The sequence below is a fragment of the Haemaphysalis longicornis genome, unplaced genomic scaffold (genome assembly GCF_048455015.1).
Source record: "Haemaphysalis longicornis isolate Haplotype H1 unplaced genomic scaffold, Haemaphysalis longicornis Haplotype H1 scaffold_2, whole genome shotgun sequence".
In the NCBI taxonomy this organism is placed as follows: Eukaryota; Metazoa; Arthropoda; class Arachnida; order Ixodida; family Ixodidae; genus Haemaphysalis; species Haemaphysalis longicornis.
Genome location: NW_027526295.1, coordinates 161104843 through 161247874, shown reverse-complemented (window position 1 = coordinate 161247874; position 143032 = coordinate 161104843). Strand labels below are relative to the sequence as shown.

The 143032-nt window shown below is 47.1% G+C and overlaps 5 protein-coding genes across 7 annotated transcripts; 3 read left to right on the top strand and 2 right to left on the bottom strand.

The window, feature by feature from the left end:
• Positions 1-5382: 5382 nt before the first annotated feature.
• Positions 5383-18689, top strand: LOC144169404 (uncharacterized; the record flags this gene model as incomplete). Its single annotated transcript, XM_077698526.1, is given in 4 exon segments — positions 5383-5492; positions 7951-8042; positions 10128-10267; positions 16158-18689. Coding segments are annotated over 4 exon segments (1754 nt in total), but the record flags the coding sequence as incomplete, so codon positions are not given.
• A 5304-nt stretch (positions 18690-23993) lies between these two features.
• Gprs (speckle type BTB/POZ protein) lies at positions 23994-43463 on the top strand. Its single transcript, XM_077698527.1, has 8 exons — positions 23994-25014; positions 26037-26404; positions 26892-27045; positions 28942-29053; positions 30323-30480; positions 33254-33385; positions 34322-34575; positions 38959-43463. The coding sequence occupies exons 2-8, from the start codon at positions 26220-26222 to the stop codon at positions 39128-39130; spliced, it is 1167 nt and encodes a 388-aa protein (XP_077554653.1). The 5' UTR covers positions 23994-25014; positions 26037-26219; the 3' UTR covers positions 39131-43463.
• Positions 43464-50822: 7359 nt separating this feature from the next.
• On the top strand, positions 50823-82592 carry LOC144167475 (putative serine carboxypeptidase CPVL). 2 transcript variants are annotated; one of them, XM_077696730.1, is made up of 6 exons: positions 50823-51205; positions 67072-67510; positions 71372-71629; positions 77028-77287; positions 79914-80069; positions 81755-82592. In XM_077696730.1, the coding sequence occupies exons 1-6, from the start codon at positions 50855-50857 to the stop codon at positions 81860-81862; spliced, it is 1572 nt and encodes a 523-aa protein (XP_077552856.1). In that variant the 5' UTR covers positions 50823-50854; the 3' UTR covers positions 81863-82592. The 2 variants fall into 2 exon arrangements, with proteins under 2 accessions (XP_077552856.1, XP_077552855.1); XM_077696729.1 differs by having other exon boundaries at positions 50824-51205; positions 79893-80069; positions 81755-82588.
• Positions 54382-57018, bottom strand: LOC144170931 (solute carrier family 35 member G1-like). Its single transcript, XM_077700928.1, has 2 exons — positions 55759-57018; positions 54382-54531 (listed from the first exon to the last, which is right to left on the bottom strand). Exons 1-2 carry the CDS (start codon positions 57016-57018, stop codon positions 54382-54384), a joined length of 1410 nt encoding a protein of 469 aa, XP_077557054.1.
• Positions 82593-84677: 2085 nt separating the features above from the next.
• Positions 84678-138374, bottom strand: LOC144169403 (fibroblast growth factor receptor 2-like). Of its 2 annotated transcripts, XM_077698525.1 has the most exons (17): positions 137799-138374; positions 115671-115780; positions 112113-112223; positions 108393-108544; positions 106263-106386; positions 105380-105570; positions 104572-104710; positions 103127-103344; positions 101837-101976; positions 100069-100184; positions 97735-97845; positions 96767-96957; positions 95509-95631; positions 94717-94787; positions 93961-94098; positions 89073-89178; positions 84679-87223 (listed from the first exon to the last, which is right to left on the bottom strand). In XM_077698525.1, exons 2-17 carry the CDS (start codon positions 115726-115728, stop codon positions 87125-87127), a joined length of 2088 nt encoding a protein of 695 aa, XP_077554651.1. In that variant the 5' UTR covers positions 115729-115780; positions 137799-138374; the 3' UTR covers positions 84679-87124. The 2 variants fall into 2 exon arrangements, with proteins under 2 accessions (XP_077554650.1, XP_077554651.1); XM_077698524.1 differs by lacking the exons at positions 112113-112223; positions 115671-115780; positions 137799-138374 and adding an exon at positions 108637-109320 and having other exon boundaries at positions 84678-87223.
• Positions 138375-143032: the final 4658 nt, after the last annotated feature.

Here is a 143032-nt window from a genome sequence, read left to right as displayed (position 1 = left end):
AGACCCATGTCCCAAACAAGGCAGCACATACGGGAAAGGATTTAATGATGCAATGGCAAATTGCCTTAAAAGTCGCAATCTGCACCGCTTACGAGAGCGGCAATCGAATATCCGCTGCAGGGTCAAGCCTAACACATCTGTAGGCAGACCTGTAGGCAGACCGGTTGGCTGCTTCCAGCGCACGTCTTCCTTGCCCACTGTCTTGAGCGTCGTGCGTCGTTCTCCAGCTGTGGCAGCAATTTGAACTCGCGACTCCTGCATCACATTCACTGTCTCTTTTTAATTAAGCGACTGATGAGATCAGTACGCAGGGGCATTAGCAAAAACTGCCGCCTCCATGGAATCACCAGTGCTACGGCAGCTCTGCTCTGTGATATCCATCTGACAGTAATGTGGGCAGCTTTGTTTATACCAAATCCAGCCTTTTGCGGCACCCGCTGAAACCGAAACTGCGACTGGCTGCATTAAAAATGTCTTTAATTAAACAACTGTCGCGCGCGGAAGCAGATGAGGTTTCTGCACTTAATAAATAAATCAATAGCTACTTATCGCAACAAAAGAAAGACAACCTGCAAAATTTTTGTGTCAGTGCCCCTAACAGGAATTCAGAGGGAAGGGTTCGACCATCAGGGGCTGCATTTGTTTGGGATTGTAGGGACAGTACACCTTAACTCTTTCCTGGCGGCACCATGATTTCAAATGTCCTGCGAAAGCTAAAAACGGCACCTGGCGGACAACTAACGCCATCTGGCGTATTTGTTGACAACTCATTTTTTGATTTTATGATGTTTTGTTGATATTTTGAGTGCAGAGACCGTGCCAAGAGTGAAATTTGAACCCGCGATAGTGGCGAGTTGTGTGAAAATGGCGTCCGCTGTATTTGGGCTGTATTTATAAACAAAACATGCTTCCTATCTGACGACTGCGGCTTTACACATCGATGTGTAGGGTCTGGACAACGTACGGTGGGGATATTTTGCCAAAGGCGCCGTGTCATATTGCGTTATCACCTTCATGATAGCCTGGCACTCGTGTCAGATTACCACTACAGAGCGATGCGCGACACTTCTCAAGAGCGCTGGATTTTTTTTTTCTGGTTTTTTACCACTAAAGTGAAAAGAATTTTGCGTCAGAACACAAAAAAGTGTGCTTGGATGCATGACCGACTTACACTCGAGTGGCTTCGAGGAGTGGCACAGCCGTCAGTTTCACTAAGTTGACGGGCCCACAAAAATACAAAACTTGGTGTACAGCGTTGATATACACATTGAATCATAGCCAAGAAATGTGGGAACAATTTGTATATCTTAGAATTCCTAAAATAATTTTTAGGCTTATTGCAATCGCCTATATACGTTGCGTGTATACTTTTGTGTGCATTTTTTTCTGATTATTTGACTAATAAAACAAAATTGACTAACAAAACTGCTGTTATGTGTTTGCAAGAGCAATCTATAAGCTACGATTCCATGCATAGCAATGCTAAATGTGTCTACTAGCTCAAGAGAAAGAAATAGTTTTGTGGAAGCACTCAAAATCGGCCGTTTTTCCGCCGTAACGAAATAGTTAAAGGAACCATGGAGTCAAAATGCAACTTTGTTTTATTTTGAAAAAAGTATATTTTTTTGGTAACTTGCTCAACTTGTTTCTGGCCTCATCATAAATTGGGTTGCTTGCACAACTAAGATATGCTGTCTTAGTTGTGAAGCGATGTGTGGCCAACAGTGTGTGGCGACGATGTGGCCAAAAATGGCAGCTGCAGGCACAGAGTGCAGCTAGTTGAAAATGAGTCTTGCCGGAGTGAGAATAATGTAAGAGCAACTCACAAGCATTGCTTTTGTCTGTTGTCTGTTGTTCATTTCTCCAGTGACGTTTGGTCTGTCCTCCTCATCCGAGGAAGACTGGTGGGGCGTTGATGAGACGGTCTCGAGAATCTCACGGAGACCGGATGCTGCTCCGTGGGAAAAAAGGGTTTCATTTTCCGAGCCGCCTCCTTTAGTTTCCATGGGTCGAGAACTGGGCGCGGCGAGGCGTTCTGGCCGGCTTAAGAACGGCCTCCTCCGCCAGAACCAGCAGTGGGAGGTTCCGTGGCGTACTGTTCCCAGACCAAGTCTGCTCTCTTCTCGAGAGCGGCGGCTTAAGTCGGTGCTCAGGAGCAAGTCCCTTCAGCGAAAAGGACATGCCCGGCAAGGCCGCCTTCCTAAGTCCGGCAGATTTCGGCATTTGCTGGATGATTACCGTCGCTGTCTTTGGCAACAAGCGGTTTCATCGTTCCCATTTAGAGGTTGCCTTCATTGTAAAGTTCTTGTATTTGCAGAAAATCACCCTCAAATTATCTGTGATTTGTTTTTTCCCTCTGTCTGGCAAGCACCGAGAGAACCACATTGCACATTTCAAGCACGAAGTTGAATTTTTCTTCATTTTAATAACATTTACCCCCAGTTTATATCTAGTGCTGTTTACTGTTCACAACTCCAAGTTGGTAATCAACCATTAGGGGAAATTCCCAAGGTAGGGTAAGTTTCTGTGAAGAAAATTCACACCCGTCTCTCGCTTTGAGCTGTTTAGTATTTTAGCTGTTTAGTGTATAGTATTTTAATCAAGGTGAATGGCTCTCCGTGAAGTTGTGTTAAGGACTAACACTTGTGCAAGGTGGCAGTTTGTAAGGGGCCTTCACATTTGTGCAGCGCTGATTCGCTGGGTAAGTTGGTGCAGTTTGACAGTTCGCTACGAGTAAGAATGGGCTGCGAAGATGCTTTGTTGCAGACAAACGAACGACTACAATAAAAACTCGTTACAAGAAACACTCAGTGGACACGGGAAACTAGTTTCTTGTAACCAAGGTCTCTTGTATGCGAAGTTGCTAACATGCCGATCATTGGGGAGCCAACCAAACCGTTTCAATTCAGATGTCTCTTATAACCAATTGTCTCTTGTAACAGTGTCTCTGGTAACGAGCTTTTACTGTAGTCAGTGGGAATGCAGACTGCATGAAATGAACAGTTCGAACGGAAGAGAGGAAAGGAGGCGGCCATTTTGTGTGTTCTCGTTTAGGGTTGTCTGCACGTGAGTGGAGTGTCACGTGCCATGTGAAATCCACCCTCGCAAACATAAGTTCTGTGAAACCCTCAGTGAAAGATATCGTTGTGCAAGTTTTGTTCCTGTTGGAGTGGATTTGCCGTCAGATGTTGCACGTAGATTGCCACAGCGCTGCTACTGAGAGGCTGCCACAGAGGTCAAGTCAGCTATATCAAGCTACTTTGAAACGTTTGCACTGTTTGATGTAGCGAGGTTTCTCTAGGTCCATAGGAACCCAAAGTGGAGGAATGTGGGTCCAGTGTGATTGTGGAGTGGTTCCAAAGATATCATCACCGGTCATCCCAACCTTCTTCCAGTAAACCACAATGCTCAATGCCACTGTTCTCAGTCTCCTTATTCATTGCGTCACCTGAGATTCGTTTTCTCATCTTGTTGCAGGAATGACTTAAAATGTATACTCGCATTTTTGTCCTTTCACTGCTACCTGGCCCACCAAGAAGGCGCAAAAGCACTGCTTATCTCTACTTTTTCATCCTATATTCTTCTCTTGGCAGCGTTACAACTTTGTAGCGCCGACGGTTGTTATCAGAAATAAACTCAGTGGGTGCATTAGGGAGAAGAAACCAGCCGAAACTGATTAGACCTGTTGCTCATGCTATCCGCCAGGTGGCGATCGCAAACTTGGAGTTGCGAATTGGCAAGAAGTTTGGGATGCAGTAGCTTCCACTGTTCCTACTGAAATTCATTGTTTGGTTTTCGATAATTACTTTTAGCATAGTTAGTGGGCTCCCCCTTTTGATGTTTTAGAGAGACAAGGGTATGTTGGCAACCTTTCTTGGTACGTTTAAAGTGGGAAAATAAAAGCTATTGTTAAGATTGCAAGTTTGGGTCTTTATCGTTTGCTCTCTGAAGAGACAGAGTGGTGGGTTTGTCAAACATGTATGTTTTGTTTCGCTGTCAGGAACTACAGTAGCCGACCGATTTTTCAGACCTGGGGGGGAACCAAACATAGTCCGAATAAAAGAGCATTCATAAAAATCCGTGAGTCTTTACTCCTATGGGACAACTGGCGGATCCTCGGGAAAGTCCAAAATATACCCAGCAAGTCCGAATTTTCGGGGTCCGGTCCGGAAAAAGGGTCGGCTACTGCATTGTAGCGTTTTGTAGAAATATAGTTTGTTTGTAATGCATGGAAAGAAAGGAAAATGCCAGGCACCACCCATTGGGGCTGCCCTATTAATTAATTACCTCTGTGATGTCACATTGGCTTCGAAAGCCATTTCATGCGATCTCAGGCTTCAGAATTCCAGTTATAAGCTGGTCTAAAGTTAATATCAATGCTTCTGGATTTTTTTTTTTTCTGTTCATGCACTGTTTATATGTGTTAAACTCAAACTGTGCTAAATTCTGGCTGCAGAATCCAGCATGCCACCATGGACATCACCACCAAATCTGTGGGAAGCACGTTGCCAAAAGCGTGACACTTTTAAAGGCACATTTCGTGCTTATTTTGAAAATGCACATAAACGAAAAAAAAAAAATACTTGGAAGATGGCCTACACACTCTGTGCTTGAAGCTGGCAAAATATTTTGATAATGTTGTCAACTCACCCGAAAAATCGAAAATATGTGTTTAGGAGTGGCTGATTTGGCTTGTTGCTTTTCTTTGCATCCCCGACTGGAAGTCAGGATTTTAAAATTCTTTTTTATTTTCTTTCATCATTGAAGCATCTCCTCACTGCTCTAAAATAAAGCTTCTTGTTTAACTACTTTGGCTTCTTTGTTGTCCAAATTAAAAGCTAAGCAGCTTCTTTATAGGCAGTCTGAACCTGCTTTAAGTGTTCTATTGAAGAAAGCAGATGTTTTGCTTAAAAGTGGTCAGGGAAGCTTCTTTTTCTTCAGGTGCTAAATAATAGGAGTACTACCAGGTTTCAAGCTGTACTAAGCTCCTTACGCTTTTATAAGCCTTTCAGTATGTCTGAGTTTTTCAAAAAGCGAAAGGTGTGTGATGCTGTACTCCCACTACTAGATTGAGAAGAATCTAACGAAATGATTGGTACCTTGAGCTACTATGTTGCCCAGGGACATGAAGTATAGATAGCAAGACAAGAGAGGGGGTTCTGTAAGGGTTCAGAGTGTGTGGCTGTAAGAAACTTGGAAGATGTCGTGCGAAGAAGGGGAGCTGAGCCCATCTCCTGTGTCATCACCTCCTGATAGTGAGTAGTAGTGCTATATTTGAGGTCCGTTTCACTTTGCGTGTGTTTGGTCATTATGCGTGGGTCTGATTTATGGGTGGTTTGGGATAACCGGTCCCTTCCTCCCTTTATCCTGACTCTTGTTTAGGTGGCGTCAGCATGGACCCATTGGAGTTGATGAAGCAGATGAGGGATGGTGGTCTGCAGCTCAAAACGAACGCCTTGGGACATCGCTATAACATCACCCAGGCCAATCAAGTGGGTAATTTTTATTTGAAGGGCACGGTGGACACTGGGTTACGTATTGAAAGTATTTGTGCCCCCTATGGTAGTGTATGTGTACAGTAGACTCTCGATAAACGGAATTTCAAGAGTCCGAAAAAATTAGTTTCATTTAACAGTAGTTTTGTTTACTGAGAGAGATGTGCAAAAGTGCAAATTGATGTGCATACACACACGTAAGGACATTTAATGGAACTCTAAGCACTGGAAGGTGAATGTAGCTGATTGCTTTTCAGAAAGCAAGAAAACTACAAGAGGTTTAGGCACAACATTCACAAAGTTTAGTTGGAAACATTTAGTCACTGTTCCATAAAAAATGCATCAAAGAGCCGCTTTCGACGTCAAGAATGGTCTTTTCTTTTTCTAACGTAAGCGCATGGTGTGCATGCCTTAGTCCTCGATTTCGCGAGTGCTTATGAGACAACGAATTTAGAAGATGGTAGAAGAAGAAGGAGAAGCAGCCCTGTAACCTCGGTGACTTGAATCAAGACCGAACGATTAGAATAAGAACTGTGATGTTTGATGGTGCATTCGTCATGCTAACACGGCTGACTACTAACGAGACGAGGCTTACAAAGCCAACGAGGCTAAAAAAAGAAAACAAGAACTAAACAGCGGCAACCAGAAAAAGCTGATGCTGTTGGCCATAGGCTTGACAAGAAGTTCCAGTTTCGGTTCCGTTTACATGGTGAAGCGAAAATTTTAGTTCCAATTACGAAAAGGTTTTTTACTTTATCTGAATACTAAAGCAACCAACTTACAGGCTACAGTTCCATTAAGCAACAATTCCGTTTAAGCGATTTCCATTTATCAAGATTCTACTGTTTATACTTATAGCATATATTTGGGCTTGTATGTATGCGTATGTACGGATGTGTGTGTGTGTGTGTGTGCATGCAGTCAATTCTCGACACTTCGAAATCGCTTATTAATTGGAATATCCTTTAGAGGTTATGTGCTGGTCCGTGCAATTTTACATGCTATTTAGTGGAAGAAATTGCTCGGTAATTTGAACGTGAAACTTGTATTGGTTAATCGGAAGTTATTTTGAATAAAAACCATCGAGGTGACCGTCACCTCTTGATAAAATTCAAAATTTTCAAGCACCAAAATAGCACCGTGTTCTGTACTTGTGTCGGCGCCATTGCAACTGAGGCAGCGCACACTTGATGAAGTGGCAGACCAATTGAGACTTGCGCCAGCGTACGCGTCTCTATCTTTCGAGGTCTACAACCTTCTTTGTTGGGCACAGTGCCGTGTGAGAGGTTTGTTGGTTGGACGTTTCAGGCTTCGATTTTAGCCGTAAGTCTGAACTATCGAGGCAATCCATGCTGTACACTCAACTAGGCAACGATAGTCGAGATTCTAAACAAAATCAACGAGGGAGACGTGTTGCGGACTAATGACGGTGCCGTTCTCGTGCTTTTTGTTTAATTGGAAGTTTGGTTAATTCCAAGTTTTTTGCCGTCCCCGTGGACTTTGTACTAACGGGAGTCTGCTGTATACGCGTATCATGTACAGGCGGTGTCACAATATTGTTGTGGACGTTTTACACTTGGTTTTAATACGTCTTTGGCCATAATTGCAAGATTCCTGCCATTTTGTTATCAGTCACGAGTAAATGCATGGACGTGAGTAAATCAACACCTGATGCTGATACTGGAAATCTCGGTGCATTGCAGGGTTATCGCCTTAATTTTTTTTTTTTAGAGCAAACATTTCGCTCATTTGCTGTAAACTTTTGCATGGTATGTTTGGTGTGGCCTGCTTTGTTCAATAAGAGGATAGGTGACAGCTCTTGCTCAGTTATTTTTGCAGTCAAATAGAGATCACTTTGTGCCAACGCCATTTTGACCTTTTTGTGTGCAAACAGTGCAGCCACCTATGGGGCGTCACGACAAAATGTTGCATGCCAGTTTGTGCGAAGCAGAGCATTTTATGGATAGGTGAAAAGGGAGTTTTTTTCGTACACTAAATAATAAAATAAGTGCCATCACCGATTTTGGATAAACAAAACAGACCTTAAAGTGTGGCCTTCAAGAAAAACTTTGATTGCAACAGAGTGAAACATTTACTTTTTTTAAAATCCCTTTGAAGTGCTTGCAACAATGTTGCAGCACTAGGAATATACTGTACCATTTATGGCATTCAGTTCTGGCAGTGTGACAAAAATGCCATTGATTGTGAAACCTGTTAGCTGTGAATATAGATGAGACATCACGTGCCTTTCATGTTACGGCCATTCAATTGTTTCTCCATTGATGCTGAGGACTTTGTATGCGCAAACCTCAGGTAGAGTAGTTGTTGCTGCCTTTTAATTCTGCCTTCTTTAGGAGCTGCTGTATATTGAAAATGCTATAGGTGGGCAATGTAGGAAGAGATGCATTGAGCAAAGTGTCGTTGTCATAAAATCCTGATTTTTTTTTCTGCTTAGCTACTTATCCCAAGTGACGACGAGGACGCGGATGACCCAGAGGTGGAATTTTTAAAGTCGCTCAGCACTAAGCAAAAGAAGAAACTCCTGCTGTGAGTAGATTTTCTTTGTCTCTATGTCTCTAATTTCTATGTGGAAATTTTTTAATGCGAAAGCATTCTTTAACTTAGTAGGTTCAAAATCTGGCAGCAAAGTGCGTATGTGCTCAGTCACGGTAACAAAGAGAAAAAAAATATGCAAAGGTGAAGCAGGTGATTATGGTAATAAAAGGACGTGTTTGGTAATCGGGCACTAATCATTTCACGTTCTCCACATCATGAGGTGTGCTTTGGTGCCCTCGGGATTTCTGGCGCGCTAGTTCCGCTTGCCTTTTTTTTTTTTTTTTTTTTTTTGGCTCACCTTAGTTAGCAGACATTGCTGAACAGAAATGGGAATGTGTTCTAAGTGCAGAGCACTTAATGGGCTCACCTTGTCGTCGTACCTCGCTAACAGTTGATGCGACTGCAGGAATCAGGCGGCGCAGCGAGATAACGGACCCAAGTAGAGCCTCATGTACCGTCGTCAGGGGGTCATGCTGAGGCTTCGAAAACCACGCGGTTTAAATAGTCATAAGCGTACGAACCTCGTGAACCGCTGGCGCTTGTCATACATCTCTCCGTCGTTTAGCGCAAAGAAAACTGCAGGTACATTTCAGGCAAAATCTGTGTACATAGCCGGCAGCCCCCGCGTTCATTTAGTTAGGAATGCTCGTTGAGTTGGGTTTTACGGAAGCGAAAAAAGCGGCCGTGCAAGAAAAAGATGGCGCGTTCGAAATGACGCAGAAAGGCTCCAGCTGGGCAAGAAAAAAGCGGCGCGTTCTAAATGCCATAAAAATGCTGAAACCGCACAAGAAAAAAATGGCGTGTTCGAAATGACGCAGAAAGGCTCCAGCCACGCAAGAAACAAATTACGCGTTCGAAATGACGCAAAACAGCTCCAGCATATGAAATTAAAGCAAGCACAAAAAGAACAGAACTCCCGCTGGCACAGTTTCAGGCAGGGGCGCACGGGCTCTGCGAAGGCGGGAAATTTGAAATGCATTGGGTGGCAGCAGTGAGCGGATAATGGCGCTGCAGCCCATTATGGTGAATCACTGCTCTGCACTTCCAACAGCTTTCACATTGAGTGGAACGGCTTTAAATTTTTTTAAATCACAGTGCCTGATGTAGTGCTGGGTAGTTTTTATGTAAGTGTAAGAGCAAGAAACCCTTTTGACCACAATTGTGCAGTTATAGTCAAGAGAAATTGTGCCTGTTTGAAAAAGTTTTAGACAACAGCATTAACGGTTTCAGTTTTAACTACACATTTGGGTAGCGGCTAATGCATTCTACTGATGACAAAATGAAGTCTTTGGTTTCAGACTAGGCTTCGTGGCTGTTTTTATTTGTTGTTGTTGTTTTTGTTATGCATATTGAATGTGGGAATGCAAAACAGTACAGTATGAAATGTCAAAGGGTCTAAACTAAATTACTAGTTCAAAGCTTTCTCTGTGAGTTTATTCACATACCTTAGTTGGGTTAGGCTAGGGGTTCATAAAGCCCCCTATTTGAATTCTGAAATGCCTTTAAATTATTGACCATGGAAACACTATGGCTGGGGCCGAATAAAAGGTATGAATTGGGGGCTGTGTCAAATGAGTTTCGAACGGGGGGAAAAAAATGTGTCAATATCTGACCTGCATGCTGAAGAAACCCACAGCTCTTTGCTAAGGCATGCTTTGCAGCCAAATCCTTCCATTACAGCAGTACTTGTTTTAGCGAGACTCTAGAGAGATTTGGTGTAATTGTTTGTGCCTACCTTAAGGGAGACCTTTGAGGTCTTTTCACACTTAAATCTTTTTCTTAAATCTCGTTTACGTTTGAAATGCAAAGGAAACGCTGTTACTTACCACATGCCTTCTCAAATCAAGAAGCCATTTGCCCAGCGGGATGTACTTAATTTGTTTTTATACCATAAACTTCCAAGCTGTTAATTAATCAATTCTAACTTGGGTGTTCCTCTAACACTCTAAAGGAACGCTATAACTTGAGTGTTCCTGCGCCATTATTCTAATTTTATCTTCGCCGAGACAGTGTGTTTCCTGGGTGTTGTTGTTTACCTGTCAAGTTCGTGTCACATACGCCACTTTCGTCGGTCAGGAAACTCAACAAGATGGCCAAGAAGCAGGACCCGAAAGCCGACAAGAAAAAACGCGCCAAGGACAAGAAAAAGGCCAAGAAGCGGAAGCACAAGCACGGCGCCAAAAAGGGAAGTTCAAGTAGCGAGAGCTCCGACTCCGGTGAGTAGTCTGCGTCGCGGCTTTTCCTCTTCTCTTCTTGTCTAGCAAACCTCAAAAGGAACGAGAAAGAGAGATAGAGAGTCGGATGACGACGTAACAGAATTGTGAGGTGTTTGCGAGAAAAGGGTGTCACCCTAACCAGCATGGAAGCGACGAAATCTACGCCACCGTGCAAAGTATATTGGGCATAGCGACAGTCTTCCGAGAGAATGTGTTGGTGGTTGCGAGCCCGGATGTGAAAGCCTGGGGACAAGGTCCCTCGCTCAAGGTAATCTTCAGTTTTTTTTTTGTTGCTCGATTTCTTTCTTTTTTTATTTGTGGTCGCGTGTTGGTGGCGCGGAATTTGCGTGCAAGTACGCAGGATCAAAGCAAACGCTAAGGTGAGTGCTCAAGTGTGCAGGTGTTCATTGTGATGTGCAAGTTTGTTTTTGTTGTTGCTGTTTTGGTTAAGGAGTCTGGTTATATTCGAGCTTGGATTTCACAGAAAAAACTGGTCAGTCTCTGGCTTCACGCTGTTGTGGAAAAATATCGGATAATCTAGGCCAGGACTGTGCTGCACCCTTCTATACCAGCGTCATGTGCTAATAACGTCCAAGCTTTTGCTTTTTGTGTGACAAATTGAGATCAGTCATGGACTCGTTGAAAAACCAGGAAGCACGAGGTGGCCTTTAGCATGGTTATTGTGAGCTGCCGTAAATACCCAAATATAGTTGGGGCCCAACTCACATGTAGTGCAGACTTACACATAATATGAGGTGAGATTTTGGTACAGCAAAAAGTGTGGGAAAAAATTTTGCGTGTGTAGAGTATGTGTAAGGCAAGCTTAGTGAAAACATTTATTTCCATTGCATTTTGCTCTTCAGTCATTGTCGTTTTCGACTGCGTTGTTATGGGAGAGTTCCTTGTGCGAGAACTCTTCCCACTAATTTGCGTCGTTTGTGCTGTTGAGCACATTCAGGATACCGCAATTTTTTAAAGGGGCCATGCAGACAAAATGCAAGTTTGGTTCATTTGAAAGATTGTCTCGTTAGAGCAACACTGACACCACTTTTAACGCAAACTTCACTCAAATAAACTGTGTAATGAGGAAACAGAAAATGGGCACGCGACACGATAGCTACTTTTCCGCACTGAACTTATTATGGGCATCTCGTTGTGATCGGCTGAGGACAACAAAATCTAACACAAATAAACATAGATTATGAGCCTGCAGGATGAGGTATTTGTGCTTAAATTTAGGGCACATTCTTTTTGTAGCAGTAAGAATGGTGGGGTAAACAATGGAAGTTACAAAGAAATGCATGCTGCGCTGGCCAACTGGCATAAGCAACATTGTCTTACATCACTGTGTTCGTCGAGCATATCTAGTGTTTCACGAAACGATTATTTACTATCAGAAATAACAATATAAGCCAGTTACAAATCCTATCAAAAACAGAGCAAGTACGGACAGTGTCCTTGAGCGGTATCGTCATGCCATCTATGAGAACGGACAGTAAACAGGGCAACAAAAGATGTTTCGCCATTTGCTGCAGCCTTAGTCAACATACTAACATTTGTTTCAAGTACCTGCCTTGGATACGTCATCGCTGATGTCATGAAACGCACAATTTAGTGGGACAATTTAAATTTTTTGGCTTAAATTGTTTCATTTCTCAGGAAATAAAGCTTGGTTTGCTGCTGGCCAAGCACTGAGGGCACTATAATACACCAAGTCTTTCAAATAAAACAAACTTGTATTTTGTCTTTATAGCCCCTTTAAAGTGTGACACCCAAGGTCCTCCGGGATGCTTGCCTGTGCATCTGTTATTCACTTGCACAGTGTGGCTGGCAGTGTCTGCCACTCCAAGCTTGGCTGACTGCATCCATTGCATGTAGCACCACTTGACCTGGTCCTCCTTGAAAGGGCGTGTTCATGCAGACGTTTTAAGGGCTGCAGCTGAGGTGTCAAGGGATGACGGTGAGTTTTATGCTGGGCTAGTGCAGCAGTCTCTTCACAGAGGAGTCGGCCAGGTGGCACTTTGAACGGTTTGGGCAACGTTTGCGAAATCAACATACACCGGCGGGATGAAAATACAGCACGTTGAACGTAGGGTTGCTACCTCCCAGTTTTTGACCGGCCCGACCAGTTTTTTAGACGGCAGCCCGGTTGCCGGTCTGTACTTAAAACTGGCCGTCATTGTTGGCCGGTTTTTTGGCAATCGTGCTACGTTTTTTTTTTCTTTCTTTTTTGTTTGCATTTTATAAGCGTCAATTCAGCATCTGCAGTAATAAACGTGTCGACAGGCTGCGCATTGCATACTTATTAGCACTCGTTTCTTGAATTCAGATGCAAAGAAGAGCTTTTAGTCGACAAAGTATGTGCGGTTACTTTTCAGTGCAGCACATTCAAAGCAATAAGCAATATCTCAGTCACTTTCAGTACAAACATTGTGCTGATTTCTTTCTAGAAAACACTGCATGTCAAAAAACATGGTGTATTCTTTTCAACACAAATTCAACCTTCTATATACCACGGTTTTTTTTTTTTTTCTTTTTCGGGGAAGGATGGCAACCCTAGTCTGATGGCAACCCTGGATGTAGCTACAGACCTAGTGCTGGTTCACCTCAAAGTTGAGAGTGCAAAATCTGTTTTTCTCTTGCAAGGTCTGTGTCTTTCGTCTGCAAAAACTCTGCGCTCAGTGCTTTCTATAGTCATTCAAACTCCATCAAGGTGAATTGGATTTCTGGGAATGGCTCATTTTTCGGCTTCTAAAAGCTTCTGCACATGAAAAGGCCTCCTTTTGTTGTCATGAACCGCGGATGTTGACCTCCGTCGCGGCAAACTGTCTCCCGGTGGCACAGTCGATGTTCTCTGCAGTTACAATCACTTTCCTCTTGAAGGCAGTCGAATAGTGCTTTTGCAGTTGCAACATTTTGCTGCTTCACTACAGGGAAAAAGAAAAAAAAAAGCATTTCCCAAAAGCATGCTCTTCGCATGGAGCACTCATTGGAGTCGGCGCATGATGGCGGCCGCACTAATGTTGTTTCCTAGGTCCTTTAAGCTAGAAGCTGACAATGGCAATGCAGAATAATGATGAAACCAAAAAACTTAAGCCCCGTGTCTGGTTGAAATTTTTGTTTGGATTTAATTAAGTATAGACCTTTTTAACTTCCTCGTCCTGGGCGCTGCCATTTTATCAGTGGGCTGTGCTAGCGGCTCGATAATTTACGCAGTCGACAGGAAGATGTCACTGCGCATGTGCAACACAGCCCAGAACATGTCCTGGTCTTATTAAAGATTAACGGATGAAAAGGTGTATAGTATGAGGCAGAAATTTGGGATGCTAATAATCAGAAACAGTTCTTGTGCTGTATGTCGGTTTTTACAGTAGTTCAAATAGTCTAACTCCAGTCTACTTTAAGTAACAGTAATGTTGTATACTAGTTCCTAAGGTGATTAGTGAATTGACGAGACTTGTTTACGAACTTGTTTTGGTAATAGTTATGTTTCAGTGAGCTTTCAAGATCGCTCGTTTTTGCCTTTATGGGGCCAGTGGCTCTTGACATAACCTCTTTCCTCTTGAACGTAGCGGTGAAGTCCAAAGCATCGTTTTCTCCGCCGCTACAACCAGAGAGCACAGGATTATTTTTGCTATTTCACTTCCTGCTGTTGCTTCCACTCTCGTGTTGTCATTGCAGGGAAGGTATATGCAGTGTGTCCAAGGTCTTCAGTGTACATGTTACGCGATAAAATATAGAAGCACTTGACACACTGAGGCTCAAAATTAGCAGCTGCAGGGCTACTATCACAACACAGTTCAGATGACAAGGTGGTTGGTAGGCTCGATGCCTACGGACACTGTTTGACTGGCATGCTTAAAGCAACGAAAGAGCTTCTAGTAGAATACACAACACCTTGAGGCAGCAGGGAAACCTTCCAGTGAGTGTTAAAAAAAATATATGTAGCTCTCATGCTCCTTTTATTATTTATCATTTTGCTTTGTCTGTGGTGGGACTCCCAGGGAATTCTAACAAACACAACAGGGATTCTTGTCCAACCGTTTGTTTTCTGTTGGCATGTCATGCAAAATGAGCCCCTTCGAGACATAAGTGATTTAGGTTCAAAATTAATACATTGTTATAGCACCGCTGCACTTCCGCAAGATACGACGCAAAAGCATTAAAAAAAATGACCTTGTTTGGAAAGGCGAATATAAAATGACTCCATCAAAAAAGTAACCTGTCAAGTCCTGTGTGTCCGACGGCATCAAATTGCGTCTCGCTTCTCAGAGTTGTATCCTCGCGGGCATCGTTGTTTTGTTTCATTGCTAGAGCGTCCGCGCACTGTTTAGGGATCTTGAATGATTTTTTTTCCCTGCCAGTTAACTTTGTAGGCGCGAGTAATAAAAGAATTGGCCTATGTTTTCTTTTACTTTTAGAATTGGAAAGAGTACTGCCACAGTCGAAAGTAAAAAAACTGCTGAAAGTGAGATTTGAAAACTCCTTTTAAGCTCGATATCTCTGGCTGTGTTGGCATTGATTTGGAGCCTGGAAGGTAGCATGCTTTCAGCACCGTCACCTCAAGACACCTTGTCTTATCAAAACACTTCACCATAGGTAGCATATCAAGTGCATGGTACTCGTGTATAGCACTCAGTGTGGTTCTAACCGACTTACATCGCAGCTAGTAGGGTTGTGGCAGCATATGACATTGACTGCATATTGACGGGGAAGGCTATGGTGGTCATCAGTAGGCAGTGTGCAGTCTTGAGGAATTACATTTCAACCTTGTATGTCACTGAAAACAGCAATACTCCCTCTGTTTATGAGCAATCACTTTCAGAGTGAAATTCGATGCTTATCTAATCGTATAAGGAAGCTAGAGTGGACATGATGTTCGTATATTCTTTTTGTTTTCTGTGGATATCAGTAGCAGTTGCTCATGCTTATGTAAAAGAACGGGTAGGTCTCGTTTTTATTTTAACCAACTTTTGGTGTCAGTCGTTCTCAAAATGTGTGCAAAGCTATCAAAGCTGCAGCTTGCATGCTTTTGTCAGACCAAGAAGCTGGCAGTAGCTTGTAGTGGGGCTCATTGGGGGCGCGGGGGGGCAGCAATAATGCAAAACCACGGCTTGGAACTTGTTCATTCTTCCAGCTCACCTCAGCTTAGCACACACCTCTACTTATGTCAGATTGCCTCCACACTTTTGCAAACTTTTTTAAAAATCCTAACGCACGCTGAGCAAGCATTGTGGCAATGCCTTTGGCTTGCCTTTTATGCTATATGCTTCTTTCCACATGTGCCTGTGAGGTCTCCATCGTTTTCCCCAATCATACCACGTTGCTTGTCACAACCATGATTGAAAACTACTGCCTCAGACCTGAGCCTTAGGAAAGAAAGATCTCAATCTCTTCGTTGGATTCATGGTTCTGTGTATACAGCAAATTTCATGACACGATGCATGTACTCTGCATTTGAATGAATGCGGTAAGGGGAGCAAGAACCCCACACAAAATGCTAGTGGGCTTAACTGATTGGATCAAGGCTGGAATTAATGCCTCGGATATCTCAGCTGATTGATCCTTAAGCCGAAATCAGGTCTTACTAAGTGCGTACAGTGGGAAATTTGCTGTATGACTGCAGGTCCATCACAGAGTTCATTGTTTATAACGTTCCGCGAAATTGTCTGTGGTTCGGTGGATTTGTCATGCTTTGGAAATGCATCGTTTTGCTTGGTTGCAATGGTATGCGTGCTTGATCGTGCTTCTCCCCTTGTTCAGTGCCTCTGCGTCATGTGAGAGTTGATTTTTTTTGTACTGCTCAAGCATTCCATGCTAGAAAAAAAAAAAAAAAAAAAGGCGGGGAAAGTGTCGGAGGTTGAGAGGGGGCCCTGGTTTCATCCATCAGATGTGGCGAAGCGAAGAAAGGACCGCAAACGGAAGAAGCACGCCACCAGCAGCAGTGCCAAGAAGAAGCCGTCCAAGAAAGGAGGCTCGAGCGGCGAGAGCAGCGGATCGAGCAGCAGCTCGGACGAATCGAGCAGTTCGAGCAACTCGAGCAGCCGCTCGTCGTCCTCGGGTGGAAGCGACAACGAGCAGCGCCCTTCCCGCAAGCGCCGCAATGCCTCCGAGGAATTGACCGCCGCCGACATTTCTTCCTCGAAGAAGTCCAAGCACAGCCGCAAGAAGAAAGAGTCCAAGCGGCACCGGCACTCGAAGAAAGCGGGCTCGGGCTCGAGCGACAGCGAGGACAGCTCCGTGGGCGACAAGCACCACAAGAAGAGGAAGAAGCACAAGTCGTCCAAGGACAAGAAGAGCGGCAAGGGGAAGTCCTCCAGCAAGGAGAAGGCGTCGTCGGCCAAGGTTGGCGGAAGCAGCAGCCTCGTAGAAGAGTTGAAGGAACTGCTGCCCAAGGCTGCCATGGCGGGGGCGCTCTTTGAGGAGCCCAAAGCACCGCCGAAGCCCCCGGTGGGCCTGCTGTTCAGCGACCCTATGAAGGACCTGCTGCCCAAACCACCGGCCACCTCCTTCCTCGACGATGCCCTCGAAGAAATCATTCCCCCCAAGAGGGACAGGTCCCGCCACTTCACCGACTCCCTCGGGGAGCTGAACCCTCCGCCGTCCTCGAAGAACGGCCCCTCGTTGTTCGGCGGCCCGCTCAAGGACATAGCGTTTTTGAAGTCGAGTAGGGAGGGTGCCACTGCGTTTCAAGACGATTCTTTCAAAGACATGGGTAAAGAACTGGCTGATTCCGCAAAGAAAGACGTGCCCACCACCGTGTCGAAGCTGCCAGGTGGGTTCAAGGACACATTCAAGGAAGTAGTGGTCCCCAAGCCAAGCATCGCCGCCCCGAGTGTGTCGATATTTAGCGGGGACCTCGACGACCTGCTGCCCAAAGGGAGCGACTCCTCTGACGAGGAACTGCGGAAGCCGTCCCCACCGCCACCCGCCACTGCGAAGGAGTTGGGCAAGCCGCAGAAGGTGATCGACTTTGACTTCGACTTGGAGAAGCTCGACCAAGAGCACGGCTTCAATGGCGGCGGCGGCGCCACCACCAACCAAGGGGTCCCTACTAAGATGGGCGGGAGCAGCGCGCTTCATTTCGACATCGACTTTGAGGAGCCGGAAGAGGGCAACAACGCGTCCTCTGGCAGTGCGAGGGACAAGTACTCGCCGTCGTCCCCGACTTCTGGGGTGAAGAAAGACGCCACCGGCTCGGACCCCGAACCCGGGGACAAGTTGGGTGCCCTGCTGAGGAACCCATCGCCCCCGCCTCTTGGAAACAAGGGCAGCAACTTGAGATGCAGCCCCGACGATTAGCGGGTTTTTCGAGAGAGAGTTGGGGACAAGCCATGTGTAACTATGTTAATGGCGCTGAGTATGATTGTGTAACGACCGACCTGATCAGTGTCATTAGTTCTCTCTTTTTCTGTGTCATCTCCCACACTGTGGCCCCAGTTGTTGTCATTGTGCATGTAATGGAGTGTGGGAAGGCTTTCTGTACATCCAAGTCTACAGTGGTGGGAAGGTTTAGCTGATTTCAGATGGGCATCTTTGTTCGTTCAGCGCGGGAAAGATGAAATCCGATTGCAGGCGATTGTTACGATGTGCCCCGTTAGTTGATGCATTACCGCCTCATTCCCGACGAGACGCTTGCTGCCTTTAGAACTCGGCACGTTGTCCGCAATGGAGAACACGTAGCTGCTGCACACGTTAGGTGTCACCCGGTACCGCTATCCAGAGTGGTGCACAGAATTGGGGGGGCTGTTGAGTATGGGCTGCAGTTTGAGCTAACGAAAACGTCGCACCGAGGAAATGGGTGGAAGGGGGGAAAAAAAAGGTTCCGCTTCGTCGTCTCGATAACTAGTCCCCAGCATCACCCCGGCATCAGGGAGTGCTTGTTTTAACTTGTACAGTGCTACGAGTTCCTGGCCAACATTTCGCCTTTCGCTGCGAACGAAAATCCATAATCTGCATCCTTGTACAGCCCGACACCTCACGCGTTGCCCACCGAAAAGTGGCTTCCGTTTCGCCGCTGTCTACTTCAGCAGAGCAGTCTGAAGGCCGATTGAGTGCTTTCACGTATTGTCCCTATCTCGGTTCGCGTTAAGCGACGTCGCGTACCACTCGCTGCATAGATGAATTTATACGTTTCACCCGTACCATGTGGTTATCTACCTTCTTTGTCTCTGTGCACGCCGCTCACATAGCAGCTCTCATCTTACTTTGTCTCTTTCGAAGATCCCTTGTTTTTCTCAAGCAGATTTTTTCGGGCAGATCTCGTGTATAATGAGAGCTTCTGAATTTCTTTACCAATGTTTAAGTCATGTGGTTGTCTCCATTGATGTGTAAAGAAAAAAGAAACGAGGTGAAAAAATGTTTTTTTGTGCATTTTTTGTCATAAGAAATGAATAAAAGAGGGGTTTGCCCTGGAAAAGAGCCTAAACGTGTTGTTGTCTCTTGATTGCAGTCAAAAGGATTGCTTGCAGCTTGTGATGTTGCTTCACTTGTGGTTGGCTTGGCGAAGCCTTGTTGTTGGGATATTTGTATTCAGCATGATTTGGGTTTGTGACTCTCTGAGGCAGAAGTGCCCAGTTGCTTTCTATCTGCCAGGAAACGAGCGTGTAGTTGGCTGCAAGTGAAGCCACAGTGCAGCTGCTGGTGCTTTCTTTTGGTGCACTGTTGTCGTGTGCTGTGTTTTCCTAATGAACTATTCAAACTTGAAGTAAAAATCTCCCAACATCTTAAAACGTCTCTTTCGTCAATGGACCACTCATCAGCTGACAAATTGCTGAAGGTTCAAAGTCAAGAAACGTCGGAGTATCTTCCAGGGTGGCTAGAATGGTCGGAAGATGCGACGCATTTGCTTGAAGGAGAAAAACCAGATCAGTTGTTTTTTGGCGTTTTCTTCCGGTTTTTTCGTTAGTGATGAAAAAAAAAATGCGGGCTTTTCACACGCTGCCTGCCAGAAGTTGGGAGCGAGAGTGAAATCAAGTTACCTCAGTGCGGGCAGTGTGCCCGGGTGTTCGGACCGAACAAGCTCACGATGCTTGGGTGGATTGTTTCCTTGTTATGACTTAACTGCATTCCAAAACTGACACACTAGCAGGGGTGGTAATGTTATTTGTTGAGCAATGCAGGTAGCACTAGTTTGCCAGAATGCTCACCATCGCATAAGTGTACAAAACTCACTCCACACACATGCGTGTGCACGCACACTAACACTTAAAGCTTTAAGAAGTCCACCCAGCTACGTTTTCCATTCTTCACCTTATGTGTACCAACACATGCAAATGCAGGCAGGGCTCTTGTTTGCTACGTGCTTGCGAGCAAGACGGGGAAGCAAGCAGTGGAAACTCGTCTTAACAGAACGTTTTGCCACAGTCTATCCATCTCGGGTCTGATGCCAGCTATCGCCATGTATCCTTTCTCTTTCCTTCCATGTGATTTTTTTAGTTGACTCAACGGCTGGCTTTGATGGCGTGCAACTAACGACTAACATCACAGTTTTCACTGATTGTTCGTAAGTAGCTGTTGCTGTAAAAAGAGTTGGCTCAAACACCTGTCATTACCACAGCAAGTGAACAGGGTGCACAGTCTCGTGCATGACCATACTCTCCACTCACTTATGCACTATCGGATGTGTAGCTTGTACTCGCGAGTAGTGGGTATGTACTCGCAATATGTAAGTGCTAGCAAGTTTCCTACTTATGAGTGATCACAATACATGCACTCTCATCACTCTGATCACTGTACTACACACCTACTCATCACTATACACGCACTCGTCATCCAGTTCACATTTCTGGCTTGGGCCTGTACTTGGTCTGCATCATAGTATAATGTCCTGTGCTCATCCATGCTCACTGGCAACCTTGATGAGTGTGAGTTAGTATAAATGACCCCACTCATGAGTGAGCGCAATGACACAGGCTGGCTTGTTGGTTGATCGTAGCTTATATGCTTCACGCTTTCACTTTGTTTATTCCAGGCCTTATACCCCTGTCCCACGGGCACTTTCATTCCGGATTGAAGTGAAGCGCGTGCTTTTCAAGCATGCTCGACGCATTGCCGCTGCTACACTGCACGTTTCTATCGCGATTGAGAAGTTGCACCGGTTGCAATCACGTACCCCAGATGGCGGCAGAAATGTATTTCGCGGCCGGCACCTGGTAACTTTGCTCTGTCATAGGTACACGTAGCTATATAAATTCTGTCGCACGCTTATTTGGGTAAAGTAATGGGACACAATTTTTGGCGTTAGTTGAAGTTGTCAACATCTGTGCCAGTACTCAGCGAGGACGAGAGTATCACCGCGTTCGTCCGATTGCACTTCAAAGCCTCAATCGCGCTTAGGGAACCAGGATTGAGTTCGATCAGGCTCGGGCTCAATCGCGATTGAAAGCGCCGTGTAGCAGCACCTGATTTGGATTGAGCTCGATCCAGATTGACTCAGTTGCAATAGAAAGTGTGTTAAAGTAAATTAACAGGGGTATTAAAGTAAATTAACTGGCCCTGCTTGCTCCGTATGTGCGTAGTGATGCGTGTTTGCATTTGCTGCAGACAACATTCTTTTGGTGGGCTACGCAGATTTCATTCGCAAAGATGAGACATGAGCTTTTTCCGACGCCTGGCGCTATTTTAGGGCCAGCCTACCAAACTCTCAGCATAGCGTGATGGCTTGAATCGCCTCGTATAAAATTGCACAAAGTCTCGTGTATGACGCGCACCTATTAGACCTGCTGGAATAATGTAACAAAGCAGGTGCTGAAAGTAATTTGTTTTTTGTGTTATTTGAAAAATTTCTCTCTTTTTTTTGTTTCTCAACAAGAAAAACATTATTCCTCTTCCCTGAAGGAAAAGAAATTGCCCTGAATTTGCAAAATAAATCAAAATAAAATAAAGGCTTGGCTGTTGTGTGAAGCCGTAAAGCTTCTTGCTGTGGCTTTAGAAGAAACTGAATTAAACTACCAGAGTCTGTACCAAGATTGGGCTACAGCTAAGGTTAATTATAGGACTGCTATCATGTGCCTTGAAGTGAAGGCAAGTAAATCTTTTTGTGTTTTTGGTGTAATTAAATTGAAGCATCAAGTCTGCAAGTATTTCTGAAAAAAAAAAAAAAAGACCACAATGAAAATTTTCAAAAACTTTGCATATCAACTGGGAAGTCTCACTTTGTTGGCTAGTGTTCTTTGTCAACTACCAAAAAAGGTGGATTTTGTTGGAATGACACTTGTGTTATACCCCTGTCACACGGGCACTTTTAATCTGGATTGAAGCGAAGGGCAATTGACTTTTCGAATGTGCACCGCCGCTGCTACACGGCACGTTTCAATCCCGATCTGGAAGTTGCACCGGCTGCACCTATGTACGTGAGATGGTGCCAAAAATGTATTTCGTGGCTGGCGTTGGGTAACTTTGCGCGGTCGTAGGTATACGTTACTTTATAAATGTTATCGCATGCTTATTTGGGTCAAGTTATTTGACACAATTTGTGGCTTTAGTTGAAGTTGTCGCCTTCTGTGCCATTACTCAGCGGGGACGAGAGTATCACCGCTTTCGTCCAATTGTGCTTGGAAACCTCAATCACGCTTGAGGAACCAGGATTGAGCTCGAGTGGGATTGGGCTTGATGGTGATTGAAACTGGCCGTGTAGCAGCGCCCAATTCGGATTGAGCTCGATCCGGATCGACTCAATTGTGATTGAAAGTGCCCGTGTGACAGGGTAGTATTAGGTTAATGTTGCAAGCAGACTATGTCTTGCACTAGGTGATGCTTGCAATGCACGGAGTTGGTGATTGGCACACTTTTATTGCATAGAGCATTCGCTTCGCTTGCAGAATGCAATAGTAGATGTATGCCTACAACCTTGTAGTGACCACCATTACCCCAGAGAGCAAACTGCATATTCCGGTGATGGAAGTGTTTATGGGGAGGAAAAGGCAGCGGGGAGGGAGGCAGTTTGCACAATGGTATGACTTTGGTACAAGATTTCGTAGTCCAACCTACAGTGGTGCAATTTATGCACCGGAAAATATGGTGTACAGTTGCTGTTGTGGCTGCTATTGTTATACCCGTCAAACAGCCTGTAGAAAAACTTCAGTGAAAACTCCAGCGAAAAAGTTTACTGTTACTCGCCAGGGCCGAGTGTCATTTTAGCATAAAAGGGCGATGAAGACAAAATACAATTTGGCTCAGTTTGAGAGAACTGTCCTTCGGTAACTCTCTCAGCACCATTCCAGCCATGGAAGACAATTTTTAACTGAAAAATGGGGAGAAATATAAAAACTTTCCAAATTTGCACTACAATGATGTATTCTTGGCGGGAGTGAATTTCATATCGGCCAACACTAAAAACATGATTATCAATGTGTTAACTGCAAGCCGGCATTCAACCAATAAACGATCTAACGGGAGTAGAGGCTTCACTGCAATGCCCCGTCATGTTTTTGGGGGGTGGCTTAGGTCGACAACCACCGGCTGCGCAAAAGAGACTGCGTGTTTTCTTTTTAAAAGAGGGAAAAGCACTTTTTCCAATGAACCCAATTTCTATTATGCTTTCACGTCCCCGTTACGTGCCTTCAATAAAGAATAAGTTTACATTTAAATTCTAGGATTGGAACACCAAACTTGTGACAGGGGTGTCAAAAAAATTCATCAGGCTTTCCACTCTGTGAAGAAGTACGAGCAGCAGGCTGCGGTGTGTTTTACCTTAATCGACGCATCTATGCGCACAACAACACACGTTGATTTCTAATTTGCGATTAAGCGAGCATACTTTCTAGTTAATTAGCTGAATGGAACTAGGAAAGACCGGACTTTTATTCTAGGGGACAAACACTGGAGTGTCCATTTCCTTCCCGTAGAAGCCATGTATTGGCAGCAGACGGCAATTCCACAATATTGGCAACCTCACTGTGAACTACGTAATAAAGGTCAAATAAACTTGATGTAATATTAGGGTCATCATAGTGGCTAATTGTCATATAATTTGATATTTGTTTCGGTAACCAGTTACGTTTTCTGCAACCATACACCCTCCTTAGACAGCCATGTATTCAGAGCAGATGGGAATTCCGTAATGTTTACAACTGCACTGTGGACTAATCACGAGTGAATAAAACTCTGCATAGAGTCGTCTTAGTGGCCAGTTTCAGTATGATTTTTTCCGAGATACCTCCTACATTAGATTGAGAGCTATGGAGCACTCGCAAAAAACTGGAGACATTTTTTCATGTGTGCGCGACACGTATACTGACGTGCATCAACCAGTTCCAGAGGGTAGCTATGTACAGCTTTGCTGTAAAATTATTCCATATGTGGTAAATAGAATGTTACTATGTTATTAACTACCCTGTTTTGAATAGTGCTCATTTGTGGTCTATCTGGAGTCTGTTGCACATTTTGAAATAGACAACAAACCAGAGGCATGTGAAGTAATTTTGTTCTTTTAACTTGTAGTTATCGCATTTACCTGCTTGACTTGACTCTGTGCAACAGCTCCTGACTTGTAGCAATTGTTTGCAAAAACGTTTCTTAGGCCAATTCGCGCATCATTTTTCGCGCCAAGTCACCTTGTACGGGCTGTGTTACCCGTTCTTTTTTTTTTTTTTTTTTTTTTGCAAGTGTGGTCACGCCCAGTAGAGTTTTTTTTTTTTTTTTTTTTTTTTTCCCTCCTCTTGCTTGCTTTGAAGTGGTCGCGCGAATGAACCCTTCAGGTTTTAGCCTGTAGTAAGGCAGGCAATATGTGGTCAGACCGACTGAGTCAGAACCATGACAGGCGTCAAACGTCTCCCATTCTTTCGTGCCACTGCCGTGCTAACATTGAGTACTTCATATTACCCCCCTGCTGGCGGCCTTGAGCTGTTCTAGCGGCCTTCACGTCTCGAACGCTATATCGGTACATATTGCTCAAGCGAAGCAATCGCTACGTTTGTGGGACGTGCTCGTGCGCGCAGTGGTTTCAGGACGTCCGTTCGACGAATGACACTCCGCCGGCTCGATAATGTCAATACGAAATAGCGATCGGTCAGGCAAAAAAAAGTGGCGTTTGGAAATGCTAAAACTTTAATCAACATCCCGCGTAACTTAATTACGTTGTTACGCCCCTATCTTTGCTTTCATACGCCGCGGATGCAAGACCATCCCGCGCATTGAACCGTCTCCAAAAAGAGAAAGCTGACATTCGGGCGCTCGTTTAATCGATCAACGGCACGTCCGTTTCAGCCGCTCCAATCGAGTTCGCTCGCCGCGGTCCGCGCGTTTCAGTGTCCCGTTATTAGCGAGGCTTCGATTCGGGAACGGCGGTTCGCTCAGCCGTACAACCCGTTCTGCAGCGCATGACAAGCGCACTGTCGCGGAGTACATCACGATTTCCACTCGAATCGCCACCCAAATGGGCCATCGCGTACACTCCGCGGCGTAGTGCGGAGGGCGTCGTCTTCTGCGAGCAGACGATCGTGCGCGCTCTTCTGTGACATCTGTCGGCTGCTGTTGCTGCCTCCTGCGCGCGCCGGCGAGGCGCAGCGCCCATCGATCGATCGGGCCGCTGACGTTCCCCGAGACGTCGTCGACAGCCGCGATGGCGACGACGGCTTCGGCCTCGCGCTTCTACGACGACCACACGAATGACGACATCGCAATGGAAGCGACCAAGTTCTGAGTCCGCTGCGGCTGCCCCGATTGCGACGACGGCCCGTAGCGGCCACACGGAGGACGCCATGCCGTAGCCAGCGGCTCCAGCTGCTAGCTGCATCACACCCCCGGTGAGTGCGCTTTTGCGTTGCTTTTTTCTTTCGCTCTCGGGTGTGTGCTCGCGGGCCCTAGCTGGCTCATCAGGTGGCCGTGACCCAATGGCGCGCAAGAGTTCTTAGTTGCGTTGAAACGTACGACGAGTCGCGCGGTCGGGTCGAGTCGCATGGTCTTGTGCGCACTTGCCGCCTACCGCGGCGGGTCGAGTGCGGCACCCCGACGCATCGGGAGGGAATGAGGCTGCGTTTGCGGCGCGGTCACCTTTTTTTGCTCATGTCCGGAAAAAGCCTTGACAGGAAGGCAGTACAGAGCTTTGTGGCCGCTGTTCAGGCAAGCAAGCTATTAAAGGCAGCTTTGGCGTAGGTGTTGCATTGCCTAGAATAACAATAACAGTAATTTATTTGTTTCTTATCCGCGCAGTTGCGCCAGTCAGATGCAAATGTGGAAAAATAATTTTCGTCGCCTGCCTGGCTTTACACCTTTGTGTGGCAGTCGGCGAGGTTGAAGTATGTTAGCAAAAACAACAAAAAATGAACGTACGATATTAACGGTGGCGTAAGCTACTAGAGATGGCAAATGTTGTCTAAGTTAGCAGTCACTTTATTTTGCCGATAGCAATTCTGTTGCCCTGTGCATAAAAATGTGTTCCAATTCTTTGCTGTTGCACGTATATTGTGCGTGTTTGTCACTCTTGTCATTAGTGGAATTGCGTTGGTTTGACTGTGCATGGAAAAAATTGAATAGCCCATGCAAAGAGTACACTCTGCACATGGTGGGGCTATTCGAATTAGTCTCGGATTTACCACAAACTTCCAGACAGTCAGTCCGACATAAGTTTCTGCCATACATCTCTGTGGCATGGGGAATCCTAGGTCTACGCATGGACTATTGGCGGTGAGTCCGAGACTAAATCGAATAGCACCAGTGTTTGCTGCTTTGTTTTCTCCTTCATAGCGTGAATATTTGAAATTGAGATTTCATATGACTCGTGTTTCCCAAGCCTCCGACACATGCCCTCTCTCTTTTCTCTTTCCAGAGCACCTACCTACCACACCGAGTAGTGTTCCTTAGTGTCAAAGCCCACTGACACCCTCTGTTAGAACAAAAAAAAAGGGGGGGGGAGCATTGGCAAGAAATATTTGAAAGGGAGAAAAGAGTGAAACAAACAAAAAAATACATTGGCCTGTAAGGTATTAGCGTTAAAGCAACGAACAGCAGAATGTCGGAAGACCTCGTGGGTTCTGAAGAGGAGCCGGACTACTCGGTCTTTGAGAACAAGACTGGCCTGGCTGAAGACATGAAGTTTCTGGCGAGCATGCCAGAGCTTTGCGATGTAACTTTTCTCGTGGGAGACACGAGGGAGCCGGTCTGTGCAGTCAAGGCCGTGCTGGCAGCACGGAGCAGGTAACGCCAACGCAGCACTCCTCCTCGAGGGGAGGATTACAAGCGGCAGTGGCAGCGGGCGCTTCATTGCGGGCCCCCGCCTTGCTGCTGTCGCTTGCTTTGTTTTTTTTTTGGCCTCTTTGTTCTGTCCCTTTACTCTTTTGTTTCTTGGTATGTCACGCATTTTTGTTTCTCGCATTTTTGGGAGGGACGGATTGGGGTCATTTTCGTGCTGTGTCTGAGAGCCTCGCCTGAGAGCGTGCTAATCAGTGCCGGCACGCCCCAAAACAAAATTTTTTCATTGAAAAGAAAAACAAAAACAAAGAACCCTCGTTGGTGATCACGTGCTGATGAGGGGTGGCTCGTATTTTACTCTGTTATGTTTTGTTTGAACAGGGTTGACGAGTGCAGCGTGCCTCTGTCTCTCTCGCTTCTTGAATGGTGACTTCGGGCTTTTTTTCCTTTTTCTCCCAACCCCTCTCCTTCCCTGCCTCTCTCATCCTTGAAGGGTGTTTCACAAGATGTTGTATGGCGGTTTCCAAGGGACCCCAAACCGTGAGCGTGATTCGTCTTCGAAAAAACGGGATCTGAACAAGGAGACGAAGCTGAAATTGTTCTTGAAGAGAAGCAGCGAGCCAATGTTGAACATACAGTTTCCCCAGGTAAGTGCCGTTCCCTGGAGTTTCCTTTTTGGCGCCACTCTTATTGCCTACTCCGTGAGCTTGTTTTTAGAATGGAGTCACTGACGGGGACCGTGGGCAACACTGTCTTGCATAGCTGCGGGCGTTTGTAAGGATTTTTTAATCATTCAGAAAGGACCCATAAGATCACTTTTTTCTATGGAGTTCTGCTATGAAAGGAATTGGTTTATATTTTCCCTTTGTACTCTAGCCATGGCATCTATGGCTTATTGTAGGGTGCAGGTTACTTGAAGTCAAAAATCTCGTTAATTCCACAATTTCAGCATAATTGGAGCTCCCCAGGACAGTGCTTTATACAAAAAAGGACTCTTTAGAATTGCTATGCTGGCACTAAACATATTTCGCTGTCACTCCTTCTCCTGTCCAATGGGGCCAGCGCTTGTATTGTGTGCTGTCTCCTGTAATATGGTGCTGTAAAAAAAAAAAACTGCTTTGCGCTTGGGTATGAGTAGCAAATAGCCTGTGCTCTGATGAGCTCCCCCAAGCTTCTCTTTGGTCAGGGATTTTAAGTGCAGAGCACTTTAGGGGCTTGCCTTGTTGTCGTAGCTCGCTCGCTAGACCCAAGTAGAGCCCCGTGGCATTCCGTCGTAGCCGCTGTCGTCGGGGCATAACCCAGAGGCTTCGAAAGCCAAGTGGTTTATATAATCATAAGTGTTCGAAACTCGTGAACCGCTGGTGCTTGTCATGCATCTTCCCGTTGGTTAGTGGAAAGAAAACTGCATGTTCATTTGAGGCGAAATATACGTAATTAACCGGCAGTGCCCGAGTTCATTTAGTTAAGAATGCTCGTTAGGTTGGTTTTTACGATGGTAAGTGAAAAAAAGTGGCAGTGCAACGCCGGCACGTGCGGGAAGAAAAGCAAGCACAAAAAGAACAGAACTCCCGCTGGCGCAGTTTCAAGCAGGGGGTGTGCGAGCACTGCGTAGGTGGGAAATCAAAATTGCATTGGGTGGTAGCAGTGAGCAGATAACGGCACTAGTGCCCATTATGGCGAATCACTGCTCTGCACTTCCGACAGCTTTTACATTGGGTGGAACATCTAATTTTCCTCCTCCCCCCCCCCTTCCCACTCCCTTAATCATATTACCTTGCATTGGTCATTATGTTAGAACCGTCACTCCGACCATGTTGACCAAAGAAGTAGCCTATGCTTCCAAAGGTGCTTCACATGCGCTGCAGTTGGTTTTAAAATTCAAAGTGGGATGAAAATTAGGACAGTGTCTATCGAAGCCTGCGTAATGTTGGTTAGTTCACAGAAACGTCAACGGCTAGTGGCACAGCCTCAAGGTTTTGAAACTTCACCCGTGAGCACTGATTTTAAACTCCCTACAACAGCCGTGCACGTATCGCAAAATCGGTGGTTAAAATTTTTCCGGCTTAAAAAACGCATATTCTACTCTGGGTACCTGCCCCAAGCATCGCGCATCTACTTCGACCTCTTTTGCGTGTTGCCCAAGTTTCTGACCAAGTCTCCCTGAGACAGTGTTCAGTTTCGATACTATTGCTGTAGCTCAAGATAGTGTGGTTATTTTAAGTAAAGAAAAATCTGAGCAAGAAAGATGCTGCATTCAAATGAGTCTCACAATTTATTTCAATAGTTTGTTAATTATTATAATTTGAATATTATATCTTCATCTGAATTCCTTCCCAGTTGAGAATGATTAAAATTTCGCTGGCATTACCTGGCAGGCATTGTTGGACTAAATTCTTATATGAATAACTTGTAGCCCTCTTAAATTTTGTAAGTATTCTTTTTTAATCCTCAAGCTATGTTGAATGCTTTAGTGCGCTGCAAAGGGGCAATGATCCTATCATGTTTGCTGTATTGACGGTTGGAGTCAACTTACTTTCTTTCAGCCACAGACACATCAGACTTTGATCATAGAGGAGTTTGAGCCTGATGTGTTCAGGCAGCTCATTGAGTACATCCACACTGGCTGCGTCACTTTGCAAGCCAGGACCCTTCTGGGTGAGTCCGCACTCTTTCGTACTTCAGTTGATTGTTTTCAATGATTCATGAAGTTTGCACGTTTTGGTACATTTGTATACAGTCCCTGTTAGTTTGCGCTGGGTAAGCCTCCTTTGAAACGTCTGCAGAAACTCTGTGGCTGGTGAGGTTCCGGTTGTAATGAGGACTTAGTTGTAGCTTGATGGATGGTTTTCAAGACATTGGTTGAATAGAGCTAGGTTAGTTTAGAAATAAATTATAGCAGGCATAGTCGTGTTGCATTGTGGATTTTATTGTTTTAATCCAGCCAATGCAATGCAAAAATAAAACCCCTAGCCTGTGGATTGAGATTGCAATTGCTTTCTGAACAAATTATGAAATTTATGGGGGGGGGGGAGATCTGCAGCGAAAGGCCTGAGATCAGTGCAGTGTTGCGGTTTTCTGCTTCTCATAGAGCCGTGTCACGCGTGCATTCAGCTTTTACATTTCCTTGAGCTGCATGCATCCTAATGTATCTTTTTTCCAAAAGAAAGTGCGGGTGTTTCCTAATCACAGTTTTGAAAAAGCGAATCATCTGTTTATAGTCTTCATATGCAATGTCATATTGGCAAGCTGCTTGTGGAGGCTGTGTTTTCAAAAAAGTGGTATAGTATATAATGGCTGCTGCAAAAAACTTGCTTAGCTAGCTTCTTGTGTATGGGAAGAGGATTTATCCCTTGCTAGTAACAGTTGTCCCCACAATCTCGCTCACTTGCCAGCTTGAGCCTTTTGATACTTTAACGTGCATTACACTTTCAACCGAAAATGTGGCTGCCGTGGGCAAAACATCTTGGGTGCCTTGTGTACGCGTGCAACCCGTGGCCTCCGAGGGCAGAACTGCGGGTCAAGAAAACAAGCGAACTTTGACTTTAATATGAATTTCTTTAGCAAAAAAAAATTACCCTTCACGAAAAATTTAACCTCCATTGCGAGTAAATTTCACTGTTGCATGGCTAGACAGTCCTCCCATTTCTTTTTTTTTTAACCCGAATCCTCTGCATTACAATATTACCACATGGTGTAAAGAGATGTGCTAAATGCTTACTACGTAGCCAATAAATTCCACTTCCAGCATCAGTTTGGGGCCCCAAGAATCACCCAATCAGCAAATGTGGTGTTAGTGCGGGATAGATAATGAGGCCGGCTGCCACAGGCTGTTGAAGAAAAAAGAAAAAAAGAGAAACAAGTCTTGGCTGCGGGAGAGTGTTTTCCAAATCCTCCTGAGCTGTTTTTCGCCTCGCCCCTGTTTAGGCCTGATGAATGCGGCGGACTATTACGGCCTGGAGGAACTGCGGAAGGGCTGCATGGGCTTTGTCCAGTGCTGCATTAGCGTTGACACAGTGTGTGCCCTGCTGGCGTCGGCCGAGCGGTACATCCAGTACAAGTGCACCAAGTCACTTGTCCAACGGGTGAGCAGCCCCTTCCTCCTGCCGGGGTGGGCCGAGAATATTGCAAGTGGTACAGCACTACTTTATTACAGCGGAAGCTTTCTTACTGGGACCGATGGCATTTTGTAAAAAAACTAAAGTATTTCCCCCTAGACCGGTAGGCCGACTGAAAAGCTCTGATAACATTTCTGGACACGCAGTGCATGCATGAAACCAGGCTTTATTGTGCCAAAACGGTTACTTGAAAATTGTGAGAAAAGAGCGTTTCTAGACGAGACGATCATACCTGCCAGGTATCCCGATTTGTCCGGGAGACTTCTGAATTCTGACTGTTTTGTACGATTGTACGGTCGAAACGAAAATCTCCCGAAAACGCACCCATGTTTGGCCAGATCTTTCTCCCTGTCCGAACACGTTGCACCGAAGCTACCTGACAATACAATCCAATGTTACACCAGTTGACATCGTTATCACTTATCAGTGAAGAGCTTAAAAAGCGTAGTCGGTAATGCGCACAGGTCGAACCGGTCAGTACCAGTGCAATGATGGATGCGAGAAGCCGTTGGGCATGGGAAAAAAATCGCACCCAGTTTGGAGCTTCGATGTCTGACAATCCCCGGTCAAGTTCTTTTGGCAAAGTGTCGCAAGAGCGACCGTTGTTACGCTCGCGAGTATTCGCAGGACTTTCTGACAACTGCGGCGTCAGCTACGTTGAAAATTTAGCAAGTGACCAGTGGTGTAGCTTTTTAGCATTTTGAACGAGGTAGTTCGGTTCCTGCTCCGTTGTAGCGAAAATAAAAAGGCATCGATAATATTCCACTCTGTTGCTACCAATTCGCCCTTCAGATCTCCCTAATGTCGTCCCGGCGAACCTGGCAGGTATGAGACAATACACGCATCGATCATGAAGGAGGAGTACAATAGTATACCTTTATTTTATAACTACGAACTGGTATACATGTAGATTGTTCGTATATGCGTCTAATTAGTGCACAAAAAATGGTCACATGGGTTCGCTCTTTGTTTGTGATTTGGGTCTTTGAAGGTTTGACAATCGGTTGGACGCGGCTTCAGCGAAGGTTGGGCGCTCTTTCAGCTTTCATGCTGCTCTGAACTTTTTTTTGGAAGGGATGGTAATTTTTGAGTGGGATGGTGCAAGGCCGTGTTGGGAAAGGGAAGGTTGGAAGGGTTAGGTGTGGCTCACTATGGAAGCCTCATGAGTGAAGCTCCGTAGTGAGCTAAGTGTCCCTGGGGTGTTGGTTCATGGCCATTGCATGCTCGACAGGAGGGGTAATTCTGGGCGGTCTTCCTGCTGTGATGGGTCAGTAGCTAAGCGGCGGCACTGCTGAGCACGGGGTCCTGGGTTCAATTTTCGGCAGCGTGGTGGGAGAGATTTCAGCACGTGCTGGGATCCCCAGGTAGTCTAAATTGATCCGTAGCCCTCTCCAGCGCGGCATGCTGCATAGAATGAATGCAGCTTTTCGAAACCCTTGTCTGAACTTTGAGTCCTGGGGCTTGTGGCATTTGTGAGCTTATCTTAGCATGCCGCAGCATTTTTTTTTCCTTTTTCTTTTTCTAGTTTTAGTATATCAACATGGTCAGCTTGCTTTCTGCATTGAATTGGGTAGGCCTTTGTGTTTGTGAAGCTGAGATGGCTATGAACATGCAACCGTTTTCCATCTCAGTAATGCACATCATAGGTGAGATCACTGTTGTTGTTTTTTTTTTTCTCACAGACACTTAAGAATTGAGGATTTGGTAATGTGCATTGTTAGAGCAGAACACACCCAGGGTACAAAAAAAAACACGAGCAAGAGTATAGCTGTCCTGACCATATGTGTGGCCGCTGTATGCTTGGAATTCAGTTGTCTCTCGTTAGCTCAACCTCTGTTAGTTCAATTTTATCACTTTATTATATTGAACTCTGAGGTCTCACAAAGCTATGAATGTCAGCTTCAGTTAGTTTGATTTTTCACTTAATTCAACCAGATGCTAACTAGTGATTTCACCAGGGTCAAATTGACAGGACCTGTTTGTGTAGGATTCGGCATTTGCAAAAGCAGAGCCTGAACCTAACCATGCAGTGGTTGAACATTTGACCAACAATTTGTCCCAATGGTGACAGTGCTTCTGCTCTGCTTAGTCCATCCAGTAGGTGTTCCATTTCACGAAACGGTGCTCTGGTACACCTTTCATACCATATGCTTGAATTATCAAAAGACAATAACAAAGAATTACAGGTTCTGGTACTTAGTTTTAACTCGGGGTGTGCTTATGGAACCTTGCCTGTGTCTGCATTGGCCATGCCTTTGCATGTGTGACCTTTCTTTGGCTTAGCATTGCTACAGGGGCAATATTATATACTATAGTGGTACTAGTTCTCCTAGTTCGGGTAATCTGAACAGGTTGTGCTGTGTCCCAAAAGGGCTCCTGCAGATTTTATTTAGTTTGACCTGGCTCTTTTTTGCCTGTTGTCAAAATGACTTTTCTCACCCAATTCCTTGTACTGCGGCATCAACGACACAAAAGCCTGCTAAAGACTGCAGCATTTGTCCAGTAAAACCCCCAGGCTTCTTCATTTGTTCCATAGACCAGCCCTTTGATTCTAAAGGAGACGAGGCCCAGTAATCGAAAAGAATGAGCAATTAAAAGGCGCGCAGTTTACTACATCTCAGTTCTCTGAGCTTGAGCATGAACTGCGGTGCCCATGTTTGTCGTGTCCATTTTGTGTGCAAATAATGTGAGAGCCCCTTCTCCCCCCCCATCCCCCTCTCTCTCTGTGTGTCGGTTGCAGGTGCTTGAGTTTGTTGACAACCATGGCAACGAAGTGTTGAGTCTCGGCTCTTTCGCCCTCTTGCCCGAGCATGTCGTGAGGCTCATCTTGGCCCGTGAAGAACTGACGGCCGATGAACTCACCAAATTTCAGGTGCCGACCATTTTTTGACACTTCCCCAGTGCGTGCAAATAACAAATATGTAGTTCGGTTGGCTTCAGGGTTGAAGGTGCCCTTCTCGTAAGCTGTGCAAAGGTGCTACGGTGTTCACAGAGCTTGCAGGGTTCCTAGAGACTCGGGTAGGCAGCGGTAGAAAGGCAAGCAAAGGGGTACATATATTTATCTCTTGTCGATTGGCAGATAGTGCAATCTGACGATTGCCATGAAATGTGAGTAGCGTACCAGAAATGAAGCTATGTAAAGGCACCTTCAAACAGTGTAGTTCTTAACAGGAAGTACTGGATTTAAATACGAAGTTTAAATTGTCAGAGATAACTTTAGTCAGCGTTTGAGAAAAAGTTGCAAAGATATTTCATTCTTGATGGAAAAAAAATTTAAACAGTTCTGAGATATGCAAAATATGTACGCACTTATTAGGAAACAGTTCAGCTAGGTCGGACAGTTCCTTAGCTAGGAGAAATTTCTCTCGAAGCCATGTGCAGTGGCCAAAGCAGTTCCTCGTAGAGCGCCTAAGCAGACAATGCAGGCCACTGCATAGCTCCATTTTGTATTCCGCATCTGGATCCCCTTTTTTGGGCAAAGCACTGCCCAAGCGGCACCAGGTAGTGGCATGCACAGTTAAGGATGAAATCCGTGCTACCATTTCTGTTCCTGAGCTAATGTAGTACTTGTATTTGGGAAAACTTGGAGCGCGATTCAACAAAGACGACAGAAAGGCGACAAACACAAGCGCTTTGTCATCTTTCTGTCGTCCCTGTTGAATCCCGCTCTAAGTTTTGCCGAATACGCACCAGCTTGCCCAACAGTGTGTTCTAGTGTAGTACTAGTGGTGACCTAAGAGTGCTAAGTCACTGGGGTCTTTGAGAACGAGTGTTGTTGAGGAGACGACTGCCCTGTTGATGAACCAAGGCGGCGGTGCACTGGAGCAAGCGCTATTGCGACACCATGCCGGAGGCGGAGCTGCGGGAGGTGATGGGCAACTTCTTGGAGTGCATTGAGTTCTACAAGATCCCCGCAGGCATCATCATGCGCGAGGTGCACCCCCTCGGAGTGGTGCCCGACCACGTCATCATGAACGCCCTGGCCTTCCAAGCGGACCCCTCCAGCGTCGACATGAACAAGATCAGCTCGCCCAACCGTTTCCGACGCTCGACCATCTTCAGGTGGGCGGGCCTCCTTGCTCTGCTCTCCCTCGTTACTGCACCGCTCCGCACCGCTCACACCACACTGGCTAGTAGAAGTTCACCCGCTCACACTCTGCACGGTGCATCAAGCAGTGAGGATTTCCTAGCAGTGACTCTGTTGGGAGAAAGCAAAGTTTCGTGGTGGCAACAGGAACTGAATGATTTCCATATTAGCGTAAACTGAGATAAATTGGTCTAACGAAATGTCGAAGAAAAAAAAAAGAAAGAAAAATGAAAAACACGGTAAATGGTGAACTGTGTAACGCCCTGCATTTCCACAATAATGCAGATTTTGGGAAAGTTCCACCTGTAATCGTAATAGCGCAAGTGGGGATAATTGGTCAGACAGAATTTAGAAAAGCCCGATAATTTGGCTGTAAGGAACTCGCACTCAAGACAAGTGGCATAAGAATACCACACATTAGTAGACAATTCTCTGAATTTCTGCAGAATTTTTCGGAAAGCGATCCCACGTTAGCAAAATTTGCTGCAAGTTCAGTCAGCATTTTACCTACCTACCCATTTGAGGCTAACAGTGTCCAAACAAAAAGTGCTTAAATTCATTTTTTTCGGACTTGCAGTGTGTAAACTTTTGCCACAGCACTTTTCATGGCTGCTGCAATATTTGTTCACAAAAAAGACCGTGCAGCAGGCAGTCATGGAGGCAGCCTCACAGCAACACTACCAGGGTGCGACACATGGTAACTCATGGCGCTGCTTTGGCTTGGGCTATGCTAGCCCTCTATCGCTGAACAGCGAACATGCATTTGTTGTGTGCGTGGCAATTGGCACGTTTGCTCTCGGTAAGATGCCTCTGCCATCCCAAAAGTGGAAGCTTTTCTCGCTGTAGGATAAAGCAGCCATTATTGCTCAAGTCAGTGACCCAAGTGGAGGAAGGGAGGATAGCAACAACGAGTTTGAAACCGCCTGCAGCTAGCTCTACCATTTTGAAAAGCAAGGGTACCACTCTTAGATGGCGCACAAGGGCAAAACAGCACAGTGACGTGGACATCAACAAAGCGGTTGGTTGCTAACTTACGTAGTTTCGTGAACAGCATTGGAACAACGAGGTGCCACTGTCCAGCAAAGCTTGTCAACAGAAGAAGCGTGACTTCGCTTGCATGCTTAGCAATACTTGGTGCCGAGGGCCAAGGAGAAAAACGTGCAGAGAAGGCGAACCTGCGCTATGTATTTTTGGATGCGTTTAACACAACACCGTTGTTCTTAGGTGCATACAATGACTAGCAATAAACCACTTCTTGTAGTGTGAGAGCTGAGCTGTGAAGCTGCTCCAAGGTAATGCTCGCAAAGTAATATTAACTGATTTTAGGAAATAAATTTTCATTTGTGGCCAACTTTCCCGATGTTTATGTTTTATTCTCGTGACAACGAAATTCCCGCAAAAATGAATTTTTTTACTTTCCTGGCGGTTTTATTATTGGGGGTTCGACTGTACTGTGTTTTACATCGCTCACACTTTTTTTTTTTTTTTTTTCTCGCATCTGCACATGCACTTCTTTTTTCTTCTGCAAATATTGGCCGGAAATTTGCACATTCTTGCAAACTGAAACCACAGAAACCACACCAATGGCCGGCCTGTTGTCACCAACACTGCACAACGACGATTGCATGATTGCACCAGCAAAGCATAAAATAAATTCAGCACTCGGCGAAGCACAAACACCACGATACGGAAAGAGAATGCAGGGAAAGCAATTTGGCTTTCGCACAGAACGAAAGCAGCCAGCTGCTGCAAGCTGTTACTTTAGCTGCTTCAGCGCTGTCCTCCTGCTTGCAAGCCAAGTGGATTTTAGTGCGTGAGCATTCTTTGGCGAGTACCCCCAGAATTTGTTTGTAATGTAACAACAAAGCGTGGCACCATACACCTGCAAAACAAATGCATAATGAGTCGAATTAACACGTTTTATGATTATAGTAGTGCAAGTGTATACGATTGGTACAAAACAAATGCATAATGGGTTGAATTAACACATGTTATGATTATAATAGTGTAAGTGTATATGATTGGTGTAACCTGCAAAACTAATGCATAATGAGTCGAATTAACACGTTTTATGATTATAGTAGTGCAAGTGTATACGATTGGTACAAAACAAATGCATAATGGGTCGAATTAACACATGTTATGATTATAATAGTGCAAGTGTATATGATTGGTGTAACCTGCAAAACAAATGCATAATGAGTCGAATTAACACGTTTTATGATTATAGTAGGGCAAGTGTATACGATTGGTACAAAACAAATGCATAATGGGTCGAATTAACACATGTTATGATTATAATGGTGCAAGTGTATATGATTGGTGTAACCTGCAAAACTAATGCGTAATGGGTCGAATTAACGCGTGTTATGACTATAATAGTGCAAGTGTAGATTGGTGTATTCACAGTCAAAAAGGATGAATTGAGAAATAAAAAGAAGTATAAGTGCATGACACGATGCTGCCCATAGGTAACACATTTTTCTAGCAAATTTCCTTCAAATGAAAAGTAATGTTCCTTCAATGGCATAACAGTGTATTTGAATGTACATCTGGCAGTTGCTGAAGTTTAGATATAACAAGTGGCTTCAACACTGGTGCCGTGAATGTCGGAGGTCGTGAAGTCAATTGTGGTAACCGCCGCACGGTTGTGAGGTAAAACCTCTAGGACTAAAAGTCTACACTTTTCCCAACCTATAAGCCACCCTCAAAGCTGTTACTTTGCGAAGTTTATAACGGACATTCATTGAGCATAGAAAATGCTTTACAAAAGGGTAGCACAGGAAGGTGTCCGGCTGTACTAAACAAGCTAACACTGCGTCATGAGTGGAGTTCCGCCAGCAAGGAATTGAACGTATTGTTATGTTTTTAGTGGGTGTGTTGCTAGTACTACGACCCAAATATTATTTTTCACCTAGCCTCTGATGCTCACATGTAATGGAAACATATTGAAATTGAACAATTGGACAAGACATATTTTTGGTAGCATCATCTCCTCAAGCTTACAGACAGCCTTTACTCTGCTGCACCCTGAAAATACCATAAGATGTAGTGGGCTCATTAGCGTCTGCACGTTTGTAGGCCAACCAGTGAAGTTTTTGGAAATGTAGTCAGTGTCAACGTAAAAAAGGTCAAGTGTAATTCAGATACTATCTCACATTTTCATCCCCATTTTAACGAGTATTTTTAAATATTGCATTCAAATTGCAATAGCACCTGTGCATGCCAACTTTCTCATACGATATATCACTCATCAAGCACTTTGTTGTTGCTTTCAATTGCCTTTTAGGAATAATAAAGTGCTTGTCAACTTGCCTATTCAGAAGTGCACTTCAAGGGTCCTCATCGTTAAGTCATGTAAAAAAATAGGTTTGGTTGTATAAAAAATGCGCCCAAATAGTAGTTTTTAAAAGGGCACTGAACTGGATTTGTGAAAGCTTTAAAAGGGCTAGATTTTACAGTTTTACTCATGAAATTCATTATTTTAGTGGACGTCCGCCCACTTAGTTTATGTGTAATTGGTGGCAGAAAAAAAAAAAAAAACTTCGTCTCGCAAACTTGACAATGGTCTGTCATAGCTCACGTCAGCAAATTGGTGGAGATGTTGCAAGGGAAACAGCACTTTTGAATGAGCACGCTCTTCTATCTGTAAAATGCGCGTGGAATCGGCTGGAAAAAAGCTGAGAACACAGCCTACACATTCTTGACTTTAATCTGGTGGGGCAACAAAATGTTTAAAGCTTTTTTCATGGCCCTTTTATTACAACTGCAAATAAGGTTGAAGTTGCAAGACCGGTTGAAGAAAAAAAGTGCTGTCTTCTTATCCCAGTGGTCACATTGGCCTTTGCAGGCACTCTGTCCTGGACAAAGGTCTTGCCACAAAACACGGTGCTAAATAGGACATAGGGACTGGCCTAAGGTCTATTTATTTTAAGCGGTAATTATGTATATGTGTACCAAAAAACAATGAGTAAGAAAAGGGGCTTACTGGTGAGTAGAAGGGACTGCTACTTATGAAGTTTCGGATGGGGAGGTATAGTCTTAGATGCAAGAGGTAAGTTACATTATGCTAGCCGCTATATCGCAGTAGTCTCTCCTTATAGATCATTTGCATCAGTCTGTCCTTTTGTGTGGCTACAGCTGTTGGTAGCCAGCTTTGAAGAACATCTGTTCCCACACGCTCTTTTAAAAAAGCCTGCCTTGCAAGAGTGGATCCCTGACGTGCACTTCTGGATGTGACGTAGTTGTCGTCGTCGTTATTGCGCACCCTGTTGTCGTAGCACCGCGCGTTGCCCGGTAGCAGCACCTTGCACCGTCGTTGAAGGGGTGTCCCTGTGGGGGTGGGTGGCGGAACGCAGCGTGTCGCCCCTCAGGTCCATGTCGATAGCCGACCCGTCCCCGGGCAAGCCGCCCGAGAGCGACAACCAGATCAACGCCGAGGTGGACAAGGCCAACACCAAGACGCGGGGACGGAGCAAGAGCACCTTTACCCGGCCCTACCGGCGCAGCAAGACCCTGGCCGAGAGCTAAGAACCAGGGCACCGGAAACATCGCCGTCTTACCCTGGCTGGGAGCTAGGAACCAGGGCACCGGAAACATCGCCACCTTGCGTTGGCGTCGCAGGGGCCGAGTCGTCCCCTTGTCATCTTTCCTTTCTCTTATTCTGTGGCTCTCACCTTCACATGTCGCAGACGCAGATTCTTGTCATTGCTGCCACTGCTGCTGCTCTGTTGTACTCTAAAATTCTTGCGACAAAATTCTCACCTCCTTGATAAAAATGAGGCACGTGTGCGAGGTCGTCACTCAGAATCCTCTCCCAAGGCGTTATTAGATGAAAGGGGTGGTGTGGATATTGTTGAGGAAGCATTTGTTGTCCTCTGGCTTTGGAATGGCTTTTGGGGTGTAGGAAAATTTGACTCCAGAGAACAAAGCCAGTTGCTCGATAGATAAAACGCACTAACCACAGTAGAGAGGCTACTCTGAACACATTTTTTTTTTCTCAGACTTGTGATCAACCAGAGAGTAGGTGTGCCTTGATCGGTCATAAGTGCGCAAAAGCAGCAGCTGTAGCAACGGGTGAACCTTGCACCACGGTGAAGCACCAGAAGCAAGATGTCGCTGAACCAGTGGAAACCTCGATCAAAGCTGTTCTGGTGTCAACCTCTCTGGAATTGGGAGCTGGTTCAATGTGCCCCGCACTGTCACACGCGAAGGGGCTGGAGGCAACTGGCTGCTCCTGTCTCTCTTCGGGACGCACATTATTGCGTTTTCACGGAAAGCCGGGCCGTGGGTGGCACACTTTCAAACCACGGGGCCTCCTTCGAAGCAGACCCAACAAGGCTGCAGCGGAAATGGAAGAGTTGTACATCCCTGTTTCTCTACGTTGCTTATCGGAGTGTCGTAGCTTGCTGTTGCTGCTACCGCGTATATAGACAGTTCAACTATGCATGACCAGGTCACAGTTGTCGTGCTGTTGACCCCCTTACAATGGCCAGCCTGTTTTTCTGTTTTTTCGTTGGATATGGCTCGTAAAGCAAGTGGGTGTGTATACTACGTGTCGTTTTACCCAAGCCCAAATCCTCTGTTTCGGTGTACGTGTGGGGCCGTGTACTGTCGTAATGGGCTCCTTGCGGGTTAACGCATGTATGCTGCTAAGGGAATGGTAGGAAATTTCACAGTGGCGTTCTTGGAAAAATGTTGAGCTCCGCATTTTGGATGTTATGTTAGGGAAAGGGTCAATTTCTTGTGCACTTGGCAATTCATGCAAAGGACCTTCTGTCATCTTTCTGCACATGTGTTTTAGCAAAACTGGTCTCCGGAAGAAAGCAGTTATCGTAATTGTGGGCTACGTTAAAGAGGCTGTTTTGCAAAAAAAAAAAAAAAGACATTTTTGGGGGTCGTTGGGAAAGTCTATATTTTTATGATTTTTGCATTTATCACATGTGTGTTTGTACACACAAAAAAAGAATTTTGGAATCAAGAATTATATTACACAGTTGTCATTGTCAAATCTTGTTATAAATCAGTCGCAAAGAGGAGTGTCTGGAAAGGCCTACTGGCATCTGAGATCTCAAGCGACCATTTTTCTTCGTCGCGATAAAATACGTGATCTGTAACAGGAAATAAATCTGGCTGGTGAGCACTGATGTCAGCTGTTGTGCAACGCACGCTAGACCAACAGAGTCAGACTTTTAGTAATGAGCATGGTGACGTTTACTATGTGTACCTTTTAACATTTAAAACCCCGAGATATTTTGTAATGGAAGAACCCCATCAGCACTGTGGGCTTAGCAATGCCCATTGCAACAAAGCACCGCCTTTTTAATGGTGTTCCACTGCATCCCGCTGTGAAATGTGCACGTTCTGTGAGGGATATGTACCGCCGTGTGTCAATGAATGTTGTGTAAGTTGCCCAAGTTCCTCAGCGGACTCACGTCCCAGTGTTCTAAGCACGAGAATAATCTAACCTAGAAGTGGTGTGCTTGTTAAGTATTAAATAAGGACTGGGTGCCCCCCGCCACATCCCATTTCCCACCGCAATGATTGCTCAATTCGTGCATCTTTCTCCCGCTACTGATCTCGCGCGAAAACCAGCATTTGTTGTGTATATATACATAATATATATGTGCTTGAAACGTGCATGGCAAGGAACACGTGTGGTTGGTTGTATTGTCGTTAGCCCGTTACTGTCACCTGCACAGCTGTCGTAGTTTCTCCCAAATGCACAGCGCAGTATGTATTGCAGTCACATTAAAGATGACACGCGTAGGGCTTGGAAAAACGTTAACAGTTTCGAAATCCGTTGTTGTACCTTACGCTTACATTATCCCGGTCTTTTATCACTCAGAAAAAAAATATATATATACATACATATATGTACACCGGTTGTAATTTCTAATGCCTTAAATCGGAAAGCTCTTCAATATGCTGTGATACAATACTGTCCTGCAGTGTCTGCCATGTCTGCGGATGTGTTATCACTGGCTAGTTTTCTAGAAAGAGAGAGAGAGAGGTATATTCATATTTAAAAGATAAAGGATATATGTATATGTAATTATAGCTGAAGTGTGTCTTCCTGCCAGCATTATTGATTAGCCCTCGATGTGTTCAGACAATAGTAGTAGTCATATTACGTAGAATACGTATACATGTATACCGTATTTTTCAGATTCTAAGCACTCATCTTTTTCAAATTATGGAAAGCTGACATTTTAATGTTAACGTTGTTCACTTGTGAGCTTGCTCCGAGCGTTATGCGAGCAAAAAGAAAGAGGGATGCTTGAAGCTGAGAAAACACGGCGCATTCTGCTGTACGCATAGTCAATTCTTGGTACCAGTTGTATTTCCTAGCTCAGTTAGTTAGCAAGGACTGCCAGTGCAGTTCACACAGACAAGGACTCGAAAGTGATAAAAGTAGCAGTTCTAGCGTTACCCTCCCCGTACGTCTTTTTCGCTCTTTGGTGTTTGTTGTTAGGGCACGTAGAGAGCAAAAACCAGACATGTTTGTCCTGTGTGTGTGTGTCATATTGAATTGTGCTACGTATACAAAGACAAATTTGTCTTTGTATACGTAGCACAATTCAATATGAAACATCACCCACTAGCCCCATTCTACGTCCTTTTGAACTGTGTGTGTGGCCATTTTGATGTTAGCTGCAAGAAAGCTAAGCATAGTTTTGCAGCTGGTAGTGACACAAGTATCCTGGCCTATAGTAAGACTTGTCTTAGATTAATGTCACTTTGAATTGTGGCCTGGCCCATTCTTGGTTTCTGCAAGTTCAGAAAATCTAGCGGGCAGTACTTTGTAGTTCTACGAGCTTCTTGCACGACATGGATGTCTTTGCCACCCACATTATCGTATGCCAAGGGGCACACTTCTTGCACGAGACCTTTGTTTTTGTACACACAATGTATGACATTCATGTTGGGCACCTTGCTCGCTTTGAAAAGAAACTTTTAAGTACTTTCAGGCCCATATTGAATGCATCACTCAATCTGAAAATGTTAGTGATCATTCTATAATCATTACAGCAATTATAGTTTGCACAAAACTTGAATTTTGTTTTGTTTCTGGACAACAACCTTGTTAGGTTCATTGAGCAAAAGTTGGCGTAAGTGTTTTCCTGTGGTACTTCAATTCAAATTCAAATACAGCTTTAGCTGTATGTCTGCGTACACGGCTTGTAATTTAAGCATATGTTCAATAATGCTTAATGCATACCGCTTGCCCTGTTCTTGTAAGCTCATTTGTGCGCTAGAAAGAAAATTTCGTAGTGGATATCACAGTCGACATTGACAAGCACGTACGGATCGCATCAATATTGTGGCTCTGACTTTATTCTGCCGTGTTAGGAGAAGATTAGTGTTTGCTTTGCATTTTGGCAAACTGGTAGCAGCAGCTATTGCGAGAGAGGCACAAAAAATTGTGTGCTGACGTGTTCCTTTAGAAATGTCGTGGCATTCCTGAAGTTTGTGTTGTCACCACGCATGTTATTGAAATGCAGTACTAGTTGCGTCACCGTGTTGTGTGCTGTGTTACCTCTTCCATTTGAGAGCGTACCCCGTCTACAGAGTCACTCCGTTAAGCATTCGTGCAGGATGTTAGTGTTCAATGAGTAAAGCATCCAAAAGATTTAAAAAGTCATCCCACTGTTTTGCAAAGTCAAACCATTTGTCAGTCCATAAGGGGCATGCTATGTGCATGATGCGGTTGCTGCAATGCACGCCGTACCTCTATTGTTCCGCCCTTCTTGCACCCTCTGCGATTCATGTGCACCGCAATTGCCGTGCCCATTTCCTTCTGTCTTCGAGAAATGTATTTTTGTAACAGTGATAGTAACAATAAAAGTGTGTTCATCAGGGCTTCTTCGCTTTTCAGTCGTGCACTTCTGGTTGCAGCTGTAAGGCAACGAAAACATTCCAACCGTGACATCTACAATTTACAGAATCAGCTTGTGTGTGCTGAACTGAATTGTACAGTCGTAGTTCGTGAAGTCCATATAGACTATGCATCACAAATAGCCACATTCAGACAGCTCCACTCAAGCACTGTGGGGTGGCCGGCTATATTGCCTCTGCGAGTAATATTATCAGAGCTGTAATCTGGAACGAAATTGTGGACTCTGAGCTTAAATTCTCGATGCTGCGTGACTACTTTCACTTGAGCACACTCCGTAATCCGGCTCTAGCAATGTGGCCTTCCATTAAGGCCAGCTAAAAGGCTCCACCGAGCACTAAAGATCATAACTTTTTATGGCTGCAAAGTGAGGCTGTTACAGAAATGGGTGTTGTGAATTCCTTCCCATCTGCATTCATACTGCCCCAGATGTCTGCGAGGCTTTGCTGGATGACCTGGCTGTTTCTCGACAATGGGGGTGTCTATTGCTCCTGACAGCTCCGGGCTGTGAGCTTTTACTAGTTACTATAGTGAGCAGCTGTATCCCTTCATTAGAACCAACATGACATGTGCCCACTGACCCACTGAGAGAAGTTGGCAACGGCCATTTCATTTGAGAATATAGAAGTAATTGAAGAGTGTGCAATTGAACACAAGCGTTTCGAGATAGGATTTGCATAACACGACCTTTTTTAATGTGACTGCTGTTCTCTGATTTGGGTACCCAAAAGGAGCTCATGTTTTCATTGGCTTGCGTCAAAACTCTACAGCGCAAAATTCAAATAGCTGAGAACTATTTCAAGCACAGTCCTTTGTACTACGTGTTGCAATGCCTCTGAAAGGCCTTGGGTTGACAGGAAAAGAATGCAGGCAGGGGGAGGACCACGGCACTAGCCTCAGTTGCTTGAAGTGCACACATCACCCACACTTTCTCTCAAGGAGGCAAGGGGAGCGTCTAGATTTTGTGCAATTTTTCAGCCATGAAATTTGAATGAGAAGTTTGTAAGGTGACCACCGTGCTGGCATGGCAGTAAAGGACTTGAAAGAAATTGGCACAGAATTTTAGTAGAATGCACCCTTTTTGTGAAATCTTGTAGCGAATGCAGCGGTATGTTATGCATGCTCTGCAGATGTCGTCCACAAAGACGCATAAAAAAAAATTGCATCGGGAACTTGAAGCTTGCAGAGGTAAGTGTCTAGATTCAAAGTTCAGGAGGGACCAGCCACATCATTTCCTGTGCTGACCAATTTCGCAACCTTGTTCCATGCATGATAGCCATGAGCTGTATCGCCTTTTACTTGCTTCCAGGACAAACACTAGGCAAATCAGTGCTGAAGAAATGTTTCAGGCATGTTCACAAACGGCCAAAATGGGCCGCACAGAGAAGATGGGAACTATCGCCCCAAGGTGGGCTAACTACGTGGTGTACTTGCGCTATGGCAACCCAGGATTGCAATGCTGAAGAAATGTTTCAGGCATGTTCAAGAACTGGGCCAAAATGGACCGCACAGAAAAGATGTGAATTGTCACCCCAAGATTGGCTCTTGGAAGAAATAGAGTTTTACCTATATACAGCGGATGGGAATTCAAAAACCTTTGCAACTTCATTTTGAACTGCCTATGAAAAGTTATCGTAAGTACATATTAGTCGTCTTAGGGGCCACTTATGAATCAGGAGTTAGTTTCTGCTGACATTTGCGATAAAAGTGGTTGTGCCGCAACCACGAGACAGTTTTGCCCATGCAGAACAAATATTCATGGAACCGTTGCCTATGTTCACCCTGAACTCTGAATGCTTCATCATGTCAATGAAAGAAACACATAACTGATGGGTTCAGGTCGTGTGCCACGCTCGAGCCCAGGACACGAGCTCGTTCCAAAAGGAAAACGAATGTCTCGGTGTGTGGTGTACCTGCACAGTAACCATATAAATCATAAGCTGTTTAAAGAAATGCAAAGCCCCGAAGCTTTCTACAGTCGCGGAGAATCTAAGGAGTGAAAAATCCAGGGCCCCTTCGTCTAACGACAAAGATGGTTGAAACACCAAGCTTTTTTCCGCTGCAAACCAAGTCGAATGAAAGTCCAATCTCTTGAGGAATTAGTTTGTTGTTGTCTTAGTTTGGAATTTGATAACGATGATGCCCTTGAAATGTTTCGATCGTACCCTTTCAGGGCGGTTATCGGCCAGGGATTAAAGGGAACCAGACAAGCTTTGTGAAGGTGGCAATCAAATGCATTCAGGTGGTAGAACACATAACCGGGGATTTTTGAGCGAAGTGTGAGCCCCATACGTTGTACGGATAATTTGTAAACGATTTTTGAAGATCGCCTTTCTCAGCCGATCAGCGCGACGCCGAAGCGAGCCGACCGCGGCTGACGTAACAGCGACCGCGGCTGACGCAACGGCGAGCCGCCCCCCTGATTCGCCCAATCGCCGGTGAGGTCGGCTGCCGGCAACGTCACTGCCATTGGCTTCCGGCTGCTCTTCCTCCTTCCTGCGCGATCCCGAGGCAAAGGCGGGTCCGCAGCGATTGACGCGTGCCTAGGCGCAGAAATGTAGCAAGAACGGAAGTCAAGCGTCGCTATGTCACATGGCTATTCCCAGTGTTTCCAGCTGCTTTGAAAGAAGCAGAGAGGGAGGAGGAATCGATCGGCAAGGGGGTAGAGGTGCACTTAATTGCTTTGTAAATGAAGTAATCGTCGTATACAGGTGGATAGCGAGACGGTAGGTTGACTTGCAGCCTCTTCGTACTTCTATCGGCGACTGGTAAACACCCGTAGAGTTCGGAGGCGTCAGAACTTTGCGCCTGTGAAAAGAAGTGAAATTTGTGGGCCGTGATGCGGGTGTTGTGGCGTGAAAGCAAGCGTGTGCATTTCTTTGTGCAATAATATGTTGAAAAGAGCCTTCTTGAGTTTGTTACTTTCTGCTCCTCCCTCAATGATTTCGGCATTGTTCCAGGTTAGTAGCATGTGTTTTAGTTTGCTTTCTACCTGCTTTTGTCGCGCTCGTGTAACATAATTTTCTTTGACTGCGAATGGTTGACGCACCAAGAAGGTCGCACAAGTCGGGAAGCGCTGAACGCAGTCGCATCATCGCTGATCGCAAGTGCAAACACCGCCTGATGGCCTCATCGCGCGACGCGCGCCGTCGCGCGACAAGGCGAGCTTTCGGCTATCTTTTACACCACCCACTATCATCATCGTAGTCAGAGAAAGTTAGCTTCCCCGCAGTGCGCTCCCACGCACGGTCGCAATCAGTAAAGCAAAGAAAGCTAGCATTTACAAGCACTTATTGAAACTATATGTAGAGCAGCAATGGCGTCCCCTCTATCAGAGAGAGGGCCATTGTGTTTTTAAAGGTATAGAAGATGGGTGCATGGTACAAAAGAAGCTTCAAAATTGTGGTCGGAGCGAGCGCAGCCGGCCGAACGCGAGCCAGGAACCGCGCCCAAGGAAAGGGAAACATCACGCCAAAGGGTAGAATGCCGCCTCACGGGCAATACGAGACGCATGAAGTGAATGTATAGATGGTATTCACTGAAAAGTTTAGCTGTCGATTTCTTCGCTTGGCAACACTGGAAACGGCCACAGACGTGGCTGGACATGGCGCGGCTTGTGCCACTGCGCCCGCACGGCGCAGAAAAAAAAACACCGGCGTGCATCGTCTGCTCCGTTTCAACCCGATTCTCAACGGCGGTGTGAACAGAGGTGTTATTAATCGCACTCACATTGGAGTCGAGGCATACTTTGCGTTCGGTGGGGTAGAGTTTGGAACGTTCAACACACATCATGTGCTTAGCAAGTACCGCCCTCCCGCGGAGCCCCACGTAACCAGGGACGGCGCGCTCACATGGTTGCCTGCATGCATGGCTCCTGGCAATGTCTAACGAGCAGAGCGAGCTTAGCGGGGTATTGCTGTCCAGGGAAGTTATGACGCGTGCGGCCGCAAAGTTCAACAGCAGATTAGCGGAAGGTGCAACTAGGCTTTTGCCGTACAAAGTTCTAAGCATACCCCGTAATTTTTTTCCGCAATCTCCTGGATATTCGACCAAGCTGCGGGTATACAGGAGTTGACGTCAACATGGTCTGGGCGCGGGCGGGGGGTGCGGTGCAGCTGTATCTGATGCAAGAATTCTGAACCCACCCCCGCTCCAAATTCTACTTCCTCGGCCCTGGCGATTTAAATCGATTAGACTATCAAATTGAATCGCGGGGGAGGCCAATTTCACATCTATTTTTTAAAGCTTTCTATCTCTACCAGCCAACGCTTCCTTCGTGGCGTGCGGGACAAGAAACTCCCAACACGACTGGGGAGGGGGGGGGGGGGGGGGGGGCGGTTTTCATTCACGCAGCACAGTGTAGATGGCGCGGCGAATGCGTGGTTACCCAGTGTTCCCCGCGTGCAGTTGCTTGCTCGAACTGGCGGGTGCGTCGGCGAGACGGCTTTGTCGTCTGATTTAGCGACAGTTGTTTTGGGCCCGTTTTGGCGCACCTTCACGTCCATTGCGCGCTTCCTTCGCACGGCTCGATTAAATTGTTCGACAGCACCTTCTTGGTGACCCTGACCCGACAGAACTAAGTGGTCGTACTGCAAAGATACGGTAAGGATTGGTTTACAGGGAGGGAAAACAAAATGTAAAGAGCACATACAGGCAACGCTACCTTTTGCGCACAGCGTGCCATGAACGGGGCTCCGTTTTCTAAATGGGTGAATACCATTTCGGTTGTGTTTAAGAGGTAACAAAAAGGCGAAAGGAGCAACTGGTTCTGATAAATAGCAATTATAAAAGTTCCCTCGGCTTTCTCGCAATTCTCAAACTTACTAAACTAGCCAGCTTAAATCGGCATAAATGGGAATCACTAAGCTCACATGCCGAATTGTTTCAGTGTATGCGCTTGTGTCGCGTGGTGGTGTATCCCCAAGCTAGCAAATCAGGATCTCTAGGTTCTGCTGTCTCACCCTTCGAAAGACACTCCTCTCCGTTTTCTTTCTGCCGACGCACGACCGGGCTACATCGGCGGCGTCCGCCGCTCTAGCCCGGCCCTGGCCGACGCTGCTGCGTTCGGGACGCCGCCCTCACGAATTTCAGGTAACGGCAGGCAGAATCTCTGGTTTCACTGTTTGTAGAGCCACGTGTGTGAATTCAAGTGGCGTCACATGGACAATTGTTTTGTCGTTTAAAGCTTTGCTTTCCAACCACCTTCACCGCGTGGATTGAAGCCATTTTTTTTTCATTATCGAATGATCTTAATTCTTTCCCCTAGCTCGGAGATCAGAACGCAGCGACATGCTACCGAAGCGTGCAGCAAACTAAATTGCTCCTGTAGAGTACGCCGGAATCAATGCTTTATTCGAGAATTAAGATCGCTCAGAATAGGCTGTCCTGGTAAGCGGAGTTCGCACGTGCAAGCATTATGCTTGCATATGCGAACTCTGCGTACAATAACGCACGCGCACCCCGGCAATAGTTCAGTAGTTCACAACACCCGTAATTGGACGAGAGATATGACTTACTGCCCTTTTTTTGGGGGGTAAAAAACATTTTATGGATGGAATGGCGCTAAGTCATGAGTTACTAAGTTTAAGGCTAGTGCTCTCAAACTGAACAAAGTACGTTGTATAATGCATACCTTTAATTCACTTCCTTCACAAGGCCTAAAGCTCGCCCTATCCCGGATGAATACTTATATTCATTTAAGCGAACCCAATTATGAACTGCAAAGTGCCCAAGCGTGTGAAGTATGCGGTGAAAAAAAAATATCGAAAATTCACCCACTAATGCTTACTTGTGACTGCATCTGTACGTATACATCAGGGAAAAACATTTAAACGACTTCTCAGGGGTGCGGCTAATTTCAGCATTAGCTGAAGTGAACGCTGGTTGACGTTAAATAATCACTAGATTATTTCTGTCAATAAACTGGGTATACAACCCCCGTACGTTAATTTTAGGGACGACCGCACAGCGTTGTTCCGAATTTCAGCGTCCCGATTACTGAATGAAATTGTTTATCGATTGTGATTGCTCCAAATTATTTGATTATTCAATCTCTCACCTGCACCACTCCTTCTCTGTGGGCATGTGTCACAGCATCTGTGTACGCTGGGGACTACCATAAAAACACTTTGAAAACACCGTATACTTAACGATTGCAACAATCCCGGCACCGACAGTTCATTCTGTCAACATTGACACGCAGTGGTGACAAATGACTACAATTCCGAGAATTATGTATACAGTGTAGCCCACTTATAGCGAACGCGGTTTTAACGAAATAGCGGCTATAACGAACAAATCTTCGTTTCTCGTTACCATTGGTATACATAGATTTTCTGTCCAGATATAGCGAAAAGCGGATATAACGAAGTGATTTCGGTTTCCCGTTGTGTTCGTTATAAGCGGGCTCGACTGTACAAACTTTTCTGGAGGAGGAGGCCAAGGCGGACAGAAAGGAAGCAAAATATGCATAAATCAATAACAGCTGAAAAAGAATTCAGTGCAATATGTCGTTAGAGAAACACCGGAATGCGAAGTGCCGTACCAGAATGGGGAACTCTGTTGTTTTATTATTCCGCGCGTTGCACCATAACGCTTCAGCTTCTAGCAGGTTTATAACTTCCACACTAACATTGGGTCCTGTCGTGACGTCGCGCGTGTCTTGAACTATCCTCACTTCAAATGAACCATTCTGTAGTAAAGGCCTCGAAGGGACCTTTAAGAGCTTTGAAGTGGTCTCCAACGACTTTGAATTGCCTTGCAGGGACCTTGTAGTGACTTTTCCACGGACCGTTCAAAACCGAGGCCTTACGAAGCCGGGCTGACAGGGCTTATATATACCGTTCGCATTTAAGTCACAAACGGCATTGAGCACGAACAATCGACATCCACGCGCCTTCCTACCTGACAGTATACAATTCATGTCACGCGAAAAATAGTATGGCCAATGCTCTCTACACTAAGCACCGACCAATTCAGCACGTAATTACGACAGATGAGCGTATATTAACAGGCTGGAAAAACTGCAGTGCAGGTCATACTCATATGCAGTGGGGTAGCACCAACTTATTTACCTCTATCTTTACTACAACGTTCGTAAACGGCCTCGAAAGACAGCAAAACCATTACTCCGAACCCTGTCCTCCCTCTTGCTTGAGACCGCCATAACCACAACAAGAATCTGGTACTCCGTACAACAGGCCTTTCACTACCGGCTCGCGTACGCGCGTACATCTCTCCCTGTTGCGAGTTGCGAGCACACGAGCTGCATCCGCCGTCGCGCGCGAAACAGTACACGCGGCAGACGCCTCTGCCTTCCTTCGGCGTAGTACGCACCGAGGCATTGCTTCGGCAGAAACATGAGGTGCCAAAGGCGCTCTTCGGTCGTCCCGGCTGTGCTGGCTGCAGCCCGCATAGCCGGCACCTCGTTGCTGATCGCGCTGGTTGTTCGGATACCGCGTGGGGAGGCGGTGAGATCGCCGGTTGGCCACCACTGGAATCAAGGGCCGGTCAACAAGATAGGCCAGCAAGACGATGAGGGCCCGCTGTACCTCACGCCGTACTTGGTCAAGGGTAAGGCGCATGTTGCCCGAGAGCGCAGCCGCGTGGGCAACATACCGGGCTCGCCGGACCTGGAGAGCTACTCAGGCTTCATCACGGTGCGGGAGCTGCAGCGGAACCACCTGTTCTTCTGGTTCTTCCCCGCCATGGTGAGTCGAGTGGGCTCAGCTTGCGTGCAGTTAGCTCGAGATATCGACTGCGATCGCGACAAGTTCCCCACGGGGATCTTTGAGGCCACTATTCTCGCTAAGGAATTCATTAGTGAGCGGACGCTACCATGTTTCACAGCTGTATAGCAGCACTCAAGACCCCATGTTCGTCCGCGTTCTGTAGGGGAACAACAAAACCCAGTGCATGCATGCGGTAGTTTTACTGTCGGCGTGAGACGAGAAAAAAAAAAATTCAAGGTTAACTTCTGTTCGGGAGGAATTGGTGAGAACACAGAATGGGATGGCCTCGAAAAAATCCCTGCGCTGAAGTAGGTATATACCAGTGACATAAGCGGTATTCATAAGAAATTTCAGCGCCAGAGCTACTCCCACCATGCAGTTTGCTTGCTTTGCATCTTGCCACTATACCACCACGGACTTTGTATATATATATAGAGTCAGCGAAAGTAGTGGGGAAGGTACTTCGCGACATTTAGACAGGACACTATTCGCTGGAGTCAAATATACATCACGCACTGTTGTAACAACACGTGACTTTATTCCTTGATACTTAGTCCGCACAATATTCACAGTGTGGACATCTCGAAGGTTTCTTATCCGTCCCCAATCTCCCAATGTACCCCTTGACCGTTTGTCCACCCCTCGAATATATATTAGTATCCGTGAACGAGTGCTGCGAGTATTTACCTTACGATACTCGAAGACCGGACAGCAGAGCTACTCGTACTTTTTTGCATAGCGCCTCGCACGATATAATTAGTATTTAACATCCGAAATGTGATGGGCGCGATTTTTCAGAACTGAAACTTTGCATCTGTATTGCTGATTCTTACAGTAACCTGATTGATCGATCTCCGTACTCAGGGGCGGAGATGGTCTTCAAAAATGCGGCAGCAACTAGGGCGAAGTAAAGAAAGTGAAGTATGCCACATGGTCCTGATTTACGCAGTGTTCCCTTGAAATCCCGATTCCGGTAGAAACGACCCCTAAAACAAAGAGAAGGACACCGACCCGTAAAAAAATATCTTCGGAGCAAAAAAAGCGCTTGAAGAAGTAGAAGAAAGTCGGAGGACACCTGCCATTTTCATTGGTTGTGAATGCGAAAGTAGGCATGCCCCGTTGAACGGCTGAGACGCATCGCATCCGCGTTGTCGAAGGGCTTTGTAATCTTGCCGTTTGGGACAGTGCGTTTTGTGATCCACCTTAACGCTTTTGAATGGCTTCGATATGAATCCTACGCGCTGCGCCGCTGCTCGCTCCTGCCGCCGAGTAGGGGAGATTTGACGACGGTGGTGAATTTATCCGCTTGTCTGTTCGCTCGCTGGGATCTTCCGCTCGCTTCATTTGCGGTGTACTGGAGTAAACGACCACCCTTCACTGTTGCCGGGTTAGCGAAAGCGGCGATGGAACATGAGCCGCGGCCCGCGATGCTATAGGCCTAACGTTGTTTACAGAGGGACGTGGCTGATTTGAGTGCGTTGAAACCACCGCCATAGGGCACATATCTTTCCTATATTGGTGCAAGAGTGGAGACCCACCCAATATTCCCTTTTGTAAGCCTTGTAAAGTAAATTCTTGAAGTCTGGTAGCTGGGCCTATGACCTTATTTTCTCCCAGTTCGTGCGAAGCACTGAACAAGCGTTCATAACTGGGCCAGCTGGTAGCAACTAATGGAACCAGTGAAAGAACAGGACACAACCGGACAAAAATACCGGACAATGTTGGATCAAAAACTGTTTACTTGAGAAAAAAACCCGCCCCGGCGACGCACACAACAAATACACACGCACTCATGGACGCACGCACAGACAGACAGGCAGCGATACCTTTTATGAACAATTTCCTTGCGGATTTTACAAAACCACTCATGTGCCTCGTCTTATGGTAAGATATTTTGGCTTGTACTAGAGGGATACAGGGATAGAGAACGGATAGATTCCGTTATTACGGAAGTCCTGTCGTTGTCACACGTCGAGAGAGAGGGAGAGAGAGAGAGAGAAACATCTTTCTGCGTTACTGTGGTAGAGCTGCTGTTACCAGTCCGCCGCAAGGACTACTTCAATGTGTTGATGCAGGATTCTTTCAGTTAAAATTAAGTGTTTGTTGCGGCGAAGATCCGGTGGAAGAGCGGCCAAGCTTTCCCTTCAGTATGGAATGTGGGGTGGTAAAAAATGCGGATGAAGAAGGTAGCAAGTTGGTTTCAAAGGAAAGTTTGACCTTGCCATAGCCATTTTAGCGTTGATTCGGCACCGAAAGATGCCTTAATGGCTGAGAAATCGCTAATCAACGCTGATAAAACGTGACGCAAACAGCGACTGCAGCCGCTGTTTGCGTCACGATAGACCGGAATCAAGCGAGGCAGCGATGATGTCTAGTGGTGAAGAAGCAACCGAATGCAACGCTACCACGTATTGAGCCGTTTGGTGAGTTTCCGTGAAATCAATCATGCTTTCCCTAACTCTCATCAGCTCCGAAGCACTAGGCAAGATGTTCCTACATGAAGCCCGCGATCAGTATATTCACGCTTTTTTGAAGAAAAACATATTGTACTTCTGAGGCCACGCAAATGTTGGCGTCGAACCAACCGCTCGTGCCGAGTTCGCCCGCTTCCTCGAAAAGCGGTACCGCCACCTCAAGTACGTATTAGCGGCGTCATTCAGCGGCAGCCAGGAAAGACGTTGCGCACGCCATAATCTTAAACACATTCGGAGCAAGTTGCGCGGTATAGCCAGTGGTAGTGGCACCGGTCTTAACGTTTGTCCTATTTTCTACCTTACTTTAAAAAAAGCTACGCGTAAGGGTGGTGCATTCGTGTTCTCGGTAACTAATGTATCGATCTAGAGCAACTTGTATTTTGACTTCAGTGTCCCTTTATGAGTTAAAAGAGAGCAAAAAAGTAAAAAAAAAGCTGGCGACTTCATCACCAGGATTTATTTAATTAATGTATTGCAGATTTGTGTTTGGTACAACCGCAGTAATGGTGGTGCTGTACACACAGCCCATCAGGTCCGTACCCAGCGTTACGTGTGACACGAAAATTCCGAGTCCACCCGTGCCATGGGCATCGAGTCCAGAAAATCATGGAAATGACCAGTGGTTGAAAAAAACGTTGGCAAATGTGACAGAAAGAGGCCAGCACCCCACTGCACGGTGTTTCAGAGCAGGAATTGGAACCGTCGTCTGAGCTTCGATTCGGGTGGAGCTGATGCCACGACCTTCCGCAATCCAGTGAGGACGACTCCGAGAACCACCAGTGTGCCACCGAAGACGCTGAACACGTCCGGGTACACGCTCAGGAACACGGCCTGCGTAATTACGATTGTGATGACGATGACACAGCTGAATCCTTTGGAAGGGAATGTGTAGTCCCTAGCAAAAAAGAGATTAGGCGGGGAGGCACGTCTACGTTAATTCCTCTATAAGAAATAGGTATGGACAGAGACTGACCAAATTGTCTCCGCTGGGACACATATGCTTGCAACATAGGTTTGACTAAAAAGTGTTTTGTGTTACAGTTAATTCGCCGTGAGTTGGCTCTGCTTTTGAATCTAGCCTCTACGGTACAACGGAGTGTATACGTCCCGCGTAAGAAAGTTTACGAGGAGGGGCTTGGGGACGTACGTAGAGTCGTGCACGAATGAAATGCGAACACGAAAATATGAACCAAAACACACAAATAGCTCGATTTCTTCCCGTATGAGTAAAATTGCCGCGTGTGTTTGTTACAGTAACAAAGATTCAAATTGTGTCTCTCCAAATATACCTCTAAGGAGCCATTTTTTAATCTCCACTATTCATATTTTTTTTTAATTTCGTGTGTTAGAGTTCATATTTTCGTCATCTCATTTCATTTATTCATGACTGTACATATGGGTACTTTTCGCTGGACCCAGGCACACGTCTTCTGATATAAGAGGTTAAATCCTTCACTTCAAATAAGTCTACACTTGAGGCATCATCAGGATAAGTGGCTTGTGCAGTAGCCCAAGGCTGCCTTCCAATTGGTGGGCAGCATGGTCGAGAGCTTAGACTCTTAAGAAATAGCAGCAGGTCGGCTTCACTAAGACGCTCCAGGACGAAAAATCAGTGGGACGAAATGCGCGAATTCGGCGAAAGACGAGGATAATTTGCCCAGTGACAACAGCGCAAATGCACGCGCCTTGTCCAAGCGCAGATTCTCTTTTTTGCTCTAATCGTATGCTGGGCCTCGTCATTCGCCAAATTCTCGCATTTGGTCACGTTGATTTGTCTGGGAGTGTCGTCGTGAAGCCGAAATGCAGTTGTTTCTTGAAGTGTAGAAAGCAGTTTAATTAGACGTCCGAAGCAACAATTATCAAAATATGATCTCGCCTCCGCTTGCGTATGCGCAATTTCAGAGATAGCTCCGTGTACCAGGAAGCGTGTAAGCACATTTTTCAGCTTAATGACTGTAGCAAGCAGGTGATAACATATCATGATAGCGAATGTATTCTGCTTTAATATTCAAAACCATACTCCCTTTTTAACGTTTAACACTGCTTTTCATGATGTACCTGCATGACGAAGCCGAATATGACGTCAGAGGAGGTCTTTACGATGGTCACCACAGCGGCGTCCTCGGCCTCGAGTGCCTTGATGAGGAACATCTGGACAGCGAAGGTGAGGTGGGAGATAAGCAGAAGGTAGCCTATCTGCGAGCCGTAGTAGAAGATCTTCAGCTTTCCCGTGACCACGGCAACGATGGACACCAGGAGCATCGAGAGGCAGCCGTAGTGGAACACCACCACGCTGCGCGACACGCCCTTAGTGGCCCGGATGCAGACGGTGGTGATGCCGTTGAGCAAAGTGTGACTGAAACCGTAGGCTATGCCGATGTACTGATCTTCTGTGAACGAGGCGCCCCCCGAGGTCAGGAAAGGGGGCTTGACGACGAAGGTTATGCCAAGCACTGAGAGCGCCACGGCCGCGCCCTGGGTCCAGTGGCACGGCTCCGAGAGAAACACGCTGGCCATGACGGCCACCATGAGCGGGGTCAGGCTGGTGATGATGGAGGAGTCGGCGATCGTCAGGTACCACAGACTGGAAAGCCGCAGCGCGGCTGAGCCCAAGGACAAGACGGTGCGCGCAATAAGCAACGGCTGGGCTCTGCTCGGACCGAACGGCTGCGTCTCCTCCGTGGCCGCTGGCAGGATGCCGATGAAGACGCCGAACGCCATGAAGGTGAGCACCTCGAGGTTGTTCACCGACTCGAGGCGTTTGATGATCACGTTGACCAGCGATAGGATCGCGCTGGCGCCAGCAGACAGAAGGATTCCGAGGGCAAACGAGCGGTAGGCGCCCCCGGCCCGCATGTTGCTGCCCTCGCTGCTGTCGGGCTCCGGGGCTTTGGTGTCCCTGACGTCGCCGTACGAGCGGACCAGCTCGAGCACGCCCGAGGGGTGAGAGAAAGACTGGCGTACTTTTCTCAGCGAAGACATAAAGCGCTCGGCTGGTTCCCTCTCGTTGTCGTCGCTGCAGCTGCCGTGCTGATGCCCGCCCGGTGACTTCTCCTTCGACTCTGAATCCTTCGTGGAGCTGTCATACGGAGCCTCCCCTTCGATTCCGAGCTGCAGCGCGACTTCGCCTGCGCCGTACCCTGTTGGTGCTCTCGAGCCATCGTCGGTTGAAGGGAGAGACGGGGTGCTCGTGCCGGCAAGCGACCAAGTGTTTCGTTTGGAGCCGTACGTTCCTCCACCACCGGTTTCGGTGGACCCCCCGAGGGTTGACTTGGCAGATTTCAAGGCTGGCGTGGGGCGGATGCAGGGTGGCGGCATTTTTGGCGGCGCTACGGTGGATTCTGATGCCTGCGTTCGTGTCTCTACGGCTTGTGGCGGTGAAGTCATCGTGGTACTTGAGCCTGCTTAGCGCGGTAACCGTGGCGTAAGCCTTTTTTCTGCTTTGCCCAAGATGATGATGGCTCGCTGAAAAGGGCGCATGCCCATTCCTAGGAATCGTCCAAGAGTTTAGTCAATTAGCGAATCGATTCAATAACACCAAGCAGGAGTACAGAAGGGCTGGTGTAGTCTATAGATGGAGAAGAGAAAAAAAATTGGGGGTATGAATAAAGGCTAAAAGGAACCAAGGGTCAAAAGACTAGACCCTACGTCTTCTTTTCCCTGCCTGCACGAAACTGTTCGCTTTTGAAATCATCAGAGTCAGAATATATCAAGTGATGTGCTTGGTGTTTAGTATTTGGCGCTGCATCGTGAACATATAAAATTACTTCAACCAACTTTCCTGCCTGGCTCTGACACGCACTGGCCGAACAGTCCTTCAAGCTCTGGATCGTCCAACCCCTCCACCACCTGAGACACTCCAGCCCCTCCCGCCACCTATACGAAGTTCCATCAGGGTAACCCCATACCGTGCCGCATGCACCTCGAGCATAACAAGGGCCGCTGTGAAGCTCGGGTCACCTACTTCAACCGACATTACACTCTGGCACCAAACAGCAGGTACATAGACATCGCATACTGCAGTTCTACATCCCGTGCCACCCTAGCAGTGAGGAACTCCACTGGGGCCACACTCACCTCGGCCACTTTACCTAACGCCACAACAGCACTTCAACCGCCATAGCCTTGGCAGTTACCAGCCCTACCAGTGCGTGCCACCTCACCTTCCCAACACACTCTCCAGGACTGCTGCGACTGCCTTCTCGGCCGCATTCCTCACCGCGCTCTCCAAATCCTTCGATCCCTCAAAACTCCCCCCACCATCCAGACAGTGTGGATACCTCTCTCCCAGAGAATAAGGCGGCACATGCCGCTGCCCTCGAACTCAGCTTCCGGGCTAGCCGTCCGTGGCCAGACAACTTGGTATCCGCACTACCCCTCCACCTCTGCCGCTCACACCTACTGACCTCCCGTAACAAGAGCAAACACTACTACAAAGCATGTCGGATCCAGCTGTTTTAAGCACCAAAGAACAAAAGTTCCCACCACATTACGCGTGAGCCGTGTGAATACGAGAAAAATTATATTTTATTTAGCAAACCATTGCATTTGCCATTGGAGGACCATCAGGGGAACGGAGAGGTAAATGATGAAAGAGGGAGAGGGGAAAAAGCAGGAAAGAACAAATATGCCGTATTTCGACGACATTTGTAGTGAAGCAAGCAGATACGCGACAATTTTTTTTTTCTCAACAGGTGGCCTTCCAAGTGTGCATACCAACTCAGTTCCGGCATTTCGTTGCCTGACAGGCACAAACGAGGCATTTCCTGCGCAAGAGAAAGCGTTAATTAAATTCGCTTAAAGGCTGAGCTTCGCGCTTCAACCGGCCTAAAAAGTACCAAACCACCATTCTTTACGATGGCCATTCGTAGACTTCACCTAGTTGATTGAGGACAACAGCGTCTGAATCAGCGAGTCTACCTCAGACCAAGTAGGCCCGAAAGCGGGCTTGGTTCCGCAGTCGCTCAAGACAATTAGCGGAATTGTTTAAATTAAAGCAGTAGATGGCGCTATGCATACACAGGAAGGGCTGGTCTTGTACCTATCTGGGCACGTATGGTCGCAGCCGATTGTCCTTGCTCAATCTCTTCACCAAACGTATGCCTAACGCTGGTATGGCCATGGTCCATAGTGGCGATAGTTCTCGGGTGCGAGTCTGCAGGTCGGTCATCATGTGCCTGAGAAAGGCTGTTCGAACTTCGCCTTGCGTAACTTAACGTAACCCACCCACTCTTCTTTGTTCAATTTTCTTTTCAAGTTCTCCAGCTCCAACTGGAATGATCTGTGTTTTTGAGAACACCACTTCCCCCAAAGGGACCATTCAGACAAAATGAAAGCTTGGTTCGTGAAAAAGACTGCTTCGTCCACATAAGAATAGCAATTTTATCGCAATCTTAAAAAAAAATCAAATTCAGCAAATTCACTTCTTTCTTGTACATCTGGCGCACACTGGGTCCCTTTGCCGGGCTAAACTCGCCAACAATATTAAAGACCACTTTCTCTCTAACTCTTTCTCCCTCTCTCCCTATTTACCTTTCTCTTTCTTCCTCTCTACGTTTTTCTCTCTCTAACTCTCTCCCTCTCTACCTTTCTCTCCCTCTCCAACTCTCCCTCACTCTCCCCCTCTCCCTTTCTCTCTAACAAAGGCCATTTCTTTCTGGCGACGTTTTGTCTAACACTTACTCTATTGTATTCGCGCCTGGAAACGTGTCAGTAACCCTGGGTAAATTAACAACTAGCCAAAGTGTCTACTGCTCCTGCCCCCCCCCCCCCTCCCGGCTTTTCGCAAATATTGGAGACGCCTGTGCAGCAAAATCCTAACGGCCGAAGAAGGCCAAAAAATTACGCAGGAAATATAGTTTGATTGTTGTTTTTTTCAGGGAATGTGGGACAAAATACTTGAAGTCATTGCGATGGTCGGTGTTACATTGGCGGAGGCGTCCCCGTAACCAGCTCCTTCGCCTCCGTTGTGTAGTGGTAGCGCGGTGGACGAACGGTCTGCAGAAGAACTGCCTTGTTGACGACAAAGCGCCGAGGGCAAAACTTAAAAGATTTACTGCATGGAGAGAGAAGAACAGGGGCGATACACTAACACCATCGAGTCGACGTGCAGAGCGGCCTCTCAGTTCAACTCCCAATGTTGACTGATACGAGCCACAGAAAAGGCGGAAAATATACACGGAACCGTCAACGGTTCCGCCGCCTTCCAGCGCTTTGCCCACGTCTCGAACGGGTCCAGGCCCACTCGTCACAGGGCGTCTCGTCATAGGCCAACTAACTCTTTATAGGTGAACTGGTTAGAAGTGGCAACTCGTCACAGGGCATTTCGTACGAGGAATATTCGTCACACGGAAAACTCGAATTAAGAGCTTGTTTCGGAAAGTCAAAGCGCTGTTTACGCCTGCTATGCGTCGCCTTCTAAAGAAAGGTATGGGCGGGTGTGCATCAGTTTTTGGCAGAGGAAGTTGGGTTAATATACCGTCACACCTCGTTAATCATATTGAAATGATAATTGGATTCACATGACTCACTTTTATAACGTGATGCTTCTTTGTTAGGGGTCACGCGATTTGACCACAGACCATTCTTTTTGGCTTTTTCAATCAAGCGCCTTGTTTACAAATCGCCGAGCAACGAAATAGAAGCGACAAAAAGGCACTTTCTCTGGACATAATTTCTGTGCCCAAATTTCCATGGTGAAATTGCTCCGGTATCAGCACAACTGGTTTGTGCTCTGGTATCAGTAACGTCAACCGAGCTATATCACGGTAGTTGCAGGAATAAACGCATTCAATGGCTACTTTAAATAAAGCCGCCACAAAAGCAAAGCATAAACTAAAAAAACGTATCTGCGGATCTGAACCATTTACGCGTATCTGAACCATTTACGCGTAAGGCGGATGGAGTACCCAGGCCAGCCGTCTTCTTTACCGATGCCGTTAGCCCTGGACACAGCGAATACAGAGCTAACCCGGAACGAGAGGCTTGATGCTGAAGATAGCACAACCGCTGGGAGCACTTCTGGAGAACAGCTATCGCCCGCGGCAAAGCAGCATGCCCTCAGCCAGCAATTCAACGGCGCACAAATCCACCGAGGAATAGACGTCCTCCTGCAAGATACAGAGACTCCAACTAGCAAGGGGAAAGAGTGCTATATATCGGTACGCTATGTACCGGCCTAGGGTGCACGTGCCCACGAAAGACGAAAACGAAGTCCCGGTGCGCCAGAGCGTGCAGCGGACTGACGCCATGTTTTAGCCGCAGCCAGCGGCTGGATTCTTTTCTGGTTCCTGCAATAAACGGCCTCGAGACTTGACAATTACTTGGTCGGTGCCCTCTTTCTCTCTAAGATTAAGAACATGGAAGCCATACGAAATCCAACTTAAAGGAGCCATGAAGAGAAAACACAAGTTTGGTTCATTCAAAAGATTGTCTCGTTACAATCCTACTGACACCACTTTTAACGTAAACTTCGCTCAAATAAGCTACATAATTAGGAAAAACGGGAATGGTCATGCGACCCACCAGCTCATTTCCCGCAACAGAACCTATGATGTCACATGAGCTAAGCTCTGCGATTGGCGGAGGCTGGCAGAAGCAGACGCAAATTAGGTAGAGCTTACAAACTAGACGAACGAGCGATTTGCGCTTAAATTTAGGGCACATTCTTTACAAAGCAATAAGAATGATGGGACAAACAGTGGAAGTTACGAAAGCACATGTAAACATAGAAGTACTGATGCGTTCTGCTGTTCGTACTGCGCACAGCATGTTGGTTTAGCTGCACAGCACTACGGGGCTTGGGGTTGTCTCAGACGACACTGGCCGATTGACGCAAGCAACGGTGTCTTACGTGACCCCATTTGTCGAGCGAGCACTGTTTCAGGGAACGAATATTTTCTCCCAGAACAAAAACAAGCCAGGTTTAAATGCGGGCAAAAACAAACCAAACGCTTGCCACGGTATGGTGGCGCCATCTAGGTTACGGAACGTAAAGAAACGCGGGTACAAACCAACACCGCTGTAGAGGGTGGAGACAACCTTTGAACGGTCCCGTGCCGCCGCAATTGGGCCAACGGGCTCAACGCGTTATTCTCTTCGTTTCCTACGAGACCTAGCAACGCGAAACAGACAATATGATTCAAACTTCTTCAGTAAACCGCGTTGCGGCGATAATTTTAGCGCGGTTTTGACACAATGACTTGCCTCGGCGGCGAGCGAGCAACCGAAAATGGCGGCGCCAGCGTATACGTGTCTCTACCCTGTACGGCGGATGCGTGAATGAAGGTACTCTAGGCTGCAGAGTGGTCGGTTCCTGTGATGTCATTTGGGACCACGAAAACGCACGATTGAGCGGGAAAATCAAAATTTTAACCTAAATTGTTTAATTTATCAGTGAATAAAGCACCGTTTGTATCCGGACAAGCGCTGGGGGCACTATAAAACACGAAATCTTTCGAATAAAACCAACTTGCATTTTCTCTTCATGGCTCCTTTAAAGAGCTTCCAGGCACGACGGTAGTGCTGCATGATACCTAAGAACAACTTGTGTCACTGTTCTCTTACGCTATTTACACAAATTTTAATTAGCTTCAGCCTCAACTTTAAATGGTCCAAACACATGTGCAGGTCACACCATCACGTGTTCAAACGAACCTTTCCACCAACATACCCAGCTACAGCTGTAACGAGGGGACCATTGTCTATTCCAGCCAAGTACCCAACCTCAACGCCCCTGTATGATATCAGCCCTTCGAAGAAGTGCAGGTCACGCTGACTTATTCAAGCCCCCCCCCCTCCCCCCCTCTTTCCCAAAAGACAAAAAAACAGCGCTGCAGCGCGTTATACACACGTGCGGGTCGCACAGGCCTCCCCACCCCTTCATAAACAACATATGTAACGAGTTTACCATGGTCTAAACCAGCCTCAGACCGGCTTCAATGCGAATTTCCGGCCAGCGCTTCAAGGCTTTTGTTCACACGGTGGCGGAGCAACGAAATCCCTGCAACGAAAAGGCACCCTCCCCGATAGTTCCCATCTCGAGATGGCATTCAACCAAGAAGCCGGTGTGACGAGTTGGCCTATGACGACTTCTCCGGTGAAGAGCGGGCTAGTGTCGATTAGGCAAGTTCCCCTATTGGATCAGAGGCTAGAGTAGTTGCCCCGCCGCTATCGCTGGCTACGGGAGTGTTCGGCTGGGCATTTCTATGCAGAAACTGTGCCCGAGAGACGACGTACGAAACCTTGCGGGTGTACTCTGCCGCTCCCTCGAGCTCTTGCTCCAGCGCGTCATTGTTCGTTGTCTTAGCGACCTTCCCGTTAAGTGCAGTAAGGTCAGCGTCTTGCTGCACGATATAATCGACGTGAGAGGTGAGGTTCGCCGCGTCGGGAGAGCTAGGGCTGCTGCAGCAGCTCATTCAGTTGCGTGAGAGCTCGCGTGACGCTGGTCCTGACGACGCCACGACTTCGGAAGGCGGTCGATCGGCGAAGCCATGTGGGTGATGCTCTGAATCCCGGGTTTCGACACCAAAGATGTCGCGGAAACTATCGCGAGTCAAGGGCCTAGAGTCCTAGACGGAGCACTCGTGACGCTAACGCAAGGCAAGGGGCTTTGCTGCAGCACACAAAACTTCACCGCACTACACATAACTTGTAGCACGCGCGCATAGGGCAGCGGAGCGCTAAATCGTAACATCGGTTGTTGGGCCAGACAAAATTATAATAACTTGGATAACGAACAAAAAAATTATTAGTGCAACGTTTTGTTGCGCGTTCTGGTACTGTTGGCGACGTGATGTTAAAACTGAGATAGGTGAAGCCTAAATCTCACTTATGTCCGGAAACCTTAATAAGATTTCCCTTGCTGGGCAGGAAAACTGAAGACGTCTTAAGTCTGCCTACTCTCGAACGCGATCAGCACCAAATGAAACCAAAGAAACTCTCAGCACCACAGTGTTCACGCGGAAACGTAGCTGAACTTCGAAATAAGGCGATTTTTTGTGCACTCTTGGTGGCGAAGTTTTGAAAAAGACGAAGTTCACTAAAACAGCGGCAAAGGGCGAAACGTCGCGTCAAACTTTTTGGATTTGGCTACCGCTGGAAGACGACGGCAGCTGCTGAAGCTTCTTTTAGATACGGATCACACCATTTTTAAGACACTATTTCTCATAACGTTTTCTTTCCCATAAAACATTTTTAACCCTTTTAAGACGTTTTTCTCTACGTTAGACGTCTAAAATATAAGTGAATTTCTCTTTTTGGTCAGGATCACCATCATGCCTGACACATTTATTGCCTTTGCGTTTTCGCGTGTAGCACGGCCCACCCAATTAATGTCATTCTGTATCTTAAAGCCTTAAACACTTAATACCATTTTTCGTGTACGTGCGGCACGGGTATTATATTTTGACAACATAAGTATTTGCGTTTCCAAGATAGAATGCGAATGTTACTTACCGCCAACTTTGGCGACGCATGTATGAGTAACAAACTACTGCAAAATTGGGATGTCCAGAATTACTATCCTCGGGGACAGCTTAAGAACGACAGCGGAAGTTGCCCCTGCGCCTAATCACCGCAGCCGGCTGTTACTCTGCGGGGCACAAAAAGCGCCTTATTGGGAGCATTTTGAAAGAGACACGAGTTAATTTTGTGACTTCTCGCGCTTAATTTGCTCATAAATTCCTGCACCGACGAGAGAAAAACTAGATGTGAAGATGGAGACAAGCACAATCCTGTTTGAAAACGCGCGCCCGTGTTTACATCCGGGTCCATCGATTCCGTGGAGAGAGAGAAAGATAGAGAGAAAAAAAAACTTTAAACAGCGTTGAAGTGAGCGTCTTCAGATCAAGACTCTGCTGGTTGATACACTACATGAGCTATTGCCGTTCTTACTCGTACCCGAGTAGGTCTTCTATCTCCAGAACGTCCAAACGAACCGTAAACAACAAAACGAAAAAAAAAGCAGTCATTTCCCTCTGCGAAGGTGAATGGCTAGCGAATCTGCACAAAATACAAATCACACACCCTGCAAAACTTTACCCAACTTTTTTCGAATTCTTAAATGCTCACAGAACGTAGTCAACCGACGCGGCCAGTCACAAGGGGGTCAAAGTACCTCAGCCCAAAAATACTGCTGCGTGCCCACCAGATAACTTAGAAACTTGCTCAAGATAATTTTCTCTCTTTCCCTGTCTTGGCGTTCTTCGAGCGCTCGAATCACGTCATTACAGCGGTGTAGCGGCTATTGGCTGGCTTTCCTTTATTTGCAGCAATGAACGCATCCGATAGGTGTGCACTTTAAATGGAAAGCCACAAAAGCAAGGCAGAAACGGGAGGCCTATCTGCTGCGACGAGCAAATCACGCAATGCCGCTCTGTGCTCAGTGCTTCCGGAAGCGAGGGAAAGAGTGAAAACGTTTATCGGAAGTGTTGCAGAGTTGCCTTGAAGAATGTACACCCGTAAGGTGCTTGTGCTAAATTTTATTTCTCTTTTTGACGCACCTAACACTAGAAGGCTTTCCCTGGAACGCTATAAAGGCTTCACATACACCGTGCTTAAAGAACCACGAGAGCTCGCGCTCGTTTTGTGCTTTCTTTAACGTTTATTTAAAAAATAAATAAAAAAAACAAAAAAACGAATGTCTCTCAGACACCTCTGGGGGTTCAAGAAACTATAGCGCATTGTAGGTACGGGTGAGAAATAGCAGAGGCAAAATAGTGGGTTGCGATATACAATACAGGAGGAAGAGAGGAGATCACTCAAGAAGTTTGGTCTTAAGCTTTTGGCAGGAAGGATATCAAGGTGAATGTGTATTCCGTTTTGAAATCGAGGGCATGTCGGAAGAACATTGTTGCGCCTGCAGGTTGCCTGCACGCAGGGAGGAAGCTATTTATTAGACGGTGTGTCTAATTGGAGGTGAAAGGTATACGGCGAGGCACGATAGCGGTGGCTGGCAAGATGGCGTACAACCCAAAGCACGAGCTATAAGCCAACGTGCTTCGTCGTCGTCTGCTGTGCCGCAACACATCGTACGTACCAACTCGGGGGGTAGCGTGCCCCATAGTTTTTGCGGACTAATGGCCACGAGGGGTCGCGGTCACACACGTGACAATATGTTCAGTATTGTCCGAAATTTCACAGGTGATGCATATGCCTTAATTAGAATAAGAATGAAAAATGTTTTGTCGCTTAGGAGGGCAAAGGTTTGTAGTTGTTTGATGCGGAATTGTTGGGGCAGGGAGTGTACATTGGACGAGATAAATGGCATGTAATTTGCTAGAGAGTGCTGTTTCATGGCAGTCCGATGTTCTTCTGAACAATATTCATAGCCTGAAGGCGTCCAGCTGGCTTGAGCAATGGTTCTAAGTGATGCATGTGAGGTCAAGCGGGCCACCTCATTTCCGGGAATTCCGATGTGGCCGGGCATGTTTAAATTAGGAGCCATTGCACTGCGTAAAGGTGACCAGAGAAGCTGGATAAAAAAGGCACATCACACACATATCTACAGAATGCATACGTCCTTATTTTTGTCATCATTTGGTAATGGTAATGGGTTTGATATTACCTAATGACACGTGGAATAAGTACAGGTTTATTCCTACAAAGATAGGTCTGTTCGTTTCTGTACCGTAAGAGTCCACTTACTAACGTGAATTCCACAACTTTCGCGATAACTAAATAACTTCTACCAGTAAGTGAAACTCAACGTAATGACATACTCTTCCTATAGCGAAAAATTGTCGTGTAGTATTTGTTGGAAAAGTTTCGATGAGGCGGCAGCACAGCCGCTTTTTGTAATCATACTCCTCCCGTAGATGCCCGGAATTGTGTAATGCTTAATCAAATAAAACCAAGAGCAATGATAAGGATCTCACCAGCCCATTGTCATATAACGGTGTGTTTAGTGTATGTGTGCGTGTAGGGGGGGGGGGGGGGGAGTTGCTAAAACAAAAGTTACAGCCGTTTTCCGCTGAGCATTGGCCATAAAGTTGGCTTTTCCGCAAGGTACTTGGGCACACCCAGAACCAAAGTGTTCTTTGAACCATAACCGCGAAAAACTTCGCTTTAAAAATATGGATTGCGAGGCGCCTGAGGTGCCTGGATAACGTTTATAATGGGAACTTGCGTTTTTAGCGGCGGCAGAGTAATCTTTAGCAGGTCGTTAGAATGACAAAGCTTGCATGCGCCACATGCGTTGTGTTAGGGTTTAGTAGGTGGAAGACCGAAGAGGAAAAAAAATGAATGAAATAAACCGTTAGGCGTCACAGAAACCAAATGATTCTTATTGGGAGGGTAACCTCTTCCCGCGTTGCCCTCATGGGCGTGAAGGAACCAAGGTGTGGTGCTTTCTCTCGTCTACACGTCACGCAGAAGAGGTTCTCGAGCCGTCCCACCCCGCCTCTGGTGATGTGGCTCCAGGGCGGGCCCGGTTCGTCCTCCCTCCTGGGCCTCCTCGTGGAGCACGGTCCGCTGCGAGTGTCGCCCGAAGGCACGGCGGGGTTCCGCCGGGACACCTGGGCCAAGGAGGTGTCCGTGGTGTACGTTGACCAGCCCGTGGGCACTGGCTTCAGTCACATTCAGGGAGGACGGAGGGCCAAGGAAGCGCGAGAAGACGGCGAGCGTGGAGGAGTCGGAGGAGAGGGCGCGCACTCCTCCACCGGTTCCGGCGGGGGAGGCCGTCGTGGCGGACCCTTCTGCACCAACGCCGGCGACGCAGCCGGCGACCTGTACGAGTTCCTGGGGCAGTTCTGCGTCCTCTTTCCTGAGTGCCACCGGGCGGACTTCTACGTGGCGGCCGAGAGTTACGCAGGCGAGAGAGTTAATGCACATCGTTGGGCTAGTTGGTGTGTCGCGCAACAGCGTCAGAGGAGAGGGATAAGGCAAAGGCCCCTTCTATCTTCCGTGGGTCCTCTGACGCCTGCAATCATGTTTTGTTATGCAGGCGAAAGAAAGAGTAGAAAACACTTTATTCAAAGGTCTGGTTAGTGCGTTCGGTGGACCATGGCAGCTCTTTCCGCGAGACTCTCCTGTGTCTGCAGGTCCGAGCTGCCCAGCGCCTGCTCCCAGAGCTCGACTGAGAAGATCACGGGAAAGGGGTCTTCATGGCATGCCCATATGAGATGGGCGACTGTGTCCTTCGCAGCGCACGCAGGGCAATTAGGTGACGGATATAAAGTCCGGTGGATATGGTGCAGTATGGAGCGACGTGGCAGCGTGTTCGTCTGTAGTAGGCGCCACAGACGTTCTTCGGCATTAGTAAGATCCCGACGTGCGGGCGGATACATTCGGCGGGAGAGGCGGTAGTGTGCGATAATTTCTTGATAGCTTAATAAGCTTTCTCGGGCTGATCGGGCTCCAGGTAAGGGGGCGAGGCTTGGTCGTGCTCGGGTCGTGAGCTCTCGAGCTGCTTTCTTGGCCGCCTCGTTACCCCCGACCCTGTATGCAGATCAATTCTATTTCGGTGTTAGGAGGGTTCGCGTGCAGGTGCGTGGCAGTGTTGGCGTTAGCGGAATTTAATTACTTCCTTGCAGGTCGTTAGCGATGTAATTGTTGGTTTCTGTCAGTTAATAAATACGTCTTGTGACATAATTGAGCCATTTTGTTACCAGCTAGATTTGTCTATTAGCCAGGAAGAACCTCTCGATTCAAATGCAGCTTGTTTCTACTTTGGACATCGACGAATTTAGGTGCATGTTTCAGAAACAAAGCCGGAAAAATCAACATTTGATTACTTGAGTCTAAAAGTTATCAAAAGCGCCTAGACATTTCGGCCGGCAATCATGCCAGCTCCTTTCACGCAAAAGCATGGCGTAGAACACTTCTGGCAAGACTACCTTAGGATCTTAGCTCTACCCGGTCATAGAATTTGGTGCAAAGATTCTCGTAATGACTATCTCGACAAGAAATGTGCAAGTAAATTTGAAGCCCAATATCGGTTGGCTGGCCGCTTTAATAATAAAAAAAATACAATGCAGCAGGAAAGAGGCAGCACGTTCTTTGCAGGGGTGGATCCGATGGAAGTGGTTGGGGCGAGCCCTCCCCTTACCCATTAACTCACTAGCTTTTGGAATGAACACTGCTAAGACGACAGTGTGAGCCACCCCTCCCCCTAAACTGGCCTAAACTGGCCTAAACGAGCCTACATGCCTTGGCACCGTGCAGCGGCCATGCATGCACTCTGAGCAAAAAAAAAAAGCAATACGAAGGCGCCTGATAATTATTCCAATGTAATTTACAAATCTCTATTTGTAACCCTCATTGTAACCCTCATTGTAACCAGACAAGCGCCAACAATTGTCTAGACAAATTGCCTTGGCGTTCTTGTCGTCGAGGGTTTTCCTCAGGCCGGATGTTTTCTCACAGCGGGTGGTCTCCGCAGTACAGCCTACATCGTTAGCTGGCTGGACCAGGACCAGGTCCACCAAGCTGGTTGGGGTGCCGGGGTCAAAATCGTGGAGGTGGGGGATGCCCGAAGCGTCAGCACTGCCCACCGGAGTCCCACCTGCCGAATCGCAGGGACAGGGCGAACCCATCGTCTCCTACTCGGGACACGCAAGATAGAACGCGCTCCCTGTACGGCTGCGCAAAGGGCGACCTGCAGTTGAGGACTAGCCTCCAGCGGAGTTCCCAGGGGGCGCGCAGTAGTACCCGGACGCCTGACGCGTCCACGGGGGCGTAGTGTGCGATACCGATAACCACCCATGCCATAGTGTTCAGGGCCGAGTAAAACCACTCGCGAACTCTGCCATATAGACGGGCAACTGGTCCAGGGGGACACTCCCCCAAACGGAGACCTCCGGACGATTGCTCACCGGGGTCCCGGATGGGGTAGAGGTCCGCCCTGACGCAGTTTGGGTATGAGCCGCTAGGTGGGTAGGTCGAGTCCGTGGCTACCCCGGCTAGGCCGAAGTGGGTGTCAAGTCCGGGATTACCCGCACCCCGGGTGTGTGGTGGTTGAACGCCGGGCTGAGTTGGCCCGGCGCTCCTGACACATTGGTACCCTTGTTTCCAGCACACGGCCGCTTAGGCCGGTTGCCACGCACCCCTTTAGCCGTCGGACTCGTTAGTGCCCACGTTGCCCCTGGGACACCACATGGAGGCGGGTGTGGGCAGGGGACAGTGTACGCCAACTCCTACTACTCCCCCCGGAGCAGATGGTCAATGCTCCTGGTCCCACAGAAATCAGATGTTTTGTTTTCTAAACGAAAACGCAAAACACGCGAAGCTTGGTGGGAATCAGTAAATGCAAGACTACAAGTTAGTCTGACCTTCACCGAGCGCCCCTTATAAGTACATCTATGTTTAATGTTGCTTCTATTTATATAACTTTATGTGTAATTTTTGTTAATGTTATTTTTGTTTATTTGTTAATTTTTTACATTCCCGGTTGCGTGACCACTTAACCGCTTGCTATTCGCCCGAACGAATCACCCGTAGCGCCCCTGCAATCCTTTTAACGTGAATTTAGGTGATAATAATAACAATAATAATAATAATAATAATAATAATAATAATAATAATAATAATAATAATAATAATAATAATAATAATAATAATAATAATAATCAGAGCTCCCGAAGGTGGGCTTGACTCTATGGCGTTTAGCATACAACTCCGGCCGAACGAATCACCCGTGGCCTACCCATAGATTTGCGAACGCGAATTTAGGTCATCCTCATCATCAGAGCTTCCTAAAGTATGGTGTTATTGTATCAGGGATTTACTGTATGGTGTTCAGCATACACACATCGCGCGTTCAAGTCGGTTATTTCAAGCTTCGCTTGAAAAAAAAGAGATGGTTTGTGCCAAGTAACATAACCAGCATAACAGAGCCTTAGCAGCGGCAGATCCCTGCAAGTCTTTTTCTACATTTAAATTTCTTCACTTCCTTGTCCGAAGCAAAGAGAGATACAGTTACTTGCAAGAAGTTTGAAGTTCAAAGGTAAATAAGTGGCGGGACTACAGGATATTTATTGGCAGTGGGAAGACAGGAAAATCCACCTGGAGGCGTAAATTGTCTTGCTTGCGGCGCACACCGGAACGACCAATTAGCGTGGCATTCTCTCCTCATGTGGTAAGACCTTGTTTCAAGTCAGTGTTGACGTCACATAGTAGAAGGCTCTAGTGTCCCTAGATAATGGCACAGAGTATCGGCACTCTTTTCTCCTATTTTTCCGTGCCGTCGCCATGATCATTGGCTACTTCGCATCCCGTGACATTTGTTTACACTGCGATGGTTCATGGGCGCCGCCATTTTGTTGTTTATGCGTTTTAGTCGGTCAACTCTGGTGCACTTAGCTTGTCCTCCGTGCTCGTTCCGAATGCGAATCAAAGATAACGCGTGTAACGCCATTTCAGCAGCAGAAGTGTATCCAAAGATGCCGTTTTGCTGCATCTTCTTCGGCAGTGTTGTTAACAAACGACCAGGTCGAAGTTGACGCTGAGGACGTAGATGCAGCAATTTCTCAACACTGATAAACACCAAAATGGCCACCGTTGCTGACGTGCGTGCGTCGGTGGTGGTACTTTGATACTTTATCCAGTGACACTAGAAAGCTAAAAGCTGCGACGTGCGAGCTACACCCATGCACAGGCGAACCAGACTTGTCGTTTTGTATCGGCGACGACTGCCCGGCCTGATGAGGTCCTCCCGCGCGGTGCCCGTGCGCAGCCAAGTTCGCGCTGGCGCTGGCCTCCATGTTGCGCATGATCCACGACGACGACTCGCTGCCCCAGCTCAAGGGGGTGATCTTGGCGAGCCCGTTCGTGGACCCCGCCAACCAGGTGGACAACAGCGAGCTCCTGCACCAGACGGGCTTCTTGACAAGCACGCAGGCGGCGCTCATGTGGGAGCGCTACAACCAGGTGACGCAGCTCATCCGCAGGGAGAACTACACGGCCGCCAGGGACCTGCTCGACGCTGTCATGGGTGAGCGTGCGAACGGAGGCGCTTTGAGTTGCATTCCATACATTCAGCCAGTCAGAGCCACGATAACAGATCCGTAGTCACATGGAATTATAGCAATCATCTTTTTAAGTGTCTTTAGCCGAGGATTGCCCATTAGGTTGTATATGGTAAATTTATAGGCTGTCTCTAGACTGCCGTGCAAACGCCACTATAAGAACTCCACTTTAACGACGTCCACCGGTGTTTCGGAAAAAAGAACGCCACGCCTGGCGCGACATTGGTCTACGTGAAGTAAAGTAAGGTAACCTAACCGAACCTAAGCTAATCCAATCTAACTTAAAATACCATGACATGATGAATACGAAGAGATCATTTAAAACGCCCAAAACCAACCTAAGCCATAACAATTGAAATTCAATTTAAGGGAAAAAAACTGTGGTTGATTCCTCTGTCATAGGAATCAGTAAAACACGGATGTAAAATGGGCAGCGATGAAATCTGCAGCTGAGCATGATTTGCGGGTCGGAAGCTGTCTTGCGGGTGTGCTTGGCGAGGGACGTCCTGCTGGCGGGTCGCCCCGGCAAAAGTGTACTGGCGTCATTTCCGTGACGGATATGACGTCCGTGAAATCTTGGGGTATCGCAGCATAAAGCATTTTCGTTTTAAAATATAAAACCCGAAAACGAACAACCCTAAGTATAACGTACTCTTTAGTAATAAAGGTTGCAAGAAGACCTTGTGGGCAGGGGGGCACCCTATACAGGCCGCTTGCTTCATTTTACTGGCGTAACTTCCGTGACGGATATGACGTCAGCGAAATCTTCGTGCATCCGGGAATAAAACACTGTCGTGTAAAATAATTGAGTCAAGAACCGGTATCGAACCATGCTATGACGGAACCCCTACACTACAACGACAGGCGCGTGGTACGGTGCTAGCCTAGTCCTAATTTTCGAATGTCGTCGGACGGCAATCTATCCGTGCTTGCAGCGCTGAGCTAGAGCGACGTCTAATATAAATTACGCAGTGGGAACCAGTTCAAGTGGCGGAGTCCATAGTTTAAGCTAACAAAAAGACGAGGACTTGGCTGGCCGTGTAGTGAGACGAAAGGACAACCGGTGAACCACCAGGACAACAGAGTCGATACCGAGTGACGGGTCTAGAAGTACGGGAAGACAATTAGCTCAATGGAAGGAAGTTCGGAGGCAAACAATGGACTCGGACTGCGCAATACAGAAGCTTGTGGAGGTCAATGGGAGAGGCCTAGGTCCTGCAACAGACCCAAATAGCCTGTTGTTGGTGGTGATGATGATTTAATGACTGTGAGTTGGGGAACTGTCGAAAGAGCTATAGGCAGTAAATTTACGTTTATTGAAAATGACCTTCCATAATTGTGTCACCATTGGCTGGGATGTGGGACTGCATTCAATGCGAGAGTGATGGAAGAACCGAAGAGTAGCCCAATGAATTCATGATCGTCACTCTCTACAAATCACCGAACGTTACACATCGGAAAGTGTCATGGGAAAGTCTGACATCATTCGAGAAATAATTTTCCGGAAGCCCTCGCCGCCGAGAGACGTCTGCTTTGGCTTTCGGGCAGTGAGCGCCGGCTATGGCGTTTGCGGCGGGAAGTTCTACGCCGCGGCTGCTGCAGTTCAACACGAAAGAGACGAGTCAGGGTACTCGACGTAGCCACGAGAGTAATGGAGAACTTTCTGGGAACTCTATTAGTATAGTACTTGAAAAGGAACGCTATGGCTATCAGTCAGTCTGGTTACCGCTTTTGATGCACCCCGGAAGTACGGAAGTCTTTCGCGCTCCTAAATAGCGCGCAATTCGGCATCAAGATGACGATACCGTTCCCCGGTTTATCACCAATATTAATGTGCTATACTCGGTGACAACTTAAGAACGGCACCGGAAGTTGCCGCTGTGCCTTATCACCGTAGCCGGATGTTTCTCCGCGCGGCGCAAGTAGGGCGTTACTGGGAATATTTTGAACATGGCGTGAGCCGTTCCCGTGATTTTTTGGACTTAATATGCTTATATACGACTCCAGTGACGACAAACAAACTGCATGAGAGAAGGCAGACGATATCACGCATTCATAGCAAACCCCTTTCAAAATGCGCGCGCACTGACGTCACGGGTCCGGCGCTTTGGCGGAGTGATACACTACATGAGGTGGTGCCGTTCTTGAGTTGTAACCGAGTATAGTCCTATAGGGACTCTGCTCCCTTTGGGTCCCCCACATCGAAAGACACACAAGATACGAGACAGCCGTCTATTTCGCGAGTACCGAGTGACTATCAATAACTTCAGTTCTCTTGCTGTATAATAATTCCTTGCAAGCGAATTTGCAATTGTATACGTTTAGTAAAAATATGGTGCCAGTTAGTTGGCTGATGACCTTGAAACTGATTAGAACAGCGCGAACAAAAACAGGACGAAAAACAGGACAAGCAGCGACACAGATGGGCTCTGACGTGCAATTGATTTATTTCTCGAACGTTGAAGCAATTTCCTGCTCTAAACTTAACAGAAAAATGCTAAGAAGATATAAAAACCAGTCGGTGGTACCATAGTGGAGGGTTAGCAGTTAAAGAAGCCGTCTATAAAATTTATATCTTTTTCAAGCTGTGACAACGACGATTTGCTGATACACTTTTCTCTCGCTTTGTTTATGTAAGAAAGTGAGGCTGAAAGAGATACCGAAAGAGAGATTATAGAAGTCTATGACATAAACAGGGCAAGTGAAAAGTGCGGCAGCGCACTGTCATGGTAACTGTTTGGAAAAAAAAAACTGTTGTTGATGCCTCTTTCATAGGAATCGGTAAAACACGAAAGTGAAATGTGCAGCGAAATGTGCAGTGAAAGGAGCATCATTGGAGGATCGGCGGCTGTCTTGTGGGTGTGCTTGGCGAGTGGCGTCTTGCTGGCGGGTCGCTTCAGCAAAGGTGTACTGGCGTCATTTTCGTTACGGATACGACGCCAGTGAAATATTGGTGTATCCCGGCATAAAACACTTTCGTGTTAAAATATAAAACCCGAAAAATAACAACCATGAGTATAACGTACTCTTTAGCACTAAAGGTTGCTTCCCCGCAAGAAGACCCTGTGTGCAGGGGTGCAATATTTACAGGCCGCTTGCTTCGTTGTACTGGCGTCATTTCCGTGACGGATATTATGTCAGTGAAATCTTCGTGTATCCGAGAGTAAAACACTTTCGTGTTAAAAGAGACAAAGAGGGTAGAACGAGCAGGGAGGGCCCGTAAATTGTCGAAGTGAGCAGTGACAATGGTACGTATACTGGGAGTTTGTTCGCCCCCTCACAGTGGCCACTCTTATAGGTTGTAAAAATGATAAGCATTTAGAAATCCTTCGCGATGTACGGAAAAAGCGGCCAGACATTTGACTATAAAATATCGTGAATGCCTGGCTACCCCACAAAATTTGTTGGTTCGTGCATTTTCGATTCTGTTCTTCTGTACATTCTTTCTCTAGGCTACCACCACCATGGCAGCGTAATATAAGATGAGGTCGAAAATCCAAATCATTCTAAGGGCATTGCCGTCTTATGCCGCTGCAGAAGTTTCTTACGAAAGTCTTCTTATGTCGCAAGCGTACATGTTTTTGTGGAGGAACATGTTATTACAGCCATTGCATTCACGAGCTTTAAGTAATTCGTTCCAAGGACGAAATAGCACTGAGTTCATTTAGATAACGTAGGGTCACTAAAAAGTTGGCAGTGCTAATACCTTTCACGGGAGACTTCCCACATCGGGAGCCTTTCCCAAGGGCTCTTTGAAATGCGCTTTTCTTTCCCCGAACGCGGACAGTTCAAGTTATTTAAGTTCCTGCGCTCGGAATGTCTGACGGTGGCCGCCGCGTTAACTGCTTTAAGTTTGCGGCAGCACTATTTGCTACTGTGGAGCAACACCCAAACTGTGTCTGATGGTGCCCCGTCCGTGTAGGTAGTCATGAACAAATGAAATGCGAACACAAAAATATGAACCAAAATACACAAAATTTAAAAATAAACTGTTCGTTGAGGTCCAATAACGGTGCGCTTTTGGTATATATGCAAAGTCAAATTTCCCAACTTCGTTTTTGTAACTAAGCCACGCATTATTTTGACTTGCATGGAAAGAGATCGCGTTATTTGTGTGTTTTGATTCATATTTTTGTGTTGGCGTTTCATTTATACGTAGGAAATGCAGGCGGCCATTCGATTCACTTCAGCACACATGCAAGATTCCGAGGTCACATTCGTCCCGAGTGCTGTCCCTATAGATGGTATTCACTGAAAAGTTTAGCGGGCGGGTTCGTCGCTTGGCAACACTGAAAACCGCCATGACCGCGCCCGCCGTGCCGGCGCATGGGCCCTGCGCCCGCATCTCGCAGAAAAAAAAAAGCACCAGCGTGCATTGTCTGCCGCGTTTCAACTCGTCTCTCGGCGGTGGCGTCAACAGATACATTATTAATTGCACTCACATTATGTGGTGGCGCTCTACTTTCCCTCGGGATGTCGCCACAAGCGCCGTCTACTGCGTGGCTGAGTACAAAAACAAAAGAATGGTTTTGAAGAAATGTTCGACGCGTATACCGATTTAGATACGATGGTAGCGTAGCAGCTAGTGCATGCGAGGCCGTCTCCCGAGGCGTGCCACGCTCGCACTGCTCAGTGGCACAGGCGCTGGCGAATCGGAAGCAACCTTTGAAAAAATTCCGCGCGGCAAAGTTATTGGCAACGACCTTTCTGTTGTTGTCTTTGAACAAGTGACAGACCTTGAGTGGCAATCTGCTTTCACTTGCATAAGCACGACGCGACTCGGTCCGTCACGACGCTGCCACGCAGTTGAGCGCATACGTAGGCTGTGATGTTTTTACCGCTCTACGTAGTCGTGCGACGATTTAGACCGCGTGTGGCGATACGTAGATCGTATCGTGCTGCACATAACAGTACTTGGCGTCCAGGTATTACGTCGCGCTCGGTGAGGCATACTTCGGAACATCGAACAGCTCGCTGCACTCATGTGCTGCACTTTTTCGGGCGCCAGTACGAACAAGTACTGCCATCTCGTGGAGCCCGACGTAACCAGTGCGGCGTCGCCTTAGCAACACAGACGCTTGAGCTAATGTATGGCGGCGCGCGCATGGTTGGTTGCATCCGTGGCATGCCAGTGAGTACAACCTGTAGATGCCAAGAAGCAGTACGAAATCCACCTTGACATAGTTAGGCCGTGTTATAGAAGCTCAGTAACTTGATGACAATGTCGGGCTATGGCGCACTGGTGATTTAACAATCACCTTGGAATTTCACAAATCATTGAGAAACCTGCACAGCGTTTAATTCGTGATAGTATAGTATAGTAAACAGTATAGTAAACAGACAGCCACATCTATCTGCCCGCAGACGGGGATCCGTCGGTGACGCTGTTCGGCAACATGACGGGCCTGCGGCAGGCGTTCGACCTGGAGCTGACGCACCCGCCGGCTGTGTTCTCCGGCTACGAAGCGTTCGTGGAGCGACCCGAGGTGCGCGCGGCCGTGCACGTAGGCCGCCGGCTGCGGTTCCTGGCCGACAGTGAGACCGTGCAGCACGCCATGTACGCCGACCTGCTCGTGTCGTACAAGCACCACCTGGCAGAGCTGTTAGACCACGGAGACATCAAGGTGACGATGGGCGCGGTTAAAGCTGATGAACTTTTCATTGTGCAAGCCTTGATAACAACTTAGGCTGTGGTGCGCACGCGCAGTTAGACGGTCCTGTCGACTGCGCCAGTTGAATGGGTGCTAGCACACCCCATTTGTAAAACGGCTGCCCCTGGAGTGAAGAGGCTGAAAAGGCCTATACTAAAGGAGCTGACCGAAACACCTTTCACAAAATGACGAACGTGAACGCTGGCTAGCAGGTGTGCGCCTGACCTTTACAGATCTTCTATTATCACGGAATTAACGTCTCCAGCGAGAAATTTGTTCGTGCGCATGCAATGTACGCGAGGCACCAAGTCCATTCACGACAATTTGACCCTTCTGGATGCACTGTGTATCCTGCAGTCACGGCCAAAAGGCAAATACAGTGAAACGTTCGTTATAATGAAATCTCCGGGACGGGATTGCTCTCGCTACACCGTAGTTGGGGCAGTAAAAAACTTCGATTAAAGTAACACTTCCAGTAAAGCAACTTCCATGTAACTAAGTTTTACTGTAGGGCTGCGGCTCAAGACTTGAGGCGTTGGGAGAGAGAGAACAAATATTTTTATTTTACCTTCGGCCCAAGGGGTTCTAATGAACCTCGCCTACGCTACTAGTGTACTAGTTCTTGAGAAGGACCATTATACTTTAGAATTTGAGGCGCGTTCAGCTTCAAGGGAGAATTCCTCTCCTCCGTACGCATGCTACCATGCATCGCCGCACAGCCTTCATCGTGACTCTCTTCACGCGGGTTGACCCATCCCTCACAACATGAAAGTGGGCAGACATACGCGCCGTCAAGATCACACCCAAAAGAGGCAATGGTGATCACAGTGGCGCACGCAAGCGGGTATGGGCGGGGGAGAAGGGGTTTCGCCTACCCGCGAAATTTTCGGTTTCTAGGAGGGGACGGGAACAACCAGGTAGGACTAAATCTGCCTGTCATCTAGTATAGGTTTACCTATTTTTGTTTTGTCGCCTCACGAGTGGTACACTGATTAAGCTTACCCTGCTTCCACGACTGCACTCAGCGCAAGGGTCAGGCATTTTATTATGCCTTGAAAAACATAAAAAAGAAAAAAAAAGGCGGCAGCCTGAAAACAGAGTGCGCACGCTGAAACCCGAAGTTCGTGCTTTTCAATTTTGATTTTATTTGTATGTAACTTTTTGCTTCCTATGTTCTTCCTCTTCTATTTACTATGAATGTCCCGCCGGGAGCCAGGCGCCGGGGGAGTTCTGTTTTCTTGGTATTTTTTGTGAACGCCAACGGACCAAGCTCAAGCTTAAACAGCTCTGCTGTCAAAAGAAGACCAGGCTGTTTCCGGTTTCAGTACACGTGACATCAGGGCGTCTCCTAAGCTTTTCTTTCTCCCGAAATGTACGGGCTCTGGTCAAAAACTACAGTCCTGAATTGTTACGAATCTCATTTATGCTTTTAGTATACAAGCTATAGTGAACCCCTAATCGGAAGGTTTCATCCTGAAACAGGACGTATACCCCTGGCTCCGAGGGGAAACGCCTCCATGCGCATGCGTATGTTACGGCGTATCGTCGTCATCATGATAATCTCCCTCTCAAGGCCGCCTCGTACGACTCATGAAATAGATTCGTTGCTGTCATATCACCAGTAAGAGGGGAAGGGGGACAGTTATCATCTTTGCGAATGCCTCCGCTCCGTTGTCAGAATAAAGCCACACGCAACAGCCGCGTCACATTAGGGAGGGGCTTTGCGCCGATCCTAACCCTCTCGCATGCGTAATCTCGCGAACGCCATTGAAAATTTGGAGTCGGATACCTCGGAGCCCAGACCCGCTAGAAGAATGCTTCCAACTGATAATGCGTAGAAACATGACTGCCTCTAAAAATCTTTTAAATATTAACATACCCACATACTGCGGTCAACAAAAAGTTAATTATTCAATTTTAGTAAATTGGGCTGCTTACAGCGATAAATATCACCTCACTTTGTGTCCCCCTGGCCACATAACTTATTTGCACAGGTGGTCTTCGCGTGCCTACCAGTGCCTAATTTTAAGAAAACCATAAAGCTTAATTTTGAACACCCAATATAAGCAGACCCAAGTGCCCCAGGAGTATTTTTTTCACCCCTGACGCCACGCCAACTAAGCTGCCATCCCGTTCCCTCGCTGGTCCGCTGTAACGGCGAGGAACATTTTCAGCAGTGGCGGTCCAAGGGGGGGGGGGGGGGGGGGCGAAGGGGGCGACCGCCCCTGCCCCCCTCAAAAAAAGTCTTCAGCTTCTTTTTTTTTTAAAGCATCCCATTCATGCGAGGTCGCAAACGTGTTGCGACCGTCAGAAATTCGGGCTCGAGCCAGCCGCTGTACCGCCTATGGGGGCCAAAAACCACTGTGTCGGTAAGTGATTTGTGTGCAAGCGGGTTACACCGCATAGGCACGGACGTCGGCATGGTTATCACCTCCTCCGCAGAACTGGTGCAAAAAGGGGAGCGGTTCTTCATTCACACCCCCCAACCCACTCACCCCCCAAAAAAAGGGAAAAACTTCCCCCACCCCCAAATTCGTCGTCCCCAAAACCAATCTTTGGGACCGCTACTGATCTTCAGGTCTTGCTGTACTGCGGACAGAGGGACCTGCTGGTGCCCATCAGCTCGGTGGAGCGCTTCATGAAGACCGTGGCTTGGAAAGGGCAGAGCGAGTACGCCACCATCCCCAGGCAGCCGTGGCGGATGCGCACCGACCGCGTCCTCGGCTACTACCGCCACCTGTACAACTACACCGAGGTGAGGGTTGGTGGTGATGGTGCTACGCGGCATGGGCTCGGGAGGCAACATGCCATTTCCAGTTATACAGGTTTTATCTGGTACTACGTATCGGTTATCTGGCAGATGCTGGTTATACAGGTTTGCTTGGAATCATCGCTGTATTCATTTCAACAATTGATAGCCTTGAAGTCCGCTGTTCAGCCTCCGTAGCCTATGGGTAGAATCGTGGGTTTTCAAAATAAGGGTCTGGGTTCCAGCCCAAGCTATGCAAAATGTTTTTAATTCAATGCTGACTGACCAGTGGTCTCTACATGTTGGTGTGATAACCTAGAGCGACTCCTGTCATAAACGTAGCACATATGTTTTCATAAAATGTACGAACTATATCTACACGGAACCATAGACTTTCAAATGCTATCCACCATTTCAAGCGCTTGAACGTTGAACAGTGATATCTTCGATTATTGCCTTCCCCATCAGGGCAATCATGCCCCCTCTGAACATAAAGCTATTCCTCCTCCTCCAAGACACGATATCTTTTTTTCCCCTGTAAAATGTCCTGTGAACTAGATCCCGCACATTCTTTTTGTGAATGAGGGTAATTTGGTATCTGTTAGGTCGGTTTAGGGGCGGGGCGCGACATGTCAGCACATTTAATTAACGCTCAGGATTGGAAGAGCAGGACTTGTACCTATCTCAGAACGGAATATCGCGCTCGGGAGCGCGCAGTAACCGTATATATTCTCATCGGGCGCTACGCTTGCCCTATATGTACCCTTTGGATAATTTTCGTACCGACAGGTTCAAAAATAGCTGTAGCATCTCAGATGCTCGCCATGTCACTACCACACGATGTTCAGGCGTGTCCGCCGCGCCCGCCGATGTGCCTGCAGTGGCTGCCGAGTCCAAGGAGGCTGGTTCGATCCCGTCCGTGGTGGCTGATTTTCTGATGGAGGCGAAAAGCAAAAACGCCCGTGTGTTGAGATTTCGGCGCAAGTTAAGGGTCCCCAGGAGGTCAAAATTAATCCGAATCCCTACACTAGGGCGCGCCTCATAACTCTGATGTGGCTTCGGTGCGTTGACCCCACAATCAGTCGTGTCTGCCATCCAATTTTATTCCCGTTAAAACCAAAAAAAAACTGACGTGAAATCGAGGACAAGAGCGAACATTCTGAATCACGTGGCGCTTCTCCAAAATATAAATTTTACACTATTACTACGGTATATGCACCAAAGTGTGTAAACCCCGCAGTGCTTCTCAGGAGCACTGAGCAGATAATCCTGGCTACAGCTTTGACCACAAGAGACGGCAGAGGGTAATTGAATGCATCTTTTTTTGAACCGTTTATCAATGTTGTGGCTCTAGGTACCATAATAATCCTGTTTCTGTACCATAGATTAATTTTTATTAGTATAGGCTGTCGTTGCAGTGTTCTTCCATCCCATGTTTAAAAAGATACCAAACACAAAGACTCGATAACTTCCTTGGATTAACTGTCTGCACTGAACTGGGTCCGTAATTGCTCATTGCCATGGGTTACAGCACTTTCAATGTTATTTGAATAAAAAGTTAACGCGTGACAAAGGTGCTGCTTTAAAGATAGCTAACAGTACTCGGTACTTCTATAGCACATCTCAAACACGTGACAAGGCGATAGCTGAAGACATCAAATATTTGCTCATGTGCCGCATCCGCTTTGCAGGTGCTGGTCAGAGGTGCCGGTCACGTGGTCGCCTACGACAAGCCCAGGGAGGTGCTCGAGCTCGTCTACAGATTCATCTTCGACACCCCACTGGACGCTTCCCGTTAACCAAGTCCCTTCCAAGCCTCGCACTACAGAAAACGTTTTCTTGGTTAAAAAAAAAAAAAAGAACTGTTGACGTTTTTTCCGTGCTGGCCTATTGTCTGTTATAGATGAAACTAACCTGCAAATTGTAGAAGGAATGAAGGCGAGGTCCAAAATAGCTATGTAAGTAGCTGACTTATCTCGCTACATAAACATGTAGCGAGATGAGTCAGAGAAAATGAGTCATGATTAGAAAACAGTTCTAAGTCTTTCTATGTGGGCCATAGGAACATAAATAATCAATATCCCAATTTAAAGGGACAGTTGGTTATACTTGCCTGCTGGTTTATCTTCATTAAATGATGAACTACAAGGTTCAAACTTTCCCTCAGCAAAAAAAAGATGTGCAGCGCCGTTTTATGAGTGACAAATCGCGTATTGGTCGTCAGCACACAAAATCGTCAATGGTGCTAGTTGAACAGTATAAACCTCCAGTTATGCCTTCAGCCATTGCGTAATGTACGAGCCACAAGCTACCTCTGCGCTGACCTACTATTCGACACAAATATCCGGTCGTCCCTATGGCATGTATGACATGCCTCGGTATTTCATCTCGAACAGGTGTACATTCGCCGTATCCACCGTAATCATGCCCAATAAATGTTTGCGTCGCTAAAGCCTCCCGAATAAGAAGCCGGCCTTATATAGAGTCACCGTTACACTTCGTTGATTTGACTAAGCAGATTTCTGAAATGCAAAAAAGAAATGGTGGGCAAATCGTTCATTTGTTTTTTTATTTATTTATTTTATTTATTATGATGGCGAGTCACCCAGCGAAGCTGTTTTGTTTTCACTGGGTTGCACGCATACGCAGAACAAAACCGGATCGGCCGGGGTGCAGTGCAAAAGAGCCCATTAGTGGATTGTCGGTGAAATAAGAAAGGTACTGTTACAATCCGGAAGGCGTCCCCGAACCGGGCTGCGTCGCCACCGTCATGCGTGGTAGCGCGGTGAAGAGCGGCCAGCAAGAGTTGCTGCCTTGGTGATGAAGACAAGAAGCAGAAGGCAAACTTAACTGGTTTACTGCATGGCGGAAGATGAGCCGAAGCAGGCACCGGTCACTGCCCAGAGGGCGACACGGAGCCAGCGACACCCAGCGCCGCCTTCGGCAGATACGTGCAACACTAAGTCGGTCACCGCGCGCCAGCAGGTTCGTGAATTGGGCTCGCTACTTTTTCGCCGCACCTGGTGAATCATATTAGTAGTCCCTTTTTATGTTTAAAATAAATTGCGCTATTCTGCATTGATCCTGCCACACAGTGCAGGAGAACAAAGGCGGAGTTTTTCGGTTGAACTCTATAGTATGGGATGGAAGGTCGAAACAAATTGGCGTGACGCCCAGAAGGGAACCGCGGCGCGGGATAGCTCACGCGTCTTCTGACTGGCCCTCAACTTTCTCGTTATCTGCGTGTTTTGGTTGAAAAGAAACAGTACTTTATTGTTTTCGAGTCCCCTAAGTAGGATGTTTTGTTTGCAAATACAATATCAGACGTTGCGCGATGTTTCCGCAAGTTAGCCGATCCATGTGAGTACACTTGTCGAAACGCGTTGTTGACTGCAGAGCTACTGACTGAGCAACATGGGCGTTACATATATAGCGGTCTGATTTGAATATGGTACTTGATATATGCAGCAGTATGAAATCCACACTTGTTTATGCGTACGAGAAGTGTTGACGTTAATGAATGGAACGTACGACGTCTCGAGAGCTGAAGATCCAATGCTGAATTTGAATTCATGACTTCGATTACAACACTTGAAATATTTCAGGGGCGCCGGACAGTTTCGGGCCCTTTCCCCCCCTCTTCTCCCCACCCCCTCAAAACCTCATCGCATCGCATCGTTTATTGGCAGGAGCAGATAGCAAGGCGAGCGTAGGTACAAACGTACAGACGATGACCGAACTCGCGTGCCGAGCACCTTCTGCCGTACTTCTTTCGCTGCTACGAGCGTGCATGCATACCGTCGTGCATAGATTGGCCACGATCGCATGGCACTCTTTCTTGATGTGGCGCATACCCCGATAAGCTGATGGCGTTACAAGGCTGCTCATTAGCCTTGCTACAATACATTTTTCTCCGATGAACCACAGATTTCCTAACATATTTCTCTTTATTTGTGTCAGAACTGCTTTGTTTGTCAAAATTTCCAAGGGTGGTTGCAAAGGCAAGTTGGTATAAGATGATGATTCTGGAAAGCGCAAACCAGGGGCGGTGGGCTTTTGTATAGTTTCATATGTTAGTGGGATTATTGCTACCTGCAGACAATAAATAAAAAAAGGAAAGATAAACAAGAACACCATACAAAAGACTGTGTCGCCACTGTGTTGTCGTCTTCTTTTTCTTTTCTGCGTCGCTAATTCTCGCTTTCCAGAACCGTCTTTTCATAATTTGTAAGGGTATCTCGCTTAGCCACTACGATTGGCTGTTAAAAATGCAAAACATCCCTGTTCCAAGTCTTTGTGACACGTAAGCACTCTTGTTCGTTCAATTAAGGAACTTTAAATGTGCCAGCGTTAAATGTATCTAAAATAAACGTAAGTTTGACCCAATATTGTGTGCACAAAAGCTAGTATTTAAAAAAAAGACAATGTCTTGTATTTCTAATGCAGCATTCGAAGCCTTATGTCGCGGTTGTTTTTCTTCCAGTCATTTCCGGAATTAAGAAGCCGCAGCGAGGGCAACACTTAAACGCATTCTTCTTCATTTTTGTTTGGGTAAATACAAAACCCAAGCAACATCAAACTCTTTCGAAAACCTTATTTCTATTAAAGCAAAGTAACATCAACTGTTGCATTTGTAAAACCAATTTTATTTTACAGAAAACAAAATGTAACGGACTACTAAGGAACATTATGTACATAAGTCACAACGCATAGTGAGCATCACAGCATCGTTTTCCCTCTCTCCCAACAAGTTACTACACCGGCAAAAACTCAGTTTAGGACATTTTAGTATGCTGTCGATAGGAACGTGAACATTTTAGACTCTGTATGTATGTAGGGTCACGATCCTGAGAAGTTTGAAACTGTATGAAGGCTGACAGTTATAACGTTAACATAAAGGCTACCACGTTTACATACACACATCTGTAAAAAAACTGTAGCAAGAGTGGGTGCTACTGTTTACGAAGAACCGCTGTGTGACACTGCGAAATAGTTGCGCGCAAGAGGGAGAGAGCGAGAGCGAGATAGAGAGAGAGAGAGAGAGAGAGAGAGAGAGAGAGAGAGAGAGAGAGAGAGAGAGAGAGAGAGAGAGAGAGAGAGAGAGAGAGAGAGAGAGAGAGAGAGAGAGAGAGAACATACAATCGAGCAAACGGAGGTGGTTGAGCTGTCACTCGGTGGAGTGGTTGGTCCCCTGCAGCCTTGGCGGCAGCCCTGGCAGGAGTGACCAGAGACAGCTGATCAGCGAAATGGGGGCTAGTCAGCAGACCCTCCCACTGCTCGGGAGATGGGTTGGGATTGGGGGTGAGCGATGGGGTGTGTTGAAAAGCCAAAACCATGTGGTAGGTACTAGGTAGTATTAGAGAGGGGCAGAGGTGACAGTTGAGGGGTATTGGGTGGGAGACGTAGAGTGGAGGATTGGTGCGTTGTAATAAGTGTTTATAAACGAGACGTGATGAATGCTTATTCCTTGATTAGTCAAGGGTCGGGTTGGGGGAGAGTGAGGCAAAGGTTGCCATAATGGGTAACAGGTTTTTTGTGCACGCCGTCAGAGTATTGGCACATGGTTACGTACACCGATACCCCCCATGGTTCACTCGTATCCTGCATCTGCAGAATACGCTTTGTGGCAAAGCAGATTTTTTTCGCCAAGGATCGGCAGCTCTGTCTTGTGTGGATACACAGAAAAAAAAATTAGAACAATTTCTCCACCAGTACCATTTCCTAGTCCTAACTTCATGAGCAAGGATGTTGGGCAATCCAGTTTGGAAGTACACACAGCTCTGGTCGAATGCTAGAAATAGAAGGCCCTGTATAATGAATCCCAGGAGCTCCAGCCTAGTGATTCCTTGTGAAATGAAGTTACCTTATTCTTCTTGTAGTATAATGGAGCGGCAGCTTCTGCGGTATTACATCATGTTTTTGTCGGCAGCTCATGCGCCAACCCCGTGTACAAGTTATTTCGTACACTGCTTGTCCTCTGCGCCCAGTTGTTTAGTGTGAACAAGTACCCGCCAAGCTGGCAAAATCTGAGCAGAACAACAAGTCATACCCAAAAAATAGGTCGACAGCAGCTTAATTGTGAACGCAGAAAAATAACCTTTAAAGTTTTCCTGGTGTCATTCAAAGCAACGTCATTGGTTTGAGGCTAGTGTACTGCAGAAACATTTCGGGCAAAATCTTGTGCACCAGCTACAGGAAAATGCTCTATATGAATTTCTATACAAAAAGTGAATGGTCGCAGTCCGGGTGATGCTGCAGCTCTTCGCAAAGAGCTGGCTCCCTATTAAAAAAACTGTCTTCTAGGCAGTGGGCGACACTAGATAAGCTGGTAATGTCACTAAAAACACGAACACTAGGTTGAGCGCACTGATTGAGACATTAGAAACACTGACCCCAGGTTGAGCGCCACTGGCTGGAAAGGCTATAGAAACAGTGAAGCGCCGCGGATGGGGGCACCTGAAACACTTCTATCACTAGGGTCACACGAGTCACCAGGCGAATTGCCACTAGACATACCTAATAGCAATTTGCTTAGTGAATAGTTCACTTGTTGCTACACGAGACGGCGCTAACACCAGAGGCCGCCAACAGTTGCACATGCATAGCATGTAGCGGATCAGTCTGCTGCACAGGCTCCTGAGGTCAGATTCGCGAAACACGTTTAGCACACCTTAGCCCACTTTTCCTAAACTAGGTTGCACAAGAAAAATAGCGTGCTAATCCAGCCTATGATTAACAGGTTTCCAAAGTGCTTCTTAAATGCAAGGGCATCGCACTTCTCAATAGCTGGCAGGATTTCCAGTTCAGTCATTTACAACGCGCCTCAACAGTATACGAATACACACACATCTGTGAAATAAGCGGCACTATAATAACAAATAACAGCAGTTCTTCGCTTTACACATAGCTATTCACAGCTTTTTTACATAAGGGCATGCGCTGCCTCGCACCAAGTCCTCATTGGAGTAGACTTGTTGCGCCGAAACAGGTATTCGGCAGCATGCAGATCGTCGATGAGCCCAACGGAGGAGGTTGCTTGGCGGGCAAGGGAGGTCAGCACCTCAAACGGCCACGTGGGAGGGAACAACCGAGAGCGAGAACTCGCTTTCAGAGGAGCTCGGCGGCGTGTCCAGCACAGGAATGGACAGGTCCAGGTACTCCTGCGGCCGGAGAAGGCAGATGTATACATGGACCAGGCTTTCTACGTGATTCATTGCAATGATTCAACTACTTCCGCTTTGAAACATGGGTTCTAAACTATAATGATGTGAACCACCCGCAACAAGCTTGCAACAAGTCTTTAGCACCTTTACCAATCCCCTGAGTTTTCAGCACGGAGACAAGCGTTATAGAGCGTGCACTGCTCTTGGTCTGCACAGCTGATTACCTGGTCCATGGCAAACGTCCGGATGCGCTCTAAAAACGCCAAGGGCTGCATAAAAGTGTGGCCGTTGGTACAGTGACTCGTTCCAGAATCTCTGAATATTACCACATACAAGCCATTGCATGAAGTAACTGATATAGAAAACGCGTGTAGGAACGGTCACGTCGTGCTACGACGAACGAGTTCTAAACCCACGAATATTTCTGGCACTGCTGACGGTGGCCGATTAGTTGGCAGGGGATAAGACTTAGCGTATTTGATTGCATTTACAAACCAAGGTGCACCCACATGAATTTGCAATTTAATTTATTCGTAGCTTAATTTGTTTTCATTGCGCAGTTCCATCTTGATACATAGCTACGGAAGAAATGATACACTGAGATGACTCAAGATATGCTAGCAATAAGGTCAGCTGCGGTCGCTGAGGCAAGACGGGCACTGCTCTTAGGCGGTTATAAGACGCTCGCATGCGGTCGCACTCACACACACGCGCGAGCGTAACTAATCAATCCCATGGTTGAGATTTATAGTGTTGGACACGGCTGTCTTGATACGTGTCTGAATGTAATACACGCAGTTCAGGTATTTCCTAATAGTTTCCCGATTATTATTTCCTGGTCGGATTGAACAGCCGTTATTGTGAAGTGCTATTTTTTAGTTTGGAGTGTATAAGTGCGTACGGGACGTCGCTCATATGTCTCGTTTGGTGACTGCCAGTTCAAGATTTCGAGGCACCAGAAAATTTATTACTGCACGCCACCTTTTTCATATGAGGAGGAAAAAACTTTATTCGACTGAAGAGCTGGTAAGTGGGCGAAACGAGGTCCTTAGTCCAGGATTTCGCTGTTTCTACCCGCGGTCTTCACCCTTTCGGTCAGCCATTGGACGCCCTCCTTGAAAGAGAATTTATCTCCGCAGGTAACAGTGCTGAATGCTTCCATTTTGTTACGGCTCTTATCTGCATACCAGGATAACCCTTTTGACAGAAAAATGCGAGCATCACTGCTCGCTTGGCTACATATACCACGCCAAAAAAACGCCAGGGTTATGGGCATTTCCTTTCTTCGCATTGAAACGAGAGCGGCTAATGATAGGGCTCCGTCAGCTTTCGGCGCCACTGCCCCGCCAAAACACCCAGAAGTAAAACAAACAGTTCTCCTTGCCGTTCTCCTCCCGCGGCTGTGCGGCCCCCATTTCCCAAGCGCGGTTGCAAGCGCAGTATACACAGATTGCAGTGTCCCAATCAGTGGAACTCGGCTTTCTTGGCCAGTATTTGGAAGTCCAGGGTGTGCACGTTCCGTGGGAGGAGCGTTGCTTTCAAGCGATATTTTGCACCAGCTCTGCGTGGATTCCCTTTTAGCGCAATAGCCCACGGTGTATACCCAACGCTAATATATTTACCCTGCTCTCCCGACCATTTCCCAGACACTTCTCCTTCTCCGGCGGACTATTTTCCAGTAGGTCACCCCTTCGATCCAGCTGGCATCTCTTCCTTTCCGCTTCGCACAAGCGCCCTGAAGTTCAAGCTCCCCCGTCAATTTATCAACTCCTTGATCAACACCTAAAGTCTACCCCATAAACTTTTAGGGGTATGCGGTGGTCTTTCGCACGGTGTAGCCTGTTACCTGGTCGATGAAGGTCGTTAGGATGCGATCCAGGCCCTCCACAAGCTCCGTGAACGTGGGCCGCTGGTACGGCGATTGATTCCAGCACTCCCTCATTACAGCATACCTGTGTGAAGTGGGAAGTTTGGGGAACACAACGGGAGCGGCACACGTGATGAGTAGTAGTGACAGTGACCCGATGCATTCTGCCACAAAAGAAAAAGGGATAAGCGACAATACAAGCGGGATGTTTAAGTGTCTTCGAAGGACGCACTTTTTGCTTAAAAATTCGCTTCACCCCCTTTGCGATGCTGCGCTTCTTCTGACTTTTTTGGACGCATTTTTGACAATATTTGGGCAAGGCGCCCTCCAGTGAACGTACACGTGAATCTGTGTTGTTCTTTCCCGCGGTCTCTGAATTTGCATGGCGCAAGTCCTTCCGCAAATATATAGAAATACCGGTAATGTGTATCCGCGCTCCGTATATTGGTATTGTGAAGGCGATGTTTTTTACGTGAAATTTTGATGATAGCCCAACCGATTTCGACGATGTTTATAGCGATTCGCTTTGACCTTGCGCCTTTAGACTGATCGATCAGGTTAGAGCTTATCGCGTTACAATGGGAGGAGGAGCAGGGAGAGGAAAGTGAGGGGATGGGATGAAGCGGCTTATCGCTAACCTAAAGCGAATCGATACGAAAACCTGTGTAATGTCAAGTTAGAATTGAGGTTCAACGCACTGAAACTTCGGAGGTTCTCTGAGGTGGGCCGTAGTGTAGGGATGCAGATGAGTTCACATGTATTAGGCCCTTTAATTAACGCGCTCTGAGTGAGTGAGTGAGTGAGTGAGTGAGTGAGTGAGTGAGTGAGTGAGTGAGTGAGTGAGTGAGTGAGTGAGTGAGTGAGTGAGTGAGTGAGTGAGTGAGTGAGGGTAAAACATGTCTCTGCGATTGAATCGGAAGCTATCACAAAATGTTGAGGTGAATAACTGTGTATGACGTGCCTCGGGAAATACCCAGATATTTTATGGCTCAGTTTTTTTCCCCATGACTCCTTGATTTTTTGGTCTAAGAAACTTTGAAACTGGAAATTGCGTGCATAGTTCTTAATTATAGGCTACAGCCAGCCAACATCACCTGGTGCAACGCAAGGTATTGACCGCGAGGCCCACCACTGGAGAGGCCGGCGCTGCAATCGTTTTGACGTCACTTGTAGGATCACCGTTCCTATCTTGCTGCGTAGTTGGCGTGCAGCGCGTGACACTTCGCTTAGGAAGCGCATTCTAAAAGTATTTTCGTGTTAATTTCCTTCGTTTGAAGTCAATTCTCAGTGCGTCAAGCGCAGTTCGACCTAATGGTGACTGTATAACCGTATCAACTGTGGTAGATTATCCGCAAACACCATGAGCGTGGTGGTGTATTACGTATGCGACCGAAGCGTAAGCAGCGGGTTGTTCCCCGATCAACAATGTGGACTACGACGATCGCTGAGGGAAGTTTCTAGATTTCCCTTGTTTGCAAGAAATGTATAAAGCAAGAAATCGTGAAGCGTTAATTGCTCGCAGAAGCACACGCACCCGCCGTGCCTGCCCGCACGGCCGACGGTGCGGCTCGAACCGACGCAGGTCGCGGCAGCAACAACTTGTCGCCGCTTTTTAAAATGACACAACTCGTGGAAAAGAAGTTCCAGATTGGTGAAAGTGGATGTTAGTGTGATGAAAAATTCTGATAGGTAGTGTCATCAGCTGTGGTTTTCAAAGCGATGCTCAAATATCTGCCGCGATTTACGCCGACCGGCCACGGAGGTCGGTCCCGACAGCGCCAGCCCGTTCACGCATGGTGCGGCAAGTTGCCGAAGGATGGCTATGCTTGCGCGCAAGAATCGACCGAGGCAGTGCAGGTATCTTGATCGTCGATCGCTTCAACGGAAATCACCGCGCTTACAGAGTTCCCAGCGCGGTGAAACGTTCTATTAGGGACTGTCACTCGCAACTCTAAAGGCGATGAAATGTCTGCTGCGACGCCAAACATCCGATTATGTGCATCCGAAGCCGGCTGCGAGCTGTTGGAGAAGGCCCTCCCGTCGCGCACGCGCGTGTTGCGTTTGGGTTCCTCTAAGTTCTTGGGGGCCCCCAACGCTCGGTTCTCCTGTTCTAAATCTCCCCATTACCCGAAATCATTAACGACGTGTTTCGCCTCGTACGCAGCCTCGCCTTCTGTGAGCAGACGTGAGTTTCGAAATTGATGCTTGAGAAAGGCCGGCTCACTGTAAACATACAAAACACGCTGCAATTATAAATTACCACGCCGAGCACCTAATTAAAACTAAATAGTATATCCTTGTCCAAACCCTCTCGAAGGCGTTAAAAACTCCCGTTCACCATTCATACATTGCGGACAAGTCGCGATATGTAAACATCAGCCGTGCAGAGTACAGGCTACGGCAGTGATCGTTAATCAAATCCGGGCATGACTATAAAAACATGGTAAGGGAAATAGGCACTGATTCAGCCAAACTGCAGACCTTAACAACACTTTTAAGCATCTGCGGCGAAGCAATTTGATCATCGTTCTCGCGTAGTCCTTCATTTAGCAGGCAATACGAGCAGTTGCACGGTGAGATCAAAAGTGAGCGACGCATTTCCGTAGCTGCTACAAGGTGTTTCCTTGCACACACATGTCCCGTCACAAGTATTTCGTAATGAATTTACAGCGTACTTTTCTCGGCATCATTTGCATCGTCCTTGGTGTTAGCTGGCTGCGTATGTAAGAGCTGTGGGTCGCGATGGTAGTAACTACCTAAACGCGGTGGTGTCGCCGTGAACAAGCGAGTCGCTGATTGCTTGCCCGAATTATTTGGTTTACAGACAACTTTTTTGGTAATTTGTATCAAATCCACAAGGAGGGGGTGAGACGGTGGCCACAACAAAAAAACACGCTTCCGCATACGCACGGGAAATGTGTTGTAGCAGACGACAACACGATTTGGCGTCCTACAAGTGACGTCACTCGTAGGTGGCGCAACGGTATGTCCTCGAGGCCAATAAAGGTATCCGCCTTCACGGTAGACGCAGAGCAATGAACGAACTGGCCCATTGACTCATCACGCGTCCACATTAAAGTTACAATTCAAGACTGCATAAAAGGAATAAAATGAAAAAGAAAACGCAAATTTGATGTATTTCATTCTCACTGCAGATGAGTTGTACTAGCATTTACACAGGCAATGGTTTCACTGAAAACATTTACACCATCTTCCCGCGAGGGCAACCATGGGGTAGATGCGACGCATCGGGGGTTGCCGTTGCGTTTCCGTTATGTTAGCGATGTCAGCGTGTGGATTGCTGTTGTTGTGTATCCTCTTTACGCAGCATGTTCACCCCCGATGCGTCGCGTCTACCCCATGTTTCCCCTCGCGGGAAGATGGTGTAAATTTTTAACCGAGCGCAAGCTGCGCGCTGACCGCGCTGATGCACAGACGGCGCTGTGGTGAGAGCAGCGGAGCGCGCAGCTGCCGCGGCGTGGAGAATGGGGGAGGGATGCGGACTACGCCGCGACAAGGACAAGGCGAGTTAAAGAGATGCGTTGCATCTAATAATTATGCGGCCTCAGAACCCGTGCATCGCCTGCGCGTGTATACACGCTTGCCGCGGAGGGCGAAAGTTCATTACAACACTTATCAGTGCGTTCTTTAGACATTTTTATTTGCAGAGTGCTATATATTACTGCTGCAACGTACGTATGCCACAACGTTCTTTCCCCTTTTGGGAATCAGTCATCCCGACGCTGTCACCCCTGTTGGGAATAGGCCCTCTAGCCGCAGCTACCACTGTTGCGGCTGGTTATCCGAGCGCAGTCATCGGTGTAGCGAAATTGCCTTGCTCCGTCCACTATCGACGCAGCAAAGAGCAAAGCGATGAAGTTCTCGAGCCGACGAAAAGTTGAAGCAACATTTATATACAGTATGTGCAAGGGTAACAGAAGCGTTACAAGGCTCGCACAGAGGCGACAGCACGCCTCCACTCGGTGCCTCCGAAAAGTGCCGCCCTCGCTGTGCATCCGGGCTGGTTCTATACCCCCGGTGGTCCGTTGCAGCCGCGAGCGGTTGAAATCACTCCAATCAGGACTCTCGCTGGCCGAAGTTTGAATCCGACGAATGGAGGCGAAGCGGTTGCGTAAGCCGAGCCGCCACGACGGGGAAAGGGAAGGCGGCTCAGTGGCGCCGTCTCCAGGCAAAGCCACCTTGCTCTAGGTATGTAGCGGCGTGTCAGCCGCAGGCCGTTCGTCCGATGCATGAATCGGCCCAGCCGTTGAGAAGGGAAAAGGAGAGGTGACTCTGCGGCGCCTTCAAGTTTGGGCACATCTGCCGCGGGTGGTTTGGCAGAGGCGCGAATCGGCCCCGCAGTCGTGCGTTGCCAGATGAAGCGAATTTGGGATGGGCGCTTCGGCACAGCATCCCACGATACTAATCGTGGGGTGCTGTGCCTGCAGCTAACTAACGACCTGCAGCTATTGCAAAATCATTAGGTATGTACTTAGGAGAAGTTACGCTATTGCACAATTTTCGTACGAATCTCGATCAGGCCACCTATATGACATGGTATTCAGTGCGCTAATGTCACACTGTCTCAATTGTAAAAATGTATGCCCTGGTCACCGTTACACACCTCGGCGTACAGAATAACGGACAGGGTGTGCCTGCGGTCAGAAAGGACATTTCAAAGCGGTCGTACAGCGCATTAACTGCACACCGATAGCTGCAACTGCAGCAGCTAGCACGAGATTCGAACGGAACAGCCAATCTCCGTAAACGTCTGGTTCTGGCTGCTTCCCCTAGCGCGACGTTAAAGCAAAGTTAATGCCAGCTGGAGCCAGCAGCCCGGGTTTGGCAAAGACAGGCGGGTACTCACACTTCGGGCGAACAGCCCTGTGGCTTTTCCATCCTGTGTCCGTCCTTGAGCAACTGGAAGAGCTTTTCCACGGGCACGGACGGGTACGGCGTCCCGCCCAACGTCATTATCTCCCACAGAAGGACGCCGTAAGACCAACTGCAACCACACCGGAAGAAGAGCTTAGGGAAGAGGACGCTTTACGGTATGCGCAAATTGACTATATCGACGTATCAGCGTGCTTCTCGCATTAGAAGACTATAATCTCACCATATGGTTAATCGGAGGAATTGCTGGCAGTTTAATGCAAGGGTAAGACCGACTCACTCACTCACTCACTCACTCACTCACTCACTCACTCACTCACTCACTCACTCACTCACTCACTCACTCACTCACTCACTCACTCACTTACTCACTCGCACATCTTAGTGCACCTTGTAATCCGACACCTGGAAGACAATTGGGCCATCACGGCCATGATTGCCTCATTTTCACGCTAATATCAGAATGAACCCGCGTATTTTCCTACTCTCTCTCTCTCTTCGTACGTGCGCTCGTGAGTGTACGTAAAATGCGCGTTCAAATCAAGGTGATGAGTGTGACGAAGTATATAAAGTTTATCTAAGTAATTTATAGTCATTGATGCCCAAAGCGTGTCTCTAAGGCAATTAATTTTTGATATGCACGGCCGTAAACGCAAGACAATGCGCTACCCTTTGTTCATGCCTCCGGGTGATAGTTCCTTCTTCGCCTGTACATGCACCATATACTCACACATCACTTTGCGTCGTGTACACGCGGTCGAACAATGCTTCCGGAGCCATCCACTTGACAGGTAACCGACCCTAAAGAGAAGAGGAGAGGTTGGCAGAACAGCATAAACAGAAGATTTAAAGGGACACTGAAGTCAAAATACAAGTTGCTCTAGATCGATACATTGGCTCGCCGAGAACACTCTATACGCGTAGCTTCTTTTAAAATAAGTAGAAGATAGCGAAAACGTGAAGACCGGTGCCGCCGCCACTGGCTATTCCGCGCAACTTGCACCGGAAGTGGTTAAAACGTCTGGCGTGCGCAACGTCTTTCTTCGCTGCCGCTGGATAACGGTACTTTGAGGAATCGTGCGAGTTGCGCATGAGCGGTTGGCTCGACGCCAAGATTCGCGGGGTTTCAAAAGGACATTATGTTTTTTACTCACAAAAGCGTCAATACTGATCACGGGCCCCATGAGGGAACATTTTGCTTAGTGGTCCGGAGCTGCAAGGAACGTAGGAGTTCGGGAAAGCACGATTGATTGGACGGAAATTGACCAAGCCGCTTGGTACGTGGAAGCTCTGTATTTGGTTGCTCCTACACCACTATACATCACAGCTGCCTCGCTTGATGTACAGCGACTGCAGCCGCTGTTTGCGTCACGTTTGATCAGCGTTTGATTAATGATTTCTCAGCAATTAAGGCATTTTGCGGCACTGAATGAACACTAAAATGGATATGGGAAGGTCAGACTTTCGTTGTAAAATAACTTGCTTGTTGCCTTAAGTGTGAAACATGTAGTAAGACTCTTACGTCGGTCTTTTTCTTGTAGTAGTCTATGTTTTGCAGGTCACGTGCGAGTCCGAAGTCGGCAATCTTCATCACGCTGTTCTCCACGACGAGCACGTTTCTTGCGGCTAGGTCACGGTGGATGCACTGCGCAGAGAGGACAAAAACGCGTACAGGGTTCTCGAATTCACTTTCGCGACATTGCACGCGGGCAAATTCTTTTTGCAAAAAATGGGGGAGACGACAAAATAGTCAATGGATTTTCTTCATAAAGAATCGTGGAGCGAACGAATGCCGTAATGAATGTCCTGAGTAAGCAAGCAAACAAGCAAGCGACGCAGGAAACAAGCCTGCATTCATAGCGCACGGCAGGGGAATTTTGCTTGTTCATTCCTTGGCCAATCTCCGTTTTGGGCATGTTTCATATGTGCGTACAAAAAGCATTCCCCCCAGTGCTTATCTTGTTCAGCAGCGGATTTACGATAGAACTACGCTAAAAATATGCAGCGAAGTTCTGTCGATGCGGGAAGTTCGGACGAGAACAAGCTAGCAATTCCAGAACAGGATTTTTCTTCGCAAGCCCTTGCGAGCGCATCCCAACGCTCTGTACACTTGGTCTAGCATGGGATGCGAAAGGCAGGGGGATTATAAGTTACATTCGCACTGAACGATTAGCGCGCATACTGTGGTCACGAACCTTACCATTAAATATTTTTTTGTTGTACGTCTATTCTGTTGTACGTGAAGCGTCTTAAATTTTTTTTGTAGGTCATTTTCTCCTCGACGCTGATTGATTGTAGGGTTTAACGCGCCGACGCAACGCAGACGATGAGGCGCGCCGTAGTGGAGGGCTCCGGATTAATTTTGACCACCTGGGGATCTTTATCGTGCGCCGAAATCTCGTACACACGGGCGTTTTTGCTTTTCGCCTCCATCAGAAAAGCGGCCGCCGCGGCCGGGAATCGAACCCGCGACCTCGTGCTCAGCAGCGCAACGCTCCTCGACGCTGGCTTGTTTCTCAAACTAAGGCACTCCCTCTTGTCTCGCGCTAACGATATGCGCCGTATTTGACTGGTAAAAATAATGACAAACGTCTTATCGTAAGTGGTTCCTGAAAGAAAACTACCCAAATGATCTGAAAAATTGCCAGATGCAAGGATAAATTGCGTGCGCATGCTATAACAGTCTTTGCAGAAGCACCAAGTGTATTCACGCTGCGCAGAAGGCTCGACTGTTCATTAAAGATGTTTCTCTTTCTCTCTCTAAACGGATGCGGACGCACCTTTTTCGAGGAGAGGTACTCCATGCCCCGGGCGACCTGGTACGCGAACGAGACCAGGTCCTTGTGCGTCAACGCGCTCTGTTTCGAGTGAGCCGTGATGGGCTGCTCGTAACCAAAGCTGGGCCGATGTGTGCGGAGGAAGTCTCGAAGGTTCCCGTGGGCGGCGTATTCGACGATCACGTGAAGAGGCCCTGCAAAGGCGGAGAGGGGGACGGAGAACTCGTTACACCGTATGCTCCAACTAATAGTTTGACACTGGGACCACATTTAAATCTATGTGAAAGTAACGAACCTTTTATAAAAGCGAAAGCTTTCTTGGTGGGACCGAAGGGGTCCTGTCAAAAACTAATGCATTTCCCCATAGACCAGTTCGTCGATCCAAAAGCCCTGATAAGATCTCTGGACACTCGGCGCATGCGGGAAACCTGGTTTCCATTGTGTCAAAACAGTTACTTGAAAATCTCCGAAAAGGAACGGTTTCAGGTAATACAATACACGCATCGATTATGAAGAAGGAGTACTCATAAACTACGAGTCTTTAACATTTAGATCGTTCGTAGATGTGTTCACATGGTACGCAAAAAAAAAGAACAAAAGAAAGATCGTCACATGGTTTCTTCTTAGCTTGCTATTTGGGTCTTTGAAGTTCTGACGATTGATTCGACGCACTTTGAGCGAAAGTTGCACGCACTTTTATATTTCGCGCTTCTTTCAACTTTTTGGGGGAAATGATGGCATTTATGTATGTGTGTTGAAAGACGCCCTCCTATAGTTACAGCTGTCTTTATTGTACTGAGAACTTTCCGTTCAAAGAAAGTAGGCAGTCTATATGGAGGAAGCGGGGAGGCGAATGAACCTGGAAGCCTGGCCACGAGTTTCAAAGGGAGGAGAGGGATTCTCCTTCAAATTTTTCGAATGGTGAACACGGTGTGCGCGGTCAATACGGCAGGTGGAGTAGTTACGCTCACCATCTTGCGTGCAGCATCCGAGTAGGTTGATGATGTTGATGTGCTTTCCAATGGCCTTCATGACTTCCATTTCAGAGACAAGATCGGCCATTTCACTGTCGGTGTGCCCATCTGCGAAAGGAGCGTGAAAAAAGGGGGTTTCCATTAAAGGTACCCTGCAACACTTTTTTCAAAGCTTTTTTTTTTTGAAATCCTAAATGCTTGCCGAACGTAGTCACCCAACACACACAGTTTTTAGATTATGGGGTCGCAAAGTACTTCAGCCGAAAATTAGTGCTCTATGCCCATCAAATAACTTGTAAACTCGCTCAAAAGATTGTGCTCTCTTTCCCGGTTCTGATCTTCTTCGACGGCTCGAATTACGTCACTAAGGCCATGTAGCGGCTGCTGGCCGGTTTTCCTTCACTTGCAGCAATGAACGCTTTTCGATAGCAACTTTAAAAATATAGCCACAAAAACAAAGCAGAAATGGAAGGCGTATCTGGTGCGACGAGCAAATCACGCAGTGCCGCTCCGTGCTGGCGATAACTATAGCTTTCGCAGTGGCTCCAGACGCGAAGGAAAGAGTGAAAGCGCTCATCGAAAGCGTTGCAGCGTCCCTTAAAGTTATTCGTCTCACCGTGGCTATTCTGTGCACCGTGCGAGCAAAAAACGCCCGCAAAGGCTAGCGGAACGTTTACATTAACGTTCGAAACTAAAGATATCCTGGGCGATTTGCGTACAGCGCAGCGAGAGCGAAAACGAATCATTTGAGGGACTATAGCTGTCGCACGGAGGGGCCCGGTGGCAGTGTATTAATTTTTTCGCTCTGCGCTGCAGCCCACACTACCTGTTCACTGTACCCACTGCGTTAAGCTTTTCCCGTCGACCACCGAAATGGCCGTATGGGGATACCTATTTATACTCCACCCAGTGGCGTTTGTCAATTTCAACTGGTTTTCATCTATGCCGTAGTGCTCTTGCCTGCAAACCACAAAATTGAATGCTTTCAAGTAGCTATGCCAGAGCACCTTTATTATGTGGTACTAAACATTAATAAATGAAAGCAATGCTGCGAAAAGTATTGTTTATTAGGAATAAGTTAACAGTGCAATAAGCTTCGTGATCACTATAGAAGGCCTCCGGGCGATATCTGTGAGTGAGCTTGTCCTAGTTTAGTGCGACGACTATATCGATACACGTGCACGTACCACTGGTTATTGTTGACAAGGCCAGGATGCTTGTGCGTGATTTCCGGTAGACTTCAACTCTTGCAACGCCGAACGAGTCACACTTGCTTGGGCATTCCATTTAACGAAGAGATCTTACAAGTCTTAGCGCAGACCTCCCCTCTGCTGGCATTGAATAAAGTCTTTCTCTCTCTCTCTCTCTCTCTCTCTCTTAGCGCAGACCAACAGAGCTTAGCTACGCCCTATCTGAACCGTTGCGAGCGTGCACGACTAATGCTACTTCTCATTGGTCGCATTCTCTTGGGCTTATAATAGTGCAGAAGGCGCAGTCTTTGCGCAATGCTCGAAATTTCCTGGAGGCCAAGTGGTTAAAACGCCGAAGGAGCAATAGCGAAGATTGAAGTTTGATTCGCAGTGGTGGCAGAGAGTATTTCATTACTTATGCTTTAGTTTGACCAAAAAAAAAACAGCTTTCTATACGCCAACACCGGTCCCAGAGCAATAGGGGACACTCACAATGCGTCCTCGCACTGTGAAGTTGCTAACTGCGTTGTTTCAGTGCGCCATCCGCAACCATATTGCGGCTTGAGTACACGCCTGCCGCATGCTGCAAGTCATGCAGCAACTAATAAACCCTGGCAACCATGTGTGGTTGAACATGTCTACTATGGCCAAGTTATACATGCCACGTCTTATGGCTTATGGCCAAGTTACAGGCCAAGTTATACCTGTAATTAAGGTACAGTTACGGACACATGAAATGCGAACACTAAAATATGTACGAGAACACGGAGAATTATAAAATACAGTTCGTTCAGGTTTGATAATGCCGTCATTCTCGTATATTTCGGGAGCCAAATTTCCCAGTTTTATTTTTGTAACTAAACCACGCATCATTTTGACTTGCATGGAAAGAAATCGCGCTACTTGTGTGTTATGGCTCATGTTTTCGCGTTCACAGTTCATTTTCCCATGACTCTTCGTTAGTTTATTACATACGGCATACTATCACATAAAAATACTAATTAGGCGTAGGAATGTATACGATGGAAACCCAGATTACGTTTGAAGCATGCATAAGCGTATTGGATCACCCAACCTGTAGGATTGCCTGATAATGCGGTGGCGTTTAACTTTGCCCTCGGGTATAAAACAGTGGTACCACCTTTGAGCATTTTGACGGCCACGACAGTTGGTCCGTCGTTGTCGCCCAGGCCATAGGCGTCTGCCTTGATGACTTGGCCAAAAGCTCCTTCTCCCAATGGCTTGCCCAGGATCACTCTGGCGGACGGAGAGAACTTGGTCAGAATATCAACATTTTTGTCGCATTCACATTCCCTAATTATAGTGTACACCCCAAACAACCAAAAGCCGCAAACGCTTCATGTTTCACCGCTGGTTGTGTCGTCGGTTTTGACATGTTTTCTAATAATTACTACATAGCAAATGTTTCACCTTGGAGCGAGAATTTCTGGGGTTCGCAACAACCAACATAGAGGGCCGAAGTAATGCTGCCTTGCCCTTTAAAACACAAGCACTCCTATACAGGGGTAATTCGGGCCTTTGCGATTAAGAAGCGTTACCTTTTAAAAGACACGCGTCGGTGGGCTTTATACTGACCTTGTCCTGAAAATGACGTAATCTATGCTTGTAAGAAAACTAACTTTTGTCGGAAAATGAGCTGTGTCCATAAGGTATGCAGTTTGGGAAAAGGTCACGCTGGGAGTATTTCTTGCTTCGATTAGTCGGTAAGCCCACATAAACGGCGGGTGACAAATGTTGTTAAAATTAGCGCGGTTGCGCGTATGTATATGATATGTACAGCAGCGCCCAAATGACTGCAATTCGTTTTGCTCAGCCGGTATGCAATGCACACTGAACTCGGCGCATGGCACAATGGCAAGGCGCCGTAATTTGCACAACGATATGCCCCAGTTAGATTTCAAATCCCACACCCGTGATAGCGCCATAATCCCTCAGTTAATAATGCCAAAAATATTCTTTGCCTACTAATTCCGGTTTAAAGATGGCAGGCAGAATGGGTGTAGATGACTTCCTAGCATATGTGTGCTCGAGTGCGTCATAACAGCCGCCGTTACATTCTATCTGTACAATATTTAATAATTCGAAGTAATTGCATGTGTTTATCTCACGTAAAAAGGAACTACAGGTAACTCCGAGTAACTTCAAGTAGTCCCAAGTAATGTTCCAAGCAATTTTGCGAGTCATTCTCCCAAGCCAGACGATCACTATTAATAAAAAGGGCGTAAAAGGGTAGTAACGGCCGCATTTACTACTTACGAACCTTACTACCCCGTGGCACGATACGTAGGCTCTGCCACTAGTAACTGCATGGTTAGGAAATGAACTGGGTGTAGGAAGTAGTATACACTAGATTAAGGTCGCGCTGATGGCTAGGTTATACATGGCCAGTTAGTAAACGAATGTTATCGCTAGGATTTCACTAGTGAAGATAGTAGTGCTTACTGCCTGCTTCAGTTAGTAACCCTGACTATAGTGCTGTATTTACTACCTTCAGTTACTAAGCACCTAGTGTAGACTGGGACAAGTAACTTGTTAGTGTTCCGTTAGTGACTGCCACAACCTTTTTTTTTAAGAGTGCTGCATCACATTTAAAGACAACATTCATGAACCAATTCTGCCTGCGATTCATTGTTTAAATTGGTATACAGAACATTTTGCCCGGAGTGCCGACGCTCCGCAGTGACGCTTCGTCCAATGTTCGAAGAAAAACGGTGCTCTCGTGGGCGTCGCTTTAAAACACAATGCTGCCCCTATAATGCACGAGAATTCAGAACCATCTTAGTACTAGCAAGCGGCTTACCAAATGCCGCTGTGGTAGGGCAGTTCTAATAACCATATGATTGAGCTAATGGAATCTCGAAGCATGACCGCTGCACGTAGGTGCGTACCTTTCTCTTGGGAATTCCCAGCTGGGGTCCAGTGGCAGGTCGTACTCGCACACGGGGTCAACCTCCGATGGCAGGAATCCGCCCTGGTTGTCGATCTTGACCAGTGGCACTACCAACGTGTCTTCGTAGTGCCCGCAATCCTGCCGAAACACCATGAGCACTAAGCCTTGTTGCCTTAATTGCGCTCGCGCCCTGGCCGTTCCACACGCTGAGTGCGTGTAAGCAGGTTACAATGAAACAGCAGTGAACACGTAGTTTGGTCTTTGTCTTTGAACACTCAGACAGGCATGCTCTCCTCCATCAGGTCACTAGATAATTGCACCTCTGCTGTGCTTAGTTATATACTACACCTGCGGCCACAGACCAAGTGACGTCGCTTCAGTGATTTATGCAAGTTTGCGGGTGACTGCACAGAATATACACATAGTTAGCACTCAAGCGGTGACGCAAAATGTGTCTACACGTGTTCAACGGGGAAACTGCGTGCCCTGAAAGATGAGGGCTCGCATACAGTTTCACCTGGATTCACAGATTTATTCAGGGATTTAAGGGGTGAAAAAGGATATCAAGGATGGTTCGAAGGGCTTCCTAACCTTACTCTGCACATCGAAAGTGCTTGCTATCTTCTTCTAATGAATGCCGATACAGTAGTATGAAAAAAGAGGAGCTGATGAATGCTAGAAACATATTATGGCTTAGCTAAGAATATACGCTGCAACGTGCAACGGCAAACCTTTGGGGTGATTAGAACGTGAGAGGGTTCCCTTTTTTATGATTACAAGCCCAGCAGCATGCTTTCCTTCCACGAACGCTCCTCCTTGTCTCGGCGTTACAAGTAAGTTACACTTACAAAAAAGTTTCAATTGCAAGTTTTAGAATTGGTCTTGAGCAGCTGAACCACCACGTGCACTTTTGTCCGCATTCTCAAACAACGCGATGGTGCTGTTTATTATGATATGGGATTTCAAAAACGCCAAATGCTTTTTTAGTTAACGCATTCAACTATTTCAAGGACGCGGTACTGTACAAGCAATGAAGCCTGAAATTACTCTCGTGATGCGCTTCGAGGCAAGCAGATCCTCCGTGGTATACGTGTTCCGCTGAGGGCTGCAGGCGTGAAATTACAACACTGCCAATATTCACTCCTGCCGGAATTTGGCTGTGGCATTCTTTAACCGAGGCCACGGGGGAACTCCAGTTGCACCTTGGTGCCGCTATGGCCAGGGCAACTGGAGTTCCAACGTTGAGATTACTCTCACTTGCAGAGTTTGTATGGCCGGCCACACTCACGGAGATGTGTCGCTCCAGGATGACCTTTTTGCGGACGACAACGCTCTGTCTCTGCACCAGGCCGAGCTTCTTTCGCTGCAGCGACAGTATGGTGGAGCGGCAGACGAGCGGGACGATCACGGCCGCCGGTACGCTCACGCCCAGCACGATAGCCAACGCCAGCACCCACTGCTGCTTGAGTATCGCATGTGAGACACTGGCCTTGTCCACCGGCGGCCCTGCGCGCAAGCGAGTCCCACTCCTGTACATGTTAACGCCTTCAGAAATGGTTCCCTCGTTAAGTGCCGGCACAAGCATTTTAAAACGCTAGAAGATCCGGTGCGGCTCCCCAGCTAAAGCATACGCTTTTACAATGGGCTCCTTTTGGAGTCGTTATAGCTTTTCGTTCTCACCGATGGGACCGTCCTGTACGCCCATTTACACACAACACGAAAAACATTGGTCGTTGAGAACGTAAGCGCCTGCAGGCTTGCGCAGCCACCGCATGAGTTTCCAAACGCTTACGCATTAGAAGTATTGTAGTAGCACTCTGTTCGAAGCCTCAATCGATATACGCCCATTATATGTATTAGCAGGTTCCGATAAAAAATGGGAACAAAAATATGAAAACCTGCTTGCTTGACAATTCGTAATTTCCGAAAAGGTAAATTATGGCATTACCGGCTCATAATATTTGTATCCGGAACCGAAATCATCAGTTTTGCGTATTGAGGTGCACACTGCCGCGTTCAGGTTTCATTTCACCACGGTATACATACCGTGATCTGATCAAGCTGTTGGCATATAGAAAGCAGCAAGTAGCTACCTGCACCGTACCCATCAATCTAGTGTAGTTATGAGCTCTTTGGTGTGCATATTATTGGGTTGTTTTTTAACCAAGATACCTTCTTTTCTACATTTCCTGCGACAGCGTAGAAGTTGTTTACTGACTGGCTTCAAATGCAAAAATGAAGCACAGCTTCGAAGTACACTTCCGTAATCAAGTGATTTTTTGGCTGTCTGCACTGTAAATTCACCGCCACAGATTGAAATACGAAGAAGTCGACAGGACAAGCGCTGCCATGTTTTCTGCGCTTTACACTACCATACTATCCCTTCACACACATTAGAAAGCCAAACGACTACTTCCGTGATTTTTAAATGAGTTGACAATGTGGTATGGAAAGTATGCTGCCAAAGCACCCTTGGACAATGCAGAATAATAAAAATATGAGCTCCTCCCAGAATCGCAAATCATTTTAAGAGCACACACGGGAACGCTACTGACGTATACCACCCAGCCAAAATTTATCAAAAGTACACTTCATGCACCCGGCCTCTTACTTCGTCTCCTGCACTGCGCGACTCACTATTCTGTAGCTTGAGCGTTCGCAAGTTCACAGCACGTGGCAGAGGGCAACCTAAGAAACGCGAATAGAAGCTGCCACAAAATTCCCGGTACTCACACGGCTCAACTTTCAAGTAGACGCTCTTGTTTCTCATTCCAGCGCTGTTGCCAACTTGACAAGTGTACCAGCCTTCGTCTTCTAGCGTCACATTGTCGATCACCAAAATACGAGGGTCATCGATACTCTTATTTGCGCTCTGGGGAAAAGAAGTGAAGTACACAAGACAAGTTGCGCTATAACCATGTTACAATGGCTGCATTGTCAGGAAAGATGGCGAAAATAACAATTCCCAGCTTTCTCGCTCAAAATTCCGACCTCTCAGAAACCTAGCAGAACCACTTCAGGAAAGTGATATTTGGCATAAGGCAAGAAGGCAACGTGGAGGTGAAAACTCCAAAAGAATTTTCCAGGAATCTGAACACGTTTTGTGTAATTCGCCGTCAAATATTACTCCCCACGCATTTGTATGGGATAGTTTCCATGGCTCTGGAGCGTAGTCGCGCAACGTGCTAGACTTGAAACTGTGCACAAAGCAAGTTTTCACCCCCAATATTAGCTGCGTGAAAATATTTTACATTTTGCTGAATAACTACAGAGTAATCACTGTTGAAAGGACTGCCATGAGCGGGAAAGCTGCACATAGTAATGAAAAAAAATTAGGATCGATTGCGCTTTGTAGCGGTCGTAACTGCGCCCAGAGCATTATTTTGAACAGAAAGAACTTATTGATGTAATAAGCATTACGCCTGTGGTTACCCATTCACGTTCTCTCAAAGAGAAGCACGAAATAAAATAAATGGTATATCGCGCACATGACCAGTTTGGTACGAAAACAAGGCGGACCACATAGACACTTTTAACCTACCTGTACGACTTGAAAATAAAGGTTTTCCTCGTCATCGCCTTCGTAGTAGGAGCCGTTGACGGTGTAGTGCCGTAGCCAGCGCATGTGCGGGTGCAAGTCACTTATGAAGTTGCACTTAAAGCGCGCCTCCTGTCCGACGTGTGTGGTCTGGTTATCCATGTCATAAATAATTGGTCGTCCTGGGATGCGTTCTGGAAATGTTCAATATCGACATACCTCACATCGTGTGCACATGTATGACCGAACCAGCTGGTATATCGACTCTACAAGCGATTAACATTTATTCTCCGCTACCTATCAGCAAAACAAAGTGACAGGACCACAGGGGAAAAAAGTAAGCTGCAGAAACCACCATTATATCAACGCAGAGTATATTGAGTCGTTATTATAACAGAAGCCTAATAAGCATTTTAGTTAAAGCATGTAGTAACTTATAGAACAAGGAAATGAAGTTTGAAGGCATCCCACGGAACTTTTTTTGCATCTCCATTTCAACCCGGTGTATCTAAGGCCACTTATTCAAAGGCTGATAGCGAATTTCTGTAATTATTGATTCTTTACTCACCAGGCCGAAGGGTTACGAAGAATATTATGGTACAGTGTCACAGCGGGACATGGTAGTCTACTGGTGATATCATCCACAAGCGCATATTGTTACGATGCAGTGGTCACAACAAGCTTAGAAGAGGCCTGAATCTTTATTAAGAAATTGGAATAAGGCCATGCACAATCACATACACCCGACAAATCTTGCTTATTAGCAACTAGTAATGTTAAACGGAACTCAAAGTTTTTCGTAATGCATGACAGGTCGATGCACATGTGGGTTGCAGACAACGACATGCTGTGTGGCTTCGTGAGCATACAACAGCAGCATACGAACCTTTTATTTCTACAGTGTAGGTGTAACTGATGACTCCCAGAGGATTGGTGGCCGTACAGGTGTACCGTCCTTCGTCGTACACCATGACTCCATCCATCAAAAGTTTGTCCTTCCTGAAGATTACCTGTGCATGGTAAACACCATGTAATTTCCATATTTTGGGTATACTGTGTAGAAACAAGCGTTAAAGAACGACGAATTAAAATGGCAGAAGCCTGGTAGGCGACAAGGAGAGAGAAAGGAGAATTTAAGACGAAGGTATCAGGAAAACAACTTGAGGCAACTCAAGTTGCCTTCTTTGGGGGGTTATTCGCCTCGACTGTCGAGTTATAGTATATACCCATAAAACAAATGCACCGCCTTGCCACGGCTGGAAGATGGCCTATCTCTCATCTTCAGACGAATCCGTGGTAAGTACGGGAGTGAGCCTGCATGCACGTCCAGTTTTGCCACGGAAGCCACAGGGCACTCCTGGACGGGTGTTAGACACAAGTTGCCAATTGTACATTAGGTACATAGAGTAACTTTGGAACTAAACAAGAAGCCAACCTGCCTATACTATACTGTACTATACTACTACTACTACTACTACTACTACTAATACTACTACTACTAATACTACTACTACTACTAATAGTAGTAGTAGTAGTTGTAGTGGTGGTGGTGGTAGTAGTATTTGTAATAGTAGTGGTAGTAACGTATAAACTTTTATTCAGCCGTAAATCAGGAGTGGCTCACCAGCAGGCCCGCGTACAAAGAAACCAGGCCCTCAAGAGAACGACCCAGAGACCAGATGAATAGATTACTCAACCCAATAAGCTTAGTAGGAGGACATTCCAACTCCCACACCCATAACTAACAATGCATCGGGAAACGACTCTGACTTCTTCAATCAAGTACATACCCTCATCTCACCCGACCTATTGTTCCCTAGTCAATATACAGCCGCATGAAAATTCTAACAGAAGCCAGGGACATTCAGGCACATTATCGAAGAATATCACCTTAATCCAAAATTTTCCCCTTTTCTGCCCTCAAGAGCAGTGGGAGGCACTTCTGTCTACACCCTCCCTCCCTGACCAGATCGTCTTCGTCGAGAAAGCAGCCGTGGTCAAGACGGCATATGGATTCCTACGAATAAGCAGCCGCTTCCACATGATGTTCAGATCGATGCTGTTAACAAAGCTGTTTTGTCTCTCTTCAACCTTGGAATTTAAGTGATGATCGAAAAATCGACGCCTTGGATGCCAGGAGTTGCTGGACGCCCAGATGGTCGCAGGGGATCAGGATCAGGTTCACAGCGTCGGGATGGGGTGAGGGGTAGGAAGGGTTCGTAGGTCTGGGTTATCAGAACAAATAATAAAATGTGCGGTACTGTAACTGGCTTAGAAAAGAAAGTGCAGAGGGAGGGAAATTGAGCAGGCAACATGGGGCGTAGGAAAATAGGATGAACACAGGTATTTGGCTCAGCAACATCACTGCGCTCCGTTGAATGTAGTAAGCAAGAGGCAAGCGCCAAATCGTAAATGATAAGTCATGCCGCTATTTTGTAGATAACTTAGCGGTAAGTATACCACGTTAAGAAGTAAGAATCTTCAACCCCTTGATCACGGAGCAAGAATGTATATAAGAGGCGAAACGGCTCATTGCGACGGGCGCGCACGAGCGACCACATAATGTCACAACGAAAACCAACGTGAGCTACTAAGCTTCGTCGCTGCGGTGGTGAAGGAGAGGGTAGCTCACCTGAAGGACGCAATTCATTGGCGTGCTGCGCAGTGAAATGCCGATCGCGGCGGCCAGCAGTTTGTTTTCTCGCGGACAGATGCCGCTGGCTTAACCTAGGCCAATCGCTTGTGACCTTATCTGGCAGCCCTGGGAAGCGACGTTTCCCAATTATTACTCCGTGACCTTGACGCACGGCGCGATTTAGCCCCCCTGCTCCAAGTGGGCCCCGAGAAATCGTAGCGAACCCATTTAGTCATCAAGTATACAGTTCGGAAAAGCTAAGACTGCGGCCAGTCGGTTGTACACCTTTCGGTGAATCGCGCTGCTGTAAGTCTAAACACACACACATAAGACGATTCAGTTCAGGATGTCGGACGAGCAATGCCTCAAAATCAGCCTCACCTTTTTCCCCATCAGCCGCGTTGGAGGCTGGCCGTTTTTCAGCCACGTGATGTTGGCCGGCGGATTGCTCTTGACGCCGCAGGGCAGCGACAGTTTGCTGCCGGCCGGCAGCACCACCAGTTCAGGCCCCACCTTCACGAACGTCGGCGGCCCTGTTAAGTGATTCATACGCTGTGCTCAAGGGCTGGGTTAAAAGCCGTACTCTGATACACTCCCATCAACTGCTGGGATAATCAGTACGAACATTTTTTAGATGCAGAGCATCTTTTGCTCTGGGCTATGTTCGTTGTCCGTTGGCGTCCGCATCTCTCCTCCTCATCCTCCTCTCCACGCCAGCTGCGCGATAGCGCGCTACTTCCTCCGTCCTCCTCTCCACGCCAGCTGTGCGATAGCGCGCTGCTCCCTCCGTCCTTCTCTCCACGCCAGCTGCGTGATAGCGCGCGCATGCGCGCCTCTCCCTCCGTCCCCCTCTCCACGCCAGCGCTATATATAACTGCGTGCACGCGCCGCTGCCTCAGTTGCTTCGTCGGATGAGTCTCGCTCCGGCGTCTGATGAGTACCGACAGTCCTGCTAGCGGATTGGCTGACACAAGTTCAGCCAGCATCAGCCAACCAGTTAACAGAGCCGTTTGTCAGAGGGGAACTCTGAGGTGATGCGAGGCATCGCGGAGTTTCCAACAACGTTCACGCGATGTGGGTAACCAACGCAAGTGAAAATAAAGGGAACTCCGCGATGCTTTGCATCACCTCAGTGTTCCCCTCGGGAAGATGGTGTAATTTTTAGGTCGTTGAAACCTAGCATTCTTCATTGTTATGCAAAAGCTTTAGATGGTTTAAATGCCCTATTACGCGAAAGTGCTGGTACCGGCGTCGGCGGGACCCAAATAGGGCCAGGAAAATAGCGGCAAGTCCAAACAGAACAAACGCAAAGAAAACAAAGCAAAGCAAAGTGGGTCTGATATTGGAACCCAGGATGTGCAGAATGCACGCACAGCAGGCATCCCTGCACCTTGGCCTGGCCTCAAATTAGACGTACAAAAGATGGACTTACAAAAGTCAGTTGGAGGCACGTAATGAGGTCTGCAGTAGTAATTAGAGCATGCTAATTACAACCATGAAAGCAAGTACGCTTGCGTTTGAATATTTAAGGCTTACAAAGGCGAATAAGAAGGAGATTAAAGAGCAGACGACATGACCAATGAGACAACAACAACGGCGCAAGGGCAATGACCATGACGATGGTAATGAAAGGACACAATCGCTCCACTTTTGCCAAGAGGAGTAATCTGAGCATGCTAATTACGAAAGTAGCAAAGCGTGTTTATGCAAAACGAGTGTGTGTAGGGTCGACCAGGGCAGTAATAGCAGAGTCCCTCAATGCTACTCTGGTCATAGTAACAGAGAGAAGAAGGAAACGGTACTAAGAAAAATATATCATAAGAATTATAATAGGAGGACACAGTCCCGCATCTGGAGGCTTACATGGGCAATTTAAGCATGATAATTATAAAGTAGAAAAGCACCCTTCTTGTGATAGCGCATACATAGGGCCAACGAGGGTAATTGGCCAAGCCTGCATGCATCCCTCATAGAAACAGAGAGAACAAAGAGGAGCACTTGGAAGAGCATGGCAATAAGAGATGGTGGTGGTGGTGATGATGATTTCCTCAAATATTTCTGGTACGCACCCACAAGAGGGGTCTGGGCAGGGCTAAATATCTTACTGTAATTCGTTAGGCTTGAAAATACTAATTTACCTCTTGAAAGACAGAGGCCGTAAAATGAAAATTCGTTATGATTAAAACACCAATTACCCAATAATTAGTACCCTTCAGCAGTTCAAACGTCCTGAACTAGCAAGAAAAGCTTGAATGCAATTATATATATATATATATATATATATATATATATATATATATATATATATATATATATATATCCCTTTTGCATACCTTAAATTTGTTGCCCCGATAGATTATATAGGACAGGGTCCTTCAAAAGCAGTTGTCTAGCTGCCGAGAAGCGGCAATGAGAAGACGCATTCACACCACTGGACACGTTTCTGCTGTCGGTGCTGTCTCCGCGGCGATGAACTACCAGCCGTCTATCTCAGCGACATCTGCGCAACATCGTCACCCACGAAGTACGCAAAGGGAGATCATACTTTATATCTCGCACTTTCCCGACTAGGCTTTTCTAGGGGGAAAAAAACTGTGCTGGACAAGATGGAACATTGAGTAGCCACTCCCACCGAACAAAAAGCTCAATAAAAGCTTTTCTCTCGGAAGTCGTCGAAAGGGAACCAAAAAGTACCGCAGTCCGAGCAATAAGGCAGGCACTACCACCAGTCGACACAACCGCAACCATTACGACGTGAAAATTACACGCCGGACTTGATACCTTTCGTGACAAAAACATCGTGGCAACAGAATAAGACATAATCACGGCATACCTATACGGTTAGACATAGAGGATCGCAAAGCTTGATACAAAACGTAATGCTTTCGCAATCCAGCACGGAGGCAGTCTTTAGTGTCTCCCTGCATTTTTATTCTCTTATAATCACTGTTTTCTCGAATATTTTAAAAATGTCGCGGATGCGATTTCCCAGCGCCGGAGTAAATATTGAAAGTTTGTTTTCGCGAGTTGGCTAACCTTGCATTACAGCCCATGCCAGCGGCTTGTAAAGATTCTGGAGTACTTGCAACGGTCAACAAGGCCTCAAAAATGGGTAGCAAGATTCGCTAAGTTATCAAGTAATTCGAATTGGTTGCAAAAAGCGGCGTGACAGCCGTAGGTGTGCTCGAGTTACCCGACCAGATTCTGGGCAGATATTTTTACCTAAGACTCGTTCCATCATGTCTCTCCAGACACGAACACTCTACACCCTCCAAATTACGGCATCGATTTTCTGAAAGCCCTAGTAAATTATAGTATACACAGTGGCCTCTTGCGAGATTAGTGTAGTACGGGGGTAACTACCCATCCCGAGAAGTGCCTTAACACCATGGACGCAAAATGTGTGCTCATGGGGACATGCAAATGTTTGAACAAGACCTTTGCAACTTATCCATCTATTCACTTCTCATTCTCCAAGCACGACCCCCGGGCCTTCTTTTTTTCTCAATAAAGGCTTGAATCAAACAATCAATGACATGTTATTGTGTTCTTTTTGCAAACCAGTCCCTAGATCTCTCAAACAAACGGACCGCTTTTAATGTACAAAAAAGAGAAAAGAGAAGGTACCATGGTTTGCAGCTACAGCCTGTCCGCTCCCATTTGCCAGCCGACAAAACGCAAAGCGCATGCGCACTCTGAGTAGTGCCGGTAAGTCGGTTTCACCACAAAGCTTCAGAATGGCTAAACAGTGCGATCTGCTCTAATCGCAGTGCGAAAACTTCATGCACGCCTTGCTTGATTTACATGCGCGTAGACATCCTTACGACTGAAGTAAGGACCTGGGTCTTTTTATATCCTCTCCGAATTTTTACAACTTGGTCTTAGTGAATGTGCGACCCGGAATGTATTACCAAAGCTGATGTCAAATTGACGGGGCAATTAGGTTTGAAAATTTTTTACGTGTTTAATTGCGAACAATCTTACACGCATTTTAGTTCTACGTCAAGTGGCGTGTCCCTACAAATTAAAAAGCGGCACACAAGTAGTCTCACGCACACAGAGACCCGTTTTAGGTCCACAAAAAAGGAATGTGTACGTCACCTGGTGTTTCCGCTGCCCCTTGTTGTATATCTCGGGAAGGTGCCGTGACCATGCTTGCATTTCTCGGCTGAACGATTTCTTCCGGGACTGTAGCTTGGTTGCCGAGGGCCACTTTTAAGGGGTGAGAAATGCTTAATCATTGGCAGTATGACGCAGATCAGTGTTTCTCACACTGAAACCCTTGGAAATCACCGTGAGTGGTGACGAGAACTCAACAGAAATCGGTGAAGCCTTATACGATTAAATGGGGGGAAGGGAGGAGGTTCGCCTGCTTTTCTCCAGAGGATCAGAAGACGCTGCACAGGACTTCAGTATTTTTGAAACGCTTGCTGGTTTAACTGCAGAGGTAAGCAAATGACCTTAATTCAGACTCAATCAAGCCATACTACGACGACCACCTTTCAGTCTCGACATGACCGTCGAGATTGATTCAGCTTATAGTAAGCTCACCTCTAGACCGTCGATCGCAATAAATGTTATCCCAATCGCGCGTTCTTTTCAACGTCAGGCTCACCTCATTACAACCTCCCTCAAGACAATAAATGATTGGTATTGTCTCGTCAGAATTTCAGTCGATGTTAATTTTGATTGCGTGGTGCGCGCGCTTATATATTCATGGATGCGATACGGACGCCCTGCGTCCTCAGCATTACGAGCGAGCATATAAAAAGAAAAATCAGCCGTAATCTTGTGATTCTGACCTCAAAACATTACCACAATGATCGGGACAAAATTTTTGCAGTTTCATTGAGCAGGCAAAACTTCTGCCAAGTGAAAACCAAAGCGACAAGTCAGATGCATTTAAGTATGCGTGTCGTTCGACGGCACCAACATTTATTTATTTAGTGCCTGTCGTACTATTAAGGCATTTTTGCTGGCAGGTGGGTGAAAACACAGAAAAGCAGTGCATAAACCACCCCCAAGTTTGTAAACAAATCACAAAAAACTGGTCACATTGCGAATAAAAGCACTAAACGCTACTTCACCTGCACACTGAGCGGTTCCGCTTGGTAGCTTGTTTTAAACAGAAAGTACAAGCGAAAAGAAAACGAGTACTGATAAATATTCATGCGACAGCGGAATTCACAGAATTTAATACCGCAGTCGCAGCGCGCAGACACAAAGTATAAAGATTGACGGTACATGCTCTTTTTTTGATTCCGGTTATGTGCCGTGCCCCAGAGGTGTTTCGCGGTACGAAGTGTCTAGGAGGTTCACGAGAGAAAGTTTGGGCCAGCTTCCGGTGCATTAGAACATATGACACTAAATCGGGAAGTACAGTTATGGCCCGCATCTACTATAGTTTCCGCAGCAAGACCCCGTCCTCAGCTCATAAAGAAGACGCAGCCTCCCTGTGGGCAGACATGTACGTCGTTCATAGAAATGTCGCAGCAGGTTTCTGGTGTCGTCAAAAAACAGGTTGCGAACTAAGTCCTGTGAAAATGAGAAATTGCTAAAACTCTGTGCGCGAGAGTGCACTGTGTGATCTCCAATTTTCACTCAACCACTCCGACCAGGCCAGTTGAAGCACCCACGAACAGATCGTTGCTTCAAGATTATTTTTGTTCAGCCACTGGGGGAAATAAACAGAGCTTCGCGCTCGGTATGCATCAATGGCTTGAAACTAGGCTTCCTAGCGTAGCGGGCACGTACGAGCTATCCCGAAATAGAGGCGGTGGATGAGGAGCCTCGACACAGCGTGAGGCGAGCGAATGCAGATCGCCGAGCCAGAGGAAATGTGTTGAGTGCACATCATCGCTGACGCAGTCTCGGTAGAGGACCACTGACACGTGTGCTGGATAACCTCGCGTTGTTTGTAGATTGGGAAGCGGGCTCTTCGGCCGAAACGTCCACGTATGTAGAAAAGAGTTCAATCCTGTATGAAAAATAGTTCAAGCCTATATGAGCAGACCCAGATAAGAGTGGTTTTATTGAGCACCAATGTATCGCGCTTCCGAATTCGCTTAGCAATCTGTGTAGCAAAGCTCTAAAATTTGCATTGTGCAGTGTAGACAGTGCACCAAGGTCCTCTTTGCGCAAATAGAACCTTTGGAGAGGGTAGGCACGTTACTGTCGTTGTCTAGAAAAAAGTTGAACTCTACGACGATTTGCATGAACTACATATATTCTTCACAGAATACTTTAAAATCCTCTTTCTTCATTTGCCTCGGCGTATCTCCTGTTGCGGCGTCGGGATCCAATTAGCGCTTGCGATGTGTACCCGTGATTCTCGTATAGACCGACCGGGTCCGTACGGCATTTGCAAGAGGACTCACTGGCACTTGCTCATTGTTGCTTCTTGCTTGATGAAGCTTTGTTAATCGTCTTCTCTTGGTATGGTGCATGAAAATTTCGTGGATCGTGATCAAGTTAACCACTTTGTTAAGTGAAGTCAGACCAGTAATGGGAAATAAATGACGGGTTTGTCAGGGCAAACCACCTTAAAACTTCCTCTGTGAAACAGAAATGCTTTGCCGGGTTTAAAAAAAAAATGGGGCAGCTTGCACTAGTGGTGCGCGGCCAAAGAAACAGCAGGTCGGGCGGCCCTTCTCCCCTTTGTCGGAGACCCGGCTGTTGCCCCTCACATTGATTTCCGAACTTGCCGCTGAAAGTTCTCCATGACTTAGAGTCCCGGGTCGTTTTGTCCGCAGCCTTTCACATCACTCCCAAAGTGCACCGCGTTAGCACGCGCTAGAACCCACGGCAACCGGTTTCGAGAACTCAGCGTCTGTGTTCCCCGCTTTAGGCGAGAACGCACGTGAACTGGCGAGTAGAAGAGCACCCGAGAGGTCACGCCACAAACGCTGGGCAGAGCCTTCTCAAATGTCGAGCTGACCGACGCCGACCGCTCCTCAGGAGGCGCCCGTTCACGTGCGTTCGGTATTTTTTTTTTGTATTTTTGCGAGCTTCTCACGTGGTGCAAGCCCACACGCAAGCCTGGCCGACACCGGGCGCTCCTCACAAGGCGCACGCTCACGTGCGCGCAATCTTTTTTCTTGGTATTTTTTATGGCAACGCTATACGGTGGAACTAAACGCTTAAACAGCTCTTTTGTTAAAAAAAAAACATTGTTGTAAGTTAAGCATGGCTGAACCATTAGAATTTATTTTCGACGTACAGATTTATAGTTTGCGGTGCGCAGGATTTAAGTAAAAAGTGAAGGAATGCGATAAAATGCTGAGCAAACGGGCGAAACTCCGCGGAGTGAATGAATAAGGAATCTGTGCAGCAAAGAATCTCAAGGCTCCTCACTCAGAAACGAATGCTTGTAACTCGGAATAAAGAGTTGAGGCTTAAGTAATTAGTGCTATAGCCGACGAGAGCACTCTCGACGACGACGACGGTGATGATAACGCACAAAGGTAATTGACCCATGAGACTTTGGGGATCTTTTGTGTTGGTTATGACGCCAACGACTTTCCAGGCCGTTTGCTGTGGGACCAGACTGTGAACTTCTGGTACACAAAACAGTTCGCTACTTGAAGCAAGCTCAATTCATGACCAAGTCGAGCTTGGGAAATGACAGGTGGTCGTGCATAACGTGCAGAGTGCAGGTACCTGTTGGCGCACACGAGTAGAAGAGGAGAATGAGGAGCCCCAAGCGGAAGCAACTCATGGTCCGCTGGTACGGGCTCCTTGCTCAGCTCGTCATGTCTCCTCTGGTTCAGCTGCGACCAAATGTAAAAAAGAAATATGAGAGAAGTCGAACCTTGACGTATACGACAGGCGTGTTGTGGGCGGTGATAGTTGGGCCTACAGCTATTCTTTAATTCTTGTTAGGACAGAAAACAGTTGGGCTAGTCGGAAAGGGTTCATAACTGAAAATTTAACTGCGCGAAGTAAAGAAGCAGAGACAAGAGCAAAAACGACCGCAGTCTCACAACTAAAGGTTCATTGCAAAAGTCAGAACTTACATATGCATGGCCAAGTGGTTAAATAGCCATAGGCGAACGCACCAGGCAGGCGCGGGGACGGGGTGGAGGAGGAGGCCGACGCCTTCCCAAATCATCTACCGGGGTGCACCAAGTCTGTCCCATATCTTTATTCAAACGAACACGTCCCGTCATTGTTTAAATTGCATGTTTATGGCCGTGCCGGTTTTTCACGATAACCGCGGCCGAGGGCCTGTGTTGCTGCATTGCAAAAACTGCGTACTTCCCGCTTTAACTACCGAAAAGCCAGGGACCAAAGCAAGGTCGTTGGGAGAAGCGAGTCAGAATTTCGTTTTCATTTTTGGATTCATTTCGAAGGTTACTTTCCTTCGGACTGGACCACTGCTTCCCACGATGGACACTTTTCACAGTGCATCTGCTTAGCATGCGGAACGGTAAAATCGCTGCATTTAACAATGGGAATACCCACAAGTGTGGCGAAAGTCATTTGTCAGCGATCCGATGTTAAGGATTTTCATTGACAGAAACTTGTTCAAAAAAAAAAGTCATTTTTTTCTTGCTTTTTATCGTTCCACGGATGTCACAAGTACTGCTCAGCACATAAAAAGTCGCGTAAAACGGTTTTCAATAAAAAATGTGAATGTATTGCTTAATCATATATTTGTATTCATAGCAAATGAGTAAAATAATAAATAAAAGAATAAAGTAGCGTATTTAAATATTTATTCAACATTTCTATTATTTATCAGTGGGGGGGGGGGGGCATTACAGGTGAAGCTTAACTCGCCTAATAGAGAACTCCGTGCACCCCTATGCACAAAAAAGAGACTTTAATGCACGCAGATAATTAATCGTGTTGGGCTCACCGTCCACCTTACAGCAAAAAAAAAAAAAAAAAAGACTGTGGACATCTGCGCCAGTGTTGCTTAAAATGTGGGTGCGAAAGCGTACGCCTGCGGGGTGTTGCTGGGTCACTGCTTCATTGAATTAATATTTATTCGAACAAGCAGGGACTGTTTTGTTCCCCCATTTGGATGCGCCCTTAATGAGGGGAGCCTCGGCTCCTGTTGGCTCTCCTCGCCCTCGTCACTAAGGTGCCCTGGATGTCGGTATCCAGATTGGCGTGAGAATGCTACCCGTTTAGCGTTCCCGAAGTGTTTATTCTGTGAGCATCGTTGGGGTCTGTGTTTGGCGGCGTGGCGTCATCCATCATGTGTTATACAGAGCCCGTGGCAGTGACCTGGCGCGGGAAACACGAAAAGTAATTTCGAAAACTTTACGTCATTCTCAGGGTTCACTTTTTAATTATTACACATTTTATTTCATTGTCGTTTAAAGTTTCGAAGTTTAATTGGTTTTTGAGAGCCCTCTACAAACTTGTTGCGACATTTTTTACGCATGACTCTATGTGCAAGCTGGCAGACGCTCCTCGCAGGGCCGGATTAAGGTGGGGGCTAAGGGGGCTGCAGCCCCGGGCCCCCAGCTGTCAGGGGCCCCGCTCGATCAAATGAAAAAAATATCAATATCTTGAGTGTGCTCGCTGCCCGCATTGGAAGTTGAAGGTAGGAGCTTCAACCTCACCTTCACACCGAAGCTGACTAACTCGTGACCGGTGGGGAGGAGTGGGGGGCCCCTCACGTTATTGTTGACAATCTTCGAGTCCATTTCAATATAATTTAGTTATTCCTACTCCTCTTCCTTGTTTTACCGAGGTTTATGAGAAGACGTCTTGGATCAAAAGTCGCGAGTACACAGCTTTACCGGGCCTAAGAAGACACACGAAAAAGGCCCCGATCTCGGCTCCAGTCTTTTTCGGCACTAGGTCGTTTCGGTAGTCTTTTCGGTACACGGACATCTAAGTACGCGGACGTTTCGGCGCGCACACGTTTCGGTATAAGAAAGGGTCAGGCATGCGCATAATGAAATAATGACTGAAGAACATTGTAAATTGTTTAAGCCTGAGGGACGTTATATGTAATTATTGACAACTTAAGCACTGCCGTACGGGCTCATACACAGTTTCTGCCACAAAATTTTAATGTATAGCGCTTGACAAGGAAGTTCATTGCGATGACGACCCGTTCAATAAAGCTAGTGGAATAGTTGAGTCGCATAAGCGTGATTGATATTGACTCGATATTTCTCGCTCAATGGTGAGCGTATATATGGTTATTTAAATGTTCAAAGGTTGTGCAGGCCACTCGCGGGGTCGTTCGGCTTCACCGCCGCTTCAGCCCGCGCCTCTGTGCTGTAGCCTCTCCAGGCTGTCTGAGCAACAAGCGTTGCGGAAGCTACATGTCCGCGCGACTCCATTCGTAGGGTAATTCTCTAGGCGCCACTCCGCGCGAACGCAGAGGTCACCGGGCGAGCCCGACCCCTGCGGCTCCCTTCGAGCTGGGGAATCAGCAGGCCTAGGCGGTGTGAAGAGCTCAAGCGTGGACGCCAAACAAAGCAACTACAACGTCTGTTTCCTTTCGGGATGACGAAAGCTATGTCCACTTAAAAACACATCCTGCGTGCGCCCCCTTCGATGCCGTCTTGAAAACGGACCTCCGCCGCGACTCGGGGACGGTAAGCTGTTTGTCCCCGTAGGCGCTTTTCGCTTTGGAATAAGCCGGCGGACGGCGCGGACCAAAGGGCGGCCCGCAGATCTCGTCCAGCTTGGGCGCGGCGGCAGGAGGAGAGGAGCCCCCAAAGGAGCGCGGGAAAACAGTGGGCGCGGCAGATGTGTTGAGGACTCAAAAACGAGAGGTCCACCCACACTCGCCTTCGTCGTCGACCCCGAATCTAGACGAGAAGCTTCAGCGTGTTTCCACTGCCAGTTACGATCGAACAACAACCCGACCGATCGACAACAAACTACTGACTGCTGGAACTGTTGCGCGGCACCGACGGGAGCAGCAGCGCGGGGGTGAGCAGAGACATTCTATCCCTATTAAACTGTTTTCTGATGCCATCTCTCGTGCTCACCTGTCGCTCTCCAACCCAAAGGGGGCCCGTTAATGTGTAACGGCTTGCCGACTAGCAAGACCATCACAGCTGCGCAACAGGAGTTCATCGCCGCTGAAATTTCGACGGCCATGCGCAAGCCCACGCACGAAGCGGACCGCTGCCCAGCCCAAAAAAGCGACATTTTTCTGCTTATCATCGTCTTTGTACTAATCGTACTGCGATAGGAAGGTTGCGTTGCGCGACACGTCATAGTCCCCCCCCCCCCCACCCCCCCACCAATCCCAACTTCCTTCAAAGGTGGCGCGTATTCTAACCACCGCGTGCTTTCTCGTCTGCGCGGGTAACCTACATCATTTTCGCCCCTAAGCCGTGGCGGCTAACTGTTTGGCAGATGTCTGTGAGTGACAGCTGCCTGCGCGGACTTTGAGCCCTCCCGTATATGCAGGTGGAGAACTTCACAATAAAACTAAAACCTTACAGGTTTAATAAAATACGATTCTTGTAAGAAAATACTCTTCTGTACCATGTCACGTGCAGGCCGACACGGCTGTTCGATTAATTGTGAATCTGTGTTGGACCGGCAATCAAACCGTACTAACTTTTACGCCTGATAAAATCCGTTATATAATACTAGACATCAAGCCAAGAAATTAGTTACAGGAAAGCGTAAAATTATGATAATTTATCACTGATCAGAGAGCATAACATGGGCATGGAGAATTTTCCCCTATTAAAGCGGAATCATTATCATCATGATAATCATCATCATCATTAAGGCCCCAAGGACGCAGTAGCCCCGGGCCCCAAAGTTTCCTAATCCGGCACTGGCTCCTCGGTGCCGCCGTCGTCATTTCTGGCTGGCGGCGATGACGCCTTTCCGCGGACTCCTGATAAGCACGGCTGATAAGGACGGCTGAGGTTCACAGCAGCTGCGGACGCCTAGTGTGCACGAAAAATCGACCAACTAGCCTAGTACGGCTCTAGAATTAAAACCACCGGAGCAGCGAAAGCACACGGTCACCTGTACTAATAAAGCCACATAGCGGCACTTACTTTGCAACTTTAATAAACGTTTACTTATCGTACTCCTCATTTTACACCTAAAAAGAACGCTCGTGTCCAAACAACTGTCATCATGGTGTGGCTCTTATGGGTAACGCTACACTGATAGGCGCACTTCTTCTGCCCAAAAGCGACTGACGGCTGATTTGCGGAAGCACTGCCTCGCCTCTTAAGACTCTTCATGAGCAAAAAAGGCTTCTAAAACGTTCCCACTCAACTGCCTTCTGTCTAGCAAAAATTTAGCATCCCTTCCTAAAGAAATTTGAGAGAAGTGCGAAAGCTAAAAGTGCTGCCAACCTTCATTGAAAGTGCGTCCAATCGATCATCAAACCTGTAATACACCCAAATCGAAAACTAAGAACGAACCCATGCGACGATTTTTCACGCACTAAGAAAACGCATTTACGAACGATTTCGATTGATTCTGGGTTTAACGTGCCGACGCAACGCAGGCGCCCAGGCAGCGCAGGACTGTTCGGCCTAAAACATGCCGGTGTACTTTGGCCGGTGATTTTCTGTCCGGCCGTTTTCCGGCAGCCATGTTCGGCCCATGTCCAAATGTGGGCCTTTTGGCCGTATACGGCCGTACTCCCATGGCTGTCCAACGGCCAGTGTCCGTCGGCCAGTCGACCGGCTTACGGTCATACGGCCAGATTCCAGCCGTAGGGCTCCGGCCATTCCAAAGCCACCCGTGTACGGCCGAAGTACGGCCGCCGGATTACAGCCGAGATGCGGTCGTCGGACTCCAGCCGGACTAAAGCTACCGGAAATACGGCCGTGCTACGGGCATTGGAGTTCAGCCACAGTACGTTCACTGTACTGAGGCCGGTCAATGCATGTCGCGAAAGCAGATGACTCATTCGCGCAGTGCAGAAGCAGCTCAAACCCAGCATTTTGGGTCCAATGCAGCCACATGAAAGTGAGCTCGCGCGCAACCACCAGCCGTCAAGCTTTCAGCGCAGCCTTGCTTAATTACCAGCCTCAGTTGACAGCAAAATTCATTTATTAAACAGTGCTCACAAATTGTCGTTCCTTTAATTGCTCTGCCTCTTTTACTGCCCAACCCAGAAAATATTCAGTTCTTTGTAGAGCTTGAATAGATGTATTGTCCAGGACCTGATATCCTCTGTGGGGCGGCTTACCTGTAATAAACGGGAAAAGAGGAGGGGGGGGGGGGGGCGGCAGAGGGCGCATACTTTAGTGGGTTGAATTTCAGAAGGATAAATTGCACCGCTTTTAGCCAATTTCTTTTAAGGCAATATTCCGGAACACTTTCATGCTATGACTACATAAACTATTTTTATAACAGTTGCTTGACCAATTTTGCTGTATATAAAACCGGCGTGAATGCGTTTACGAAGCGTTTTGGTTCTCAACAAAACACTCAGGAGCATTTAATATAACTCCTTCACAAAAAAAGTATGTCCAGTTTTTGCGCAAAGACATTTCTACTCGATCAACTTTTCTGATGATCTTGGGCAGGGCTGATCCTAAGAAGGAACGAACAGGTACTTTCATTTTCAATCTATTTTAATGTTGTTTTCATGAGTATAGGTCCACACCACGTAATAGTCCAAAAGAACTTAATTTACTTCTAATGTCATACTACGTTCAAAAAATTCTAGACGCGTTGCGAATGACGCCCTGCTTCAGGTGGCTGCAGTTGTATATCTCTGTGATCACGCAAGGAAACGCGTAAAATTAGAGTTACATAATTTGTTTCAAACCAATAACATAGCAATGGTAGCATGCATACAGGAAACCTTGCATACTGCAACGAATAGGGCAATAAATATTTTATTGGTCAAGGTTGAATCCGTCAGGTTCTCAACCCGTCGGAGGCAAACTTGCGCCTCTGGAAGTTTATTTATTTATTTATTTATTTATTTATTTATCTATTTATCTATTTATTTATTTTTATTCATTTATTTATTCATTGTTTTATTTATTTATTTATTTATATTCATTTATTTATTCATTGTTTTATTTGTTTATTTATTTGATACCTGCTTGCCTTTGCATGCATTACAGAAGGGAGATACATAACACTAAGCATTAAATATGAGACAAAATAACAAAATAATTCTACAAAGCGCGCTGAAAATCGTCAATATAAACAGTTAATGCAATCATAGGTGGAAGATAATTACACTGCAGTATTGATGTAAAATAAAATGAATCGCGCAAGGCGCCACTTTTAAAGGAAAGTTAATAATTTGCTTTAAGCTCGCGGTCCCACTTTGCGATATGTAGAATGGCGCTTGGACATACTTCTCCCCTTCTACTTCAGTTTTCGAATGATAGATATTGCGAAAAAAGTTCGACCTGTGGTTTCGTCTGTGATCTTTCACGTCCTGCCATTTCAGTTTACTTTTAATTTCTCTCATGCTAAGTTGAGCGTGACAATTACCTAATACGAATCGCACTGACATATTCTGTATGTTTTCGAGCGTATCAACCAGCTCTTTGGTGTAGGGATCCACGAAAACACATGCGTACTCCAAGATTGAGCGCACATGAGTGAAATACGGTTGTTATTTTCAGTTAGATGGAGGTTCACTAAAATTTCGTCTCAGAAAGACAAAAGCATATGCAGCCGTAACGTTTATGGTGGGAACCTGCCTATTTAACCTCTAACCACTCCCTAAATAAACTCCTAGGTATTTATATTCCTCGGCCGTTGTCACAGCAGCATAATTTACGGTATACGTATTCAATTGGAATGAAGGTTTTCTTGTAAAGGTGCCACGTTAACACACTGTTTAACATCCAAAAACTTTTCTGAATCAGCACACCAGGATGTTATTAAATTCGAATAAAGCTGCAGGTATACGGAATCACGTTCATTCGCTATAGTCCGGTAAACTACACAGTACTTTTTAACAAAGTTATAGGGCCAATAGTAATAATAATGCAAAAACCGATTCATTCAGTTCATAGGACGAAATGTACTACGCAGAAGGGGATATGGAACACCATCATTTCCTTTTTTGCAGTCCAAGAATATACAGTCAACCACTGTAAGCTTATAAGAACCAAATCGTGCGTGAACTCAACAATCTGCGTTGAGCAAGAAAATCCTGACAAAATCCGTGTTTGCTAGGATGCTGGCGATTATGTTTAACCAAATGAGTCATATCCCAAGAGTAGCTAAGCTCGCCTTCAAACATCGGAACTAAATTAACAGCTAGGCTTCGTCAGCTACAAGGCTCTGTTGTTATCGCAAATTTAAAATAGTTTTTTTTTTCTAAACAGGCAGTCGTAAAATCCCATGAAGTAACATAGTGCAGGGCATGAAGTTGATCCTACCAATGCGCGAGCGAGTCCCTTCTACGATTATCACCAACAACATAGCGCAACATTGCTTGTCGCAGTTTAATTGTACGCAGAATAACTTGCGCTTTTGCTCGCACTTGCCTTTCTTTGGTGGGGAGTCCTTAACATGGTGGCGTTTTAGCTCCTGCGTGGTGGCCGCTTGCTCGACGCCCTTGAAGGCCAGTTATTCTGGTGAACCATCTTCATCTCGGATCGGACATCTCTGCCGGGTCGATGTCTCCAATGCTCTCCATTTCTTGAGGGGGCGAATATCCTCGAGCTGATGCGTCGACGAAGCCGGCGGCAGAGGCGTCGTAGCGGCGATGACTGGCGAGGCTTAGCTCACCCGTCGGTGTGGCACAGTCTTCTTGTGGCAATAAATGACATTTCGATGGCCTAAAACGTTCCCTGCTAATGTCCAGTGAGTCCTTGCACCTTGCCCGATCACCGAGAACACTCATTACTGTTTGAAAAACGATGTTCGTTCATTTAAAACGTAGAAAGACGGAGCGGATGAAAAACGCGTCCCCGTCGTTCGGCTCCCTAACGGCTTTTTCTGCCCCCAGGAAAAAACCAGTCGGTCTCCTTCCAAACACGTCTTTGCATGAATTCTCGGCGCCCAGGCGCGTGCCGTTGTTCGGCTGTATGCCGTTTGCCGAAAAACCGACGTATAACCAGATACCTTAGGCCGGTCTCCTCTTGAACACCGGTTGCCATATATTCGGTGGCCATTCGCTTGCCGTAATTCGGCCGAGGACAGCTAACCGAATGAAAAACGTATATTCTGGGGCCGTACGTCGGCCGGTATCCTTCATAACACTGGTTGCCCGAAGAAAACGAATATTCTACCGCCGAACGCGCGGTTCACCGTTGAAACAACGAATGCATGGCAGCCGCGCTCCGGCCGGTCTCCTTTCGAACACCAACTGCCGCAAGAATACGCATATTCTGTGGCCGGTCGCTAGCCGTGCTTCGGCCTGTTACCGCTTCCCGAAAAAAAAACGGATGCCCTAGGGCCGTACTTCGGCCGTTCTCTGTCTCAACATCGGCAGCCGTAAGAGAACTGAATATCTGGCAGCCGGTTAGGTGCCGTTGTGCGGCCGGACACGGGCGGACGGAAAAATACCGAAGCGCTGGTTGCCGAATGTTGGCCGTTCAACGCATGATCAGTGGCTGCCAGAACCTGGATGCTGGCCGGACATGCCAGAAAGCGGCCATAGACGGGCCGGTCTTGGGGCACACTTTCTGTGCCGCCTGGGGATGAGGCGCGCTGCCGTAATGGAGGGCTCTGGATTAATTTTGACCACCTGGGGATCTTGAACGTGCGCCGAAATCTCGTACGCACGGGCGTTTTTTGCTTTTCGCCTCCACCAGAAAAGCCGCCGCCGTGGCCGGGAATCGAACCCGCATCCTCGTGCTCAGCTGCGCAATGCCTTAGCCACTGAGCTACCGCGGTGGGTTCACGAACGATCTTACCGAAACGTGTTCTATGGGGTAAAGGTACACTATCGTACTCCTTCGTCATAATCGATGCGTGTATTGTCTTATTAAGAACCTTTCATTTTTCGCGATTTTCGAGTATCTGTTTTCACGAATGGAAGCCATCTTTCACACACGCGCAGTGTGTCCGGAGATCATATCTGAGCTTTTCGGACGACCAACCGGTTTATGGGAAAATGCATTAGCTTTTTAACAGGACATTGCCCAAAAACGCAATTTCGAGTCAAACCGCTCCCTGTGCCGCGTCATTCACCGATTTGGCTCTAGTGATTGGCATGACTTCGCCGTTAGAGGGACAATCAAGAGAAAACACGACTTCGTTTCGTAAGGTAGAACTTAGCTTCGGGGGAACTTATACAGCTCAATTCATCTTTAAAGGACGTTTTTTTGCGCAAGAACTACGATTTATCGAAATAATTGGGGGCTAAACTCATCCTTTGATGACACGAATAACCAGGGAAACTGAGGTGTATGCTCACGCTATATATTACTGTATGAATGTTTTCTTTAAAAAGAAGAATCTCTGTATACGATAGTATTGACCAGAGTGTTGTCCAAATAAGTGTGAGATCAACTGTGTGCGACAAAGCAAAAAAAAAAACATTGTTTTATTTGCCTTTTAACATTGATGTGAGATCTCTGCTGCATACAACGGTGGGGACGAGCGAAGCTAGATGTGCGGAAACAGGTAATTCTCACTGAAGAAATCTAAAAGGCTCCTGTGATAATTAGCTTGCTGATACTTGACAAGAGAACAATTTTTCTCTGCGGAGTAACATGCACCGGTTACAATTTGTTTCACGGTGGTTGTGCCAAACATGCTGATGCTGCTGCAATGGCTTTATAAACGCCATTGCATCATGCTAGTTGTATTAATACTGCGTCTGACAACAATCTATGGTACTGGCTTGAAAAAGGCTTCCCGCAGTTGTGAAGTCACCTGAGTAATTTGGCGTTGTGTAGTATGTCTAGAGATAAGTCTGGTAGAACACGAGTTACACTCGCTTTCCTGGCCACGCTCTTTCCGTAGAAGCCAGTCTACTGGCAACAAATGGTAATTCCAAAAAGGATAGAACTCCACTAGGATGTAATTATGCCTTGTTAGTAAAGCTAAGAGAAATGATGGAGGTATTTTGAATTTATCTGGAGTTATCCGGATTATGGAGTTATCTGATGGAGATCTGTACTGTGGTTTTGTTCTAGGATATATACATTAGAATGAAAGCTGCAAATATTTAGTGGGGAAGTTGGTTTGCTGTAAAGCGTTATCTCGGCATCCATTCTGTTGCCCTCGGGGACAACCGGTTGTCCGTTCGTCGTACAACGGGGTTAGCCTAAGTCAATTTCTTTTTCTTAATTTGAACTATAAAATCTTCTAATCAAGTTTGCTCCCTAATCCAGGTTGCCCGTTCCCTGTCCCTAAGCGTAACTCCTATTATTATTCGCCCCATGGCATGTTGGGCGGACACAAGTTTTCTTTTTAGTTGTTTAGTAAGGCGCCAACTTTCCGCTCTATATATCATCACTGGCGGGATGCATTGATTGAATAGCTTTGCTTTTAGGGATACAGGTGGCTTAATTTTCATTAGTTGCGAGTGCATGTCAAGTGCACTCCGACCCATTCCTATTATGCCCCGGATTTCTTTCTCGTGGTTTGTACCAGCACTGACAAGCTGTCCGAGGTAATTATATATTCTTCAGCCGGTTTAAGTGTTAAGTTACTTATACTGAAAATGGCGCGTTCACCATGCCTATTTATCGTTACTTCAGATTTATTCATATTTTCCTTACCCACATCGAAGTTCTCTGATTGCAGTTCTTCAACCATTTTTGGAGTTTTTCTGCAGATTCATTGAGCAAGACTATGTCGTCTGCAAACCTCAGATGACTCAAGTATACCCCGTTTATCCGTAAACCTGCGTTTCCCAGGCAAGCTTACTGAATACCCTCTCCAGACACGCGGTCAACAATGTTGACCGCGTGTCAAAATTGTTTTTCGCGCTGTTTTTCGGAATCGGGAACGTTTCGCTTTGCTTGTGAAAGATTATCCTTCCCGTGCATCCCTCACATATGTATGTATATATATATATATATATATATATATATATATATATATATATATATATATATATATATATATATATATATATATATATATATATATATATATATATATATATATATTGTCACGAAGCCAAGGACGACGCAGTTGTTTGGAAAAGAAACAAGTTTATTGGAGCGAACTTGTGCTCCCCTAACAACTGAAAAGAATACAGAGGCGGCGAAGCAGCGGTCAACAACGTGACGTACGTGCGTCGGCGAGCGTCGCAGAATCGAATGCCGCTGCGTCTGCTGTGCCGGCTTTTATCTTTCGGCGCGAGAGTTTCTGGAACCGTCGATTCGCATCCAGAACATTGTAGATCACAGAAGATTATTCTGGGCTAGCGTCGTTAGGGCGAAACACTCTGCTTATCTGAATGAGATAGCCGGTGCGGCATAAAAATAAAGAATGGAACACGCGCTTCGCATGGGACACAGATAGCAGAGCCGGGCGCGGCCGGGCATTAAAAACAAACAATAAATAAACAAACCCGAACATGGTTCGTGGCATTACCCCCCCTCTAAGAGTGCATCGACCCGATGCTAAAATAAAACGACAGTCCGAACAAACATCAACACGAGAACAACAACAAAAAAAGTTCGTCATCTTGCGAAGTACGGTTTGAGGCGAACCACGTGGACGACTTCGGGTCGCGTGCGTCGTCGTGATGTGCCGGAATCACCACTGGGGATCACTTCGTGGGTTAATTGGCCAACACGTCGTAGAATCTGGTAGGGTCTGAAATACCGTCGCAGAAGCTTCTCACTGAGTCCGCGTCGTCGAATGGGAGTCCAAACCCACACACGATCCCCTGGTTGGTACTCGGCGTCTCGGCGTCGGAGGTTGTAGCGGCCGGCATCCACCAGTGCTGGTCCGTTATACGAACTCGAGCGAGCTGGCGGGCCTCCTCCGCACGTTGAAGGTATCCTTGGACGTCGGCGTTGACGTCGGCGTCTTCTACATGCGGAAGCATGGCGTCGAGCATCGTAGTCGTAGTCGGCCGTCTTCCGTAGACAAGCTCGAACGGTGTCATCTGCGTAGTTTCCTGCGTCGCTGTATTGTACGCAAACGTGACATACGGGAGGACTTCGTCCAAAGTCTTATGTTCAACGTCGACGTACATGGACAGCATATCCGCAGTCGTCTTGTTCAGACGTTCCATTAGTCAGTTCGTTTGGGGGTGGTACGCCGTCGTTCTTCGGTGATCCGTGTTGCTGTCGCGCAAGATTCCTTGCATCAGCTCCGCGGTAAAGGCCGTTCCTCGGTCCGTGATTAGGACTTCAGGAGCTCCATGTCGCAGCACAACTTGGTTTATAAAGAACTTGGCGATTTCTTGTGCAGTCCCCCGTGGATGAGCGGCGGTCTCTGCGGAACGCGTCATGTAGTCTGTCGCTACGACAATCCACTTGTTCTCCGATCGTGACGTCGGGAACGGGCCTAGAAGGTCCATTCCAATCTGTTAAAAGGGCCTCGACGGGACGGTGATCGGTTGCAGAAGTCCGGCGGGTCTTGTTGGCGGCGTTTTTCGTCGCTGGCAGTCACGGCAACTCCGAACGTAGTGGGTGACGTCGGATGTAAGGTGGGGCCAGAAGTACTTAGCCTTAATTTTTGCAATAGTGCGAGCTGCGCCGAGATGTCCGGAAGACGGGTCGTCGTGGGACGCTTCCAAAATTTCGTCACTTCGTCTGCGGGGATGACAAGTAGATAATTCGTTCTTGTTCCGGGGCTGAAATTCTTCTTCACGAGGACGGAGTTTTTGAGGCTGAATGCTGGTAAGTTCCGTTTGAACGCTTTAGGCACGGCGACGTTTCTTCCTTCGAGGTAGTCGATCATTACGCGCAAGTCCGGGTCGGCACGCTGCTGGGCGGCTAGGTCGCTCTCCGTAACAACCCCGAAGAACGCGCTGTCTTCATCGGAGTCTTGTGGTGGTGGGTCGACGGGGGCGCGGGACAGGCAGTCGGCGTCTGAGTGTTTCCTGCCGGATTTGTAGACGATTGTAACGTCGAACTCTTGCAGGCGCAAACTCCACCGCCCAAGACGGCCAGAGGGGTCCTTCAAATTGGCGAGCCAACACAGCGCATGGTGGTCTGTTACAACCTTGAACAGTCTGCCATACACGTATGGGCGAAATTTTGAAATGGCCCATATAATAGCCAGGCAATCTTTTTCGAAGGCAGAGTAGTTTTTCTGCTCCTTCTACAGACCACGGCTGGCATAGGCGATTACGTTTTCGCACCCGCTTTGTTTTTGGACAAGGACGGCACCCAAGCCTATATCACTGGCGTCCGTGTGTATTTCCGTTTCGGCGTTTTCGTCGAAATGAGCGAGCACGGGCGGGCTTTGCAAGTGTTTTTGCAGCTCGCAGAATGCCTTTTCTTGGTCGTCTTCCTAGCTGAAAGGGGTGCTATCTTTCGTCAAGCGCGTGAGCGGCTCTGCAATGCGTGCGAAGTTTGCGACGAAGCGCCGGTAGTATGCGCACAGTCCAAGAAATCTGCGCACGCCCTTCTTATCTTTCGGCCTTGGGAAGTTCGCTATGGCTGAAGTTTTCGACGGGTCAGGCAGGACTCCCGCGGCGTTGACGACATGGCCCAAAAACTTCAGTTCCTCGTACGCGAAGCGGCACTTTTCAGGCTTCAGCGTTAACCCCGACGTACGGATGGCCTCGAGTACCGACTGCAACCTTGCGAGGTGTTCGTCGAAAGTCCGGGAGAATACCACAACGTCGTCGAGGTATACGAGGCAGGTGTGCCACTTCAGGCCAGTTAGCACAGTGTCTATGACTCTTTGGAACGTTGTTGGTGCCGTGCATAGCCCAAACGGCATCATCTTGAACTCGTATAGGCCGTCCGGGGATATGAATGCAGTCTTCTCTCGATCTCTCTCGTCCACTTCAATTTGCCAGTAGCCTGTCTTCAGATCCATCGATGAGAAGTACCTCGCATGGCAGAGGTGGTCGAGGGCGTCGTCGATTCGTGGCAGGGGGTACACGTCCTTTTTGGTGATCTTGCTCAATCGCCGGTAGTCAACGCAGAACCTCACTGTGCCGTCTTTTTTCTTCACGAGTACGACCGGCGCAGCCCACGGACTTTTCGATGGCTGTATAATGTCGTCGTTGAGCATGTCGTCGACTTGAGTCCGGATGGCTTCGCGCTCGTGTGAAGAGACGCGGTACGGTGACTGTCGGGTGGGTCGCGCTCCATCCTCGGTTATTATCCGGTGCTTCGCCAGAGGTGTTTGACGTAACTTTGAGTTCGACGAAAAACACTCGCTGTAGCGACACCAATAACTTGTTCCTTTCTTCTTGCGGTAGCACCGGATTCACGTCGAAGGGGTGCGGAAGCTTGAAGGTATCGTCGGGTGCGCGTTCAAAGTCGGCGACTGCTATCACGTCACTTGCTTGTTGTGTTTCTTCGACGAACGCAATTACAGCGCCCTTGTTTAAATGCTGGTACTCCTCGGTGAAATTGGTGACCAAAACGTGGGATTTGCGCTGCTTAAACCGCGCAATGCCTCTTGCGACAGACACACCGCGGTCAAGAAGCAACCTTTGGTCACTCTCCACGATAGCGTCGACATCGGGAGCAGCACCTTCACAGTAGACGGTGATCATCAAGCTTGCGCGTGGTGGCAGGGTGACGTGATCATCGGCGATCCTTAGAGCTGCACGCTGTTCGGGGTTCGATTCCGGCGTGATGGAGTGGTCGGAGGAAAAAGTTATCGACTTCGTCTGCAGATCGATTATTGCGCCGTTGTCCGTCAAAAAGTCCATTCCGAGAATTACGTCGCGGGAGCAGTTGGGCAAAACGACGAACACCGCAGGGTACGCCGTGCCGTCTATGGTGACGCGCGATGTGCACGTTCCACTTGGCATCACAAGGTGGCCTCCTGCTGTGCGTATGAGCGGACCGTCCCATCTGGTCATAACTTTCTTCAGCTTAGACGCAAATGGTCCGCTCATTACGGAGTAGTCGGCTCCCGTGTCTACGAGGGCGACTACATCAAAACCGTCGATGCACACCTTGACGTCGGATGCCGCCTTCTTCGAGTTCCGGGTGCGTCGGGGCGTCGCATCTCGGCTTGTGCGTGTTGACGGTCGGGCATGGTGCGTCGTCGTTGTCGACGTCTTCTCAGCGGACGTCTCGGTCAGGTCGGATAAGCGTCGCAGCGTATAGCTGTCGTCGTGTTCGGGAGTCTCGTCAGGGTTAGGGCGGGTCGTCGGGACGAGGGCATGTCGTGAATCACTGTCTTCGGCGCGTCCTTGCGTCGTTGGAGGGTTTCCGGTTTTTCGCCGTAGAGCAACTTCACCTCCAGAAGTTGCTGCTTTTATTTTCCCCCGCGTGGGCTGGGGGACCTTCCACGGGCGAAGTCAGCGTTGCTACGGCGGTTCGGCGATTGGTATGGGTAGGGCGACGGCGAACGGTTGAAACGCGCTGGGCCACGGCTGGTTTCAGATAGATACTCGTCGATCTCACGTGGTCGTTGGCCAGGGAGAGGGCGAGGTGCGTCGACGGAGAAACCACGCAGTCCGAGTCATGCAGCGACGGTAGATGTGGTCGGCCTCTCCGCAGTGGTAGCACAGAGGACGGTTATCGGGAGTTCGCCATACGTCCGTCTTCCTCGGCGTCTGGTTTCGGGCTACCGGGGGTCGGGCGGGTGACAGTGGGCGGCGGTACGGCGGGGCCTCTTGACGGCGTGTTGGAGCAGGGCGGGGTCGACGAACAGCCGCGGAGTATGTCATAGCTTGTGGCTCTCGGGTTACCTCGGATGGCGTACAAGTTTCCAACGCTTGTTGCACTTCTTCTCTAATCACGTCGGTGAGGGAAGCGACTTGGGGCTGCGGCGGCGTTGGGAGAAGTTTCCGCAGCTCCTCTCTCACTATTGCGCGGATAGTTTCGCGTAGGCTGTCGGCCGGGATCCGCGTGCTGCCAAAGTCGTTCGCATTGGCCGCGCCAACAAGGTTGCGGTCATACTGCTTAGCACGCATTTCGAGGGCTTTCTCAATGGTGCTGGGTTCGGTCACGAATTCGGCGACGGTTTTGGGCGGATTTCGGACAAGTCCAGCAAACAGTTCTTCCTTCACTCCGCGCATTAAGAAGCGCAACTTCTTTTCTTCCGTCATTTCGGGGTCCGCGCGGCGAAATAGCTGCTTCATCTCCTCAACGAAGATCACGACTCCTTCGTTGGGGTGTTGCGTGCGCGTTTCCAACAAAAGGGCGGCTCCTTCTTTCCGCACGACGGTAGTGAAGGTCTTAGTAAACTCGCTTTTGAACTGAGCCCAGTTTGTCAAGGAGCTCTCGTGGTTCTCGAACCAAGTGCGAGCCGAATCTTCCAAGTAAAAGAAAACATGCCGGAACGTTTCTGTGTCGTCCCACCTGTTGAATTTCCGGACGCGCTCCAGTTTCTCCAACCATTCTTCTGGGTCTTCTGCGGGGGCTCCTCGGAATGATGGCGGTTCCCGTGGCTGCTGCAGAATGACGGGAGGATTGGCTTGGTTGGCCATGGTGCTGGTTGCGACGTCTTTCTTCTTCGCTTCCTCCGGTAGTAGACCGACCTCGGGTGGTAAATCTTGCAGGCGGAGGCTGGCTCTTGTTGGACTGGCTTGGCGGCTTCCAGAGGTTGCAGTGGGCATGAAGGGTGCGTACCCCGCACCTCCACCAGATGTCACGAAGCCAAGGACGACGCAGTTTTTTGGAAAAGAAACAAGTTTATTGGAGCGAACGTGTGCTCCCCTAACAACTGAAAAGAATACAGAGGCGGCGAAGCAGCGGTCAACAACGTGACGTACGTGCGTCGGCGAGCGTCGCAGAATCGAATGCCGCGGCGTCTGCTGTGCCGGCTTTTATCTTTCGGCGCGAGAGTTTCTGGAACCGTCGATTCGCATCCAGAACATTGTAGATCACAAAAGATTATTCTGGGCTAGCGTCGTTAGGGCGAAACACTCTGCTTATCTGAATGAGATAGCCCGTGCGGCATACAAATAAAGAATGGAACACGCGCTTCGGATGGGACACAGATAACAGAGCCGGGCGCGGCCGGGCATTAAAAACAAACAATAAATAAACAAACCCAAACATGGTTCGTGGCAATATATCAATATATACATATATATATATATATATATATATATATATATATATATATATATATATATATATATATATATATATATATATATATATATATATATATATATATATATATATATATATATATATAGCGTGCAGGAGTCGTAGGTAGGTCTCCTCTATTCCTTTATCCTGTAAGGCGTACATAACTTCGGCGGTGTTTCATGAATCAAACGCTTTTTCATAATCTATACATGTTATGTAAAACGGTTTATTGTACTCTGTGCATTTTTCTATTACTTGGTTGATGGCATGGTTGGGATTCACTGTAGAGTATCATTTCCTGAACCCAGCGTTCCATGGGTTGTTAGAAATCTACGACGTGGAAAGCCCACCGTATATCTGTGCACAGAATGCCTGCAGATCAAGAGAATCTATAACTCGTTTCGCAGCGCCAAAGTGTGATAAACTATCGCGCAGCACATATCAAGGTTATGCTATGTCTGTTTCGGTTATAACTGAATTCACTTATGGCAACGTACTCGGCTTCAGCCTACTTTTTTTCAATTTTTCTGGGCTTTATACTAACATTGAAACCCTAGATACAGCGAAAGACGCGAATAGTATTCTAGAGGAAAACTTTCTGATAAGAATAAAAAGGTGCGAGGACACCTAAGCACTTCTTATGGGTTGTGAATGCGAAAGCACGAATCTTCAGTCGAACACCTGGGAGGCCTTGCTTCCGCATCGCGTCGTCGAAGGGCTTCGCAATCTTGCCGCTGCGGAAACTTTGCATTGCGATCCGCCATGACGCTTTCGAATGTCTTCGATCTGTCCCCTACGCGTTGTGCCGCTGCTCGATCCTGTCGGCGTGTAATGGGGTAGGGGACGACGATGGTGAATTTGACTGCTTGTATATTCACTTGTGCTATGGGACACTTTGGGACATGGAACGCATCAGAAGGAGCCATCTTTCGGTACTGCCAATTCTAAGCTCGCGCTCGAGAACGCCCCGTGGTATGGATTGCTTCCAAAGGAGCTGCTTCTGCTAAAAATGCCGGAAGCCAGCTTTTCTGCGCAAAGGGCCATGTTAGGCTTCGTTTACGGTTCGGGTTCGGGTAAATCCAATCCATTTCGTTCGGGTTGCGCTCCGGTTCGACTAAATCACGCACCGAACCGGTTCGCGAACCATTTCGGAAGCCTGAACCAGTTCGCGAACGGGTTCACAAATCTGAATAATCAGCGAAGTGCGAACACGAAACGTTTTGTAGTTTAAGACACGATACATATGAAATTCAATTTTTTGTCTTTCGGAATGCTGCTTTTTTCATAAAAGTGGTGCAGCTTCGAATTCAAGTTTAATGAATCAGGTCTGATAATAAAGAAAACGTACCAGCCACTTTTTGTTCCAGCCCTTATGTCTTTCTAGGGACCACGTAAAGCTCGCGCCATAAGAGATCACTGGGGAATCTACTGATGCCTCTTTTTCTGTTTTACTGTACCATTCGAATGCTAACAATAAGTTAACACACTGCCAACAGTTTTAGTTGTTTTGTCATTACGGCCCCCCTGACGTTGTGTAGCGGAAAATTTGAATGTTTTCCGACGTTTTTTATCTTTTCTGGTGAAAACGACGTCCTTGAGACCATAATGGAGCTGAACGAATGACTAAAAGCTAGTTCTCTCAAATAAGGCAAGGCGGGCTTTGTCTTCATGGCCCATTTAGCGTCCCAAGCCAAGCGTTAAGGAGACGCAGCACAGAAATACCACCAACCACAGGCTGCGGCACCTTCGGCATACGGCTTGCTACCACGTCAATTTAGATGGAATGCTGCCGGCATCGCTGTAACAAAACAATCTACAAAAAAACTTCCACGTAAAGAGCACGCTCGCAAGCAGAGACCTAAGCACACGCACACAACCGAGGGTTGCATCGGCCTGTGAACAGCAGCTTTTCCTGTAGACGAAACTTTACCACGAAAAACTATAGTGGCAATCAGTAAACTCGTACGTCTAGTGCCCAACTCCAATTCTGGCGCACCTCTCAATTAGAAAGATTGCAACTTCTCGAATTTCGAATTGACACTCGAAATTTTGCATTGGCACGTGTCTTCCATTTCGTGCCCTTTCCGCACAATGAACGACTGGTGCGGAATGAGGTGCCAAGAAGACTCGGTTCGCCTCGCCTTTATAAAGTCTATGCCTCAAGCAGCAACCACATCATCCACATGCTTGCTATAGTAAACACAAGTGTGCGCCTCTTTGTCCCTGTGTCCCGTCCTTCGAGTGTTCTTTGCATTCTTACGACTATGTTCCAACCAGCCAAAATTTCCGCACTCTTTAGGTGCTACAAGTAGGCCCATTTGGGCTGTAAGCCTTGGCCGGTGCGCTGTGCAGCAGTCTCGCCGCCTGCTTGCCTCTGCGCAGTCCCAGTGAGGGAAGGGCAATGTGGGAGCTATAACCGTCCTGCAAACTGCGCCGAGAACGGGCCATTCCTTTTTCCCAGCCTTGCACCTTGCTGGAACGAACAGCAGCAACATGCCGCTGCAATTTCCGTGCACAACCTTTTACCAATGCTGCGACCACGAAGAGAGCGTTTAAAGCATTCCTTTTGTTATTATTATGAATGAGAAAAGTGGACGAAGGTGATAAGTTGATTGTGCGTGAAAAAGAAAAGCCCCGAACGACATTGGCCCCATGTTATCAGCAAGGGACGGTCGAACCGTTTTGTCATGAACCGGTAACCGTTATTTCTTTTTTTTCGGTTCAGTTCTGGTTCGGGTTCAGCGGAGTCAAAAAATATTGGTTGGGGTGCGGGTTCAGTTCCGGAAAAATACCCGTTCGGTTCCGGTTTTCGGTTCGGTTCTGTTCGGTTCCCGTTCGACACCCTGCTTAAAATGGATATAGAGCATATATTACAGAAGCCAAAAGCGTGGTATTCTAATGCGCTCCCTCTTAAGCCATCTCAAATATTTGAGGCGTTTTTTTCTCGAAATGAGCCAGGCCCAGAAACCGAAACTGAGTCGGATAAAACTGCTGTGACAAGAAAAACTCAGCAACTTTCCCCTAAAAAAGGGGTGGCAAGCAAACAGTTCAGTTAATGCCCTGAAAATGCGTACGCAGATCGTACTTCGTATCGAAAATGAGCTTATCCTGCGGTTTCACTGATCAAAATGAGACAAACCCGTTTGCCCAATGGGCGTTTGCTTTTGGCTTGGCTGTTCGGGTATTTTCGGAAGCTTTTTTTTTTTTCTTTTCGTAGTGGCTTATTATGAATTCAGGCGGCAATTAGGAGTTGAATGAAAGTTCTGTCCCCAGATGTTAACGACGAAGTGAATGGAAGAAGACGCGAACGAAATGAAACTGAGAGATGTGAACGAATGATTTCATTTCGTCTCGCCCCACCTTACAAAAAACTCTGGTTATATTTATTTGTTTACTCCCATATTTGTCATACTTAACTAAATAGCCGCCGCTTACAAGGACTGGCAAATCTTTCTCTCCCCTCCCCCCCTTGAGGGTACGAGCCACTTCATTGAGGTGAAGAAAAGGACATGAGCAGCCTTAAGCGGTTTGAAAATTGATGGCAAAGCAACGAAAACCTTGCTTACTTCATGAGTTCCTTGAGGCGTGCGCAAGAAAACTACGCTAGGGAAGAATTCTAAAAGAGCTGCTAATTGGTGCCAATAGGACTCACCTGGTCTCCATGTATATTTCTACTGTTCTTGAATCTCTGTTGCATATTTAAAACGCCCTTTTCTACCAAAATTGCATCGCACCATGCTTAAAAGTTAATGTAAATAAAGATTTTATAAGAATGCCGCATCAACTTGAGTGTTGCATTTGAATATGAGCCAAATCCAAGCTTATCACCCCGTATTGCTTATATTCACGACATAATTTTTAATTACATGTGTCCATAAGCTTCCCCTAGCTGGCATGTAAAATATGTCTTTTAAATGTAAATTTGTACTGTTGTTACAATGCTGTACTGCAAGTGTTTATATTTCTCATGTATAATGTTATGCATGATTTTAGTTTGGTTACAATTTTGCTGTTTGTATTCTATTTTCTACTGTAACCCCCCTACAACAATGCCCAGTTGGCGATGTAGGTACTTGTAATAAATAAAATAAAGAAATGAATGTCATCTAATTGTTTTGGCGGCGTTGCATTTAGGTCCGGTAACAAAGTTCCGCTTGATTGTCAAAATTCGCGTTAGGTAGATCTGGCTCATTAAAAAAAACGCCTCATTTGCCTCTGGCGGAAACACAGCATCACGCAACATAACAGGAAAATGCATGACAGGAACTCTGGAGCTATTCTTCAACGTCCGTAAAATGTCGAAGGACAACAAGCACTGTCATTCATTGCTTCAATAAGCTCTGCTTGAAACGGCTTCCACAGTGTAAACGATTACATCTGTAATAAGACTGAAACGCGGGCTATTTGGAGACAATTCATGACTGTACCTTGAGCGCACAAAAAACGAGGACTGAACGACACTGCGCTGGTCTTCGTGTCTTTCGTTCAGTCCTTGTTTTTTGTGCGCTCAAGTTACAGTCATAGATTGCATTTGTGTCACAAGTTATGAATGCGGTTCGAAGCAGGCTCGCGGGTTCAAGAGCGTGCTTCGGTTAAATGAAAGCACTATGTGGATCGGATACGCGAATCATCTTGTGCTCACATTGTGGAAACGCTACCCAAATAAGACAGCATTCCCACAGAGTTTGCAAACTGCATCGTGAAGCCAGCCCTAGATTTCGCACATTCTCCAAGCGCACGAAGATTAGCTCACCGGCCGGAGCTGATGGGTGATAACGAGCTAAATGCCGTAATCCGAGCCAGGGGATGCTGCAGGTCTGGCCTAGAGGCTTTCCGTATCCGGGAAGCTTTGAGGGTGCCGTAGAAACACACGTCTTGAATTTCCCGGATTGCGCGGTTCATGCCATAGCCGGCTGTACTACGATGACCACAGGCGGTTTTGTTGCTTGACTTCTCGGATGGGCACGGGCGCACGCTTCACGCTCGTCTCGAAACGGGACGCCGAGATGGCGTGGGCGTGGGGAGCGCCTCCGGGGGGAGAAGGATGGCTGACGTCACAGGGAAGATGCAGCACGCGGGCGAACACATTCCGAGGTTCCCCCGGTGTGTGGACGCCGTCCACCGCTGCTCGGGCTCCGTCTCCGATGGATGACCCTTTCCTGGGGTAGGGCCCGCTCCTTCGCCTCCGCGGGCTACTGTTGCTGCGGGGCGCTGGAAAACAAAGTGACTCGGAGTAGCGCTGACACATCAACCGAACGTTAGGGTGCGCGCACTAAGTCAAATCGATAAGTCTCGCAAAAATGAGGAACAATAACCCACCATTCTAGCTAGAGACGTCTGCGTTGTACTGACAAATGAAGGAGTATACAGTGCCCGAGCACAGATACAGTTTTGTTTTCTTTATTTTTTGAAGCAGGCAAATTAGAAAAACGTGAGAGTGCGCGAGATATAGACGGAGGTGTGGTCTAAATTGATGTTTACGAAGGGTCCAGGAGCGGACGCCTATATGGTATTAGGGTGTCCAGAGCCGTCAAAACAACCGTAAGCCACTTTTAATCGCGTAGCTAGTGCGCATAACGCTCTAATTGGAACTTTAGAACTTTACAACTTTGCATCGAGGCATTACGGAGCTTTTAGGTGCTCAACCAGGGCTCGCTGCCCGGATCCCTGCTGAGTCAAACTTATCAATTCTTAGGAAGAACGTCATTCTTGCTGTATTGGCAGAAACTCAGTATATTTTACAACTACGTTTTCTTCTCTTAGTGATCAACGAGCTTGCGCTGCTGCGTGCCACTTAGAAATGGGATTCTTAAATAATAAGATATAGGATCAAGAGGGCCTGTATTTAGTTATTTATACCTAATAGACGGGATACTGCGAGAACGGGACGTGACTATCAGCTGGTGACAATCAGTAGCTAAGCTAAAAAAATTGGCCTCGTATCTGCTCCCTTTGCTCCAAATGTCGTCGAAAGACTGCATACAATCTTCTACCACCTCTGGCATGTAATTGCCTATCTTTTCTTTCCCGTCCACCTCTCGCGCTCTTCCCCTCCCGTTTCGTTCCTCCCACGACGAACACGGTAGAGGTTGCACAAGTGAATTCAATTTTACCGCGCTCCACTGTTCCCGCCATATACTGGAACCTTTTAATTACTGTTGAACTTGAAACACTGCCACAAGGTCCAGACTGGCGCGAGCACTTCCGGTATTTTTGGGTCAAAGTATTTTTCTTCAAAGCGTATTCTTTAGTTGCTATCGCAAATATCAAGCACACATTTATTTTCAACGTGAAAACTTGGGCGAGTTGGTGATGCGTGCTGAACCACAGCGCAAACGACAAGACAAAGCACGATGACAAGAGGACACAGCGCTTCGTGTGTCCTCTCTTGCTATCGTCATTTGTCTTGTTGTTTGCTCTGTGGTTCAATGCTCAACATTTATTTTCAGTTAAAAGAACGCTGCGAGTGCCTATTGTGTATTTACGTATTGCCTCGAATAGGCCTAATGTTATCTTTTTGCTCAACAATGTGGACAAGTATGAAGCGTGTTTCCAGATCTAGTGATTTTGAAACGTTTTGCTTATATGAACCTCTCGTTAACGTATTCCTTGGCTAAATCGAAGAACAGACAGACTGACATACTGACAGACCAAAATATTCGTGTTTAAGTAGCCCCAAAACGACTACCGTCTTTAATACCTCTGCCACACGGGAGTTTCGAGGGCCTTTGAACCGAATGTCATTTGGCTCAAATCCCACCTTTGAGCTGTTGCACGACACTTTTAAAAGGCATTTGTCTGAAATGCCACTTCAGTCAAAGAAGTGCCACCAACGACATTGGAGATTCTCCAAGGACTTTTAGACGCGGACGCTCGTACTCTCGGGTGCAGTTTCTGCATGCGGCATTTAAAAAAAAATAATTATTACGAGTAAAACATTAAAGAGCACGTTCTTAATGATTTTTTATTTGTTTTTGTTTTCTCTCACTCGCTCTACGATTACAAGGAACTTGGTACTCTAAACACCGGCGGTGCGAAAGAAGAAAAAATTCCCCGCATTTCCCCGAGGGGAAGAATGTGAAAGTGGGAATGCAGGAGTTGAATTTGCGCGGTTCGGTAATGTTCGCGAAAGAGAGATCACACACACACACACACACAACTACAAAGAAAGAAAGATGAATTTATTCACAGACACCTATTTGTGTTGTCGTTGTACTTGATTGCTAGAGCGGATCTCAGCTTTGAAATTTCGTGTCAGTACTCCTTTAAGCGGGTGCATTAGCCCTTCTCACGCCCGATTCCTGGCCAATCCCCCACGTGGGTATGTGCCATGTCAGCGGCCAGGCAGCGCGCGCCCATCTCCCCCCGTTGCCAAGGAAGACGAGGAGATTCCTGGCCAATCCCCCACGTGGGTATGCTATGCGGACATCGCCGGTGGACGCAGGTTCAGGGTCGCTTAAGAAGTGCATTCGCACTTAAAATGAAACTGCCTATTTTGTGCAGGTTTTGTTGCGTGTATGTAGGTTACAATCAATTTTATTACCCGCAAAGGTGCCTTTTTGGCCTAAGACTAAATTCTTTTTGCCAAGTTATGAAAACGAAACTGGGCAGCAGTGGCGACACCAAAAACATGGCGGATGAAGGCGGAAACTTTCAACTGTAGATCGATCGGTGGAACTGCTTCCAAATCGCATGGCATTTGAAATTTCGAAGGCCATTCGACTCAAATATTTTTCAAACGCTGGTGTAGCACGGGTATAAAAGAAATTTGAGAAAATTGGGGCCTGAGTGGGATCGGAACTTGAGGGACTTTCAGAAACGCACAACCCCACCACAGCTCAAAGAATCCGGCCGGCTAAAGGGGGGCCTGATGAATTCGTTGTAACCATCGACTTAGAAGCGTGGTAGGGACATGTAGTGGGGCCTACACCCATTGGCGGATCCAGAGGGGGGGTCCGGATGTCCTGACCCCTCCCTTAATTTTTGAATTTAAACCTCCAAGAAGATGACAACTCAGGTCGCAGAAAAAAAAAAGTGAATTGATGACTTGTTGTATTCCTTGTGTTTTTGCTTTCCCGAAATTTCAGTGAATAAATAAGGCTCCTCCTCCTCCTCCTCCTCCTCCTGCTTATCATCATCATCATCATCACTGATAGGAGCTGACCCCCCTCTCAGAAAAAGCCTGGATCCGCCCCTGCCTACACCAGTAATTTAGGCATGCTCTAGGCAGTAATTTAGTACACAAGTACCAATTAGGAGAGTAGCAAAGTACGTTCCGAGTGCCGAGTCGTAGTAACAAAAAAAGAAAAAGAAAACGACTCCAAGGTAAAGGACAAAGAAGAATATTGTGAGTGCGTTATCACTTTTGACATAAACACATGTGTTACATATAATGAGTCATACATTAGTAATTTAGCGCGTGCCAGTAGGAGGAGCTGAATAAACCTCCTCTAAATGTCCCCTTTCTTTGGTGATACGAATGCGGGCACGTGCCCAGTCGCAGTAACTGAGAGAAGAAAAGACGCGAAGGAAAAATGATGGTGACAGTAATGAGAGTACACGCCCGTCAGTCGGAAACTCCTGCTTTCGCAATCACGGCACCACAAAGAGTGTTTTGGTACCCGCGTAATCTTTGTCTTTAGTAACCTGTACACGTCTGGCTAGTACTCATAGCAGAAGTCGCTCCCCCGCCAACCTTGCAATACCAACCCGCGTGATCCTTCGTGGCAAATGGCAAGAGCTCGGTCGGGGCGCCAGCGGCGGACGTTTACACGGCACCTCGCGGGCCATTCTTGGACGCCGTAACGAAGGGAGCAAGCTCAAGTGGCGTTCGATCACGTGAACTGTTTTTTTTTTCTCTGCTCGGCTCCAGGGACGGTTCATGGCCCGCCCTATTGCTGGCACAAACACAGAGCAGGCCCGCTAAGCTCACGCGGTTCCGGCACGGCTGTAAACATCCTCGGGTATTCTCGGAAAGTCAGGTGGTCTTCGCGCAGCGGTGTTTCCGCCACTACGGTTGGGGAGCGCGGTCGTGGGGAAAGGCGGACGTCATCACCGCCGCCGCTTACTAGAAGAACCATTGCGTTCGCACGGTACATGCGGGGATGGAGGGGGGAGCGCTTAACCAAAAGATGGGAGGGGGGATGTAGGAAGGCAAGGCTTGTGGCGCGTTGTTTTTCAAACGAAGCTTTAAATAACTGACTTGTACGTGCGATGTGGGTATGCTAAACGCTAAAGTTAAAGCCAACCTTAAAGGAGCCATGAAGAGAAAATACAACTTCGTTTAATTTGAAAGAACTAGGATTCAGTATCTCACTCAGCTCCATTACAGCAACAAAAGATGTTTTTTTAACAAAAAAAACAAGAAGTGTTTAAAAACTTTCAAATTTTGCGCCACAGTGACGTGTTATGAGCAAGAATGACGTCATACGGGCCAACAATAAAACATAATTTTCAGTGCGTTAACTGCACGTTAGCATTCAAGTGATGCGGTCAAATGGAACTAGAGGCCCCATTACAGACGTCCAGCCATGTGTCGCCGCGACAGGTCAGTTAGGCAGCCGCCAATCGCACAAACAAGGTTCCGTGACGTCATAGAAAAGTTGCGGGAAATTGGCTAGGGGGTCGCGACTGCTTCACACGTTTTCTTTAATATCTCGGTTATTTGTTCGAAGATTGCGATGATATTGGTATCATTGTTATCGGAACTAAGCAGTCTTTCTAATAAACCCAACTTGTATTTTGTCTTCATGGCTCCTTTAAGGAGCTTAGATAATGACGATGACGACGATGACGGTGATGATGATGATGAATATGATGACCTGAGAGAGAGAGAGTAAATGTTTATTGAAAAAGGAGAAGAGGTCGGCCTGAGAAATTTATCTTGGGCCTGCTACTTCCCTCTGGGGGGAGGGTACTGGGGACAGAAAGAGAAAGGAATGAATATGGAAGGTATGGGGAATGAAAATGAAAGCGACAAATGAACTA

Coding starts and splice junctions, on each gene's coding strand:
- Gprs (XM_077698527.1), top strand. CDS start 26,220: ATGTCGGAAGACCTCGTGGGTTCTGAAGAGGAGCCGGACTACTCGGTC. Junction 29,054..30,322: donor GCAAGCCAGGACCCTTCTGG/GTGAGTCCGCAC, acceptor GCCCCTGTTTAG/GCCTGATGAATGCGGCGGAC. Junction 34,576..38,958: donor CGACGCTCGACCATCTTCAG/GTGGGCGGGCCT, acceptor GGCGGAACGCAG/CGTGTCGCCCCTCAGGTCCA.
- LOC144167475 (XM_077696729.1), top strand. CDS start 50,855: ATGAGGTGCCAAAGGCGCTCTTCGGTCGTCCCGGCTGTGCTGGCTGCA. Junction 77,288..79,892: donor TAGACCACGGAGACATCAAG/GTGACGATGGGC, acceptor ACTGATCTTCAG/GTCTTGCTGTACTGCGGACA. Junction 80,070..81,754: donor ACCTGTACAACTACACCGAG/GTGAGGGTTGGT, acceptor TCCGCTTTGCAG/GTGCTGGTCAGAGGTGCCGG.
- LOC144170931 (XM_077700928.1), bottom strand. CDS start 57,018: ATGCCGCCACCCTGCATCCGCCCCACGCCAGCCTTGAAATCTGCCAAG. Junction 54,532..55,758: donor TATTCGGCTTCGTCATGCAG/GTACATCATGAA, acceptor GTAATTACGCAG/GCCGTGTTCCTGAGCGTGTA.
- LOC144169403 (XM_077698524.1), bottom strand. CDS start 108,997: ATGCTGGCTGAACTTGTGTCAGCCAATCCGCTAGCAGGACTGTCGGTA. Junction 106,387..108,392: donor CGCGGCTGATGGGGAAAAAG/GTGAGGCTGATT, acceptor TACCATGCACAG/GTAATCTTCAGGAAGGACAA. Junction 96,958..97,734: donor CGGATGCTGCACGCAAGATG/GTGAGCGTAACT, acceptor CCGCCTTTGCAG/GGCCTCTTCACGTGATCGTC.